Source organism: Diadema setosum, chromosome 9, assembly GCF_964275005.1.
Source record: "Diadema setosum chromosome 9, eeDiaSeto1, whole genome shotgun sequence".
In the NCBI taxonomy this organism is placed as follows: Eukaryota; Metazoa; Echinodermata; class Echinoidea; order Diadematoida; family Diadematidae; genus Diadema; species Diadema setosum.
Window position 1 is genome coordinate 33,861,363 of NC_092693.1, and position 144,179 is coordinate 34,005,541.

General features: G+C 38.6%; 1 protein-coding gene across 1 annotated transcript; it reads right to left on the bottom strand.

Annotated features, from left to right (window-relative positions):
- Positions 1–78,062: 78,062 nt before the first annotated feature.
- Positions 78,063–79,666, bottom strand: LOC140233428 (forkhead box protein C2-B-like). Its single transcript, XM_072313537.1, has one exon. It carries the CDS (start codon positions 79,664–79,666, stop codon positions 78,098–78,100), a length of 1,569 nt encoding a protein of 522 aa, XP_072169638.1. The 3' UTR covers positions 78,063–78,097.
- Positions 79,667–144,179: the final 64,513 nt, after the last annotated feature.

Here is a 144,179-nt window from a genome sequence, read left to right on the forward strand (position 1 = left end):
TAAAATGGGACAGTCTAAAAGATAATTTCTAAAGTTTTGTAATTTTTGGCCACAATTCCTTGACAAATGAGATGCGGTGGGACATTCCTTAGCCTCCCTAGACACCCACCCTGCTGGAAAGAACACAGTGTCCCCCACAGTGTGTTCACATGGTCGGTTTTGTGAAAATGCTCGAATTTGACAGTGTGAAGATGGTTTCACACTGTGGTGTGGATTTTCACAGAGTGTTCACATGTTCTGTTTCACACTGTGAATTGATGATTTACAATGTGAGCAGATGATTCACAATGTGTTCGCAATGTTGAAACGCTCGAATTTAACAGTGTGCAGAGATTTCACACTGTGTTCACAATGTATTCACACTGTGTTTCACATTGCAGTCCACACTGTGGGACAATGTGCTCTTTCCAGCAGGGTATTGGCCTTTCCTGAAGTCTTTGTTGAATCTTGTTGGGTTGCTACTTTTTTTTTCATAGAAATAATGAAAAAGAAAGCAAAGCACTGTATATAATACATTACAGCAAGACTTTTCCGTCTCTCCAATTAATTTTTATCCTTTATATTCATGCACCGTTAATCCTTACTTTCATTTCCGAACAGTGATGTCTTAATTTCACAGGGTGTACGTTGTGTAGGTCCATGCAATCGATGCCGACCGGGTACCGGTCGTGCAGCCGTTTGGAAATGACGCTTTCAAATTTCCGCTCATCGTTCTATTGTTTTGTATGTTCTCTTTAGATTTGCTTTGTTTATTTTCGTGTTATTTTTTCCTTTCATCATCTTGTTCCAACTATGCCGCGCGGAGCACACGACCAGTTCCCTGATCAACCTGCAACATCCTTGCAGAGATCGAGATCGAGAGTAGCAGAGAGTGGGAGAAAGTTTCATCGCTGGCCGCGCAAGTCGCATTGTGAGAGCGGCAGCCAAGGCTGATCGTAGCCCCGTCCTAATTTACTAATCTTCTGAGATAATTGCGTATTCCCAATAACCGACACGCTTACCAAAGGCAGTAAGGGCGGGCTGACACAGCCTTGAAATACGATTACACTAATTACTGCGCCGAGAAATTATGTCAATACAATGCTTATTGCATTGTCTGCGTTAAGTAGCATGATACATATTTGATTGTGTAGGATAGGGAGATGCGCAGGCTTCCTTTTCATTGTTGGTGTTGTTTTGTCTTCTCATTTTCCTTCTGTCTGTCTGTCTGTCTGTCTATCTCTTTCTCTCTGTCTGTCTATCTCTCCCTTTCTCTCTCGTGAGCATTGCTTTCGTGCAGGGGTTTGTTATGCTTGTGCGATCGGAGACGTTGTTTTAATGAATGAATGAATCCACGCAGATTTCCCAGCGGTTTCGGGCGAATGGCGATTCCAATTATCGATTGGAAACTAGAGTAGGCAGGTTAACCCCTTCCCTTTCAAAAAAGAAGACCCCCATCTCTTTTTCTACCTCTCCTTCTCTCTCTTTCTCTCTCTTTCTTTCTCTCTCTTCCTCTCATTTCAAACCGTCGCGTTCTGTCACTGCAGCTCTCTGTTGATGGGCATACTCTTACAAAAATGTGCTCAAAGTTACGAAGTTCCCTATCATCCTAATAATAATAATAATAATAATAATTATGATAATAATAATTATTATTATTATCATTATCAGTATTATTATCATTATCATTATTATTATTAATATTATTATTATTATTATCATTATTATTGTTATCATTATTATTATTATTGTTATTATTATTATTATCAGTTTGGTTGTTTGTTCATTTTCCATCTGAGAAGATGGCTGTATAACCCATATTCAGTTACGTTAAGCTGGTCTTCCATGGTGTCTAGTTTAATGTGAGGTGGGACCACTTCACCGGGTTTAAACACCCTGCTCTTTGCGATGAATGAATGAATGAAGCGGGATCTTATACGTGCATGAGTTGTTACTCTCTCATACACGGGACCTCCATTTTATGTCCTATCCGAGGGACGGAGTGTTTTGCCTCTTGCCAGAGGGGACGGTATGATTACATACAACATTGCTCAGTCCAGACTCGGGTTCGAACCCGGGCCGCGTGATCGTGAGGCAGACGTGCTGCCGACTGAGCCAACTCACCGCCCTAATTATTATTATTGTTATTATCATTATTATTATTATTATTATTATTATTATTATTATTATTATTATTATTATTATTATTATTATTATCATTATCATTATTATGATCATTATTATTATCATTATTATTATTATTATTATTATTATTATTATTATTATTATTATTATTATTATTATTATTATTATTATTTTTATTATCATTATCATTTTTATTATTATCATTATTATTATCATTATTATTATTATTATTATTATGGTGATGGTGATGATGGTAATGATAACTGTAATCATGGTATAACTTGTAATGACAGCAATAATAACAATTATAATGTTGATAATAGCAATACAAACATAAGTGTTAATAATGATGATAGTAATGACAATCATTCATCCTTGTAAACTATACATTTTGTTACCCGTAACTTGGGTGAACTTAGGCTGATATATGTAAACTTGAATTAACCTCAGTGCTCTGGGCAAGACTTAATGACTGAGTCAACGTTTAGCAGCAATTACAGTTGTTATAAGTTGCCAAGATTTGATAATGAACACAATAAGTTTCCTTTGGACACTTCGTTGCTGCGCTGATATCATTATCATCTTGTTGTCATCCTGCGCTTTTATCTCATTCTCTGTAACTTACTTTCGGGCGCACATCTCTATAAGCCAGTTCGGAGTTAGCTCATGGGCACATTGGTCCGAATGACCTTTCTTTTTTTCTCAGTCGGTTAGGGTCACTTCACTCGTTTTAGAGCAACGTAATTCGTAAGCTTTACATAACAATTTATGGAATTCATTGATCCTGTTCAAACAAAGAACGAACTTGCATAGACCAGATGACCAGAATGATCTGTCGATTAACACTTGGGTAAACAGCCATTTCATTATTTTGCATTGAATGTATTAACAATTTATCTCTTTTGTATTGATATTGCCAAATACCACTTTGCTGTCAGGTGGATGTGCTGGCAAGCAGCATTTATAAGGATTACATGAATAATCATTACATCACAAAGGCTTATCCCAGTGAATTTAAGAAACAACATGCCTGTTGGTACGAATGACCTTTCTTCTGCTCATGCGCAAAGTGTAACTGCGATCTGGCTTATTTAGTTGTGATGCATAGATGGTTAGACCATGGAGCTACAATAACTTGAGAGGTCGTGGAGGTAATTGATGGTGGTGGTAATGGTAGTGGTAGTGGTAGTGGTAGGTGGTAGTGGTAGTGGTAGTGGTAGTGGTAGTGGTAGTGGACAGGGGCGCTGGTGAGTGGGTGGAGATCCAACTATGCCTACCGCTGGAGGATATCTCGCTACCGGCAGTGACCGGGTCAGTCGTGCAAAACGACGTGATCTCCTCTCACCCCTGATGGTAAAAACCCCCCGATGGCGTGCCCTTCATATCCACCCCAGACCGGAATACATACCTTCACTCTGTTCTTCAAAGCGCCTCTCTACGATCGCAACTCAATGTTTACCATAAATTTTACGGATTTGGATCCCGGAGAGATGAGACCAATCGTAAAACACTTTTTTTTTTCCAAACCACTTCGACATCACGATGTCTCAATGAGAATGGGTTCTAAAAACCGTGAAGAGAAAAGCCAGATTGTTGAACATCGCAATTGTCAAGTTCAAGTTCAAGTTCAACTTTATTTTCATTTCCATTAAATAAACAGGAGAAATTATATTCAATGCATAAACAAAACAAATTTGTAGTAATTTCGATAAACGTACATCAACAAGATACATGTGATGATGAGTAACGACATACAATTGCATTTATAAGGTATATACATATGCATATTACACGAATGGTAATTGAAATGGAGGGTCCCACTAAAAAGCCAAGCTTGTACGATATGGGACCCTCAGAAATACATTAAAAGCAAATAATGGCTTCATGAAACTACAAACAAATATATGAAACAAAATCAAAGAAACCAATGTCAACTGACAAGAAATGTCAACTGACAAGAAATGAAATAACAGGAAAGAACGAAAAAAAAAATTGGTAACACATGGGGTATTAGTGTACTCCAGTGCAACACTAACAAACCAGTTATGCATGACGAAAAGCATTGTTGTTGATTTTTTGTCTATCTTTTCTTCTCTTTTGAAAGACAATTTTTTGTGCACAATGTAACATTTAATCACGTATCATGTAAAAAAAAAGGCTGTATGCGTGGTTTAATGCTTTCTGCATATCTATGTTCAAGATTAGAGTACTCATCTTTTATGTATCTTTTTTTTTTCTCGAAAGCGCTGGATGAAAACTAATGATATAGCAGAAGGAATCTAGACTTTGCATGAGTCTTGTCCCTATTTTTAAAGGCCTGTTCAATAGAAACCGAGAGAGCGCTCGCTATAAACGTACATTTTACTTTGTTGCAATATGGCACACTCGTCAGTGCCTTGAGGTAGGCGGTGCATGTGACCAATGGATTTTCAAACTCCTTTCATTAGACTTCATCCCGAAATATTCTGATACATTTATGCTCATCTAGATTTGCACGGACGTCTTGGAATGATTCTAGGAGTATGTAATCGACAAGGCATGGTTCACAGCTCGTGATCTGTTCCACTTTCCAGAGGTTGACAAGAAACACGTATTCGACCCTATGACACTGGACGACACAACACCTACCGCACACCCCGTACCGGACAGTTTGCATTTCGCGCTTTTAACTGCTGCTTTCAAAATTTGCATTTCCATGAATTAGGTGTAGTACAACATTAAATTTATTCTATCTTGAGGATGATTCATTTTTTTTTTTTTTTTACCAGACTAGATGGGCGGAATACATAACTCGATAGGTTGGATTTTGATGTATTTAAATTAAACAAACTTTGTTTCTATGATAAACATTTACAACAGTTTTATTCAACCTATATAGGTGTTCTGCGTGATATCCTGGTTCTTTACAATATGTGTGTGCTTGTGAGATTATTATATACGAGGATATGATTGATGAATATATAGCAGTGGAAACTTGTGCATTGGTGTCACAGTACGCCTTTCTGGAAAGCTCCCCATGAATGTGTATCGGCCGATATTTGTTTCGCAGATAACGCCGTGTATGGACGGGGCGGGTAATCCAAACTCGCAAAATCAATCTCGGCGAGTTGTGAAAATTCGCACAATAATTGCAGATCTCATGAAAAGGGTACAAGCCGTCCGGTTTATTAAACAAACTGTGAAGAATATAGGCGAAGCGACGGCGCGTCTAACCGGATTACCTATTCTCTTTCTGGTCCGTTTAATAATGTTGCATATTCCAATAATGCGATAGTGTGCGAAAGGGTAGACAATGAAAAGAAACTGCTCGGGATGGCACGAATTTCGCGCTGATTTTTCTCAGTGTGCGCGCGTTCCGTGTCGCGTTTGTTGAAGAGACCCATCGCCGCCGAGGAGGCGGATGTGAGTCATTTATTCGCCAAGACGGGCGGGCATTGAGAGCTGCCACGGACCGCTCGCTGCGCAAGCTATGTGGGCGAACCAACAGCACGTTCTACCGCAGAAGGTTCGGGGACTGGAGGCAAGGCTCGAACTCCCCCTGCTGATTTCGGCGGAATATTTGTACGTCTTGTCAGAGAGAGCGCATAAAGCGGAGAAGTGAATTTTAGTGTAAACGTTTATGTGATCTGTCCTCGACAGGAAAAGAAAGGGTGACTTGAGGCATAATAATTCGCTCTCCTTTTTTTTTCTTCCCCTCTCCAGCAGTCACAATGTGTGGTATTATATCGAGGTGTAGACCCTCTTGCGGTTTGCCAGAAGTTGGACCTACCTGTAAACATGCAACTTCTCACTAAACAACTCCAAACAGAGAGCAGCATGTTCGTCGTTTTGCTCACCATCACTTCAGTGTGTGCTTATAATCAAGGCCATTCCTCATATAGCCAATACGGGTGTCCCATCATTTGAGAAAAGATAATACTTGGGACATCATTTTGAAGGAGATTGTTGAAATAAAAGCAAAATACCTAAGGTGAATACTTTATGAAAGCAGTCATAAGACAACGGCAGCTATGACCACTAAGAATCATCAGCTGGGCCCAGTTGCATAAAAAGATGAAATCAAATGTAAGTCAGAAAATCAAACATAAATCAGGCATCAGCCAATCATGATTGAGTATTCACAAACTTAAATTTGATTTTCTGACTTATATTTGATCTGAACTTTTATGCAACAGGGTCCAGTACGCCAAATAAATCAACTGTGATTGCGTCAAAGAATCGAAGCGGCTGCGCATAGATGATAATAGTAACTGCAGCGTCATGTCTAATTTGTTGTTACGTAAACGGCATTAATGTTATAGAAATGCAATAGAAACTTCTTTGTTTGTTTGTTTGTTTGTTTGTTCTCCTTAAAGGAACACCACACTGAAGGTGTGACAATTAAGAGCATTCTGTTTAATACTGACACATTCTAGAAAACAACGGAAATCAATTTGCAAGACATCAATCTTCTCAGAACCATCGGCTCAAAATTCCATTAATACCGTAGACCTACACGAGCAATTTCCCTACGGCATGGAGGGTTAAAGAGATTTGAGCAGACGTCATTATTATTGCACACGCGGGAAAATTACTTTTATGTAATCCATTGATAAATTGTTTAAGGAGTTAGACATGAGCTACGCGCAGCGGTTTCCATGATTTAATGCGCAGCAATAACAACCAATTATTCACTCTATGTTACCTCTTCTTATTATACGTGTCAAATCCTATCGGTATCAAATTTGAATTTATCTACTTTTCCTCTGCTAATAGGTTTGTTTGTTTGCTTATCAGCTATTCAGTTGATATCTTTGAATGGAAATAGATAAATGATACACATAAAAGTGCTTCCTATATGAAATGTCATCTTATTTACACAGGCCAGAGTCTTAACAGGATCTGCAGTCATTTTTAACTCGTCATCTGTGTTTAGCACCGTCCTTGGAGTTGTGATTTGTCGAGATCGAAATTCAATATCGTGTTTCAATGCCTTCTACTTGTTTGTTTTTAGTAACTTGTACAATTTTTTTAATACTAAATGCGCATATTTTGCCGGCACTGTATAAACTAGCTAATATGGTCGAAAGACGGAAAGAATTGTGATATTGTCGGAGAAATAATTGCGTAAGACAACACATACACTGGTTGAGTCTACTGAACGCAATAATATACCAACTGTGCCGCAAGTGCATTTGATCACCCACAACACTGCACAACACCGATCGAAAACGGATGAAGTCGAGCGTGTCGATTCTCGTAGCGAGGCGCCAGCTTAGTTTCTTTTTCCCCCCTCTTACATGGCATGAATGGTGGATTTTCCACCGATGGTTCGTTACAATTAAATTGGCAACCTTCCTCCGATTTGTGTTAAGTCGTTGCTTACGGTGGGTGGGCATGACATATAATAGTGTCTATGTGAGTCACCCTTATCTCGGGGAGCATGGCTTAAGGGAGACCTAAACTCCGTCAAAGATTTGCTATCCACGGATGGTGTAAAAAATGCAATCAAAACCGAGACAGTTGTTGTCCTCAAAGACTGCAGCTAGAGACACGTAAATCTTAATCTGAACAGAGGAGTTTGAAATTTCGTCAAGCTCTACAAAATACCCTATCCACACTAACAAAAAAAAAACCCCACACAAACAAACACACACACACACACACACATCTTAACTGCACAATATCAATTCATGTAGACACGCTCGTTAGCTTACAATACTATACACTGTTATAATGTTTGTATTCCACATGTGACACGTGGTTTGATTCGAGTGAATAGATACAGCAATATACACATGTACTTCGTACTTCCACAGACAGATTCAAAACTTCTTCTTCTTTTTTCAGGCATTGGGTGCGATGTTCTGCTTGCAATATTATTGCAATCAAACGTTCACTTCCATTATTTATACTGCTTTCATGCACGTACTTATACTTCCTCGAGCTATATGTATCATCCTGCAAAGCAATCTTTGTGATGCAAGTTTCTCCTTGTCTAAGCGCAAACTGATTTGAGCGGGATATGTTATTGTATTTCTATTTAAAAAAAGGGGGAATGGTATCTTAAACATTCCAAGTAGCATCCCATCAATTCTTAATTTCCGTGTAAGAGCAAGAAAAGACAATGCGATCAGCTTTAAAATGATGACAAGAAAGGTGGAGACAACACGAAAATGCGAGGGGACAAAAAAGGAACGAATAAACAGAGACCAAGAGATCTAGAGATGGGAAAGGGATGAAAGGACAGACAGAAAAGGGAAGAAGAATAACAAAGAGAAAGAGAGAGCGAGAGAGGGAGGGGGAGAGAGGGATGGAGATTGCGAGACTGATATCATTGGTTATTAGAGAACATCCGTGGAGTTTGAAATTGGTGTTCCCATTCTGGCTCCTGGTGATCAGGCGTAAAATCACCTTCAGTTCGCCAAACGGGCCGTGATAGCATGCAATATGATGATTTGAAAAGAGGCATCGATGCATTAAGCCTGTCCTCTTTCATTTCTCTTCCCGTCTCTCTCCCTCTCCCTCCCCTTCTCTCTCTGTCTGTCTATCGATCTATCTATCCATCTCTTCATCTCTCTATCTATCTCTTTTTATCTATATCTCTTTAGCTATCAATCTATCTCTCCATCTTTTTTATCTAACTGTCTATCTTTCCATCTCTCTATCTATCTATCTCTCTATCTATCTATCTATCTATTTATCTGTATCTCTCTTTGTATATATATATATATATATATATATATATCTTTATATCTATCTCTCTCTCTATCTATCTATTTCTCTATCTATCTATCTATATCTATCCATCTATCTATCTACCTACTTATCTATCTATTTCACTATCTATCTCTGAGTCTCTCATATTCTCACTGTCCCCCTTACCTCTCTTTTTCTTCTCAATGTGGCAATTTCATGCCACGACGTAGGCCAAAATCCGTTTGTCTATAATAAAGTGCGTCATTTTTGTCCGACTATCAGTTTCTCTCCCTCTCTTTCTCTTTCTCTCTCTCTCTGTGCCACTTTATCACACATGCGCAATGATTTTTTTTCCACTGCTCTTAGTTTAGTTGTTGTCTTTGATTTATATCCCTTCGGTGACCCATTCTGATCAAATTTTCATTGGTCCACCTACAATTTCAATCTTCTCCATATGTATCTATTATCTCCACGTGACTAGAATCCCACTTATATGAAAAGAGGAAATATGATGGTAAAAGACGAGTTTTTTGTTGACAGAATACGATATCTCTTTTTTCTGTTTGTTTGTTTGTTTTTTCTGTTCTTTCCGACGAAACGCACACTTCTGTTCGGTGGAACATCAAGCATTTAAAATATAAGGAGTCCTTCGCTGCGTCGTGTTTTCGTTCATAACACATTTTGTGTTCTTATATCACGTGATAACGCGGCTTTCAGGAAAAGCTTAGAAGTCAAAACGAAACGACGGGTCGAAGGAAATTATTTTATCCATTGAATAATCAAACCCTACAATTCGCTAAACGAATAATAAGAAAGTCGGCTACAACAAACATCATGAATGGTCGATTTCCTGCGCTCAGTTTACGCGCGGTTTCGAATAAGCCTTTCAATATTATTTTCATTGCGTTTATGCCACTTCAAAAATATCGAGGCCCGCATTGCAGGTTGGAGTTTAGTATGATAGATTAAAATTAAGATCCCCGGGATTTGTATTTATACTAAAACGAAGCAGTGGGGGATATGTGTGTACACTGATTTCTGATATACCAACAGCTATCTTCTAGTGTAAGATTAAAATTATGGTTACATAATGATGTATTTCAAAGTATTCGGTCGTTTTCTCCGTCAGTAACCCCCTGTCACCCCCTCAGCATCCCCTTTCTCCCTCTTTCTGCACCGTAGACAGAGGTACATACTAGTGTGTTTGCCAAAGTTTAAACACACTCGTAGAAAGTGATTGCTGATTGCCAAATTATCCTTTTACTCTGTCTGCTACACTTTTCTGCTAAATAATCCCCAAACGCCAACGCACAGACAACTAATACTATTAACCAACTATATACACCTCCCCTAACCTCCACACGGGACCATATACACACACAGCCAAGAATTTACAGGGATATAAAGATATAGAATGCAATGTACACACAATTTGAATATCGTCAGGTGACTATGTAGAGGAATGAAAATGAAGACAGTTTTTCTTTGTCCATTGTAGTATATGGATAAATGCATATACGATTTAGTTCGACACCGCAGCGAAAGGATAGAAATTGTCATACGATGCAAACCCAATTCATTAGCACCGTGTCAGAGACGGTGTTCCTTTCCGTTTTGTCGCCGTGTCTGCACCCCGGTTTCCCCGTCTCAACGCGAGCTCATTGACACGGACTACGAGGGAAAGCGAGACAGGGGCAAAGCGGGCTCCATTGTTGAGAGTTCGATGGGAATCTCTTTGGCGTCCATATGATCTTTCCTCATCTCACTTGTGCGTCATTATCTTCAGACACCGCGCGACGTATCGTCCAAAGAGGCAAAGTTTTCGTTTCTCTCTTTTTTTACCAACTCGTATACATGCAGTGTCTACACTTACCGGCAATTTTACACCATGCGGAATATTTCTGTTCAGCAATGATCAAGCCCTCTATGGCTCATCCTTTGTACCTGAGCCAGATTATCATCAAAAGATAATGTTGGGCATTTGAGAAACATGCCAAGAAAACTGTCATTGCGGTTACATCTCGTTTGGAGTAACAGAGATGAATGGAATCTGTATCCTCTTGGATCAATAACAGCGGGAAATTTAGAAAGCTTGAACTGAACTCAGCTGTCTATTCGACTTTTTGTCAGAACGCCCCTCCTTTTTCTAATATCTTCCCCCCCCCCCCTCTTTTGCCCTTCTGCTGTTAACAGGATTTTCTCTATGTAACGATTCTTCCCCATTTCTTACTATTTCTTTTAGAACAGAAAGTATTATCTTTTTCTTTGTATTCCAGACTAAGCCGGTTTGTCTTGGGTGCGAAATATGAGAGTTTTAATCTTGTATAGAAAGAGTCAAACGAGAAAAAGAGAAGGAGCGAAAATGAATTAAGTCTGAATCCTTTTCTGTGATCACACAATACATAAAAGAGGAAATATATCATTTCTAACAGTATGATAATAAGTGTAGCCAACGTACTTGTTATTTATGTTTTGTTTGAGTAATATTTCATCGATTGTGAGGGTGTATTGTTATTAGTGTACAATTTGTAAATGCCTGCAAACTTGGATCATGTATGACATGAATACCCACCACCCACTGGACATATTTCTTCAAATAAGAGTACGTTCACGGTAACTAAATAGCTCAGTTGACCACAAATAAAGCAAGAATATTAGTACATTCGAAATGAGGCTCGGTGGTTAGTGTAACGGAACAACAGGGCGAGTGTATAGAGTGAGGTGTGGAACTGCGTAAAATCAGAAGCAGCGTGTATGCATAGAATATATGACTATGAGTTGACCAATTAATAAAAGTAGGTATGTGAAGAAGATATGCGATGTGCATCAATATGATGTGTTTGCTGTTGTGACTAATATCGACACATCTATTAAATGAACTGCAAAAAACAACAACATCAACAAATGAACGAGGTACTGAAACCAAGCGTACAAAGGAGTATAATCCGATATTCCACCATATGAGAAACGCACATTTAGGTCGTGTATTCAGCCTTTAAATACCTTAACTATCACACAAATTCTATAAATATCTGTGCACTTTGTACGTGTGTGTACGATTAATACGATGATGTAACGCGAGAGAAATTAGATTTTTTGTTCATGATCTTAATCCTAATCTATCCATGGTTTCAACTCCCACGTGGATTTCCATCAAAATACATAAGTCTTGGTGCTTAACCAACAAAACAGCAAAACTGCGGACCCCGGAAGTGCATTTTAAACATGCGTCTCATAACCCCAGGAGTACAATCCAGGACATTTGAGTCACCATCAAGGCAACAAACTTGTCCGCCCCCATGTTAGTTCGATGCGATGCCAATTTCGATTCAAGCAATTAGTTGTCTATTCTAAATCATAATTATATAATATTCAAAACCCTAAAACTGAAACCTGGACTGAAAACGTGAACCCCCGCAAAGTGTGTGTAAACTATAGAAACACTCCATTTCAGGAAGTTGTTGGAATAGCCAGTATACCCTGGCCAGGCAATGAGGAGAAGTGGGTGGGAAAATGTTTTACCGTCACTACCCTAGAAACAAAACACGACAGACATGCGAAGCAGGAATTGGCCTTCTTCTTCGAGAGCCTATCACGCTTTGTTCGCAGGTGCTTGAACATAATTATAGCCAACATATTGGCACGGTGAACTTATACCGTTTGACAATTAACTCGACGTGTCACGTACTGAGCTACTAACTACATTTCACCTTTCGTTGAGTATTTCAAACATAGTCTCTACCGTTCATCTGTGTTCCCTCCCTCCATGCACTTTCATGCTTCCATTTCCTCCATGGGATGTCAAAAGCTAGAATTTCAAAAGTATAATCCGTTTCCAACTATTTTAAATTGTACGTTTTCCATGTTATTTGATTGCATGTTGTACTTCATCATGTGATAAAAAACGCTGATAAGAAGAAAAGAATTGTGATGCATGCGTGTGTTTGCATTGTGCGATATTTGTTCCTTTTTAATATCAGAAGTAGACTATATGGAAGAACATGACTTTGATTTATGTGTCTTTGCCAACATCTTTTCATATGGCGATTTGGTTCACTCGGTAGCCCGTCTGCATCCCAAGCCAAATGACCCGGGTGCGATTCCCAAGTCTATAGCTGAGCAATGTTGTTTGTAATCATACCGTTCCCTCTGAAAACTAAAAGGCAAAAACTCTGTCCCTCAGATAGGACATAAAAGGGAGGTCCCATGCATGAGAGAGTCACAACTTATGCACGTAAAAGATCACGCTTCATTCATTTATCGTAAACAGCAGGGTGCATATGAACCAGGTGAATGGTCCCTCATCACATCCAACTGGACCCCATGGAACTAAGACCAGCTAGTGCAGCTGAATACAGGCTACCCAGCCATCTTCTCCAAAGGAAAAATGAGACAAACAAACAAACAAACACACATATTACATCTCACGTCTTTCGATTGTCCTGTTTAAAGGACAATTCCGCCTCTCGACTCAGCATAACTTGAATGTTTCTGTCATATTAATGTGACTAACAAAAGACATGGCAAGGGAACATGCGAGTTATGCTGAGTCGAGGGGAAGGTGCATTCCAATGTCTTTTGTTAAACATTTCAGTACTTTAGCAATGATTGACAGATGATGTCATCTCAAGAATATTAATATTGATTGGTTTGGAAGGATTTTTTTTTTTCGTGGGCGTTCCCAAGTAATCTGAAGAAAAATAGAAGAAAAAATCGCTAAAAATATATGGAATGTTTCTAGAAATGTGTTTCACCGCAAAAGTGATGTTAAGGGTATTATAAATCAACACAAATCAACTTGCATTTGGATTTCAGGGCCCCTTTAACACAAAGGCTCTCAAAAGGCAATTGATGAGGGGAAACATTTTTTTTTTTTTGAGACAGAGATGACCCCAACATGACAAGTACGTTTCCAAGTTCAGTTCCAAACTAACCACAGTTTGAAAGAAAGAAAAGTCAGCATGCATTTCTTTGAGCATCAAATACTGAAGTAACATCTTGATATTTAGAGTTGTAACATAATCTGAGGGTCAACACCTTGAAAGATTTTTCATATTCAGTTAGGAAAAAAAAAAGCAATTGAAATCTACTCAAAATATCTATACATGTATCCAGCGCTCATCAGGATTAGAATCGAAAGCCTCAAATTTCTGCAAACCACGATTCGTTCTTCATTTGATTAAAAAGAAAAAAAAAATGAATACTATATAAAAACAAACAAGGTCTGTATCAACATAATAACTGTAAAGCCAAAATTGTGCGCCAAAAAACCGGGAGGGAATTGAACTTCGCTGCTCGTAAGAGGAGACTGTTATCTTAGCAGGGCTGTGACGCGGCCTAGATAAACATTACTCTTTTTCCAGCTTCATCTTCCTTGTTTCGTAACATCTAATGATCTATTTTAACACAATTCCCCCTATAAGATTAGGTGATTGTAAGTATTAGGGACTCTTATTTAGGCTCTGTCTGATTTTCATTTTTTTCTTCTTCTTCTTTTTTGGGGGGTCCTTTTTCTTTCTTTTTTTTTAATGACCAAGACAAACATTCTTGGTGGTATTCAGCAGTGTGGATATCCACATGCCAGCCCACTAGATTGTCTGTTTTCGTGAGGGAGAACTGTTCTGACAAAGACAGTTGAAGGAACATGTTTTAAACCAACCTTTCTTCCGCCTTTATCTCAAAATATTGCACCATCCCTCAATGTTAGAGTTTTTTTATTCTGTTCATTTTTGTCATCCTTTTTGATTCTTTATTCTGTGTCGTTGATAACAATTGGGAATATATGTCTGCGGAGAATTTAATCAAACCAATATTGCCGAATAAGAGTATTTTTAAAGTTTATTATTTTGTCGGTTTGATATATACCACACACTGCTTCAAATTTGGGTGTTGGGTCGGAGTTGGTGCTGTCGAAAATGATGCCCCCCCCCCCCCCACTTTCCCATCCCCAAAAAAAAGGGGGGGGGGGAGAGTTGATATGTACTGAACATTAGTCATATGTCACTCTGTGATTTCTTTATATTCCAAGTGCTGCCCACGCGGAAACACAGGCACGCAAGCTTGTACACGGACGTGGATGTACGTTCACACGCAAACATTAAGACAGGCGAATCCTTGCATGAAAAAAAAAAAGGGGAAAAAATTATGTTACAATTGTACATCTATGGGATTCAGAATTTGTTTGTAAGAAAAACGTTTGTCTGCTTCAGTTTTTGGGTGGACCTCTTTCCAGCAAAATTCTTTCGTATTGAGCTTATTCATTATCCCTTTCAAGTAATGACCACGCATAATTCATCACTAATTGAGTTTGTAATCATTGTATAAATATCTTTAAAGCTTCTTATGGATTGCGTATATCTCTTGTCTTATATCAACAGATACGGAATCCGTCTAACTATCTCTCTCCCGGAAAGATTGAAGTCTACCTATTGACGAGGGGGAAAATGAATCCACGTACTTACGGTTTTAAATTGTACTCTCGCAAAACTATTGTGATTTCCTGTCAAGTTTCACTTTCTTCTCTTACTCTTCTCAACACACGATGGGGTGACTTAGTTTAGTCAGTTTCATCTTCTTCAAGTAGATACAATAACAAATGAAATAGCAAGTATGTAAAAATGTAAGATGATAGCTTATTGCATAATCACCCTAAGTTGTCTTTCATATGTTACACATATCTTGTTGAGAATAAGACAGGTGAAAGGTTTCGATTATGATTTTCTTTTTGAAAAACACATGTGGCAACATAAAATAGGTCCTAAAAGAAGGAAATAGCCGCTTGCCCCCCCCCCCCCACCTCCTCTCTCAACCCGGACATAACAGGGTTCATCTACCTTAGATGTGAAATGACGTAATCTTGAAATTACGCAACATTCAATTTTCCCGGACAGGAAATATTCGTTTGAAATATAATGTGCAATAGTTCAATCGTATCTTTACAGATCTCTTTTGCGAATTCGAGCAGTCGTGAAAAAACGAGGGGTGCGTAGCTGAGGGATCAACTGAAGCTCGTTACGGCTCTTGGTAAATACGCAGTTAAGTGAGAGGGGGAGCGGGTTTCCCACCTCCCTGTATGGTACAAAAAGACGCGTCCAGCTAAAAGAGATCGAAATTGGTCCTTTCAAACTTCGCGTTTGTGAATATCGAAGTGCAAAATACTGGATTAAAAAGAGAATAAAAATATGAAAGAGCAATATCATAATAATTGTACCTACATTGTGTGTATATGTGAGTGAATGAGTATGTGTGTGCGTTTGCGTGCGTGCGTGACAATGAAACTTACACTCGGATGAATGCTCTTCGTGAAATGCGAGCTACATTTTCTTTTTTTTAACGTCTAAACTCGTAAAGATTGTTTCGCTTTAAATGGGTCAGTTATGCACGGCGACACTTGATACCATTCACGCACCGCAAACATAAGCAACAACAACAACAACATTGCACACTCGCGCGAGTGCGAGCACACACACACACACACACACACACACACACAATCACTAAAACAAACGCATAAAGACAAAGAACCTTCACCCCACTTCTTCGCCACGAAAGAGAATTTGCAGTGGAACATAATTTGACAAAGCGCAAGTTTTCTAGATCTCCCCACCTAGCCAATGCCTGTCGCCCTTGTTCCAGTTGCATTCTACTTTGTCGAACCCCTCTCGCCGCCCCCTCCCTATATTCGTCTCATCGTCGACCGATCGACTGTCACTTGAATTACGACTAATCTGCCCTACTTACTCCTCCCCGTGTCGTACAGGTGCCGGCTCTAATTAATTTTACGGTGCCTTTCTGGGCAGAAATTTCTGTAAACATTAGCCTCTATTAACGGCATGCAGCGCCCCTTGTCACCCGTTAAATCAAGTTTAAACGCGCCAAAATGTGCGCGCGCGGGGTTGAAAAAAAAAAGAACCAAAAACGGGAAAAAAAGTAAAAACGTATTAAAATGACAGAAAGCTGACTATTCTTGATGGTCGGCAATCATCGCATTGCCTCGAGTGAAATGATTAGAACACTCGATGACTTCGGCGAGGCAAGATTGCGACTGCGATGCGATCATCCCTCTTCAAGTTATACAAAAAGGGGGTTATTAACGAGCACGGAAGAAAGAGATGAAAATTTATGGACCCATTGTACTTTCAAGTGCCGAAGCATTACTAGTCAATTATGTACACAAATTCAAAACAGAGTGAAAAGGAGGAGTTCTCTGTCTTTTATTCGTGTTTTGAAATATAAAGATCGAGTGTCTCTTCAAAAACCCGTCTCCTCAAAATGACAAATGATATATCAGATGCTGCGTTACATATAAATGATTTAGAATATTAAAGTCTTTGAAAACTGTATAGTATATTCATCGAGTGAATGCATTTTCATTTCATTCGCTTTTTCGTCAGTTTATCTATTATTGTCTATAATGACAAGGAAACAGTCTATAAGAATGTTTGAAATTTCATTAAAAAAATCATACGAGATTACAAGAATTATGATACATTTATCTGTCATACATCCCACCCTGTACAGACAGACAGGACGAAAGCGACCGGTAATGCTTAGTCAGCTATTGTTGGAGATGGTGTAACACTTGCTGACGAGCTTAAGATAAAATAGTAAAATAACTCAGGACGGTGTAACGCGCCATATTATGCCTTATTGATATCACGTTTTATGTACTTTTATTGATATATTTCATATATGTATAATCATGTATATGACCGTATACATAGGCCTCTCTCTCTCTCTCTCTCTCTCTCTCTCTCTATATATATATATATATATATATATACATTTTGTAATGTAGATAACTATATGGACAGATATATAGATAGATCGAGTGATTGATTTATTGACAGATAAGTAAGTAGATAGACACATAGGCCTATATAGATATCATGCGTTGTATTGTGTCGTTTGTGATATTGACGCGAAAATTTCATTTTCTGAAAATTAAGTAGAATAAAATGTTGTGTTCAAATTCGCAAGAAATATGTGCAGGAATTTATAAAATAGTATTCTATAGAGATACATATCTCCTTTCCTCACTCTCTCTCTCTCTCTCTCCTTCTCTCTATGTATGTATCCATCCATCTATCTATCTATCTATCTATCTTTCTTTCTTATATCTATCTTTCTTTCTTATATCTATCTTTCTTTCTCTCTCGTTGCCTCTCTATGCCACGGGATATCTTCAAGCATGCTGGTCCGCTGCGGTTGCATTTCTCGGCTCGATCCCGCACTCACTCTGAGTATCATGCAAGTCAAAACAGCCGCTTGAATAATGATGTCCGCGCTGTGAAGAACTCCTCAGACAACCTCGGCTAGAAATTTTATCCTGACAACGCCGTCGCTCGCAAGCTTTCGCCGGTCAGATATCGGCGATAAATCATAACGTACTCGAAGAAATTGAAAAAAAAAAGAAGAAGACTAAATAAAAATGAAATGAAATTGTCAGGCGGAGTCATTGGGGGCCTGGGGCGAATAATATGTTTTAGCTACATAAAAAACAAGAATATCTCGTATAATTAATGTCCTCGATTAAATGACATTGCGGAGCACTGCACGCCAAATTTTGCACCATATACACACATAACACTCGTACAAGCAAACAAACATACGAACGATACACGTAAAGCACATGTGCTTGGAAGATATCATTCAAATACCCACTTAAGAGGTTTATAGGTACTTTGATATGCTACACTGTGTTTGTATCAAGTATTCCCACGGTGTTCAGAATCGCAACCAGATTGACACTTTGTTTTTGATAAAAAACCGCGTTTATATTTAAATGGATCATTAGTATCTCGTCTTTGCTTATCTTTCGTTTCTCAACCCCCCTACTTGATTAAGGCATCAGAGTAAAATATCTTGTTTCACATTTCCTTTGCGTACTAGTAGTAACTTGAATAGACCATAGATGATAATAGTCTTCAAGGTGCCCTAGCTTTGCATACACGAAAAGAATCGGTGATTATTTCAAAAATATCACTATCGAATTTCGAATAATTTAGATATACATATCTATACGTAAGCATACGTAAAAGATGAATTATCTCCATCAAACCACTTTAAAAGGTAGCAGTCTATTACCCCCCCCCCTTCCCAAGTCGTATCAAGTAATTAGGAAAAAACAGGGAGTTTAATGACAGCTTTGCAATTATTCTTGCCCGCATTATTCCTTCTTTCATTTTTGGACTAACACATCACACTGATTCCTCCTCCACCCTCTCCCTCAGCTCCCAATCTTCCCCAGCTCTGGCTATGCCCCTACTTCCGAGAGGGAAACGATCATTGGCGATGTCAAGGAGTTTCTTCAAATTGGGAACAGGGAGAGGAAAAAAAAATCAGGAATATATATCGTGTAATCTATCTCCGCTGTACAAATGTTATGAGGGATGGACGGCGGTGTAAGAGGGTGCTAGGTAAAATGTTTGTGTCTCGCTGGCTCGTTAGCGAGTCGAGAACGGCAGGGTAAAACGAGGCTGCGCGTTGAATCCATACATAGCCATTTCTCGTTGAGAGGGTTTATTGTTACACGGATTGGGTTTGGGCAATCCGAAATTCACACCTCTCTCCATTTCTCCCCCTCTCTCTCCCACTCTTTTCTTTCCACTCCCTTAGCCCGGCACTCATTTTTTTTTTTCTCTCCTTCCTTCACTTTAATCAAAAGCGAATACGAATACCGGGCAAGTTCACGTTAAGTGTTCGCATATTTCTGTCTTGTAGCTGAATAATTCGTTTTGTCGTGTGTGACGGGAAATGTATGCATTATTATCTTATTCTCCTTCTTTTTCCAGGCATGGTAAAGGGGGGGGGGGGTGGGATGCTGATTTAGTGACGAGGAAAGTAAAAAAAAAAAAAATCATCTTTCAAATATGACAGATAGTGGTCAAGTGAGCGAACGACATGGCAACAAAATCCCTCGTGTTTCTCAGAACTTTTATGCTTATCAGATCGTTTTTATAAAAGAGTTCAAGTTGGTCACCGATTGTCGAACCAAACAAGAAACATCTAACATGTTAGGAGGGGAGTATGAATACACAGTGTGCAAGCACTGTGTGTTTGTGTGCGTGTGTGTGTGCATGTGTGTGCGCGTTTGTGTTTGTATGTTTGTGGCGCTTTTGTACAGTGTGTACAGAATGCACGCGACGGTCAACAAGCTTACCTCTGCACTGTGCGGCGCCAGTCAACTTCTCGTGGAGCAATATTCCTTTTATATCCGGATCGGCCTTCTGGCAGATCGTGTCCACGTGACTATTTGATGAATAGTTTCCATTACCTCCAGGCAATCATAATCTGGTCACATGATATTCAGCAAAAACAGAGAAGGTTCAGAAACGTGATTCCAGGAAATATGCGTATTTTTTTTCTTCTTCTTCAAAGCGTTTGTTTGAAATTTGAGCTTCGGATCGGTGGAGACCATCAGAAATGTACGCACTATCATAATGCACACACACAGCGCGAGGCGCACACGCGTTCAAGGAAACACAGGTAGTCATGTTCGTAGCGTCTTGATTCTACTCCACCTCAAATCGTGAGCTATCCACGCTTTATCATCATCCCAAATACAAGAAGATACCGGTCCATCCTTGTCGAAACCTCCCGAGCAGCAGTGGCTGTCGCATCACAATCATCTGCTATCTCGGGGAAAATAGAGATCTCCTCCTTCGAAAGCAGAAGAAAAAAAAATTGCCCCTGAGCCAGCCAGCAGCAGTATCTTCTCTGGCAGGCCCAAACTCCAAAATGAAGCCTCAGCGAGGTTGGATCAGACCTTAATACAACAGAATCGAGAGTGTGTGTTTATTTGCCTGTTTGTTGTTTTAGTTATTATATGAGAGCGTCAGGGGGTAACTCCTTCGCTCCTCTTTTCATAAGCCGCGATATGTGTGTGCCCGTGCGTACTGTATGAAGATATAAAATAGAAGACGAAAAAAATGTACAAATAGAGTTATGTTAGCTTTAGCCGGCGAGTCATCCGTTTTTCCAGCGCCGAAGCCGTATAAATCACAACGCTAAATATTTTCTCTGCAAATACACGGAGGTACACCTCGACCAGTACAGCAGCACACCACGTCCCCCCACTCCAGTGTTGAAACAAAACAACCAGCCGCTTGCACGGAGGGCCCTGCGCTAATAATACCCACTCTCCTCAACTCGAGCGTCAAATATTAGGTCAACTAATATTATTATTATCATTTCATTCGGCGGGAGGTGTACATAGGTGTCGGTCGGCCTGACAACGTGTATATTGGTTATCATCTGTATTTTCTTTGACACCACCGCACCGTTTTGATTCTCGCGGTCCGTACAACGCACTCCGATGACGAAGAGCCTCCCTAATGCCGTCTAGATGTAGACGAAGCTGTGTGGAGAGCCTGTCTTCCAGCTTGCCAGGGGTGAGATGAAGGCAAGGGGTTACTAAGGAAAGGCACTGAGGAAACATTGGATGATGACTTAACCTCTCGCGTCCTTTTCAAATCAACACCAGCATCATTTTACCCCCACCCCCGCCCTTCCCTCCTCCTCTTCCTCCTTTTTTACCTTATTTCATCTCCTTGATCGGGATCTCTTGCCATTAATCGAAAGTTGCTCGTGGAGATTTGCTTAGCAACGAATTCAAACAGCTACAGGTCAACAAGGGGACATCTGAGGATGACCGGAAGGATCAATGTTTGATGCACTAATGATTAGTCATCATAGGGCTGTTTACGCGTACAAAGGGCAGACGGACTCTTGGAAAATTAATGATCTCACATGAGTTAGAGCATAGTAACACATGCAATTTGTAAAGGTTGTTATGGCGTATATAAATATTGTATCAGCGTATGCAACAAGAAAACATAATACTAGTAGGTACACGTATATATATTTTAAGAGAGACAGGTATATACATTTTTATATGATATCAACATATATTTAAAATCAGAAAACTTGATATGTATTTGAGTTTATAAATATATGTGATATTTAACTCTTTCTGTCCCATTGGCAATATGTTTAATGTATGATATGTCAACAATGAATTAAGATGGCAGTCCTGAAAAGGTTAGGAGAGAGAGAGAGAGTCATACACAGTACATTAACATAACTATACATTATCATAATTATACATTATTGTGCATGCAATTATGTAGGTTTACACTATACATATTCATTATGGCATGAGATCAGGAGGGCAGCGAGGATCGCCCCTGATGTTCTTCTGGACGTCCGGGAAGGCTTCAAGATAGATACTATGAGACTACGAGATGACTTGTCCTATAGACGACTTCAGACACTTGGCAACAGGTAGGTCTAACACCCCAGCCTGTCTATCCATTCGTATGCCGCGTTGTGTCGTCTTGACACCGTTTGCCGACTGCTGGTATAGTCACCTGGGGCTAGTATAACCACAAATGGTCGGTATGTTTCACTCCGATCTCGCTCTTCAGTAGTAATAGGCCTATAAGTTAGGAGGATGGACCATCTTAAACCTGAGAACGCAAAGAAGACAAAACAAAAGGTCGTAGTAAGCAACAAGACAACACGTTTAAAAGAAAATATCGTTGCTTCTCTGTCTGCACGTATTATTGATATACTCAATAATGTTACATGGAACAGATCGTGCTTCTGGATACCTCAACCACGTGAACTCACCGGGGACAATGTTGTGTGAAGATATATATAGCAAGACCAAATAAAGTTTCAGTAATTCCATCTGTTGTCACTGTAGTTAGTGACATTGTGTTGTGGTCGTTCATCTAATCAGGGGTGTAAAATGTAGCATCCAGTTAACTATCTCGTATAGTCCAGGTATGTTTATTCTTCCCAGACATCTATCAATTACCCTACCACTAAACTCTGCATGACAAGGATTAAACATTTTTGTCATGTGACATTATTCTAAGGGAAAAATATATCCGAACAACAATAAATTACTAATGGTGGATGAACAGTGATACGTGTCGTATTAATGGCAGTACGAATAGCAATAATACTAGTAACAGTGATAATAGGCCTAATGATGATGATGATGATAATAATAATAACAATAATGATAATAATAATAATAATAATAATAATAATAATAATAATAATAATAATAATAATAATAATAATAACAAGAAGAAGAAGAAGAAGAAGAAGACTAATAATAATAATAATAATTATGATAACAATAATGATAATTATAATAATGATGATAATAATAATAATGATAATAATAATAATAATAATAATAATAATAATAATAAAAATAATAATAATAATAATAATAATAAGAATAAAAATAGTAATAATTCATTACATCAATGTTAATAATATAATCAATAAAAAGAGAAGGAGAAGAATAAGAAGAATGATAACAATAAGATCATGACTGGATGATAAGATAATTATCACAAGCACGAGGCGGTATATATATTTTCTTTTTGATTATATCCTTTTTTGACAAGGAAGTTTAATCATTTGAGCTGGCCTCAAAAACAAAACAAAACAAAACAAGACAAAACTTCCATGGAACTCACGAATCGTTGCTATCAATTGTTGGAGGGGGGTCTCTTTCTTTTCATTCATTCACTCAAGTATGCCAACTGAATGCTATTGCTGACCCTTCTGCCTATCGAACTGTGGGTCGGCTTACTATTTCTAGCTGCCCAACTCAACAAACTCAAACAGTCATAATTGTATCATGTCTCCCCCTTCCATCACCATACCCCTCCCCAACCCTTGCCCTCCCCCACCCCTAACTGGATCAGATGGGAGTTTCACACGCACTAAATGCATGTTGGTAATCACGTTTCGGAAAGACGTTTCTGAACGTGGTTACAGTTACGAACGGTTCAGACACGAAAATAGTCCTTTCACCGACTCCTAATACAAAACAGCAATTTGATAAAACAGGCAGTGATGCGTATTATGTGCGAGTAAGTAACTATAAATTGTACAAGCAGTTCCGGAGGAAGTGATTACAATGTCAAGCCGCGTTTCACCTCCTCAGGCAGACAGTTCAGACTCCCATCGAGCAAGCCAGACTGTTAAACACATCCGGGCCACGATTAGATTGGTAAGACGTGATTACAGAAACGTGCTTGGGACTAACGTGATTCCAGTTTGCTTTTAGAATCTCCATGAAGAACTCGATTAGCATGGATATTATTTTCTAAGCAAACAAATTATTTTTCAATGTGAAAGGATATTTGCCTTTTCTTCACAGACTGTCCCCCTCCCCTTTGGACCGTCTTTCAGCTGAACCAGTTAGTTTCCACCAGTCTCGATTACTCCTAATGATTGAGAATCCGAAATCTCTTTCAGATATCTAGTGCTGGCGGACCGTAACGGACACACCGTATCCAGAATGGCATTGTTTAACGTTCGTTCCAATAATATTTATTAACGTTTACCTCCGCCGCGACCGGAGCGCCGCAAACCATTGGGTGATAAATGACGGAATGGTCAAAACGATTTCATCTCGCCCCCTGTACTCTCTGTCACGCGATGCAAGACGAAGGAGATAAACAATATTGGAATTGAGTGAGGGTTCATCATCACGTCCCTATGTATTCATTTGTGCTTTTATTTTGGGAAGATTGCGCGTTGACCTGAAGGTTTACTCCTATCTAATCAAAAAAAAAAAAATCATTTCAGCGACTTACACGAAGAAATGAAAGTCGTGGATGATGCCTGCGTGTCCACTGTGTGCGTTTTGGTTAAAAGAGGGCCATGTAGTTTGCCAAAATATATTTAGTTTGTTTCAAAGGAGGAGAGGTCATGTCGTGGACTCTTGGAGATTGCATGGTACCTAAAATCTGTTTTGTTTCATTCTTATTATTCAACCCAAAGCTTTGCAGACGAGTGCCAAGAAATACAGTCGACATCAACACGAACGCATCGTATCATAGCGATATTAATTTCATGTCGTGTAAAATTTCAGCCTTGGCAGCACCAGCTCTTATGTCGCAGACATGTCAGTTTTCCTGAGGGGTAGATTTTGATCGTCGAATTAACCGATCCTTGAAACACCGATCCCCACGCCTTATTGTTGTTTCTATCTGGATACCATATCCGATTAGCCGCATCATCATGCGGAAGAGTGTTCATTGTTTGATACACGACAAGTGCGTTGCGATTGGCGTACTGCGCACACACACGTTGTCATAATACAGTATCATTCGGATTCGCTATTCAAAGTATTTTTTTGTCTCTTATATCGCTCTCCTTTATAACATATAGTATTGAACTCTTCGCCCCCTTCTATACTAAATACACTAAACCTGTTCACAAAGATACCCCAAACTCAGTTGTAGTCACGTGTTTGTCAGTCAAATCAAACCAATTTACATGTAGTATTATGGCCTATACATGAAAAACGCGTCGAAGTGCTGTATTCTTGCTCAAGGCGACCACAGGGATACACGCTTTTATTTCACATTTTCACTTACAATACGAAGTTGTGCCAAGTATGTTATCTCACGCTGTTTTGGAATTCGAAAAAAAAAAAAAAAAAAAAAAAGGTCTGATATTTAGTGGCGAAACACAGATGTTTGCTACAATCGTCATAATTATGTTTAAACAAACATTTCAGCAATCACTGTGACCATGGTGACATCTTTTCTGCGATAAAACCATGCATTACACAGACTTTGCATTTTCCAATACTTTAAACAGGGCAAGGTGTTGTCCGTACATTTATAAATCAGGGAGGTCCCAACTCAGTGGTATGATTATGCTTTGAAAAAGGAACGTTCACCTGACCACTTTGGCGGGTTTTTCTTTATTAGTTCTTTACATTGTAATAATGCAGACAGCATGATGGTTAATCGTAGTTCCATTTCATACTCATAGAATTCCTGAACCTTATTGCCGAGATGTTTTCTTCTTACCTTATTTTTTCCTCCCTCCTTTTTCTACTTCTCTTCTCTCCTCTTCTCCTGCTCCTTCACCCGTGCCCCAACCATGAATAAGAGTATTGATCGTTTATTGATCAAACGATATACCCAAGTATAGCGGGATAATTGATGCACGAACATGAGTAAACTTGTAAATAATAATGATAATGAATATAATAATGATAATAATAACGACAATAATAATAATAATAATAATAATAATAATGAATATACTAATGATAATAATAATAATAATAATAATAATAATAATAATAATAATAATAATAATAATAATAATAATAATAATAATAATAATAATAATAATAATAATAATGAATATTAATAATGATGATAATAATACTAATACTAATAATAATGATAATAATAATGATAATAAGAATAATAAAAATTAGAGCACTCAAACGCACAGAGTTCCTGTAAATTTTCGTCAACATCTCAACTCAATCTCAGCACTATTGTTTTCTGCTACTATCATGTTTGGTTCATCGTTACCTCTTTCACTGCAAAATGGACCTTTACACCATCACCCGCCTGTAATTTGTTTACGTCACTTCCTGTCGAATGCAAGACCCATCGGTCTGCCCTCTTATGTTCCAATAACAATTATTTCTCCATCGATACTGCAGCAACCCGCCCCGCCGATTTCAGCGCACGTATTCCACACTGGTAATTAAATCTGTATTTGGTAAACAAAAATGATTTTACGCCCACACGGCTGGGCTAGCCAATAGCACAAAATTATTATAATTCAGTCTGAATAGTGGCATCTCACAATATGTGCAGGGCCCTTGGTTGGACCCCCCCCCCCCCCCCCCCCCACCCCCCGGCTACTCGGGAGACGATTCATAAGTAGGCTGACAGGGCTAATTGTAGTCAGTTTCCGAACTTTGTCGTGTAATTGGATGTTTGATGTTTGCCAAATGGAAGCTCATCAAGAACACGCCTCGTTACATTCTGCTCTTTTTTTTTCTACTTTTATTTTCTATTTGACGATACCATTGGATTAACTTTACCAGAGTCGCACTAGCAATTGTAACCCGCCGAAATCATTGTCCTCTCTGACAAGATTTCAACGAAAACAGAAGGGGATGTGCAAGAGGTCTTAATTTCAACAATGACAGGGAGACAAAGAGCGATGAATTGGGGAAACCCGTCAAGGCGGACAAACCGGCCCGCCAATATCTCGATTGTCCTGTCGTCTGCTTGTCACACAAGGACACTTCTTACGAGGCGCGCGGTACACGATTGAAGTCAGGTCGGCATTAAATAGCGCAGGCATTCTTCTCTGAACCAACCCATTCATATCCTTTACGACAAATTGAAGACGCTAGAATGTGACTGACCGCTGTTTATAAGTGGATGCTATTAAATTCTCGATTATATTCTGTTTGTAAACAGCCCGACAAAGCCGACGTTGAAATGGTCAGTTATTTTGTAAACTCCCTCATCAGCATTCTTGCGCCAGCACCGGTTATGTTGCTCGACAGATTTCATTCATGTCCTTCTAGAAGAATAGGCAAAGTTGGTCCGACACTAGAACGGAATCAATGACGTGATACAATGTACAAGCGCCGAACGGATATCACTTTTGTTAGCTCTTTCGTTTTATCATTTGATATCGTTCTGTCATTTGGTATCGTTTGGTATCGTTTGCTTTTTACTCTCACAATAACATTCGTTTTCTGTAGAGAATATTCTCAGAATGTATGGTTCCCTGGAATACATAAATCAAAGTACACATCACATGATCGTATTTATCTATTTACTGACAGGAATGTGACTAATAATCGCGAATGAAAAGATCGAGTTGTCAGAAAGCAACAAACAAATGTAAAACACATCACAAAAGTACATTATGTGTGTGAGACCCTGGTTTCAACTATCTGTTATACCATTCACTTTCATTTTTGATTTCAAACAAATTACCGAAAGATGTTTACTTCCATTTTACACAAATAAGACTATATTTCTAATATATGAATATGTATTGTGTTTGTACATGCTGAACAGAGGCCTATGTAAGACTTCTTTCTTTCCGGTAAATGGATTTACTCTGTACACATAACGGAAACGAATAAATACGTTTAAAAAAAATAATTTATTCATTTATTAATTCATTCATTCATTCATTCATTCATTCATTCATTCATTCATGATTGTGTTCACTTTGTTCAACCTCTCCAGTCATGCTGAGAAACGTTGAACGATTACAGTGGCCTGTGTATGGACGAAAAACAACAACAAACAAACAAACAAACAAAGAGAGTAGATGGGAACAATGGAGGACGATTGACCACACTCAGCTCTTGTCCTCCCTCACCGCCCAGTGGTTCCGATCCATGGACGGAGAGAAATCGGACGAAGTCGCACAAGATCTCCGGGTGCGAGCCTTCAGGGTGAAAGCAAAGCGGTATAAGATGCTCTATTTGACTCGTTAATTGATTTCTTATTTGGGCGGTACTCCAAACCCGTTATAGACCTAATGACTTTTTTTTTCTTCACGCCGGCAAGAATGAATGGAGAGGAAGGAGAAGAAACCGATAAGTTTCCCTGCACACGTTGCAGGCCCTTTTGTGACATGAAAGGGTATCGCTAACATCAGACCTGTTTACAAATATGCACAATCGAATAGTCAGTGCCTAGAGCCTTTGTATTACTATTCATTTTGTTGGACAAAAGGGGATGCCGGAAAAGAAAAAGGACGAGAAAATCGGGATGTTGCTGATTTAAACAGTTTGCACTCGAACATGTGGATGTGTCTGGCTGAAAATATTGTTTGCAAGCTGCAATTTTAAAGTCTGTCTTGTTTCATGTGTTTCATGCTCATTGAATTATAAGAAAACATTTTTAAAAATCCTAATGAGGCCCTTTAAGATCGTGAGAAAATTTACCACAAAATGAAAGAAGATAATGGGTCATTGTTTATAAATCCTCAACAAAGTAAGAAAGTTAAAAGGAAAAACCATCAAAGTCCAACAGCATGTTGCGAGGAAACGAAGTTCCATTGAATGAAATAATCCTTGGTATACAATGGACCTGAAAGTTCAGCACGCACGCCTACAGACGTGCACACGTATATAGCAGCTAATATCATGGACACGCGTACTCTTTAACATTGAATATAAATATCAAATAATACACAGCATTATGCACAAGACAAGATCACACTAGGTTGTTTTCTTACTCCTTTGGATGCTGAAATTCAATCTAATTAATACCATATATATATATATATATATATATATATATATATATATATATATATTTCTTTTTTTTTTCTTTTTTTACTCAGTCTAGGTATAAGACTAACATAGAATCTACTAAATACGAGAACAATAGAAAGGTTCGTGGCTGGAAAACATTATGCACAAGACAAGATCACAATAAGTTGTTTTCTTATTCCTTTGGATGCTGAAATTCAATCTAATTAATACCATATAATTATATATATATATATATATATATATATATATATATATATATATATATATATATATATATATATATATATATATATATATATATATTTACTCAGTCTAGGTATAAGAGTAACATAGAATCTACTAAATACGAGAACAATAGAAAGGTTCGTGGCTGGAAAACATTATGCACAAGACAAGATCACAATAAGTTGTTTTCTTATTCCTTTGGATGCTGAAATTCAATCTAATTAATACCATAATTTTTGTTTACTCAGTCTAGGTATAAGAGTAACATAGAATCTACTAAATACAAGAACGATAGAAAGATTCGTGGCTGGAAAGTCAAGTTAGCATGTTATCGCTGAACGTGTTAGCCAACTGATGCTTGTTCAATGAAGAGGTCAATATCCCACAAAGGACAAAACGGCAGTAGTATGAGAAAACGCCAACTGACATTTCGGTTTAAAGGGATAGTACAGTATTGGTGGAAATGAGAATTGGGCTTTTAACTTTTTGCGAGATATCAAGAAGACACTTATGATATAGTACAGAGCATACCATTTTAAGAGGAATTCAAAGTTTATTTGATGAAAATCGGGTTTGGAATGACTGAGACATCCAAAAACAAAGTAAAACAAAGCGATCGTAATGAAGTGTGGGTCCCACACTTTACTAGAATTGCTCTTTTTTTTTGGATATCTCAGCCATTTCAAAACCAATTTTCATCAAATAAACGTTGAATTCCCCATAGAATTACATGCTTTTTCCTATTTCATAAGAGGTTTCTCATTATCTCACAAAAAAAAAAATGTTAGAAACCTGAAATTAGGTCTCAACCTAAACTATACGATCCCTTTAACAGACCAAGGTAGAAAGTGTACTGTGACCTGATTGACTCACGTGTCTTTTTAAAGACTATCTCAGTTGCATTCCTTGCTTCTTTATGTCGATTATAACCCTTCAATGTTACGTCACAGCATACGTGTTGGAAACTGAAACAAAGCGCCAATTGGTGCACTGTACAAAGCTTCTGCCTTCGAATCCGTGAGAATTCTATAATTATCCAGAAAACATGATGAATATCAGATTTTAAGTGAAGACGATACGGTTTTGTTATCTTATCCCGTTCGAATAGACCGTATAGTTTCGAATAAGGCGCGGGCTGCGTGAAAAGAGTAGAACATAATGGGTACATTTACCAATACTGTGCAATTAAGAAATTGAGACACGTTTTAGGCTAAACACATTCCCGTGGTTAAAAGCGTTTTATAGGTTTAATTACCGTCACTTACAGTCAATGGCGTACAGCTAGACCGCAACACGACAGAGAGAAATACATTTATTAAAAATGATTGTGTACTCTGGGGTGGTTTGTTATTCTTTCCTTATTTCAACACGTGACGTCAACTCCTAATACGTAACACGTAGGCAATTCATTAAGATGTCTAAGCTATTCGGTTATTTTTTTAAGACGTTTCAATGATGGAACGGAACGGAATGGTAATGGTTTATTAAAAATTCCTTTGCAGCCATGGAGATGGCTGAATTGCAGAATTTTGTACAGTATCATATTTCATTTTAAGATAACATACATAATCATACAATCATTCTTTTAAAATGTAAAACTACACAATTATATACAAATATATATAATTATATAAAAGACACCTGATGACCAAAATATCAAAATTAATCAAATACACTTATACAGACACATTGAAAGAGCTGCAATAAAAATCAAACATAATCTTCATGTACAATCATACTATAATATACATACACAAACTTATAGACTAAAATATATCATGATGATTTGAATGGAGGCTTATTGAAACACTGAAATGTTTCGAGAATTTAACTTTTCGCAGCTTTAGTTTTATAGAAAGTAATAACACGAATGATTAATTTGTCACTTACATTCATCATCCTCGCTTCCGTGTGGAACAGTCATTTTCTATACGTCAATAATTATGTTTAAACGTGTAAATATTTGTCACAACTCATCAAGGCTGTGGAGGGTATCCACCAATTATTGCTTTCAAGGGCTCTTTCCCTGCAGCCCGGCATGTAAGACATGACCGAGGTGACTAATCACGCAACATCGCAAGCCTGGTGATCGCGAGCGATGATGATCACGCTACACCACACGGGCTGCAAACGATTCTGTTCTTTCACAAAATGGCAAAAATTATCTGTTGAGCATTAACATTTTTCTGGGCCTTGATTGAAGGATTACCGAAGGCCATTGCTGGGAGCGTTCAGCCACAGCAAACGATCTGACAGTGGCGGATACTAGTATTCGGAAAGCGCGCATGTTTCTTTCGCTTGCAACATCGACGTTGTTTGGTAGTTGCATTTTTGCATTTTTGCATTGCTGTTGTTTGTTCGTTTGTTATAATTGTTGTTGTTGTTTGTTTTTTTTTTTTCTATTGAGTAACGTGTTCGTAGTGGAGTTTTGGCAGACAATGAATGAACGAAGGTGTTGAGTTACATCGGTGAATGGTTCATCCATAACTTCCTGTACTGCTCAAAAAGAGTGACCTTCCTTTGACAAAGGTCATGATCCAGCGAACAATTCTATCACACCATGCCTGAGCGGATTGAACATACGATAACTCAACGTGGTAACAGAATAATCAAAATCGATCTTTGACCTATTCACTCATTTTGTGGTACGGTACCTTGACTTTTTTTCTTTTATTATGTCTCCGTTCTCTGTCACAATGATTTGCTAACCTTTCATGTGCAAAATCAGCCATGAATTATTGTGAACCATGTGTATATTTCTGAAAGTGATCATAGTTGATTATTTGTACCATACAGAAACAATGAAATGAAATGAAATGAAATTATAGGCATATTTTCGACTTCATTTTAAAGTGATGACAGAAACGACAACAGCACAACGTGCAGTGTATATATAATCATTTGATGTTTTCATCGTAATAAGGCTTAGATTTCCCCAAGTCTGAGCTAAAAAAGAAATATCTTAATGTTACCTATAATCTACTTCAGTCACGGAGAATTATTTTAACACTTCATTACTCTGGTTGATAATGTTTTATCGTGCCCTGAGTAAAATACTGCGTATTTTTGTGCTTGTGGATGTCGATTATGATTCCATGAAATATCGGTTCTCGACAAAAGTTCCTAGGATTGAATAACGTCAATCATAATCATACTGCCCCCAACGAGTGGTTCTTTGGTTCTTTGCTTTCAAGGGAAATGCTGCAAGGAAGTGCGGGAAAGGCCAAGATCTGTGTACGTCACGGCGGTATAGGAGGCGACCCACACGCAACCTCGATATGACGTCACGAAACTGCGCAGACTCAAATGTCGGTGGTGTCTCATGGAATTCCCACATCATTCTCACTAGACATGGAGCGGAAGCATTCTATTTCTCAGCGTAGTGTTACTTTTCTCTCTGACATTGCTTATAGCTTATACAGACACCTCGTAAAAAATTGTAGGACTTTTTTTCAGGTATTTTTCATTGGTGAATGTGATGAGTCACTGTATCTTTTTGTTATTTCATTCCTCTTTTTGGGATGCCATGAAAACTATAGATCCACAATATATGGACTCTGCTGGTTCGAGTCAGGACCTGCTTTCACTTCTTGGAATAGATTGTTGTCCCTACAACGTATGACAACGAGCTGAGTAATTGTATTTTTATCCATAAAATTTCAAAAGTTCGTCAACATTTTTTGTAGTTCGTCTGACCTCAAAGATGTGCTATAGCAAGGTGTGAAGACTGTGAGAATATCTGTCAAAGTTTGAGTCGGAAGTTGATAGTCCACCAATGAATGACATGCGTAAATACAAAGATTTATTTGGTCAAACTACCTACTAGATAATAGGTATTATCATACTTCAGCTCAGACAGATCGTGAAATTTTTTTAATGTTTCGGAAGAGAAGACAATTACTTTTTTTTCAGTAATCGACGGAAAGAAAATGATCTATGAGATACTTCTAATATAATATTTTATGAAATGACGTGAATTGCCAAGATATGATATAACGACATGATATGATATAATATACGATGTCATATCATATTATACCATACCATATCATATCATATCATATCATATCATATCATATCATATCATATCATATCATATCATATCATATCATATCATACGATACCATACGATATGGCAGGTCTAGTTATGAACTGATATGATATGATACTATCTTATCATACCATGTCATATCATGTCATATATGAAGGTATTACATTTTTATAATCAATTTTGATATGATTGATTTGATTTAATTTGATTTGACTTGCTTTGACTTGATGGGATTCGATTTGATTTGATATTGCCGTTTCACCGACAAGTTTAATGGAATAAGTGCACGTATACTTGCAGACATAACCAGACTTTGGCAGTCATTTGAGGCTACTTGAAAGGTATCAGAAGGCCAGGATAACACAAGACCTTGGTGGCGCCTCCCCGGGACGTACAGTCGCCGCGGCTGCACGATGCAACACGCCATCGGCGTGGCGACACCAAGTAAGAAGATCATTAAAGGAGCGTTACAGATCTATTAAGATTCATTCAGAAACTGCGGCTTAAACAAACGTGTGTGTGTGTGTGTGTGTGTCTGTGTCTGTCTGTCTGCCTGTGTATGTATGAGTGTGTGTGTGTGTGTTTTGATGAGAGGAGTGTCAGTGTGTCTTTGATAGTCACTGTTTGATTAACACATTGTCATGAATCTGGAGCAACGAATTCATCAGTACAAACGGTGCTGGTGTATTAAATATTCGATGCTTAAGTCAGAACACCATCCCGCAGTTCATCCTGATCCTTCCCCCCTAATTTGTATAGTTTGCTTTCTGAAAAGACGTCTTTTGAAAACTTTCAGAGATTTGAATCAGGTAAACTTAGGGAAATAGATTTCTCCCTCTCATATTTCCGATTTTCTTTTAGTTATTTCATCCTTGCCTGTCTATGCCGAGTTCAAACAAGAAAACTCCTTGTAACCCCCTAACAGTTGATTCTGATAATGACAACAAAGTTCGTTCGTTCGTATTTATTTTGCTTCTCAAATCAAATCAAATCAAAATGAATTACATGGGTGTGACAATTTTAAACGAAACATAACTAGGTGACAAAGGAACAATACAAAAGTGTTGTTTATACTACATGCAAAACAAAAAATACTTGTAAACATTTATAGTTGCATATAATACAGAAAAGGCAGTACATATGATTCGATAAGGAAGCAGGAGACCGTCAGCATAAGCATAGATTAATTGGGCTGATGGCCTCATTGAGAATAAGTTGAGTGTGATGTAAAAAAAGACAATGTTGGCAAGGGCTGGTGTGCAAACGCTTAAATCATTTGGGTATATCACCGCGGCTGATGAACAATAGTAAAATAACAATTTGCACCAAACATCAATAGCTTTCCCGGCCTCTATCGTTCTGAGCTACCGTTGGGTTTGTATTGTTTCAGTGAAGGTGTGAGAGCTATGTTAGGCAAACAGTGAATGTAACGTGGTTACCAGGAAAACGAAACTGGTTGAGCATTATCCATTATCGTCAATGTCATCACCTTTGATCCCATTGTGTTGTTTGTTTTGGGGCGGTCTTTCAATCATTTAACATCAGACTGTTGTTGGTGTTGTCATTCTTGTTTTGTTGTTGTTGTTTGGTATTCACAATTGTCATTGTTGATGTTGTTGTTTTCATAGGCGTTGTTTGTTTGTAAACTGTGACGAAAGGAGGAAGGCGTGAGCGCCAAATAGGAGAGCATTCAACTGATGGCTATCGCCTGCCCGAATTAGTGACAGAGGAAGTCGCACAGCGTGGGAAGGAAACGGAGGCTCGTTCCGATCACAAGAGTTTGTCATGCTATCACTTTTAGGGACTTTTTTTTTATACTTGTTATTGTTGTTTTATTATTATTCTCCATAATGCCATGATGATGTGCTTATTTCCAAAGTCTGGCTTTCTGCGTGGACATTGAAGCTCATATAGAGCCGCCTGACATGACATTGGCGCTGGCTAATTAAACAACAGAGTAAACCCGTTTTCCGCTTTCTGCGTTGGCGTTGATGTTTTGTGTCGAGTCGTTATCAACTCCAAAGACCTTGGTATACTAATTCATGCTTGTTGATTCTCTTGTGAGGTCATTGAACACCCGAAAGTTAATGGAACACAGGTGGCAAACTATTCATGCTTTAAGGAGAGGCATAAAAATAGCTAATACATGGTTAGAAAAACAAAAATGGTCTCGATCGATCGAATACTCCATTGCATACATGACGTAAATCGATGGACAGACATAATATTATCAGAAAGAAAAAAAAAAGGTAACTTTTTTTTTTAAAGCTATTCAGTCATACAAGACCCTGCACTTCAGAGAAACAATAATGGATATTCTATTCTAACTTCTTTGTTGTGCTCAACACCTACGGACTGTATCTCGGAATGGCGAGCATGACTGGCATAAAGTACTACACAACAGGATCTTTTGAGGAGATAAAATTGTCATTTCCGAGTTCTCCAATCCGTCGACACGCTACAGTATATGATAAGATATGATCTCGTTGAATTTGGTGATACTTTACAGTTTACCTTCACCTATCTGACGATAAATTTCGATTCCATCCTGTCTGAAAAGATTTTGCGCCAACATCTCCAGGCAACCTAGGGGGAAATCTCCTTCGTTTTCAAGTTAACTTTGATAAGAAGAGTAAAGTTAAGCATATAGAACCGAAATAAATTATTAACATCAACAGAAACAACACTTGCGGACTAGTAAACGTTTTAGGAAAAGAGTGATATTGGTTACAAGCACGCATGAAAGTACAAGCCGATGACATCATGGTCTCACAACATTTCCTATGTGGTTTGGCATGTTTGGAGTCAATTATTGAGGAATTGTAAACAGTGTTGAAAGCTGAAGTTCTAAAGTCTGAATTAAAGGTGCAAATAAGACACAATTAAACAAGCAATGAGACAAAAAGAACACAGATAAATCAACAAGAGAGTTAAAAGAGAGGATTAAATAAAGGAAAATGTGTGAATAAGTGTGTGTGCTTGAGTGTGTGTATCTAACGTATATGAACAAAAGGGTGAGTTTAAGACTACTTAATAGTATTATCATTATTTTGCAGATGGAAAAAAAAAAGGTTTAGTGCTTCAAAATAGTTATAAAATGTAAGTTGAGGATTGAAACAACGAATGTTAATCAGTATAATCAAGGCTAAGTATCGTGAAATATACAAAATGTGAATCAGTTTTATTAAAATCGTTTCTAGAATAAATCGTCTGCACAGTTTTGATTTATTGTGGAAATTCGTAATATCTTTTTTTTATATATATGTTTGGATGTTTTGTGATACAACTAAATTATACATATGCATCAAATGTGATAACTCGAACATTTTTTTAATCACTGTTCCCAATGGTAAACAGTGGCTTTAAAATCTTAAATGTCTGTGTTGGAGAGAGAGAGGAGACAGAGAGAGACAGAGAGGGGGGGGGGGAGCTGAGATGAATGAAAGAATGAGTGGAAGAGAGTATGAGGATGAGTAAGAGAAAGAAAGTTAGATAGACAGAAAGGCAGATAGACAGAGTGAATGAATGAGGGGGGAGTGTGGAAGAGGAGGAAGGGCAAAAGAAGAGTCCGTGTGTCATCCGCCAGATATTCAGCGCGACCCGGGACAGGTATTAACCCGTCCCACCTTTATTTACTTCGGGCATATACAAATCGGAGGATATCAATCTAAACACCGGTCATGACGTCATAATCCACGTAATCCCTCGCGAGGTGGTGAGCTAAGGAAAGTGAGACACCCATGTCTTTCTTGTTATTGTTTTTTTTTTCTCCCCCTCTCTTTCTACTTTTCTTTTCTTTTTCTTTTTTTAGTGCGCGTTGACGGTAGATATGTGCAGAATACCGGATAGTGTTTATGTCACAAGTCGCTAACACGCGCACGCACCTTGTAGTAGTTGAACATCTACTCCCTCACCCCACTTTTCTTTTTTCCCTCTCAGCTTTGCCTGTTTTGTATCCTTTCCAGACCGAAAATTATATATATATATATATATATATATATATATATATATATATATATATATATATATATATACATAGAGAGAGAGAGAGAGAGAGATCGCATGCTTGCGAAACAAAAGTTGTGGTTTGTTTCTTGTTTCCTCTTTGTTGCTGTTGTTTTCGCTTGACTCTCAATGATAACGATACTTTTCCGTTCTCAAATAGACAGAGCTGGTGTGTATGGAGTAAAATTTCATAATATATTATCATTATATTCTGAAAGTGTGTGCACATTGTACCTGACAAATAAAGATACACTATGATTACGTTGACAGTGATGGTGATTATGATGATGATAATAATAAGAACAATAAGAATAATAATGATGATGATGATAGTGACGATAATAGTAACAGTAGTAGTAATAATGATAGTACTGTCATTATTATTATTATTACTATAATAATAATAATAATAATAATAATAATAATAATAATAATAATAATAATAATAATAATAATAATGATTATTATTATTATTATTATTATTATTATTATTATTATTATTATATTTTTTAATGACTACTACTACTTCTATTACTTTCAGCATCATCATCATTATTGTTATTATCATTATATAACAGACACTTATTTATTCAGAAATCAAAGCATATAAACATAATCATATAATCCCAGCATATTTCCTGCCCATCATATAGGCAAGTTTGAATGTTTTGAGTTTGTATTATGTTGACATGGAGATAATAGAATAGTCCATGGAGGGCTAAAAAGTTTGGAAAAAAAAAGTTAGTACAACGAAATATAAAACACTATTACGGGGCAAGAATGCACAAACATTTACTGAAAAAAAAATACATTAATGAGTCTGTTTAGAAATTAAGCTAATGCAATTCTGACATAACTGATGCATTTTTGAATTAAGTACCGAATAATAGTATGATATAAAGCTAATATAATAATTGTAATTGTAGTAGTAGTAATGACGATAATAACAAAAATAATGATAATAATAACATTAATATCAATGATAACTTTACTACAATCAGTAATGATGCCGATGATGATAATGGTAATGATAATATGAAATAATGATAGCAATAACAACAATAACAGTGATAACATATATAATTGTGATAGATTCTCCGTAGCTGTATATGTGCCTCAGATGGTGTTCCTCAAAATGTTAATCAATTTTAACGTGAAGAATACTGATTTATTTCCTCGAAGGCCATGAGAGATAATCTCGATCCTTAGTTGAAGATCCATGTATATAACATGATTAGAGAGAAAGATACAGATAGATAGATAGATAGATAGATATAGATAAATGAATAGATGGATAGATAAATAGATAGATAGATAGATAGATAGATATAGATAGATGAATAGATGGATAGATAAATTGATAGATAGATAGATAGATAGATAGATAGATAGATAGATAGATAGATAGATAGATAGATAGATAGATACAAATGTAGATAGATAATAAAGATACAGTATGTATTCATCATTAGACGATATGTTCGTTAATTTGGTTCCTAAGGCACTTGACAGGCACAGGCAATTAACATTTTCCAACAGATCAGATTCCATCGATTCTTTGAAAGTTAACTTACAGATTTCCTTTTCCATCTAAATTCCATGAATCAATCAAGTTCAACAAACTACGTAGTTGATTTTATCATTCATGAGCTGTGACGTATAGAAAGAATTAGGACCAAAACCACTCTACAATGTCCTGTCGGGAAACTCATATAGCACATAATCTTGGTTTCAAAATCCCCTTTTACTCGGGAAAGTAATTCTACGAATAAACTAAAAAGAAGCAAGATAAAAAAAAAAACAACTCACATGAATGAGAGAGAGATAGAAAGAGAGAGAATGAGAAATGGAGAGAAAAGGAGAGAGACAACCTGAATATCACGAAAGAGTCGCACCGTATGACATTACCGTCTGTTTGAACCGGAAATAGTTCGATTTGTGCGGTTAGCACCGCCGGAGTCACGCTCGCATGAGAAGGAAAGACAGCCAAGCGGCACGCAGTTCCTGTCATTGTCTTAATGTCCATCAATCTCGCACTACCGCATACACACCGTCACATACATGTGTTAAAATTAAAACCGAGGTCACGGCAGACAACATGGCATCAATGAATCGTCTGTGGTTGTTTCTTTTTTACAAACGTATCTAAACGTTACTGAGCAGAGGGTGCTTTTTGTGTTATCTTCCGCTTTACGCGTTGCTACCTTCGATGATACCAATATGGCAGATGCGTGTATTGTTTGGATCACCACGGAGACGGTGTGACACAAACCCAGTTGAACCGGGATGACTACAGATTTAGAGTACATTTAGTGTCATCCCACTTCCTATGTCGATCAGGAATAGTTACATCGCACTACACCGATACGTCAAACAAGTAAAGGTATGTTTTACATCCTCATACAGAGCTCATTTGGCGCAATATGTATTACCAACTACTTAGTAATAAATGACAACAACAAAAAGTGCTCTCGAGTCCACGGCGGCGCTGTAGTATTAGACCTATTTGTAAGGATAAATGTGTTTTGTTTTTTTATTTCTTAATGTTTGATTCTGTGGCCCTGTATGTCCTACGCACTGCGTGGGTGTAGTTTACAAATCGCGAATGTAGTTTCATGAATTATATGAATGATTAGCAGAACGCAGTAAACAATTTTTATCTGTAGCTCACCCCTCGGAAGTAGATCACAGCGTCGCAGGTTATGGTGTCAAGCACTACAGTCCCATGATTACCAGCCCAGACAACTTCAGAAGTAGTGGCCATTTATTATGCAACAAGTGTAAATGGCTTTGGTTCCGGCATTGCAATCTTCTTCAACAAGCCTTCGGTCACAGAAAGGTGAAATTTAGTTTTGAATATGAAGTACGTTTGTGTTTACTTTTTTATCAAAAAATAAAAAAAAAATAAAAAAATTGCAATCCATGCTTTTATACACATAATATTTCTCCTTCTTTTTTGTTGGGGGTGTGTATGTTTTGTTTAGTTAGGTGGGGTGGTTTTTTTTTTTTCTTTTTTTTTTTACAGTACAGTACAGTTTACAGTTTCGTTTTTAGTTTAGTTTCAGTCTTTTTTTTTGTTTGTTGTTGTTGTTTTTTCAGTATCCACTGTCCAAGATCGTATGCAATGCATCGCATGAAGTTTGCATTGTGGCGGTATAAAGCATTGTTGTAATACACGGTGGTGTAGTAGGTGGATGTACTGGCATTGGCATTGGCTTTACGCTGGCACCTGTGTGGACAAGAAGTTTAACATAGGATGTCACTCTATACTGTGGTGTGGTAGAAATTAGTGTTTGACAATACTAGGGGTACCGATTTGACGTGAACCTCAGGGCACGCAACTGATGAGCCAACCTTGGGTAAATTGTGACAACGTCACTATCAATGTTACATTTAGAAATCAGAAATTAGAATCAAGGAAAATTATTATGCAAATGAGAGTTTCTAAGGTCAAAATATGAGTACCAGTCATTGTCCTCCCAAAGACTTCTTGATATTTCCAATCATAATCATCAAAAGAAAATGTTAGAATTCCGTTTTTTGTTCTTTTCTACGTCATTTTTCTTCCACGGTAAAGAAAATCGTTATGGCCGAGTGTTTTACGTCTATGAATATAGCTTCTTTTATTACAACGAAGTTGCATAGTGCTATCTGTTTTTCCTTTTAACTTGCGGCCGATTTACTTCTTTCACGAGGTACCTTTTTTTAGGGGAAAACACTGGTCATTTTACCGTTAAGGAAATATCGATATCTTTATATCTCTCCGTCGGGCTACTTATCCAGCCCCCCCCCCCCCCCCAAAAAAAAAAAAAAAAAAAAATGACACCAATAAGGTCTTAGCAGCAGACACTGTCTGGGAGAACTTCGGTTGCACTCGCGATAATCGAAGCCACCGCTGAGGATTTAAAATGGAAGTACCCCGTACAGCAGTACTTCCTTCCTTAATAATGCACAGACACAAGTCACAGAGAGAGAGAGAGAGAGAGAGAAAGATAGAGAGATAGTGAGAGACAGGCAGGAAAAAGAGAGACAGACAGACAGAGTAAAGAATGGACGAACACAATTTTAGATCGAAATGTAATTGCTGCATAGCTTTTGGGTTTTTTTTTTTTCTCGCCATTTCCATCAGCTATTACCTGTAAGTTCAACTTCGTAACTGACAAGTATTTCCTTCCAGTGTATTGTCCAGCACATGTATGAATAATTATGCACGTCGATAGTTCCAAAATATTAACACATCTCTTCTATTACATTTTTCATGCGTCTTTGGCGTATGATAACGGCGCTATATCCATCAAAGGTGAAATATGTCTCCGGTAAAACACAATCGCGGTCATTCCAATATGCCTAGTTTCCTTTTGTGGATAATAGTGTTATATATTTGTTTGTATATATGTTTGCTTGTTTGTTTTATACATGTTTGCGTGTATGTTTACTGATATCACTCTTCTCTTTCCTTACAAAAATAGATTACAGATTTTTCATCGAGTAGGAAGATTAAGCTGTGCATCAGAGGGAAATGGATAGAACCATGTCAAAAAAAAAAAAACCCTGCTTAAGTCTAGCTATTCCCATGGACTACTGTTGGTACACTTTATAGTAGGCATATCAAAGTATAGTTCTTCTCAATGTTCACTTTAGCTTTACAAGCAGGGTCAAATAAACAGAGTGAGATAGCTAACTAGATTTCATAAGAATCGGTTGGACACGAAGAAAGTAAAACAACGTAATCCTAATAAAAGGTGGGACCCACCTTCTTTTTCTAGAACCACTTCGTTTTGAGATATCTCGGCCATCTCAAAACCGATTTTCGTCAAATAATTTTGAATTCCTCTCAGAATTGTTTGCTCTTTAAAGACATCGTTTACCATTTTCATTTGAAATAAAAACCCAGCTTTAGTGCCTCAAAATAGTTCTAAAAAGTGAGTTAGGGATAGAAACAACCAATGTGAAAATGTTAATCAGTATAATCAATGTTAAGTGTTGGTAAAACTAGAAAGTGTGAATAATAGTTACAATAAAATTGTTTCTACAATAAACCGTCTATGCATGTAGTTATGGTTTATTGATACAAATATTGATATCTCCTTATATCTTAGGCTCTATTGTAATTCTTTTTTTATATGGTAGGATGTTTTGTGATACAACTGACTTTACATATGCGTCAAATGTGATAACTGGAACAGCTTTTTTTTTTAAATCATTGCTCCCAATGGTAAACAATAATATTAATATTTGATTATGTATGAGCAGTTTCTGAGTATCTAACAAACAGTGATAAAACTTGAATCCCCATCTCAACCAAAATTACACCATCTCTCTAAGTAACTATTATACCATCTCTTTAAGCAATGGCCTTAAACACCATGCCAAGGTGCACGGCCACTGCCGCGAAGGGACTTGAACCAGGGACCTAACGGCTAAGAGGTCAACACATGGTGTTGTATCCACTGAGCCGCAATGGCTCGTGGGTGATTAAAGCAGACAAAAAAAAAAAGCTACTGGGCATACAGATTGACACATTTTTCAGTGACGTCACAGTGTCATATGCAAATTAGATAAGGTGATAAGGTTATCGCACCCTTTAATAGTCTTCTAATGAAGTGTATGCAAACCCCCTCAATCCTACATGTACCTCTCTTCTTATGTTAGATGAAATCAAAATTTAAACAGAAATAAAATCGTGTATCAAATTACCCCACAATATTGTCAAGATTTTGTAATGATGAGGCGAAGTTGTTTTAGCTGTAAATATTAATTTGACAAGGGCGATTTATCAATTATGTCTCTATGTCCACAACCAGTGACATCATCCTCTCATTACATTTCCACATTGTCATCGTGATCGATACCATTTTGATATTCTATATTGAAAATTTGTGAAGTTTAGACATTCTGTGACTTCCTTATCTCAACATACCATATAAAACTTGAATTAAAAGAAAGTATGAATGCACTTGATTATGTTCAAGTTTAGGAAAGATTTTTGGTTTGTTTGTGTCCTTTGACTCAAACAGGGACCAGGGATTCCCTTTAAGTTGGCCAGGTTTGGGATGTCGCTTCGCTATCCTCCTAATCCAACGCGACCCCCGTACGCGGCCGCTTTCCTCCCGACAACTCGGCCGAAAAGTGGGACGCAGATAAAAGTGTTATTGGCTTGGTGAAGACCGAAAAGACGTAGATTGACCGACATTTCTTCTTCTTCTTTTTCACTCTCTTTCTCTCCATCCCTTTCCCCTCTTCCCTCCCCCTTCTTTCTCTCTTTCTTTCCACCATGTTTAACGGCATTCCTATCTCAAGTCTGGTGATGTCGATCTTAGAGTGGCGATTTGATTTTTTTTTCCCTAGTCCATATCTTGCTGGGTTACTGATTCCCTGACAGGGAGCTGAGTTATGGGTTATGGTATTATTTAAAGTGCGCCCTGCACGGTTTTCCTCACAGCAGTCTCATGAACCGGAATCTTGTCGAGTTCCAACACGACCCTATACATGAGTTCACTCAATATGACACGCACAGACGAACAGAAAGAATTTTTATCAAAGATATAGGGCATTTCAAGTGCAGATAACGCAATGCAGAGATATCAAAGATATTTCCTATAATGATTTCGGTTAATAGATTTTGCACCGGTAGTATGCCTGATACTTTGCGTAGAGGAACTCTCTCGTATCCATGAACACCAACCGCGTGCAATTTGTCACCGCAAACTTCTGTGGACGGGATGTTTCGAAGACGCATTTTTCTGCGAATCCAAATCGGTCGTTTCCTCTCCTTGATGTCCATCAAAAACGAAGAACTCCGAAGAGAAAGAGAGAAGAGCCCGGGTTGCAAAGTTTATGACTACCCTCGTCAACACCGGGTCCTGATAAACGAGGGGAACTCCAAATTGACCGTTTTCTCGTGACCACGGATCTCTCTAGATGGGAGGATTGGGCCACCCAGCACTGGCGACGCCTCCTATATGTCTTCTACCATCACCTACCAGAACGAAATATGCCAAGGAGGGATGTTCCCTCGAAGAAATATGGCACCAAAAGCTGGCTTTCCATTTTCCTTCCCCCTCCAAGTTCAACTTTTGTTGTTGCTTCCAGCTTGAAGTAAACTTTTTCTATCTGGCGTTCCCTCTCTCTTTGACCGTACTAAAGCGAGTCGCCACGCCTGTCTAAACGTGATGAAGGTGGGCGCATCCATCTGCATCTGGTTTCCATGGCAACGGAGTCACGCAAATGGTATAGGCCTCATCCCAAACGACTGGACCAAACAGTAAAACGAGAGACAGAGAAAGAAATAGAATCGTCGTGCTCTTCTTACGTGAGGAAAGCCAACCCAACGTAAAAATACGGGTGGTGTAAAAGTAAACTGTGCAGCAGGAGAATCTATTCAAGCCTATATATTTTGAGGTATTGCCATTGTTTAGGGCAAAAGATTTTTTTTTTTAACATACTTACTTTTCTTAGAGTCTCTTTTTGGTTTCCTATGCATCATTTTTTAGATATTAATGGTAAAGTAATAAGTTGTGTGTTGTTCTCCCATGCTCCTAGCTGGGGCCGTTCAAGAATAGAATTTTATTGCCATTTTCGTTGTCTTGTACAAAATAAAAGAGAGAAAAAGAGAAGAGCACAAAATAAGCCTGAGAAAAACACATGCACACACAACAATTATATCTTCTTTTTTTTTCTTTTTTTTTACTATTCATGTACTTTACTTCTAGTAATAGAAGGGACGTAGGCCCCACTATATAGTTATAAGTGATACTCCTATCAGAAATAACTCCTAACAGAAATACACGTAGAGAAGAAAAAGAGAAGGAGAACAAGGAAGAGGAAGAAAAGAGAAGAAGCAGAAGACAAAGAAAAAGATGATGATGATGATGATGATGATGATGATGATGATGATGATGATGATGAGGATGATGAAGATAATGATGATGATTGTGGTGATCATGATGAGGAAGAAGAAGATAGGATGATAAAAGCAGAGCGAGACGTTAAAAACCCCAGCCACAACGTGCACAAGAGACCCCATCACATGACTGACTCCTAACGGAGCACCAGTGCGGGAAAAGCCTTCTGGTAGACCACTGACCTTTTTCGCTCTTGATGGATGTGACATTTGCGACGTTGGTGTGATATTTCATTGCGCGATCGAACTTTAACAACTTTTTTTGGTGACAAAATTTGAAGAAAAGGGGGAAAAGAAAGTAAGTATATGGGTAGTATATGGATAACGAAGCACAGTTCAACAAGGAGACCACACGGATACTACATTTTCAAGTACCCCCAAAACGCCGCCATATTTCGTTTTGTTGAAATCAAGAGAGTGATGCACGGCAATGTTTACCACCCATCACCTATACTGTATAGTAAGATGGTTAAAGGTATCGTTCACCATTGGGAACAGTGATTTCAAAAAGGTTCGAGTTATCACATTAATTTGATGCATATGTGTGGGGCAGTTGTATCACAAAACATCCTACCATGTAAAAAACAAATCGCAATAAATCCTAAAATATACGAAGATATCACTATATTTCATAATAAACCATATAACTACAGAAGGTTTATTCTAGAGACAATTTTATCATAACCATTGTTCACATTTTGTATATGTAATAATTCTTATCATTTATTATACTGATTAACATTTTTACATTGGTTGTTTCTATCTCTAATTCACATTTTAGAACTATTAATGAAACAAAACTATGAAACAAAAACCCAGCTTTAGTACTTTAAAATTGTACTAAACCTGGGTTTTTGTTTCATATGCAAATGGTAAATAATGTTTTTAATAGATGCAACAGATGCAAAATAGATGCATGATGGGGAACAGAAAATTTGTCTATGCCCAACCGATGGTGGTCTTCTATAACTCTATTATTATGTACATCGTATGTGCGGTCGTCTATATCTGTACATAATGAAACATATGCAGGACTGCCAAACTAAAATATCTATAAAATAGGAGAGCTTCCATTCACAATCATGGTGGTACAATGTATCTGCGTTACATGCATCATAAATAAATTAGATATTTGCAGATGGTTTAAAGCAATTTTTTATGGCATTTGACTAAATTGCTAGGTCAAGGGAAATCTATACAAGATATATGTCTTTAATTTTCCACCAGATCACCAATATTGCTGACCAAAATAGACATGAATCTCTTCAGTTTTCTTTTGTTTTAATTTATCGTCGGTGTGCATAATTACTCTCCCACATACCATATAAAACTTGAATTAAAGAAAGTAAGAATATATTTGATATGTTATTGATAAAATATGACAGTGTTGGGTGAAAAAAAAAAACAACTTTCCAAAAAATGTCTGTAACTGTAAGAATCAACAACAATCTTCATGCTTCTTTCTCTTTCTATTATTTCACCATTAGAAATTATTTCATGCTTCATTTTAGCAAACACTATATATACGTCGTTCAGATAAGAATGCGAAATCCATCACCCATACGAAGGGGGAAAAGGCTGGAAAAGCAAAACAGAAAAATCGCAAAGCAATGAAATACAACGAAATGAAAAATACAGCAAAGATGAAGGAAAAATTGGCACAACTTTTTTTTTCTCCACTTCCACTCCATACTATGGAATGGCCTATGGGTCAAATAGAACAATAAAGTCAATTTATTTTATATCATCCGCGCATTTGATCCCCGCTGCGTGGATGGCAGAAAAAAAAAATTATATAAAAGGGAAAAAATGTTTGAACTCGGTAGCTTGACGTTAAGTTACATGGTCAGCGCAAGCATGCAGAATACACTTTTTTTTTTAGTTTCTTCTACCCCCGCCTCTTTTTCATACAGCGACACGAACTCCTCCACTCTAGTGGCTTACACACAGAGCGCATCTATTTCTGGCTATACCTACTACGTATGGTGTGTGAGTATGACTCTTGAATACGTCCAACGTGTTTCCTCAATGTTGCTTTTCACATATTGAGGCCAATAAAGACTTCTCAGGGTATGTGGTATAGTTTTGATTTGTGGTGTATTTCGGTATTTGTCTGTTAAACACTTACATATTATATATAGCACGTTACAGGACATGCATTAATATAAACGACAGGGTAGAATCAATGATGTGGACCGCCATCTCAAATGAAGTAGGAATCTATAGCCCAACACCAGTTAGTGGTGAGGAGTTTTCATTTTTAATGATGGAAGTGATTATCTCGGAGTCCTGCATATCATAAAAGACACTAAACTATTAACTGTCCTCCCTTTCACATTATTAATAAACATTATCACTGATATCTTATTTCTGTTTCTGATGTGAACAGGGCCCACTGGGAGAATAGTGCAGAGATCACTTGAGTGCCTACCCTGTGTAAATAAGACAGAATAGTAATAATTTTGAGCGTGCATCACAAAACCAACAAAAAGTCGCACGCGCTGATTTTGTCCGAGGACTGAAAATAGGTAAAATGGGTCAACCCAGCCAAACTTGAGCTTTTCGCATTTTCTAACAAAGCAAAACTTCTTCTACATTACGGTAAAGTTTTAGATCACAAAGCGAACAGGAAATAGTGTTTTTAGCAGTTTTTCTCAAACACCTTTTGGTAGAATAGTGTGAGTAGGTGTGTCCTATTAAAAAAACCCTGTCCATACTCTTCACTTTCAACTCTAATAACTTTTGAAAGGATGATGCTACTGCTTTGAAAGTTGGCATTAATCTTGGACAGAATATGCTAATAAAGCATGCTTAATTTCAGCTTATTCTAATAATTTCGTCATTGTTGTTGCTCCAGTAGCTTACATCCTGTTTTTGTTGCATTCATCGCACAGTTACAACGGCTTGACAAATATTAAGCGCTTGAATAGACCCTGTACCTCAGAGCCTCTTTTCTCAGTTCACAAATCACTTTCCAGAGTGTGTGCTTTCTTTCCAATATTTCCAATTTTAAAGCTTAAAGTCTGCTCCTTCAGAATCTGATCTTAACAAGAAATCCATGTCTGGCGACTTTTTGTTGGCTTTGTGCCGCAAGGTCACAATTATCTTAACCTGAAATGATGACATTCAGTAGGTCATACACGCTTCCTACGATGTCCTTTTAGAAAGAGGTAGTGCTCTGTTTTGCCTTTTCCAAACCAGGTTCTCGCTTCTAACTTATCGTGTTACCCTACTTCAAATGGTGCTAATTTTGTTGTTCATGTTGTTATTACGATATTTACATCGTCGCCATTAGAAGTGATATCATCACAATCATTGTTATTGTTGTTGCATTATGATTTAGTTATTATTATCAGTATAATTACCATCAACATTATCAGCATCATCATTATCATAGCCGTTATGATTATACGCTAGGAGAAATTCTTGATGGTAATCATCAGAAGTATGATTTTATCAATAGTAGCATCATTGTGAGTAGTAATGGTATCATAATGGTACTATAGCTATACAATATTATTATTCACATTATAAACGTTATCATTGTCTTGGCATGGCCTTTCAACAGACCTGGATTATGCATTCGCTATAGATAACCGTAACTGAGTACTAAATAGACATCAGTCCATTACTGTCTTGATAGACTAGAAAGTCTTCCGCAAGGTTATACGCACTTCTTTGAAAATGGGCATGCAGACGGGTGCAGATTTCTTCCGTCAACTGTTCCTCTTCAATCCATACTGCATGGACTTTTTTTCTTATTTTTCATTGCAGAATGGTGCTTCAGGGGCCGACTATATCAAAACGTATACTGACAGTGCATTGCCTCTTCATGAGTATACACCACAATTATCCCGTGTGCTCGAATCTCGAGAGGATTAGACGAGGAGGACAAATATGTCATCAACCCAAACAGAGTAAGAAAAAAAAAAGGAAAATCCAGTCCATAATTTTCGAGCCAACTGTGCGCGCTTTACGTGTCTTGTGCTCGTCCGTGAACTTCGCAGCGGAATTCATCGGGCACTGGAGCGGCACGCAGCCGGGGGTCTCCCGTCGTCCATGCCTCTCGCGATCTCGGCTAGCAGAGCCAGAGATGTCTCAGCAACATAATGTGTATACACACAGGCGCACAACTAGTACCTCCTCTACAAGCACTTGCAGACATAGAGCAAGAAGGGGTGTTCAGTCTAACAAGTTGTTCCTTTTCAGAGCCACTCTTGCACTCATAACACGATGTGAAAAGGTTTGTACGAGGGCGACAGACGAACGGAAAAGAATGGAAAGAATACGACTAGCAAACAATCTAGGACTATGTATTTATAACTACAGACATTAGAAATCCTTACCTCAATGTCCGCATTTATAACTACAGACATTAGAAATCCTTACCTCAATGTCCGCAATCCCATTGGCATTTTGCTTTCTTCTTCTTCTCCTCCTTTTTTTTTTTCAAATATTTATCTCATCTCAATCAGTCTCTTCCTCATCCATCATAAGTCATCTATGCTAATTGGAATTTGCTGAATCTGATTAGGTGAATACTCCGTGTCGTCGTTTTATAATGTTGTTGTAATAATTGCTTGTAGCTCTTTTGGGGTGTGTGTGGCCCAGTGATACATAACAGATCTGTACTCAAACCTCAAAAGTTTGTTTTTACGTGCCCGCCAAGAAACAGGCAGTTCCTTTTAATATTTTCACTGTAATGCTCAGTGAATACTAAGTATACCGTTCAATCTTGCGTATATGACCTAGCACGGAAAAATACCTTGATTCCGTTTTCTATGCATGGCAGGTGTGTTCTACACAAGGAACAGCCTTTGATACATGAACATTGATCTGTGCAAATTGCGCTCTCATATTATAGTATTATGCAAAAATACAAAAGAAACGTTTTCTAACATTACCCATAACATGTTCATGCATACGAATATAGCAAAGGCTGTTCCTTGCTGACAGCTACAAAGCTAGAGGGAGGCTTTGCTTTACATATACAGCAATAACTTATTACAAGGAGTAGACTATATTTGGCGCAAAAGACTGCATTTTGGTGGTTTGTCACTCCGTCTGATTTGGGCAATTTGCCGACCGATTTCCCTTCGATCTATACGGCACCTGTTCTGAAATCAAGCTGAATGCCTCGCAGACACTCATAAGTATAGTACTTCATTTACACTATATGACTTTGTTTAAATCTCTGAAGTTTTATACCACGAACGTATATACAGTCAACATTATCCCCTCATTAGGAAACTCCGTACCTGCTCACATCACCTCAATCATGGGAGCGAGTGTCATGAATTATTGTTATACGCACTTAAAAACTCCCGTCGTACATTATCACCAACAGTATGATGCCAGCAATTATTCCCTCCAGTTAATGTCATAGGATGTAGAAAATGTCCTACAAACTGGGCATGGTGGGACAACCTGCTAAAAATTGGTGTTGTCTTTTTGTCTCCAGGGAAAACGCCACTGCGTGTTATAGTTGACCTTAACTCGTTTCCTACGAGGTCATGAACTCCCCGCAAATATTGTACGGGATAAACTGGTAACATTTACGGAACTCAACGAGCAAATCAGAACGACTTGTATATTAACAAATTGGACACGAAATGATGAAGATACTGATTTCTTGAATTGATAGCCGCTATCATAAGGCATCCATGTCCAAATGCGAGAAAATTGATAAAATGGTGTTTATGCAACACAATGTTCTCACAGGTGTGTACATTAAGGGTATAATTGGTATAGTCACCTTGTCGCTATGACAACCCTTTCTTCGTTAATCCTTTGTGTACTTTGAGTGCCCATTGGAACACACACTAAAAGCACGAGAGAACTAAGAAAACAGTGTGTTATACACACTTTCCAAAGTCCCTCCTACAAAAGGATTTAAGTCGTCATTTTTGGCCTAGTACAGTTACAGTACTCTACAGTATCACTGGAAGGTAAAGAAATCGTTATTATTGTTTAATTCGAGAAAAGAAATTACAAGATTTGTGCGTAGATCAGAGTGAGATTTGTGACGTGCGTATAATAAGTATTCAATTCCTGTAATTATGTGGATTGCCATCACTTTAAAAAAGGAATGTATAGCTTTCCAACGTCAAATGTGCCATTTTATTAAGATTCTTTGTTTTTAATCATTCTTTATCAGAATCATCCATTGATACGAGCGTACACTTGGACATAAAGTGGCACGTCACTTGAAATTAACTCAATCAATAATGCGAACAGGAATACATAATCTATTTCCGGAGTCTTATTTTTTTTTTCTCCCTCCCTCTCGGGCTGAAATTCTCTCCCTCTCTCTCTTTCTCTGCGCAGAACTTCCATCAAAACCATATACAGGGTCATTTATACCACTCCTGCTGAGCGTCAAGTAGGAATCCATTAGAACCCTGGACGTGGCTGTTATATACTTGACGTGTCGAGAGTCTAAGCACCAATTATCACTTTACGAGTGCCCGAGTTTTGATAAAAACCTTCTATGACAGACAGGAAAGCAAGGCTGTTTTGTGTAGTTCATGTATTTATATAGATGACTCCCATGTACTCTTTATTGTAATCTTTTTAGGACTTAAAGAACCTTAGTAAGTGCTTCACATGTACTCGAATTATACACATTTTGAGAAAGAAATAGGAATTTGAGGAATCAAGCGATGGTATTTCTTTGACCGAGGTCAATTGATAGGGTACGACAATTTGGAATTGGCGCTTACATATAAATGCGTACTTTCGTTTCCGTACTGTGACGAAACATTTGATGATGTGCACGTTGCTGTGATTTAAAAAAAAAAATAGTATCGTACCTTTTCCCTTATTTAAGCATAGACGACTATGACCATTACCGTGACGTGGTGTATGCAAGAAGATAATATATAGTTGAAGACATATTTTGAAACACTTCAGAGACAACTTACGTCCTTATTGTAATAAACTGCTGCCCTCTTCCACATGCACATACACACACGCGCACACACATACACACGCACACACACACAAACACACATATGTAAGATCAGCACTAGAAACCTTAGTGACATTACTCAGTTTATAGTCTCAATTAAAGTATTTCTATACTTGAAAACGATTAACATGCATTTTAACTGCAATAAATGCTCGTATTAACCCCCGCCAAAAAAACAAACAAACAAACAAACAAACAAACAACAACAACAACAACAAAACACTTTCCCCTAATGCTCTACTTCGAATCTATCCTTTAAACCTCTTAATTTTAGTTTCTCCCATTAAGAAAAATTACACTACAATAGGGGGCCCTTCCGTGCGAACAATGAATCTATGGCGGAAGAAGCGATCACTTCGCGCTAATAATTTCCCCACTTGACCAACATAATGACCCGCTAACTATAGCAGCACGCACGTAGGGATCTATTGCGCGTGGACTGTGATGAATAGAATGCATATAGGTCTACTCGAGAAAAAGCATCGCTTTGGTTTTTATCAAGAGGAAGGCTTTTGATGATATTTTCTCATAAAGATTGAAGAAAGCAGCAGCCACCAGTTTGGTAAACATCAGTGGATGTTCATTATATGTTATTCTCCTAGGGTACGCAATAGCAATGTTTTGGGTGTTTCTTTGTTTTGTTTTGTTTTGTTTTTTTGTTTTTAGTAACACGAAACATGCAAGTTATCATCAGTTGAGGGAAAGGTGTATTCCAATGTTTTTGTTAATCGTATAAGCACTCTTAAAGTACTGTACTTGAGCAATGATTGACAAAAAAAAAATGGTGTCATCGACAGAATCTTGGTTTGATGGTTTTTTGGACGTATCCAAGTAATCTGAAGAAAATAGAAAATGATTACAAAATATATGACACATAATTAGATGTCACTTTGGCCATATAAGTGATGTTTAGTGTATCATGACTCAATACAAGTCAACATGCATTTGACTGCATTGAATAGATCCTTTAAATTCCCGATCATGTTGCTCATAGCTTAATTTCGGGCAAATATTAAATTGATTTGAACATGGCACTGATCGAATGTGTCACCAAGATGTGAAACGGGCTACACAAATGTCGCTCGCAGGTAAAAGATACGATGGTGAAGATATTTTATGGCTTTGAATGGAATGGTTCATTATTTTATTAGGGGACTGCACATTACAAGCCATGCTTTTCAGCAGTCCCCACCATTTCCAACAATTTTCTTCCATGCAGTAAAGTCACGTTATAATGTCTGTATTTCATTAAACTATATTTTCCATCAATACAAGAAACGAGCCTCTTCTATTTCGATGCATTTGCAGATGTTGTTGGAAAAAAAAAAACATGAAATGAAAAATGAGATGAATTAATTCCAGGACAGTGGTCCATAATTACTTTCATTGTGGCAATCAGAGGAATGAAGAGCGTAATTTATCCACACACAATATTTTGAACTCGGGTCTCTAAATACTAAATAGGTGAGCGTGCACCATTGTTACTAGATGGAAAACTAACACAAAGATTTATTGCTCTGAATTAAAGCAGAGGTACAACATTTTGAGCCAATCATAATGATAAACTAACAGACCTAATGGACGTCATGTAAGCCTCCAATAAATGGCGTCCGCAGAACCAGCGTTGATTATTATACGGCTCCTAACTCGATCGCTTGGTTTTAATATAGAAAAAAAAAATGGCATCAATTTCACATTTTCTTGGAAAGAATGTTTTCTCCGTGACTCTGGTCGTGATACGTCACGCACGTGAAGAACTTTCGCAGTATACCTCCTTAAAGACAGAGACTAGGCCATTTCCTTCATATAAAATCCATGAAAATCACGTGAGCTCTTTTTTTTTTTTTTTTTTTCCTTGCGAACATGCAAGCACATACGCATCGCAGGAGCTAGATGGGGGAGCTCAATAATGTGTGTTTGCCTATGTCTGGGTATACATGGATACCACCAAGCGCGCCGGAACACTTCTGGTTTTGGGGGGGCAAAATCTCGACGGGGGCACATTATGTGACGATGTGAGATCCTCGGCGCGGGAGCGAAGCGAGCGAGCGGGGGGGGGGGGGGTGGAAAGGGGATACCCCCTCCTACACACGCACACACACACACACAGACACACACACACACACACAAACACTGTAGGGAGCTTTTGTAAAACAGAGTCGCGTTTATAGACCATTTAAAAAAAAAATTAAGGAATTAAACATAGTAAAAAATAATCAGTGCGAAGGATTATGATTATTACATACGGGAGTACATAATAATGTGATGGTGTGAGATCCTCGGCGAGGGAGCGAAGCGACCGAGAGGGGGGAGGGTGTGGGAGGGGGAAAACCCCCTCCCACGGTAGGGACTTTTTGTAAAAACAGAGTATAAAAGTCGCGTTTATAGAGCATTTAAAAGCAAATTTCTAGGGAATTAACATATTGAAAAAATCAGTTGGAAGGACTATGATCATAACATATGGGAGTACATAATAATGTGATGGTGTGAGATCCTCGGTGAGGGAGCGAAGCGACCGAGCGGGGGGAGGGTGTGGGAGGGGGATAGGCCCCCTCCCGCGGTAGGGAATTTTTGTAAAAACAGAGTATAAAAGTCGCTTTTATAGAGCATTTTGAATTAAATTTCTGAGGAATTAAACATAGTAAAAGGAATCACTGCGAAGGACTATGATAATAACTTATGAAAACTTTTCATTTTACTATAAGTACGGGCAGAACGAGCGAGCCACTTTCACTTTGCCATTTATCTGAAATGTACTCATTAAAAGCTTGTTCGAACAATAAAAAATATTCTTATACTGCTGGAAAGCAAAGAAGAAAATGAAAAATGTAAGATTTACTTAAGGTATGTTTCAGCGGGCACACTCGAGGACACGAGGCTACCATCTATACACTTTACTCATAATTAAGTTACTATTAGTGTATAGATACAATAATGTATGTTGTTAGTGTATTATAATTTTCGCCCCGTTAGGGGCGAAAATTTTGCATTTTCAGTCATGAAATTACAACATTTAGACAAGAAATATGCCTTTATTGTTCATTTTGGTCTTTAAATAAGTGATTAATTATTTGTTACAGGGGGCACTTTGGGGGGGCAAAAACTCGTTTTGCCCCCCAACATTTTGTTTGGGGGGGCAAGTGCCACCCCTGCCCCCCCGCTTCCGGCGCCCTTGGATACCACCCTGGTGTAGTGCTTATAAGCAAGGGGGTAAACTGGGCTTGCCTAGTATCTCCTTAGTGTAGATATGTATGTATGTAGGCCCTATGTATGTATGTATGTATGTATGTATGTATGTATGTATGTATGTATTTGTTTGATTAACGACGACCTGAACACTGACAGAAGGAAAGAAGGGAATTTCTGTGAGGGGGCGCTTTCACTGTTGCGTGTAAATCACGCAAAGTGATTTTGCTATTTTGCACCTAGTCAAAACCTGCCAAAGTGTAATGTGTATATATCTATCTATCTATCTATCTATATATATATATATATATATATATATATATATATATATATATATATATATATATATATATATATATATATATATATTTCTGAGTAAACTTTTAACCCTTCCACTGGTTCTTGTTTAACCCTATGAGTAACATTGATTCCTGTCTATTACAGGTTTGCGTTTGAAGTTTGTGCACATTAAATGACTCAAAGGCACAGAAAGGACTAAGAATTTGTAGGGGAATGGAAAAGGCAATCGCTTCAAATATACTTATTAAAGTTGCAGACTTGCAGGGATGATAATAGTCTGCCACGTCAAGACATGGAGCTACCGTAACTCATTGGTCAAGATCAAGCGTGTAATCTTTGCATGGGACAACTCTACGAGTCAAATTCGCCTACATTGTCACGTTTCCAGCCGTACAGGTGTATCTGCCCTGCTCGCTCCATACCTTCGCGACTTCCCGGCGCACTAATGGCTCACACACGAGCTCGCCAATGTCTCATCCTGCCTGGCTTCATGGCTTCACAGATCGTCCAAGAATCCACGCACGTATCATCGTACCTAGCTGCTCTAGCCAGCCGCTCCATCACAACAGTTCGCACGTGCGATGTCCCGTTTTCTCCGCTCTCTGAAACAACCACACAACACAAGCATCGAAGACGCGTTTCAGTGTTTTACTCCGCTGTTTTCACAGAACACAGGGGCCAGGAGTAACCCGCGCCACATTATGTAAACAAGAAGCGCTGAGAGTCGACGGGTTTCTCTCAAGTTCAAGGGTCACGGTTGCCTAGACCGGTATCAATGATAGCAGCCGATATCCAGAGCGATACGCAGATAGCAATCTTGACGATGTGTCGTCTGCCAAGGAGGCGGGCGGGAAGCGAAGGCGGACAGCACGCAGGAAGGCTGCGGAGCAATTCCATCACTCTCTCTCCGAGTACGTGTGTCACAACTATCGCTCCAAACGACAACTACTGAGAATGTCAAACGCTTTCGTTTCATTCTCAGGCAACGTTTTCAGTATCATTATTTCCACACGAAGAAGAATAAACATTATCTTTATGGTTGGCTCTCAGATATTATTCTATTCTGCTTCTCAAATGATCCTAAAACTGGTAACATGTCGTTTACACCCCGATCGGTTCAAGGCATTTTATAGAGTGCACAATATTGTCGATGGAGAAAGACATTGTACACGGCAGTTTGCTGTTCTTACACATCTTCACAGGAGCGAGCAATATGTACTCATAACGTGTGTTATCTGTACTTACTTACGTTCTTACGTATCATTTTCTTCGTATCATTTTCCTTTAATGCATTTTTTTTCTCTTCTTGTCTATTCATTATTTTAAGCCAGATATCCACTTTTCATCTGTGTTTTATCTTCGGAACTTTCAACCTATCTACCTGTATTTCTAAACCTTACTAAAGCAATGAAGAGCTTTATTGATGGAATGAAAATCGTATCATTCATTCGTTCACTGCGAATTATCTCTCGGGGTCACAAGATGTCAGCATCGATTTTATGTAAGGTAACAGTGAGGAACGATAAAGATTATAATCTGTACAAGTAAAAGATTTACATTTTGACATTTCTGTCTACTCGTTACCATGTTGTTTTATATTCGTATTATAACATTATTATATACGGAGATTACTAAAACAATAATAAACCATGTAAATGAGGATTATCCAAACACATGCACTTGACCAGTACGCGTGATATGATGTATAGTGAAGGTGATACCAATTAACATCCATGGGAATAAAGCGATGAAAAAGCAAAGAGAAATAGAATGGGATCATACATGTATATTATACATCTTCATCCAATGACATTGTAGTGGACAGTTTCTCTTTAAATCGTGAGAGAAACACATAGTTTGTTTGTTTTTTAAAGGTCCTGTTTACCTTTGGGAGCTGTGATTTTAAAAATGTTTAAGATATCCCATATGATTCATATGTGTATGTCTGTTGTATCACAAAGCATATAACATTTTTGCAATAAAGCCTGAAATATAAGGAGATATCAGTATTTTTCTCATTAAACTGTAACTGTACCCGGTTTAGTCTGGAAACTTCTATAACTATTGTCCACATTTTATATATTCAACAAAACTTAACATCGATTATGCGGAATCAATTTTTTACAGTAGCTGTTTCTATCCCTAATTCACATTTTTAGAACTATTTTATAACACTAATACTACAGGTTTTTGTTTTATCTGCAAATGGTAAATTATTTAATATCTGGTGACTTTCTAGGACTATTCACACGCTCACATGAAAGTCTCTAATAGCATGCATTATCATGGGCCATTACACTTCCTTCTTGATGTTTGTGGATATTAAGAGAGAGTTGAAAAAAAGATGGTAAAGTGCGAATTATGAGATAATAATTACGATGGAGACTCACCGCTGAACGACCATCTGTTTTGCTGAACAACCCTTCTGCCATCCCGACCCGTGTTGCCAGAATTTTGTTGACAACGCTTGCGTTGCTGCCACACCCTTGCCAGACTTTTGTTGCCAACTTGCGTTGCTGCCACATCCTTGCCAGATTGTTGTTGCCAACCTGCGTTGCTGCCACATCCTATATACCATCTGCAAAGATTTCTCTCCATCACCAACCAGTGGTAACTGGTCCAAGGAACAGTAAGATAATGTTGTCGTTGCCTGCAATCATGGCGATGTGGCGATTAAATTTTTCTCATTATATTTTATCATTCTTCAGCACCATTCGTCCTGGTAAAAAAAAAAAAAAAGACAAAAACAAAAACAAAAACGGAGAATGACCCGGATGTGAAAGCGATTCTGCAATATTCTCTGGCATAGCTTGGCCATATCTTGCCAACATGACGACAAATTATTCCATCCTGGTTATATTACATAATTATATCCGATTACCACCACTAGTGACTAGAACGAGCGAAACTCACAAATAATGGTCATTTTATAAGGTAAAGTGTGGTATTATCCGCACTGCCGGATATCTGAACATGGTACATTTCATCGGTGCCATGACTACAAAACCACTTTAATCTTAAAAGTATATTCTATTCTTATTTCTGGACACCAGACGCCTTGAGTGGAAATCGAACAAAATCACAAGCAGACAAAAATATACACCTCACCAAGAAAGTTTTCTGCTTTGCAGGATGACACGGGATTTTTAAAAAACGTTTGTTTTCCTTGAAGTCATTGCTGTTGTTGATGCCAATTAAGTACATTGTATGAAGCCGAAAGAAACTTTTAAAGGCAAGAAGAAAGGGAGGAAGCTCAGCTCTCTCTGTACTGTTCTTTAAAATTCAAATTGTCACCGCGACTTTCATTTTTGAGTGAGATGAATGTGTAGTGTGATTCGTCACAGAATCGTAGACACAATCGGTTTGAGTGTCCACATAATTTCCCCAACTTTTCTTTGATGACGCTATGTGACGTCAAAATATGTTTCACTTCAGACCAAACTACGAAGACATTTAACTTAAGTTTGCGACGCTGCTCCAATTGATATGTGTTTCGTATCATCTATGGATGACTTCAAGACTAGGTCATTTCATAACATGATGAAAAAAAGCTCTGGTTGTAACAATTAAAAGTTGCTACGTGATGAGCGCATGGAATGTCATTTTAAGTAGCGCTGTATAGTCATATTCATGTTCGAGGCAAGCCCTGCTGTTTTACCATGAGTTCCCCCCCCCCCATTATCTCTAATTGGTCCCTTTAATGCCCTTTTCACCAAATCAACATTGTATCCGCCAAGCGTATGCAAATCTGCAGATAAAAGAAATGTCCATAATAATAATTAAAACCGCACATTCCTTCAAGAAAGATGTCGACACAGGGCAGTATAGGCAATGCGCGAGAACTTCTTTTTGCTCCCATGATAAGATAAAATATTGATATTTTGTAATGTGTAAATTGGTGATGAGAATAGCAATGGGTTGTTGGTGATACAAATACGATATGTCAATCAATGTCAATTCAGAGGGAATCTCGAACCTTTGTATATCTTGGAATACACGCTACAGGATTTACGGTGACAATTTAGTGGCGGAAAAACCTACTCACCTGAAAATAAAAGCTGTAGTTCCATCGAAGGGGTGAAATACCGGATGAAAAAATATTAGCATTTTTTTAAAGGTGTGACTGTAGCACGTTGCATAACTTTTGGGAAGCCGAGATTGCTGCACCGGTAGACTTCAGCCGGAATGAGCTTCAGGAATATTGAATATTCTCTGTGAACGGATTCACCTTAATAGAAAGTGAAGTGTGAGCTTAATGATTACCTATGGTTAAAAACGAAAGTGTATATATTTCAGACGAAGCGTCATAACAATAATAACATCATTCAAATTCAACCACACACGAAATTAGAATGTTATGACGTCAGATTTCCAAATCTAATCTGCTATATCCTCCACAGTTGGTTTCGCATGAGACACCGAAATATTACATGGTTGTAGATAATGATAGTGAGAAGTGTTATCATAGAACACTTTTGTCCACCACTGTTGTGGTGCTAAAAAGCGCTTTAAAAAATCTTGTTTGGATGATTTTATTCCTCACCTGGATCCCGGACGTCATTCTACCCCCTTATTTCGTCATGACTTTCAGGGACACTGCCTCAACACAGTTGAATAATATTGAACGGTCTCACGAAATGCTTGACAGGGTTCGAATTTCCTTGTTGATGGATGCATTCTGCTCGTGATTAACCCTCAGGATCCAACAACCGAGCAATACCATCAACATTATACGCAGCAGAGAGTCGCCGATCGTAACGGCAGAGTTAACTGGAAGATGGATTTTTCTTGTTTCTTCTCCAGCGACCACCTTCTCCTTACCTTCTGCGCGGCGGATGGTCCTAAAAGCGCGAAGGGGACGTCGGGTCACGGGAAGCTCTTGAGCATCATCGATCGCCACTCAACAACTGCATTCGTTGTCGCAAGAATCGAGGAGTGTCCATCCAGACGGCAACCTCCCATCCGCCCGCTGCTTTTGCTGTTTCGTTGCGTTGATGGTTTGGCTGGCGGGAAACCGATCCTCGAGATCGATGACAGCCGAACGATTTTCTGGAGTATTCCACGTCTGTTGCGCGCCATGAGCTTGTGAATTGATTTCTCCTTCGTTTCTTTTTTTTCTTTCATCATCATCATCATCATTATTCGAAAGTTGGATGAGCACCACTGCGCCAGGCAGTTGCATATCAATGATGGAGAGAGTGGGAGACGGACTTTTTCTGTGTGTATAATTCTGTCATGTCTAAATTACTTAGCGCGATACAGGCTCTACAGTGCCAACGGTGTCTTCTACTTCTTCTCCTTTTCCTCCTCCTCCTCCTCCCCTTCTACCCTCTTTCTCCATCACCTTTTCTTCCCTCATCCTCCTCCTCCTCTTCATTCTCCTCCTTCTTTTTATTTTTATTTTTCTCCCACTTTCTAAATCTTCTTTCCCTTCCCAACACGACAACGCGACGCGTCCTGTTTCATAGCGTCAATCTACTCCACGATGAGGTATGAAACTGAACAAGTTTTTTAGTGTGACAATTCTAAATTTTGAATGGGGTAATGTTGAATTTTGGCTGTTTCATTAATACGGACCGATGAATGAGTGCACATTGCAGTGACTAAAAAAGAAAAAAAAAAGGGAGTTGTGCAGGCTTTGTATACCTGGAGTAAAAATGAACTGGTTGTGAAGTGCTGTGAAGTAATGATGTGAACTATGACTCGGCACCATGTCTGTGTAACTTCGAGAGAGTATTACACCGAGTTCTCGCGTCACAATGACCCAAGAACTGGTCGAAGAAGAGTGATAATAAAGGTGATGATAAGGGTGATGAAGACGATGAGGAGGAGGTTGATGATGACGATGATGTTGATGAAGATGAAGACAGTAACGATAATGACACTAACATTAACGATAATGATTAATTATTACATTAATCATTGTTAATGTTATGATAAATGTATTGTAGTAATGTACCGTAATAAGAGGGGAATGCATTATATACAAGTTTGCCTTTTAGCAGCCCCAACTTTCATTTCCAGTGTTTAACGGTTGTTTAATAAAACAAGATGCTTTTTTGTATGATACTATATTACATTGGGTTTCTATATGTGACAGTGCACCTCAAAACGAACATAAAGTCGCACACACTGATTTTGCGTGAGGACTGAAAATAAGTGAAATGGGTCAACCTAGCCGAACTTGACTTTTTCATATTTTCTGAAAGAGCGGGTTTTCTTTTACATTATGCTAAAATTTGATAACATAAAACGGGCAGGAAGGTGTGGTTTTTTAGCAGTTTATCTTGAACATTTTTGGTAGAATAGTGTGATTAGGTGTGTCTTTAGAATCTCTTTTTCATTTCTGAAAAACCTTGTCCACACTCTTCACTTTCAACTCTAATAACTTTTGAAAGGATAGTGCTACTGCTTTGAAAGTTGGCATTAATTACGGACAGAATGTGTTAATGAGGCATGCTTAATTTCAGATTAATTTGATAATCCCTTCATTGTTGTTACTCTGGTGGTTTACTTCCTGTTTTTTGTCCCATTCATCGCACAGCCAGCACGGTTTGGTAAAGATTAAGCGCTTGAATAGACACTGTACTTCAGAGCCTCTTTTCTCAGTTCACACTTTTCCTGAGTTGGTGCTTTCTTTCCAATGTTTAGATAGGTTAGGAGAGTCCATTTGATTTGAGTTATACATCATTTTAAAGCTTAAAGCCTGCTCTTTCAGAATATGGTCTTAACTAAAAATTCATGTCTGGCGACTTTTTGTTTGTTTCGAGGTGCAGGGTCACATATGATGATAATGTTACATGGAATGTCCTATTTTTTCGCCGTTTGTAATATAAATAGGCCTAATTTGTACTATACATATAATTGTTTGGAAATGAAACTTAAAAAATGAATCAATGAGTCAATTAATTCAATCATTAATGATAACGATGGTGATGGAGATAATCATTAAATAAATATTACAATCAATTCAATTCGATTATTTTTCTTTTATTTCCATCTACAAAAAGTAATACATAATAGGACCTACAAAATATACATATTGTAAAGATGATCTTAAAGGTTAAGTCCACCTTCATAAACATGACGACTGAGAGAATGCAGCAATATCAGTAGAACACATAGGTGAAAGTTTGAGGAAAATTGGACAATCCGTTCAAAAAGTTATGAATTTTGGAAGTTTTAGTTCCGCGATCGCTGTATATCTGAAGACTACTACCATACAACTTGTGATGTCATATGTGTACAACCATATAAAGAAACTATAAAGAAAATTCAACATATTTTCACTTTTCTCGCATAATAGAAGAGCACATGACTTGCCTCTTTCAGAAGGCAGGGGGAGTAATATTACCCTTAACATAATTATATCAGTTACAAGTTGAGGGAATGTGTACTTTTTTTCAAAAAATGAAATTTTGTGGAATTATCTTTATATTTTCTTTATATCGTTGTAGGCATGTGACATCATCAACTGCAGTAGTCTTCTCATCCAGCAGTGACTGCACAGAAACTTTAAAAATTCATAACTTTTGAACAGATTGTCCAATTTTCCTCAAACTTTCACTGATGTGTTCCACTTATATTGCTGCATTATCTCAATCCACGTGTATATGAAGGTGAACTTGTCCTTTAATGTCAAAATGGATTCCATCAGATCCAGTAGAGCACTATATCAAGAAAACTTTCACTTGACAAATAGGCCAGGACGAAAAGTAAACGATGAAAGCATCTCAACACGTTATAAAAGCAGAGGGCAAGACACGCATGCGCACACAGACACACAATCTAACAATAGGTACATTGTGCACAGACATAGTGAGATACACACACATGTGTATATATATATATATATATATATATATATATATATATATAGATAGATAGATCGAGAGAGATAGAGAGAGAGGAGAGAGAGAGAGAGAGAGAGGGAGAGAGAGAGGAAATAAAGATCGAAAGAACAAATTCAACTAGAAACCGGAACTTCAGGACAAACGATGGTCAGCATAGCATACCGACGTTATGAAGTTGTGAATTTACCATCGGTCCTGACCACAGACACACACACGCACACTTTTTTTTTTAAGATATTCTTTATTTGAAGTTCATTCAATATCAGGCTCATTTTCACAATGAAACTAGTATGAACAAAAATAAGCAACTGAATTCTTCTCACTTGTGCTGCTGAATCACATTTTTAAACATTTTTAACACACACACACACACACACACACACACGCACATACACAATACACACACAGTATGTAAATGATGGTGATAAACTGTTAGTAAGAGCGTGGATTTAATCAGGGATTTAAAGAAGACCTCCAGATGATTTTCAGACTTTTACATTTGAACAACTATAAATCAATTATACTGTGTACAGAGTTTCAGAGTTTATAGTGGCTGGGATCAGGAATAAGAATATTTTCAAAATTTATAACGAATTGCAATGAACAAGGATGATGACATGGCAGCCTCACCATAAGAATGCATGAGTTGGGGCTCGAGGAAGCAGAACAAAAGAAAAATTAAGGCATGCATAGATTTCACACAGGTGAACTTGTTAATCAAGCGGTATTTTCATGGAATTGCACTGATACATTTCTGAAATATGTGAGGATCCTATGTCATCAACATTGTTCAGTGTAATTTGTTTAAGATTTTTCAGAGTATTGGTTTCTCTGCTCAAGGACCACAAGAAATTCCACAAATCTATACATGGAGCTGTCGATTTATGTACAACAGCTGTACATGATGTGAAATGATGAAAGTCGTCTGGACATTGCCCTTTCATGCCCTGAGAATATGATAAGTTCCATGTAATTTCAAAGAAGTCTTGAAATCATTAATGTTCATAAACATACACGTTAAAACCACTTACAATCATTTTATATTGTAATTCTCTTATGTATTATGTATAAATGGTCCGTTTATCTCGAAAACGTCTTTGCAAACGATGGTATATACGGACATAATACTTTCCCAAGTTTCTGGCATATTGCGAGCATTGCGGAAATGCTGTGTAAATATCTCAGAACGTAAATATCCAATAAAGTAAGCACATGCTTGCTTGGATTTTTTTCCCACCATGGTTTGGTCCAGAGCCAACTAAAAGAGCTCCAACTGATTTCATACGTTTTTGTGAAGAACGGTGATGATAATACATGTAATATTTAATCATCAAAATACAAGAGACGCTCGTTGCATTCCTGTGATTTTGATTGGTTGCTGAAATTTCGCCTCGGAAAAAAAAAAATCATCTCTGATATCTTCGATGGAGGACATGGAGTGGGGAAGAATGATGGTCAAAGTTTATATTGGCATCAAAAGGGAATTCAAGTGTTGACCGATGGTCTACCTTATTATGTTGTGAGTTTACATCAAATGAACACAACAATCTGTTAGTTCAATACAAAAATGACTGAAATATGAAAAGAATAGTTGTTGTTGTTTTTTTTTTTTTTCCATTGGGGGTACTCATGTTAGATAGCTACTTATAGCTCACCCCCATTACACAAACATCCATGCACACAAATCACATTAGGGCGTCAGTTTGCAGCAGAATATTTTTCATATTCCCTTTGGATTTTTTTTTTTCTTTTTGTAGGCCCTACGTTGTCATGAAGATACATGATAGCTACTTATAGCTAACCCCCATTACACAAACACCCATGCACACATATCACATCAGGGCGTCAGTTTGCAGCATAATATTTTTCATATTCCCTTTAGAGTTTTTCTTTTTGTAGGCCCTACGTTGTCATGAAGATACATGCATTATGAAGTAGCGGTTTCTGCACAAGGACTCATATGCATAATATAAACTTGCTACATCATTGTCATTATTGTAATATGGAAATCATTAATATATAATCAAATCATATAATGTTACCCAAGAGTCTACTTTCCAAATTGGGCATCCCCAAATATCCCTCAATTGAGAACAGGTCACCAAAAGTTCGCATTTCTTTTCTCTTTCCCTTTTTCTTTCTTTTATCCTGCTGTTGTTCTTGTTTTTCTTTCTTTCTTTCAGACTTTATTCCTTTGTAGTATGCTGCCCTGGGACACAACATAATACAATAATCTCCAGCCGTGCTATTACGGGTACGATTTCAATTACAGCGGCAACTAGCATGAGAAATGTGCTAATGATGTTTTAACTACCCGTCTTGGGTAGAATACAATGTGCCAGTACTTTTCTATACATTCATTTTTTTTCCTCCTTTTCAAAATGGGTGCAAATTAAAAGTTGAAGTAAATCAATGACTGAAGTATAACCAAGAGTCGCTGGATTTCTATGGCTGATTTCTTCTCGTTTTTACTTTTTTTTTCTTTTTTTTTTGCTCAGGTATCTGTGCGCTTTTTGAAGCGTTTCTGGGTGAGATCAATTGCCGCTAATAAATTCATACACGCTATCAAGTTCACGGCGGACACGTGTTTCGTTTTTAGAGCATGCCGCGGTAAGTGATATCATACGCCAGATCTTAAGCCAACATTGATTAAAATTCAAGTCAATTTCCATCGTATTCACATTGCACGAGCCTAATACTGTGCTGCTGTCGCTCTGAGGATTTCGAACCTCTCTCCCTGTTTTTTTTTTCCCTTTTTCTCTCCCTCCCTCTCTCTCTACTCACTTTCTAGCTCAGTATATATATTCTCAGTTTTGAAACACCCTCCAGAGGACAGAGCCTGCGCGCCATGGTGAGAAATTTGACTTGAGATGAGAAAAGACGGAGCAGGGAGAAAGAGTACTGGCGAAAGAGGATGAGAAGGGGGGAAAAAAATCATCAATAATGAATCCAGATTTGCCCCCTTTCTCCCTCTCTCTTTCTCTCTCGTCCTCTCTGTCACACACTGACCGTCTATCCGATGCTGAAATGCATGACAGATTACCGTGTTCAAAGCCAAAGCGTAATTGATTTGGTGTGATATGATATCGTCAGCGTATAATTCCGAACCAGCGGACACCCGAGGTGCGGGGCTGCCGTTGCCAGCGGCCTAGAGATCGCTGGGAGATCCGATGTAGAGGCGGATATATATCTCCATGCCATGCACACATACACACGCATACACACACGCACAAAGAAGGCATAATACGGCTCGTCTGTGTGGTATACGATACGCATCTCTGAGCTCGTAATTGGAAAACAACGCGTTATGGCGATCATCAAGGCATCTCACATTATCGAGCTGTATAACGTATCCAGAAACATTTGCTGAGGAACTCTGGTTTTGCTCTTTTTTTCCCCAGCTAAATATATCTATACAAACTTGTTGTTGTTTTTTTCGCCAAGGCTACTTCTATGCGAACGTGGTTGTGTTTCTGTTCCAAATGAGAAGAAAAAAGTTCAAAGAACTATTAAATTGAGTTCAGTGATACACATTTATTACCTAAATAGGTATAGATAAATAGCAAACTTTCCAACATAACGTTTCACTGGAAAAAAAACAAAAAACAAATTCGACTTTTGCAGACGGACAGAAGGATTTTATAACTGTTTTCTATGTTTGATATCAAAATTAGCAGCCTGTATTGACAAAACAAACCCTCGTTTAGGGTTTCCATCTATGCCTTAGGGGAAGACATTCTAAGGCCTGAAAAGTACTGACCTTTTTCCTTCTGCTTTTGATGCTTTTTCGAAAGTGAAAAGGCATTTTTTTTTCCTGAAAAAAATAACAACAACAACAATCCAATCGGGTCGTTGTTGTTACCATTTTATTCAAGTTGACAACATACATAATTATCTTGTACATTTTCCCCTAACCAAGACAATTAACAAACATAAGAGAAATATATTGATCATCATATCATTTGGCTGCATGTGTATGACATTAGTGTATTGGTCAGTATTTATTTTGTGCGTTTTGCGTGCGATTTAATGTGGGGTGCAAACCGTTTTTGTTACATAGATCAAACTGACAGAATTGAATTATTGGGTATCACTTTCAGCTCCTGGGTACAAGGCAGGTTGTCTATATAGTCTGTGATTTCATCTCCAGAAAAAAAAAAAGAGAAATGTTTCGCCGCAGATAACAATGCGTTATAGCTGGCAAGCTGTTCGCACCCTTTCCGTCAACGACAGAGAATGGGAAACAATGTAAGTTCACAGCTCTTCTAAAAAGTATCTAAAATTCTAACAAATCCCTAGCCATTCGTAGCTGAAGTTGAAAAAAGCTGCCTCATTATTTGGCGATAGTCGTGGATTTTGAATCTACACCTTCGTCGCACCCGAACGAAATCAACGCAAGCTGACCGGGTAGAGTGCGCCGGGTACATTGCTGAAGTATAGCAGACTGTAGAGACGTCTCCTTCAAGATGTGCATCCCTTCTCTACAGTAACATGGCAACAAGTCAGTCGTCTGCGGGTTTTCATTCTTCACCATATTATTTTCTGGGTACGCACAGTTCAATCAACAGTGCCTGCAGGTTAATTGTGACATTGTTGGCTTATTCTGAATTTGTATTTTCTTGTACTTTAGAATAGTTACTGTTTATAATGATGATGTCTTTGCTACACCTGTATCACATTCAACAGCTATATTTTAGTTGTACGAAGAATATATTCTAAAATGATTATTAGTTTACATACAGTCTATTAATATATTGAGTTATCAACGTTTTAAAAAGCCCTGCTTTTCAGTGGACCAGTCTTTCCATTGTTATACTCTTTTTTTTTCTATCATGTATCTGTTCTTGGTTATTCTACTTGATTGCAGATACATGTATATTTCATTATATAATTTATGATCTATACGGCGTTATGTATTTCCTACAAATAGATAAAACGATATCATGTGTGTAATATGTGCTTTGTATTTTGTTTCAGTCTTTTGTTGGGTGGATGGAAATAAATGATGATTGAATTGACCAAAGGCGCCAGTGGTGTGACTTACAAGGTGAGTTTGCAGACTCTACGAATGACTGCCCCACTCAAAGGGGGAATTCCGGACCAGTTAAAAGTTCCACTGATAGGATACAGAGTCAGATTTTATCAGCACAACAGTGAAAATTTGATCAAAATCGGATTAAAATTATAATTATGGAAGTTATGAACTTGTGAATTTTCGATGATTTTCATCAGACACTTTTTAAACAGTCAATATGAATATGCAAATGGGAGAGTTGATGATGTCATCGCCTCACAGCTTGCCATTATATGGTTGGTACACAAAATTTTGATATTTACTTCTTCTTCTTTTTTTCAAATGAAATTATGTCGCAGTGTCAAATCCTATATCTGACTGATCAGTATTTTGAAGCTATTCAGCCAGGAAAGACGTTATGTTCTACACTTTCATAGCAGAAAAAAAAATGAATTTAAGTTTTGTTTTGTCTTTTTTAACAAATCAATTGGAAAATTGTTAGGTGATGACATCATCTGCTCAATCATTTGCACATTCATATCAACTGTTAGAGAATTGTTATACAAAAATTATCGAAACTTCACAATTTCATATCTGCCCTAATCTTTATCAGATTTTGATTAAATTAATATTTACTGTTGTGCTTACAAAAATATACGCCTTCTTTTCAGACAACTTTCAGCTTGACAAAAACTCCAATTCAAGGTCTATTGCAAGGAACATGGCTGGGCTCACGCAGGAGAGGAAAAAATGGATATGAGGTTGATTGCTAGGAAAGAATTATATCGTGTTTTGACAAGCCGTAAACGAACATTGGGCATTTTGTAAAGGCCTAACTCTAATTTTTTTATTTCGTTTTGTTTTTAATAACATAGGACCTAAATTCTTCTCAGAGTTAGATAATCTTTGACAATAACATGATTTCTGCAGAGATGATATGAACCATTACCATGGAATTTGACTGAGTATGTGATTTACATGGGGTGAGTTTTCATCGTCATCTTTTAACGTTATAAAAGACGTTAGGACGTGCCGTTTTTCTCGCTGTTATTAAGAAAGTGCTAAGTGCGTTGAAAAGAACTAGAGGTAGGCGTCGTATCATATCTCTGTACACTGGAGTAGGTCAAACATCATTGGTAGAAACGCATTAGAACCGCGGATTACATCCTCTGTTCAAAGTAAGCATTGAATATTTTTCGGCTTGTTTCGCCGAAAAATATTCGTGCGTGCCTAACATGCCTGAGCAAAACTTACTTCGATTCTGCCTGTTCAAAAAATAACAATAAATAACAAAAAACAATACATTTGCATACATATGATCCTTCATACGAAATCGGCTGACAGTTATTACCGTGTTAAAAATTCTGGATTATATCTGATGATAGTTATATCGATATATCATATATTTCTTATGTAAATGGATAGTTTTTACATATAACATCAATATTAAGAGGTTGCGTTTTCATTCATCGTTAACCTTATTTGTCGAATGAAACGTACATGCCTGAATAAATTCCATAACACACAATGTCACAACCCCCCCCCCCCGCCACTCACTTTTCATTCAACAGTAATGATTATTATAATTTAAAACAAAAAGGTGCAATGCTTCATTGCAAGGAACGTTCTTGTCCAAACCTGCGGTGCTTTAATTCTGGTTTTCACTTGGATATGGAGGAAAAACCCCTTCTGATCCTTCGACCTGCGATGTCTCCATGATTCATCGGGCAAGAAATGATTCATGATTGCAAATTCGACACCCCTATTCACACAGACCATGCTACACACCACTTGATAATGTTAACCGCTTTCAAAGATGAAAACAGTTTTGATTTTGTTTCCTGTGCATGTAAAAAACATAAAAACATGAATACATATATATTCATACATAAAATATATGAATATATATATATACATACATTTATATACATAATATTCATATATACAGATAGAAAAGATAGATAGATAGATATAGATAGATAGATAGATAGATAGATAGATAGATAGATAGATAGATAGAAAGATAGATAGATAGATAGATAGATAGATAGATAGATAGATAGATAGATAGATAAGAGATAGATAGATTCTAAATATCCGTTATTATTTTCCAATCGAAAAATAATATGGCCAACTTATACTTTTATCGCATTTCGTCGCAAAACCTTATCTGCTGACTTCGTCCGTTTGTTTATCAGTGAGATTGTGTTGTGTGGCGCTGTTTATAATCCAACTGGACGAGTGAAAACTGCAAGGTATTCTGCACTGGTGTTTAACGTCAAGTAGGCCCTTCATCATGTCGAAACACTTTTTGACCTTTCACTTTGATTTCAATACTCTGTACCTTGTTTTACGTCGAGGTTTCTCCCAGACAACTCTTTGCTCCGTGGTTCTAGCCACGCAGCACAGAAACGTTTTAGCTTCTCGCTGAGTTACCTCTTTAAGATTAGCGGTTGTCTTCGCTCGTTCATTTTGCCAGCAGTTTGGAAGTGACGAACTTCCACCCTGGCTCGTGATTCATATAAATGTGCATTGAACAACAACTAAAAGACCTGGGAAGAGAAAAAAAAAATGAAAGAAAGAGAGTCATAGGTCATTGCTAGGGTACCAGTATGTGACCTTTGTCACAGGTCAGCTGACCTTTTGGCGAAAGGGAAGTGGAGCCGTTAATGTCAGGTATGGGCGGTAAAATATGGGACCAAACTGTAAGCTATAGTGTAAGCTATTTTCACGACATGTGGATATCGGTTCGAGTCTACTTGTACAATTTTTGTTTCATTTATTGGTTGCTCGTATTTTCAATCTCTTTTTCCAAATTGATATGCAATAAAAATGGCTTTACAATCACGTGTGCAGTTACATTTGTTGTTAAATTTGATTTGTATGAACAAGGGAAATAACGCATATAAGCTACTATATACGCGGTAAAGTATATATTCGACATGGACACACGCGGCCCCTCTCACTACTGCCGTGCATTATTCTTGCGAGTGATCGTAACTTTGTTTAGGACACGAACAGTCCTCGATTACACGTGCATTTTAATACCTTAAGATCAATCACAAGTGGCAATTAGTTGTTGGGGTGTTCACAGGTGAGCTAAACTGACCTGAAACTGCAATAAATCCGGCAAACTTCTCGCACTTACGAAGTTTGATAAGATAATGATAATACTGTAATTATAACCAGATTCAGTGTATCTGCATTGACAATTCATCATTAAAAAAAAAAAAGAATCGGGAGAAAAACCTCAGGGAGTATATGCAGCATATGAAGGGAGAACACAGTAACTGTGTTGAGGATTGTGAGATTGTGAAAGCTTGGGAGAAAACAAACAAACAAGATTTTCCTTTCCACTAGTTTGAAGCTATGAAGCAAAAGTTAAGTGTGTGAAAAATGGCCTTATATACGTTACAATCACACGATGTAATTCAAAATTATATGATTTTCTTATTTTCCATACCTTCTTTGTTCTTCGTCCTGTTTCATTAATTTTACTTCACCTTATATTATGAAAAGCCAGCTTGAACATCAGCCCAATTCATCCAATCATCATCATCATCATCATCATCATCATCATCATCATCATCATCATCATCATAACCATAATGCACATGTTTAACTCGTAGATAGAGAAATTGAAAGATGTTCCAATAACTTTTCCTATTTGTTTTACTGACAGAAGTTTGAAAGCAACACCATGCTACTCTCATCGTTTTCAAATGGCGCACACGCAACATACGATAACGAACTTGAAATTCGGGGCCAGCACAAGGATCATAAGATATCATGATCAAGCATGCCTTTTCCTAAAAAGGTTGAAATAAAATAAACAGGACAAAGTGAGTCAGAAAAGTAAAAACAAGAAAATTATATCATTTTGACGTTCTACATTATCAGTCATAACCGCATATTCGCAACGCACACAAGGTACAGATTTCATCGCTTTGCAAATATCCTACTACTTTGTGCATAGAAATAGCATCATACAGCAATATCAACCATGTCAAGAATTCGGCAACTCTACTTTTTTAGAGATCATTAGTAGCTGAATTGTTGAAGTTTGAAACATTTATATTTTCTGTGAAAGATGATTTTATTTTTTGCCCATTAAATTCACTCCACGAAAGGAAATTAATTGAAAATTTGCATGTAAGCGAATGGGTATCTTGAACGGCCATATCATCATCACTTATTCTCATTTGCATTATTTCAGACCGATATCAATACTTTGTAAAGACATGTGAATATGTAGTTTGTTACTTTCTAATATTGAGGGGTTTTTTTAAGGGAAACTTTCACTATAAAACTTTATCTATTCACACTCTGTCTATCAAAGTATGTTGTATACTTGAACAAAGAGTGAATCACTGAATAAGTAACCTTCCTTGTTTATATCGTGATTCTACTATAAGAATTAAGAAAAGCAAACTATCTTAACAGAAAGAGGAGGGTAAACTCTAGTGGGGACAGAAGTTAGTAATAAGCAGAGCGACAGAATGAATAATCATGTATTAGAGTGTGAGTGCTATCAACACAACTGAAAACAGCGAACCGAAAAACAAACAAGGGAAACGAAATCACTTTCTTTCTTCTCTCATGAGCAAGATTAAGTCTCTCTTTATTTTTTTTTCCATATTCATAAAAACGACGAAGAACATTAATTTGTCACTTACATTCATTCAATCATTCATCATAAACTTTGGACAACTCCATTCTTTGCCCCTGACATTAAGGAGGAGAAATGATGACAAATTGTGACGAACAAATAAAAAAAAAATCATCTCTTTCTTTCTTCTTTTTTCTTTCTAAATTCCTAATCATGTACGTCCTTCACAACCTGATGTGTGAACACGTCCATTCTCAGTTCACGATAATGTCGACACTGAGAACAGATAACAAAATAGTCAAGTATAGTTTCATATCTTGCCACGGCTTTACACAAACATGAGGGTCTGTTGAAGTGCCGTATACTGTATGACGAGAGGGAAAGATTATAGACAAGCGAGAAGCTCCTAGAATGACATGTATTGATATGACAGAAGTCAAAAAATAAATCTTTGTGACTTTCCCGACCAAGGATGCTCGATTCATTCCCGTTAAAAGCGCGAATCACATAGATATGAATATATTGAGTAACTTTATACAATTATGTGTAGAAATCATCATTCCAACAGTAAAGCAGCATTACAACTTATTATCAGAACACGTAAGACTACACATAAATTTAATGAGTCAAAAAACAGTGATTTATGTCTAGGATGTCGACGTAAAATACACCAGACTATACAAATTTGTATACATTAAACATGAAAGAAAATTTCTCACTGACCAGTATTCATTTTGATAAAAAATCACGTATCTATTCACTGTAATGAGCTTTTTTATTATTTCGTGATTGCGAACTGCCGTTGTTCTTAGATTTCAGCTCCGGTAGCAACGGTGATTTATAGTGAGAAAGCCTGCCAGTTGACTCACAAACGACGTTTCCCCTACCATTTTTTTTCCTGCCCGCCAAAACACCATTATCCCACCTTCTAGAACGTTACTGTCAGATTGGGTAGCGATTTCAATTAAATCGTAATCTCGAAATTCACTCATGGAAAATTAATCCGATTCAAACGATTTTTTTTTCCTCTTTCTCCTTCATCTCGCCATCTTCCAAACGTGCGTGGTCGAGAGGGAGAAGGTTGGTAAGAAATCGAAAGCCCGCACGAGAGAGATAGAAGGAGAGAGGGGAGGGAGAGGGGAAAAGAGGAGAAGAGAAAGGAAAACGTTCGCGTCTGAGACCCAAGAACGCGTGAACGGCCGAGGGATCGGCTCGGGTGAGGAACACCACTAACATAGCGACACTTCGCTATGTGCAGCGCGCGGCTCCAAAAAAACCCCCTTGTATTGATTTATTTCGTGGATGGCGTATTAGGCAGGCTACAACACAGAGATACACACGTACACACACATACCAAGAAAAAAAAAATAGATGAAGAGGAAAAAAACTTAAACGAAAGAGACTGCTTGGAAACTCGCTACTCCTACTCTATACTCCGTACTCTGTCTCATAGCACAGTGTTGTAATGGGGAAATAACTCCACGGAGAGTCTCGGTAAATTTTGGACTGCAAATTGAACTTAGCGCTCAAGAACAGTTAAGTGATAGCGTTTATCCAGAAAATGATTCGCTCCTTCGGGAAAATACTGAAGTCACCATCTATTATTCCCAAAATGAAAGGAGATGGACCGTATATTTCCACACGTCCCTTGCATGGAAAATGATTAGAAAGAAGGGGACACTAAATCGTGCCCAACCATGACTTTTTGCCCCCCAATATCTTATTTCGAACAGAGACAAATTAGCAAAGGCGCTAAATGGCACAGAACGATATATTGCCAAAGAACAACTGGAGGCGAATGAACCTGTAGACGGTTAATGCGATTTTGTTTTTGCTTTGCTTTTACTTTTCTTTTTTTTTTTTGCTACTAAACAAATGAGACGAGGTTTCGGATCGTGAGAGTTTCGGGTCACGAGGGTTCTTTCTTAATTCATCGCTAAGGAAAACTGTCATTTCTAATACAATTCAGCTAAAAATCAACCCCTATAAATCCTAAAACTGACTGCCGGTCAGAGTAGTCGACGATTAGAAATTCAATCAAAAACTTGGGGTAGACTGTCATCGCTATTGTTTCCTGAGTTATAATACTACAACTTTATAAAATTACGCCCAACTTCTACCAAAGATTTATTTCCAAAGTACACTATTGATACTTTCAGCAATAAGACATGAACTTTCAAGACATATTCACGATTAATATGCCTTGCTATTCTTTACTCTGTATGGTTTTGTCTTCCGATGTTTTCGTTTTCAGTCGTCCGTCCCTGTTTGATACAATTGATGGCATATCATTGTCAAACATCCCTACTACCATAATTATGTTATCATTATTATCATTATCATTTTATCATCAATATTATTAATAATAATATTAATGTTATTATTATTATTATTGTCATTGTTATTATTATTATTATTATTATTATCATTATTATTATCATTATCGTCACCATTATTATTAATAACTATCATTACCATTATCATTGTCATATTCGCAGCAGCAGAGTCAAAATTTGCTTTGGCAAATAACTCGTGAAACACACACAGGGAAGTTAATTCTAAAGCTGGAAAGTACATGTATATTCTCGATATAGAGTAGTGTAACACACATAATGGTAGGGACGCTTGCTTCAGTTATATCAAGTCGTTGTGAAATTATTCATTTATTATTTTGATTTAAAAAGAGTACCAGTATTCCCCCTCTCTGACACATGAAAGGTTTAAAGTTGCTCTCCGAGGAAACGATATGTACACACTTGAAAAGATATGTTAAGAAAACGCTGTCTATATTCTGTTCCTCCCGTATACAATAGCATAACATTCCCTTCATCACCAGTTAGAGTTGATGGCGGAAAGGAACTGAATTGTTTTATCATTCTTGGGTAGGAATTCTCATACTCCCCCCCCCCCCCCACCATACCATATGGAAATATAGCTTCACGATTTGAATGACATTTGGTAAAACTGAGCCAATGAAGTTACATAATCATAACTAGAAAAGAAACCCTGTTTTTCCGTCTCTCATTCGTCCCAATGCATGTCCTCGTGTGACAATCAGGTTTTCAGAAGAGTATTGGAAGACAAGAATTCTCACGAAATTCGTTATCCACCTCGTTAAGCGCCCGACTTTACACATAATACATGTACATAATTATACACATATAGAACTTTTCTTCTGAAAGCAAGGACCATTCAAACACAATGCATTTGTCAATCGGTAGCCTTACAACATTTCTCACTGATTCGGAAAACTCACACCAAAGATATGGCAAGTCAAAAGGAAAAAAAAAGTCGTATGCCGACAAGCGGTTCTTGCATAATGATATAGTTAAGACGACCCTGCATGGCTTTTTCTTTTTACACAACATAAGTACGATTCTCCAAAAAAAAAAAGAAAGAAAGAAAAAATAATCTATGTTTCTCGTTCTGGTTTCTCTGTTTCTTTTTATCTGATAGGAACACCGCTATAACTTTCCGAGACAACTATCCTCTGTGTTCTTTGCTAAGTTGCTTAACCATCGGCAAGAATGTTTAGAGTGTCTGGTCAAAGAGAAACACATTATTCATGTTCGTGACCGGTCACTATCATCAACTCAACGTTGTGGTTATAACACATATACAAAAAAAAATAAGATCACATGTAAATAACAGCTTTTAAATAATGTATTATGAAAACGGTATTTGACTTATGTACTATACCTTTTCATCCGTTTATACGTCACCCGAGAAAACGATAATCGTCAAAAAGGGGGCCGCCTAATGCACTATTCACGAATCATAAGTGGAGACGATTTCTATCTCTTTGTCAGTATTTAAATGCATTGTAACAATGCGGACGACTTCAAAAGGGCCGATACATTTACCGCGTGTCTGCACACCACAGCATGTTTGTTAGGCGTTTCATTCAATCGCAAAAGAGCTATTTACCAGTGGTAGTTGTTACACTAAACCTGCGAATCATTTTATATTCGGGGTAATCTTTCTTTGTTACGTTTCATGTGACGTACACAATAATATAAAAAAAAAAAACACTTTGTCAATTTTTAATTAAAGTAAATGGAACACCGATATGGTATTTAACCAAAGAGGTTGCTGACATTATATGACATAACACTGCTGCTATTTTTTTCCCATATCAAATTTATATCATCGTGCACATTCGAACGGGGAAGCATTGTCTTCCAGTGAAAGAAACATAATATATTGAACAAAATTTCAATAAATTGCAGTTCTCTTATCTCTTCCAAGGAGCAACTGCAGCTGTTCTGCTATTACTCGTGTACAAGCATGACACGTATTACGATAAAACTAACCATAGCATAGAAGGAAGAAGAGAGAATACGCACTATCCCTGTCCCAGATACACCTCACTTAGGATTCGACTTCCGGAAGGAAGTAAGAATTACAGGAAAAGGTATCTGACCCACTGACAGTTACGACGTACAAAAAAAAAATGATATACAAGTTGTAATCACTATGAAGACACTAAAATGCAAAAGAATTGAATTACGGAAAAGCAACATGTATTTAACGTATAACGAATGACGTAAGCGTCATAATGCACAGTAATACCCCATATTTACTTTGGTATCAGAGTTGGCAATCAATCCAAATATCATTCTTCTCTTTGTACTTTTAAGTCTGATTTTGTTCGCTTGAAAGACTGATAGACGGGGCCAAACATCTTTCATATTCAGTCGCGTTATTTCGTTTGACTTCGTGAGAAAATAAAAGGTGTAAACAAAGACTGACGTGATTAAATACGGACTCTATGATAACAAAGAATGAACAACATTAACGAAGGGTAGAACAAATCACTGATGGCTGTACACCCACCGGTAAGTCTGAGTGTGTCTTTCTGTCAGTCTGTCCGTCTGTCTCTGTCTGGTCTGTCTGTCTAGCTACTCCTCCATCCTTGTTTTCGCTCACATAGAAGTATGCTATCGTTGTTCAATATACTACCAGTAAAACGAGAGCCAATCCTTTGATGGCTTCGATATTCGAAGTTATTTGGTATAAGAGTTGGTGTTTTTTGGCGATCAACGTCTACTTATCAAAGGTGCACGGAGTGTTCAAAACTTTGGGCAATCGTAGCTGTAGTGAGCCGACGAAGGATACATCGAGGCCGGCGTTGTACCTGAGGGCGATGACCGGTAACCGCTCATCGTTGACATCGACAACTGACAACTTTCGTTCGCGTTTGCCGACGTCGGTAGCTGGCCGTTTTGAATGGTGGCGTGGGATAATGCCACCGTGCGCTGAGGGTCGTACATACCGTAATGGTTTTGGCTGGAAGTTGACGAATGGACGTCGGGACTGCCGTTGTTGTACCACGAGTTAGCGCGATGCACATTCACAGAGCTGGGCTGCGTAGTGAGAATCGAGCTCGATCCGGGGGGACTCAGCCGCTGGTTTAGTCCGTGCTCCTGTTGGATTTCTTCGGGCGTCGGCGCAATCGCCATATGTTTGCCCATTGCCATTGTTTCTGGCTCGTAAGTTGCACATGGATATTGGTTCAATGAGCCAAGGACGGAACGCTTGGAGCACGAAATACCGCCACGATTAAATTGCGGCAGGTGCTGCGAGTAACCAAGCGGCTGCGGAGATAGAAGCTGGCCCGCGCGGGAAGGCAATGCGTGAGTTGCGGAGTTGGGATCGCTGCCGCTCCCGCCACAGCCGCCGCCGTGCGCCGCTAATCCGTCCCGCTGCTGCCGGATGGCCATGAGGTTCTCGACGGTGTACGTTCCCGAGTGGTGCTGAGATTCGAGCAGCGGATTGTCCACCGACATTTGGTGGTGGGGTTGAGTTGGGGAGGGCTCATTCAACACGTCCGATGGGGAGTCCATGGGCTCTACTTTTGGCGTGATAAGAGCGGCGCTCGTTTGCACATCACTTCGACTAATCGAACTGTTCACTGAATCACCCATCTCACCGGCACACACAACGCCATTGGGCTTACCGACTTTCTCCTCGGCCGAGTGGGTCCCGTCACCGCCGATCTCCTGCCCCTTCCTCAACTCGCCGTCGCGTTCGTCCTTATCGCCCTTCAGGGAGTCCTTTTTCTTGAAACGCTTTCTCCTCCTCAGGTAGCTCCCGTTGTCGAACATATTGTAGCTGTCCGGGTCCAGGCTCCAGTAGCTCCCCTTGCCTGGTTTCTTGTCGTCCCGCGGGATTTTCACGAAGCAGTCGTTCAGGGACAGGTTGTGACGAATCGAGTTCTGCCAACCCTGTTTATTTTCCCGATAGAAGGGAAACCTGTCCATGATGAACTGGTATATTCCGTTCAGGGTTATTTTCTTGTCCGACGCGTTCATGATGGCCATAGCAATTAGGGCTATGTAAGAATACGGCGGCTTGACCATATCCTTGGGGTTGGCCTGTTGTGGGGCGTACGGTCCATACGGAGATCGAGCCATGCTAGAATACTGGTCATGGCCGTACATCGACATCGACATCCCAGAGTAAGTCGGATGCCGATAGTAGCTCTGGTCGGGAGGGAAAACCGAGTGCATGACGCCCAGGTTGTTTGGTATGGACGGAGCCGCCGTGTGGTAGGGCTGCATCGCCATTCCCTGGTTCGATACCGGGGCGCTGCCGGGGTGGACTTCGCCGGGCGAGGTGCGTGATGCGTACATTGGCATGGATGTATCTCACTAAAGCCGGACTTTCAGAGGCCTTGTGTGCAACACGATTGACACTCATAACCTAGAATATCTAGCTCACGTTGAATTCGGACCTATACTTCTCTCTCACCAATTCCTATATCACGATTGACACCACGCCCCCCTCGGTATATCGCAGCCAATCAGAGCGTCCGGTTCCTGACCACCCATGGTGTGTGTGCCACACACAGTGCGTTCGATGCGTAGCGGCTCGCACCGACAGCAAACTAACTGCTCAAGATTTGACATCCAAATGCGTTAATTGCCCATTTTTTAACCATATTCCTTGTCGAGATTAATTATGAAATTGTTCAGATGAACGGAGAGTACGCACTGGCCAAACACTGGCTCCAAAAGTCCTGCTGAATTATCACACTCCGTAGAACATGAATCGATGAGCTCGTTACATGACTAAAGTGTACACATAACGCATTCACGGTTCGCAAAGTCGAGAAGTGTCGCGTAGATTTATATTTAGAGAGTGTGCTTTCGCACATACTCCGGCACACTAATCGGGGATCAAGACCGTTTAATTTGGCTGCTTTATTTGATTAACCACTCTAAGTTGAGAGGCATGGGTGTGCTAATAAAAAGAAGAACAGAAGTCAAACCAAAACTCATTTCAGGCGTTCATATGCCTTCTTGATCTAGGGACTTGTGCTCACTCTTATTGTTCGCAATACGATTTTCGGAATCTGTATTTTTTTTTATATATTATTGACACAAAACTTAGTTTCATTCTCCCAACATCCGAAAGAGAGAATGAGGATTGAAAAGTGTCTTTTGAGTCTTCTTTCTTTTTTTTCCTAGATCTTTTTCAACACCAACAATTCGTGCGCAAGGAAGCAAATGATTTGCCCATTTTCTTGGGTCACGTCTATGCCCCCGATGCAGAAAAGACCTGATAATAATCGGCATAGAACGGAGAGAAAAAAAAATTATAGGGTTGCGTCTGTATGGCAGTGTTCTCGACAAAAGGTTACTCGATGCAAAGCGAGCAATCAGCAAGCAAAGGAGACAGAGAGTGGGGTGGCCTATAGTGAGCTCACTCAGGTTGAGGTGTGTTGTAGCTCTTTACCGTTTCCATATTCTTTTCTATCCCCTTTCATTCTTCTCTTCTCCTTCCCCCTCCATCTACCCCCCCCCCCATCCTACTCCGCCCCTCCTCTATTTAGGCGACGCTGTAGAAAACATCGTGTGAAAGGATGTGTTTAACAATACCTCTACCACCACACTACAAAATCACGACCAAAAAAAAAGGAATTGAAATCATAGGAGTGAAATAGATCGACAAGAGGACATCAACCTTGGTAGTACGCAGGGAGGCAACTCGACATGATTTGATTAAAGAGCAAATCTAGCTGGACCACGTTCATGTTGACTACGGAAGATAGAGGCAAAACCTGGCAGAAGGTTCATCGTAATCGATTATCAATTTAAAATAAAAAAAGACAGAAATGCAGTGCGATAATTAGCAACGACTATACAAAGTGGCAGAGAGGATAAGGCCATTTCTTCACGGTTCTTCAATTCATCTGCCGAAACAATAGAATATCATAAAAACATGTTTTGATCTACAATTGAGCGATAGCAACCCTTTTGCCCTATAAAGTCATTATTGCTGCACGGGTTATTGGAACATAAACTACAACAACAATAATAATAAATAACAATAGTAGTCACAGTAACATTAACAACGACAATAAGGAATGTGAAGAAAGGATTTGTTTTTGTCTTCGTGACAAAGAAGGAAATTAAGTAACTATTATTTTGTATGTATAGCCTACTATATAATACTTCGATGGGATGCATGTGAATGATGAATGTAATGGCATCCTTATTATCCATTGTTTGCAAAGTTGCCCCGATGTGACTGTTTCTTGAATCAGCCCATAACCACTTTCAATTTAGATTTAATTTTCATTAAGTTTACGTCATTCTGTGTATGTTTGTTGTTGTAGGGTGTTTATTTTTCACTCTTTCTATCCAAGCCAACTTTAGTGTGGTGTGGAATGGCACTTGTAAGTGGAGACACGGAAGACTCAGCCAAACTAATACATTGTATACGTGGAATTACAATACTCGTGGAAAGTTAAACTTAGTTTGAATAATTACAAGAGTTACATGAATGTATTACACTTCACATTTTCAGACAGATCTATTCACAAAAAAAAAAAAATTGTGAGTAGCCTTGTCGGGATTTTATCTTGTCATTTAAGGGGATTTCCCCCATAACTTTTTCCAAAAGTGCTTTGCCATGCTTTGGCATACAGGGACAATGCGTGAGCTACGGGTACTGAGCATTGTTAAATCGACTGAATATTAGATTTCACATGATTATTGGAAGTTGTATATTAACACATGCACGTTTCATCATGTGAACGTTTACGATTCCCTAGCTCTGGAGTAAACGCTCCTCTTTCGATTTTGCGCTGCTCCGTTTCCTTACGAGGCACTAGCTAAGCGTGATAAGTACAGAAGGAGCAATTAAACATCTCTTTGCTCTGCCCTGCCTACAACCATGGACCCTGTCCATGCTACAACCCATAGTTCAGGCAGAGTTACCTTTCCTTCAGATAAGATTCTTGGCAGGGGAAAATCTCCGGACCACACCGCTGCTGATAAGCGATCGGCGTGAATTTGCGCTAAGAGCATTCCTGCCTAATTGCCGTGTACGCGGGGAATGCACATAGGTTTATACACGGCACAGCTGCGACGTCAAGGCTGGGACCCCTCTCGGCTCGGGATTTCTGGGCGGGCGGTGACGGGGAATGGAAGTCACCAGGTTTCGGCCATATGGTTGAGATGCGATGCTCTCTGACAGGGAATGAAGATTGCTTACATGACGAGTTTGCTCGACGAAGTAAACTTTTTTTTTTTCACAATGTAACTACACAGCTACGCTGTAGGTCTGGTGCGACTAACTTATGTTTCTTCATTTCTTCTAAGGACACATTATTTATCACGAGAATATAATAATGGCATCGTGGCCGTTTGTGAATACTGTGCAAACAGGAGGAGCATTGATAGTAGATTCGTGAGGAAAAACGCAGCTCTTGTCCGTGCGTCGTTGGCATGAGGCGATTCCTCGCGACCGTAGAAAGTGTATAGTTATATAACAATAGCAAACAAGTGATAGCTTTGTATAAGTCATTTTCATAAGTCATCATACTAAATAATTATGCTTCCCCCTCCAGACATAACGTATAATATCTCACGATATTCTAATGGCAGACGATGAACGGCTCAACAGTTTCAAACATTTATCATCATCAACTTTTTGGGTCGAATAGATGATGATCACTCGTTCTGAAACGCATAAATCAATTACTGTAGTAAATGGAACAACTTCTGCAACTCCGGCTTCCTGAATCAAAGAATTCTCTACTGAAACAGCATGTTGCCCAGAATCCATCTTGTTAGAAATTGGCCTCTCAGGAAAAAAAAAACAACAAACAAACAAATAAATAAACAAATAATAGGAAAAGGATGACATATTTACTCACCAATATTCCTTGTAGGCTTACTGAAAGAAAAAGGATGCAGGACAAATTTGATCTTTACCATAACAATATTTATGATCAAAACAGAAGAAAGAGGTTTGTTAGATGCGGTAAACTTGAAGATGAGTAAGCAATACAATTAGTAGCGAAGATACAATTTAAAGATTCTGCCCCTGGTTCATATTTATAATTGATTTATTGACTGACATTCTATCCAGTAACAGTGCTTAGAACTAAGAAACAAGCCGACATACATACATGTAGGCCCTACATATTCACAGATGCTCCTTGACCAAAAGCCTGAGAATCGGGTGTGCTTTTCGCTTGTTTTCAGTCCTGCTTATACGTTTTGATTGCATATTGCGAAAGTAATGTGCTGCCATATCGGGCAAGCCAGCAGGCGTAATGTTAAAAGGGAGTGTCATTTTTTTGTCTCGTTAAACGTATAAGCAGAGATTAAAAAAAAAATGCAGTTTGGATAGAGAACAAGGTATAGGAGTGCATAACGTGTACCCAGCAGCTATGACGTATTCAATACCTAGACCGCTTGTAGTCAGCGTTTCGATTGTGAGACATATTGCAAACGAGTGGATCATTACGCATACGTTATTGCGAAATGTTGTGATGTGTAATAATGAAATCATAAATGCAGTTACTACTACAAAGTGTGTCTCATAGCGAAATGAGAGAGTTATATATGGGAACTTGCATAACAAGTGATAATGATGATGCGATAATCAAGAAATGTATGCACTCTATTTTCCAAAGTATAGAGATAGTCAAACCTATTAGATAATACGAGATACGTCGATGGTTACACGTTCTGAAAGCATTACCTCTCGGCGGGCTCCTCCGTCTTCTGCAAGACATGACTATCGTGCTACACTGACATGGCGAATTGTAGACAGATTTGAACATAAACCACTTTGCATGATTATAACAACATCACTATGTATCTACAAGCTTTGCATTTTTATTCCTGTGTTTTGCTGTCGTTGTTGTCGAAAGAAAAATAAAATTTGAATTGAAGCGATTCAAACGGTATTGCAGTTGATGCGGCATACCACTTTTTAATAGAGACAAGATAAGATTCGATATGCTCTTATCGAGTTTTCATCATTATTGTTTGTTTCCCCATTGTTTGTCATGACTGTATTTGATTTATGGACATTTGAACACAAGTTCTGAAACATAGTGGCATACGAATAATCGCAAGGCGTTTTTGATGGGCTACAGGTTACCGTTCCAAGGGCTACTGCGCTGGGTATCAAGCTGGCAGTCTTATGTGTCGAAGCGTGTGATTTTATGCGTAGAGTAAGATTCGTATTTCTTTCAAAATGTCTTAAAAACCAGGTGAAAAGCACACAAGTAAAAACTTTGGCATGACGGTATCCTGATTAGGAATTCACTGAAGGGTTTGCTTTAGAACAACGTCTTTCTAAATTCTAAAGTAAGGGTATAGCGGTGTATTAATTTCTATTCAATCCAACAAAGCACTCAAACAAACAAGGACAAATAAGTTCTGGAATGCACAAAGTCAGATGACAACATGGATTTATCAAACAAACAAGTAATTAACCCAGCTCCGAGGGTTGGGCCCGTTCAAGCAAGAACGTTGTTCTTGCATGTTGAAATAATGCAGAGCTGTTCACAAGAAGGGGGAGGGGAGTAGGAGACGAAGGGACAAAAAGAAAAGGAAAGTGACAATCAAATTCAAAAAAAGGAACAAAAAAGTGAGCTAATCCACGGCCAAGCATGCAGAAGAGAGTCTTTCCGTCTTTTCTTACACTTTCCAAACTTTCCCACGGCCGATACAATGCGTAAATGAAAGTGCGTGTAACACTATATGCCCCGCCACTTCAGTCGTGGCTATAGAGAAGAAAGGATATCTCCGCCATTCTTACCGTTTCTTTCAAACTTTTCCCCGCTCTAACTTCCTCCACTATTTTATTTTTTACCCTTTCTTCCTCTCTGAATTCTAACGGAGACCAAATGTTAACACTCTGTCAGATTTCGAAAAGGGTTCCGTTCGCTGACAGCCAAAAAAAAAGCGAGAGAGAGAGAGAAGTGCATTTATTGCCGCACTGTGCTAAATTGCGCTAATGGTGGTGTACAAAAGTAATTACAAGTTTAATAATATTAAGATTAAAATGATTGTGAGCTTGCAAAGCAACAACAATTTTCACTTATCCTTATCCATAGATTCCTTTCTCTCTCATTCATATCGTAAGCAGCAGAAATTGAATTGATCACTTATTTGTTGTGGGGTTTTTTCATATAAAAAACACAATGAAAATGAAAATCATATTCAGTAAAAATCGTATTCATAACGGTTGCACTTGTTAGAATCAATTAGAAGACCCAAGACTCATACGAAGCGAATACATAACAAAAAAAAAATTCTAATGACCGGACAGTCTTTCTGATAGCTCTGAACAATGCTATTGGTATCTTGCATTATCTTGCATGAAAAGGAAACGATTAGAAGGGTTAATAACAGCCAAAGCAAAACGACAACATGTAGGAACTCACAGTGTGACGACGCTCAGCATACAAAGAACGATGGTTGGCGTGGAGTGATGATAGAGGGCAGTATACCACTTTGGAATGCGGTGCAAACAGTGAACGGTGTGCATATTCACTTCTCCTGAGAATGTTTCGTCCAATGAGTTGAAGAACGTCAAAATAATTCTGACACTTTTCTTACACTTGCTTGATTTTTGTACACTAAAGTATTATCTTCTTACAAGATACTGCATATTTGCACTGTCATACATGCGTGTGTGTGAGAGCGAGTGTCTAAGTGGCTGTATCTATCTACATGTCATAATTCGTTTGATATTGAAAAGAATGGTTTATCTTTTTTATTCATTTGTTAATACATATATTCATGTGCACACTTATGTATATCCTTCTCTCTGTCTGTCTGTCTGTCTGTCTTGTTTTTCTTTCTTTCTGTCATTTCTTCGTTAAGTCCCTTCCCTCTATTTTTTTTTTTTTTATATTCTACAAATTTTGCGCTGTGCGTATGACACAGACATTACGAGAATCTGCCCTAAACATATCGAGTTGAAATTCGAATTTAACGCATTTTTCTGCTCGCTATATGACAAGAAGGCCTGGATATCAATATTTTTTCTTTTCTTTTAACGCTTCTATTTAGTTTATATCGAGCTTTGTGATTTGGGTATTTTTAGAGACCATTATTGTTATTTTTTGCTTTTTATTGGCCCCATTTGATGATTGCGATCACTTGGATTGATAGATCTATAATCTATATCAACAGCCCCCTCCCCAACCCTCTTTTTTCTCTCAATATCTCTTCATCTCTTCATCTCTCTCTCTATCTATCTATCTCTTTCTCTCTTTCCTGCTCCTTCTGTCTCCACCCCCCCCCCCTCCCCCTCCTGAATTTTTATTTCCCCGTCTTTCTCTGCCCAGTGTCTTATCACCCTGGGGCTCTCAGGTTCAGCCCGTCCCAGTAATCAAGATTCTGCCCCAATATCGCTTTGAAAAGGCAGGCCAGTTGAAAGAAATTAACTAGGGCAGATATTTTTTCAAATGTTCACAAACAAATTCAGCAATTGTCCGAGTCCTGAAATCGCTCGCAGCTCTCATTTGTGTGTGTGTGCGCGCGCGATTTCTCCCTTGCTAGCTGGAGGTAAGGGCATTCTCATTTTTTTTTTTCTTTTTAGTGGTATATCGAAAGCTTCCGAAAAAAAAAAAAAAGAAATGACGAAGTTCATCATAAGGGAAATGCAATTTCTGATTGATTCTCTGTAATGCCCTGGAAATCTGGTCTCATATTAGACTTAATCTTCCCTCCAGCATTCACCTCTTCTCTTTCCTTTACCTGTCATACTCTCTTTCCAGCTCTCCTCGTTTGATTCTTTCCATCTCTCTCTCTCTCTCTCTATCTCTCTATCTATCTATCTATAATATACTTAACCACCTATTCACCTGTATACCTAATTATTCGCGTCTTGCCCTATCTATCAGTTAATCTATCTATTTATCAATATATTTCTTTGTCTCTCTATCTATTTACTTATCTATCTCTTTGTCTATCTATCTATATGTTTATCTGTTTGTCTATCTATCTATCTATCTATCCATCTATCTATCTATCTATCTATCTATCTTTCTATCCTGTCATCTATACTTTACCTCCAAACGACCTCTGTGTATATTAGATTACTTCAGATCATATCAACCATCTTATTCTGTAATAGTCAACATGGTATACTAGTTCTTTGTCCTTAACCACATCACCACTCCATACACTATTATATAGTCAATTGATGGTACAGCGAGATATATATTATTTTTCTATTGTTTCTTTTTTAAGTAAACGATAAATGATGTGTAAATTGTCATAGACATCATCGAGAAATCTAAGATAAACACATACACTCAAGAGTGATGAATGACTTTAATCCTTTAGACATTATACTGAATTCTCTCAACATCAATCAGTTGGGACTACATTGAAATTAATGAAACATATATTTAGATATGAATATTGCTTTCTTTCATATAATATATACATATAAATATGCAATTTTACCGAAATATATCGTCAAAAAGATATAAATGAATGTATGTACGACTTGGACATGCCTTCACATTGTAGATACATGCTACGAACAGCATTATTGCCTCTTCTGGCTCCTTAAACACTGTAAAAGAAATGATAAAGCTTAAAGGTTACGACATTGCCCTGCAGAAACTGACTGGTGACCCTCGAGGAAAACTGTTGATAGCGGAGCTTGTTCTCCTAATACAGTTATGTGGAGAGAATCATGCTTAACTCTCTGCGTGCCACATTTATTGCCTGTTCATAGACATGTGTGTGAAATTCATGCACATTTATGACTCACTGGCACAGTAAGTGTTTAAAAAAAATCGTATCTTCGTTTTCAGTCTGTTGTCGTTTCGTCTTCTTGCTATGGGGCAGGAAATGTGTCCCATCTCCCGTCCACCTCCTAGTCCCATGTACACTCTTTTCTTTCCTTTCTTTCACGCCCATCAGCTTCCCCTCCCCTCCCCCACCCGCGACACCCCACCCCATCCCCTCGCCACTTCCTCCTCCTCCTTGTTACGCATCGACGAACATGAAAACTGGAAGACAAGGGAGAAACAAAGAATATTGCAGGTAACGCAATTTTCTCCATGTTTTATTCAACCCTGCGGTGATTTATCAAATTAATTTCGATCTGCGCAGAATAGATCTGGAAATCGGCAACAGTTCTCGCCTTTTTCCTCCCATGCGACGGGATGTGATTATCTGGCAGGCGGAAAGAACCGAGAGAGAATGGAAAGCAAGAAAGAGGAAAAAAAAAAATCATATTTTCCTGTATTGCGACGAACATGCAAACTGTCCACTGTCTTACCAGTTTCTGTTGTAATGAGGCGTGATTTCTGGGTCACATTGTTGAAATCACTGAGCGAGGCAAGGGGGTATATTTCTATTGAGTAGCATTCATACAAACGGGGGGGGGGGGGGGGATGGAGAGGGTCACCTCCCCGTACCAAGGAACCACACCTCTGCTTTGTTTTACAACAGGTGACTATAATAACATACTCGTTCACCTGTCATCTACGAGGGTATTAATCACAAAGGCTTGTACATTAACAAATGTTGGATGCAACAGTTTGTTCATTTTTACGGTCGCTCGTACTTTGATTGATTATCACTTTTCCCACCAGGTCCTGATTTTCACTTGACTGCCATGAAGTATGGAATGAATTATTCCCAATTTTTTTTGCCGCGTGCATAATCGAATAAAAATCAATTTCATACCCACTCACAATAGCCTAGTCGGGCGTGCATTTCTTCATGTAAATAATTCGTAATATAGATTATTTTCTTGAGAAAAAAATAGAGGAAAGAATTGCGACAAATTGGATAAAAAATGAAAGAAGTGGAAGATGCAGGAAACGTTTAGTTGATGCTCTAAGCGTTGCACAACCGCTCAATATATTCATGGGCGCATCCTCTTAATTTCATTAGTTCACCGAAGCATGGGACGTGGGTGTACCGCCGAGGTGAGGTAATAAAATTCATGATTTCTAATCCATTTCCAGATGGATGATGCTAAAAAATTCCGTTTTCCGCAAAGCGCACTTGAAGCCATCATATGATTTATAATATGACGAAACTTGGCGTATGCTATGTATGAATTAAATCTACATCTTCGTCCACGATATTGCATTTGTCATACTCCCGTAGGTTGAAAAGCCCATAAAGATCTATAATAGAGATTTACTAAAAGTGACGTAGGCTTGTGTACATTTTTTAACTGTAGATAGAAGAAAAAGTCACGAGAAAATGGGGAAAAAAGATCAGCATACCTGATCATGGCAAACACTTTGTTATTCTTATCATACAATAATTCGTATGATCCCCCCCCCCCCAAAAAAAAAAAGAAGAAAGTAAATAAATAAATAACATTATTCTGTAATATCATACTATAATTATATACATTCGTTATCTTCATGAGGTTAAGATGAAGACGAAAAATATATGAAACAATGTGTTGTTGTTGTGTTGTTGTTTTTCAAGCAACTCTAGAAATAAAGAACTGTGGTATTTATCAATGTTGAAATTACATTGTATGTTTATACAAGGCCAAAGGCATGATAGGTTTATGTTTGCTCGGGGTTCGTTTTTACACATTATATTTTTAAACCCTTATTACTTAGTTTCTTTTGTCACATATTTCACAGATTGTGTGAGATATTCGGTTATTTGACTCCGTTAATGAAGGTGCTATGGTCATGTCGTATGGCTTTATGCATTATAATGTAGATTATTGTAGTAGTACCTGGTGATGCCGGGCGGCAAATTGGTGTAGATTTTGTCGTTATTTTGCATCATTTTCGTTACTTCGGGACTCATTCTTTTCTTGCCATTGATTCCTCACCCATAAGCTAAGCTTCTGTGGTATACAGCGACGTGGCATATTATTTTCACTAGCCATGATTTGTGTCAGGCTTCTTTGTGTCATATCAAATAATTTTCCTACCTTGGTATCATGCTGACTTTTTTTTTTCTCACTTGTACTTGTTGACAGTTTTCTGTGAGGTTTTACAAACTACAAACTCTTTCTTTTTTTTTTTCTCTGTGTCTATCTATCGTCTTTCTTTCTCTCTTTCTCTTCCTCTTTCCCTCTCTCTCCATCCAGCGGGAGATGAGAGTTCAAACTCGAACAAATACATCACGAGGAAATGTTCAGTTGCATGGCTTTCGCTAATCTTAGCACGTGTGAATTGGTGTTATCAGGACAAACAAGATCGTGTTTGGACGGTGAAACGAGAGATCGTCCTACTCGTGGCGAGTATTGACTTACCTAAGTTACAGGGTAAATGACGCAAGGTAGATGACTGCGCCCGTCCATCGCTCGGTCCCACCCATTGGCTTTTGCGCTGGAACCTGGGTGAAGAGCCCAATGCGCCGCCACGGTTCTGTTCACTGATACACGGATTTTACATACCGAGATCGCTTCATTTTTTTTTTATTCTTCTCTCCCTCTCGATTCCTCTTTCTCTCCCTCTCTATTCTTGAAGAGGATTTCCCTCTAATCTGGGAGGATGATTTTATGTTTTCAGTATCTCGAGGGGGAGATATAGTCATGTTGACGAAGCGTTTGTTTTCAATCTGTTAGCCCGCCTTGGTACGTTCTTTCACAAGTTATTTTCGCGTTGTGGGACGAGGATTTTAGGGGAGTTGCACTTCTTGGGTTGGTCAGCGGACTGTTTAGGGGGGTTCCTGGGATGAATGAGGAGGTATCAGAGGAATGCATCAGTGTGTGTGTCGACAAAAGAAAGACAAATACCCGCCAGCCATTCCGTTACTTTTGGTTGCCCCCGAGATGTAATTGCTTCGGAAAGAGATGTTAAAGACAGAAGCAACAGCACGAGTGACTCCTTTCGGATATGTATTGAGTAACCAACCCCATTGCTTCTTTACACAGATCATACGCATACCATAGATCCAGGACACACTTCAAGAATAGATGCTTTTAGAAGAGAAATGGCATTTAACAAACTCTAAGAAAAAAAAAATGGGTTCAACTTTGCACCTTTACCACTATCAAACTGGGAGCACTTTCACTGGTGTAACTTTTGCACCTTTCAGACCAGACAGGTGAATAGTTGCCCCTTCAAAGATGCTCCCGTTATGATTTTAGAGTGCATACTTTTGTTCTATACACACTTAATTTGTCTTAAGTGACGATATATTTGATAATTATTTAGAACATTTTTTAAAGTTCCATGAATGTTGTTATCGTCAATTCAGAGCTTAATGAAAATAAGTATTTCATTATCAACAGTGAGATGGTTGGGATAGACGTCCCTGCCAAAATTATTTCTATCCACGCGTTTACCGCGCTGACGGTGAACAGCTTTCAGCTCAGGAGGTGTACTAGGTAGACAGGGTATAATACTATGATCTTTACAGTTTATTTGTTCGAGGTGCTCAGGTTGGATTAGTTGGCTGAACGCGTGCCCCAATTAGTTCGTCGAGCCAGGGAAACTCGAGACCATAATTGTTGCTCGGGCCATGAGTTGCACAAGATAATTCTCAGTTTCTCTCACATAAAGGAACTTAAGACAAATGGTCCCAAAAGGGTCAATGGCAATCAATGATGATGGACTCGAATAATTAAGCATTAGCATATATTTGGAACAATGCCATATGTGAATGGTGAATGATGAAAGGTCATGGAGAGGCGGTCCGAATTTGTGCATTACATAAAAAGTCGAAGTTCTTCAAGAGAAAGTGGAGAAAAAGGTACGTGACTAAAGCGTTACATGGCCATCATGTTGATTTTTCTATTTTCAAATATATCATTGCACAGATCCGCTCAAAGATTGTGTACAAGTTGTTATTTCTTTCAACAAATCCCACTCCTGACACCACAGAACTAGATTGATGAATGAACATGGAAACAAAAAAAAAAATGAGAATGGACTTAGATTTTCATCCACGGCCCAAGCATCCAACACATGCAGCATAGCCAGACTTCAAAGAAAATCACGACATCGGACTGACGACAACGAGAAGCACCGTTCACCGGAATGACGACCGCACGAGACACCATAACTACCGCGACAGACTGATCACGCTGTATTTTGATTAAAGGGAAGATAAACCCCAAGAACAATGTGGATTGAGTGAAAGCAGCAACATCAGTAGAACACATCAGTGAAAGTTTGAAGAAAATCGGACAATCGATGCAAAAGTTATGAATTTTTAAAGTTTTGGTGTTGGAACCGCTGGATGAGGAGACTACTAGAGGTTATGACGTATGAGTGGACTACAATATCAAGAAAATATAAAGAAAATACTACAAAAATCCAATTTTCATGAAAATTACAAATTCCATCAACTTGATATTGACATATGTTAAGGGTAGCAATTATTCCCCCTGCTTTCTGAAAGCGGTTGGTCCACTGCTCTTTCATAATTCTAGAAAAGTGAATTTTTGTTGAATATCCTTTATATTTTCTTTGTATTGTTGTCCACTCATATGTCATATCCTCTAGTAGTCTCCTCATCCAGCGGTTCCAACACCAAAACTTTAAAAATTCATAACTTTTGCATCGATTGTCCGATTTTTCTCAAACTTTCACTGATGTGTTCTACTAATGTTGCTGCTTTCACTCAATCCACATTGCTCTTTGGGTTTACCTTCCCTTTAATGTCGAACCTGTCATGCTGATTGTAGATGGGTTTTTAAGGCCCGCCTCAATTTTTTTTTTTTATTATTCTGGAGTATAAATGGAGTGGACTTAGGAAGGTGCGTAATTCAATCGATTTGCTTATTTTCTATTGGTACCCACACGTTTGTCATTGATTATCGCTTGTGCTCCATTTACCGGTAGTGGCATTGAACATCAGCGAATCATCACAAAGGAATGCAAATGACGGGAACGATTGCTCGATGAAAAAGAAAAAGTCTTGCTTCGGCGCCGGCACACAAACAGCAATATTAATCATAAAATCGCATGTGTTCAACATACATGCACATCCCTGCCACGCTATCACAATCTTTCCTCAGCCTATATACCTGTCTTCGCTGTGCCTGAAAAGCAGGCTAATATGAGAATTGTTAGCTACTGAGGGAGACCAAAACTTGAATAACATTTTGACAAGCGCCCCATCATGCATGTTCATCACAAAAAAATGTATCATTGATGTTGCTTCTATAACGCCTCATGCCGAGACATCAAAATGCGTTTCCCCCGTCACGGTTGCGTCTGCGTCGCCGGCACACAGATAATTGTCCTCCCGTGAAACACGTCCCCTTCACCACAGACGAAGGTTTAGAAAATGAAGAGTTTGTTTGCAAAAACCGATAAGTCCATATTTGCCAAATGGAGATATTTGCGATTAGAGGTCAAGAAAAATAAAGAGGATAATAAGAAATTTTTTGCTTCTTTTGACCATAACTTCAAAAATACGACTTTATATGTATAGTGACCAATATATCATTTAAAAGGTATTATTTAGTACTTTATGACAGAGATCGTACTTCAAAATCTTCAAAAATGGACGTATCGGTTTTTGCAAACAAACCCTTCAAATGGTTACCCAGGAATCTGGAGCACTGATAAATGCAGTATTTTCTTGGCGACTGATATTTTGCACTAAACAGATCACCCCGGGCAAACTAATTATTCCATGGTATACTCTTTTCTTTGTTTGTTTTAACATTGTTATTGCTTCCTCAGTCTTAACTCATCATGAATTAGCATTATTACACTCATAAATATTGTTGTAATTATCACTATTGTCACCCTCATCATCATCATTATCATTTTTATAAATAGTCGTGGAAACGGAGTAATAGATTAAGTATATTAGTACAAGAAGTATCATTGTTATAATTGATATCAATGCAATGATTATTTTATTTATCGTTATGTTTATATCATCATCATCATCATTGCAAGTGGAGGTAGTTTTTCTGACACACACTTCGTACGTCATCTATCATTTTGCAATGTGATATCTTCTTCTTTTTTTCGTTTGTTTTCTCGTTCTTGCGGGGTTTTTTTTTAAAGAAGAAGTGGAAGCTTAATGACGTAATCTCAACCTCCTATTTTAGTTGCTTGGATTGACTTCGAAACAACCAAACGACTGTGGCTTGAGACGAGGAGCAATATTTCCTACGACACCGGCACAAGTTTGACCGGCCAGCAAGGTATACCAATCAAACGCCACCCTCCTGTATGCACGCATGCATACACCACAGTCCATTGGTGACGAACGCGAGGAAAACTCGCCGGCTCGTTGGGGATGAAGAATGGGTTATGAGAGGGTGTTTGTAAACACCAATGTATCACTTCTTTCGCGTTCGTTACGGTCGGATGATGGCGAGAGAAATCGTCGAGGATGGCATCGAACACGGGGCGGGAGGAACATCTTTGTTGAGCGGGAAAACGTTGTCTGTCTCACCACAGACATCACAGGAGACTAAACTTAATCATTGAAAAAGAAAAACAAAAACGATAAGAATAAAGATAATTAAAAAAATGATGACCGAAATCCATCGAATGATAGATGGCCTATCTGCACACTCTGACACACTCTACAATTTCTGATGTTTTTCACGAATAAGTTTGCGAATAATATCAGTTGTATTTGCAATAAGCAGGGGACAAGGAAGTTTCAGTAAAATGTTGGGTGTTTAACATCGAAGATTTGTATTTGGGGGTGACGCGAATAATATAGTAACTATGATGATGACAATGATAATCATAATGACGTTAATGAAGATGACGATGACGATGACAATGACAATGAAGATGATGATGATAATGAAAATGTTGACAATGAATGAAGATAATGATGATGTTGGTGGTGATAATGACGGAGATGATGTTGACAATGATAATGATCATGACGATGATGACGATGATATTATGTCGATGATGATTTTGACAATGATGGTAGAAGGGACGATAACACCACTGTGGAATGTAGCGACAGTCTGTAATCATTATCTAGTGTTAGCTTTGATACTTTATCATACCGAATATGCAAGAAGAAATTTGATGATGCTTGAATTCAATTTTCGGTGTAATTCGGTTCGAATTCGGTGTAATGACGATCATTCGATATGTTCACAAAGACATTCGAAAGTAAGAGCAATAATGTCAGAAATTCAACAGTTCTGAAAATACTCCGTGCAGTAATAGCAATAATCTTCATAAAGTACTAACAAAATTAGTAAGGGTGATAAGCTAATGATTAGATAATAACTCTCAGTTTCTCGCTCGCCACAAACAACGTATTCATGAATCATTTTATTTCCAATCATGTTATTTCAGCAAACTGATACCACATATGAATTCAGGAAGAAGCACGCGTATCCTTCTGATCATTTGTTGTTGTTGTTGTTGTTGTTGTTGTTGTTGTTGTTGTTGTTGTTGTTGTGGTTGCTGTTGTTGTTGTTGTTGTTGTTGTTGTTGTTGTTGTTGTTGTTGTGGTTGCTGTTGTTGTTGTTGTTGTTGGTGGTGGTGGTGGTGGTGGTGGTGGTGGTGGCGGCGGTTTAACAGTTGCTGAACGGTATCATCGACCATAAGCATGGCTTTTTACATTTTCCTAGTACAAACTAAAGATATCAAAACCTGAGCTATATTCCATAACCTTGCATGTGGTTGAGACTAACATTATTAACCTGTAAGAAAAAACAAACAAACAAACGAAACTTGTAGAACTATAAAAGTCCACAACTCCCTAACTTTGTTATCATTGTAATAAAAAAAAGAATACGGTTCTACTCCCCTCTGGATTTATTCTATTCATCGAATGAATTTTTGAACATTGCGCTTTAATTGGAAAGTTAGTGAAATTTTATTTCTTTTAAAACTTGAACACATCTTTCTTTATTGTAATGTGTGTTTGTTTGTTTGTTTGTTTTTTCTAATTACCAGTGGTATGTAACCGTTAAGTTCCAACCTTACACGGGTTTACCTAGTGAACAGTAGTTCATATACAGGTAAATATTTTGAAAAAAAAATGTTAATGGTTTTAATGGAAATTAAGTACAATTGTAATTGTACAACCCCCAGTCCCAGATCCTTGAACCATCAAAAATTGAAATGAGGATGCTACTACCACTGTGGTCTGTGTATGAGTGTGAGTGTGTGTGTTAGAGAGAGGGGTGTACGTGTGTATGTGTGTGTATGTATGTGTGTATGTGTGTGTGTGTGATGAATGGCGAGATCACTCAAAGGGAGGACAAGATAGACAATGAGGCGACCACCAGTTAGTGATCCGTAGCATCCCACCCAGCTGAAATCCAGATAAATGATTCGGGTCAAACTTGAGGGCGCGCTTGTATCGAGAAAAAGATCATCTATAGGGTCAAAGTTGTTTTTTTTTTTTCTCAACGCTTTTATTTTTCCTTTTTAACGCTGACGAATTTGATTCCAGTTGGTTTCGAGCTGTGACTATTTCATTCTAGAATTTTGAACTATGAGAAGTATTCTGTGAGGCGTGCATGTAAGCTATTATAGACATGATATCAGTAATATCGTGTTAACGACTATCATTTTTGCGATCTTAGTATCTTCGAAGTGAAAACTGAAATGTTTTAAATCATTCCATGATATTATCACAGAATGAATGAAAAGGAATAACAGCCTGGAATTGAGAATAATCTTGTATCTGCAGACAGAATTGGCGTTTTCCGAAGGTGCAGAGATTGCATGTTCTACGATTGGCTACAATCGCAGATGAAGAGAAGGGAAAAACGTATAGCCAAGACACGGTGCATTCATGTGAAAGAACCCTAGCTGGTTTCTCAGCGAATGTATAGAGCCACTTTGAACTCTCTCAAAAAAACCCTCATCCAGAGCACACCACCAAAGGGGGCAGAATAATGGAAATCCGAGAATGTGCCAAATAATATCACCGACATCCCCCGCGCCATTCTATTTATCGTCTGTATTATTAACACTTATCACTTCCATTTGACAAAATACTTCATTCACGTTTATTGCTTCTTTGTGCCCCCGTCAAACGGGAGCATTTCCACATTTCACAGCTAGACATTCCAGCAAAAAAACCACGCACTGTTCGACAAGGCGCTATAACTGGCGGGACTTTTGTGTTTACCTCTCGAAGTGTTTCTCTCGGAGAACCTTTTTTTGTGTGTATTCACCCCCTTTTCTGTCCTAAAACGATTTCCTTCTCCTAAATGAAATGAAAAAAAAAAATTCTGTTTTCTTGTTCCGTTCAAGCTCGGAGTCACAGAAGGGCCTGCATGGTCCCTTTGTGTCGCCAATGCGGGGTGCCGTGAGCAAAACCTGCTCCGGAGTGCACCGAATAACACAGCCTCTTTTCAGATTATCACTTTGGATTACATTCAAATGCATTTCGAAATAATAATGCCACTTCGTACCCGCTTCCTCCAGAACACACCGACAAACATACGCACACGCACTGAATGTACGTAGGTGTGAGTGATATGGCGTGCTTATTTACTGATATCTCTACAGGTTATCATTGAAAGAAATTTTGCTTCCTTCTGTCTCGGCACACCATCATACTTCAATAAGTCTTTTTTTTTTACCTTTTTGATATATATCGTAGAACGACCTATCTTTGGGACTCTTTCTCGTAAATAAAGACATATACATTCATGTCTGCATTTAGTATACCACACTTACTTTCGCCATCTCATATTTCGATGTCTCATGTGTGTTTTGCTCTTTCCAGTTTTCCAGTTTTCCAGGCTTTTTTTTTTTTTTTTGTTGCATTACTGCAGCTATCTTTAGCTGTAAATATCGGGAAATCAATCTCAAAAAATCAAACGGTATATGGTTAATCCCCACATACTGAAATAATATTATTGTTATTGTTTTCATGTTGTGCTCTAGCTGTCTCTTGTCAAAATATTGTTTCTATTTCTGATGTAGTGTTTTCTGTTTTCTATTAGATGTAGTACGAGATGAACATGAAATTAACGTTAAAAACCTCACAATCTTCAACTGCAACTAGTGATTTTACCCAAAATGTCTACAAAGACAAATCATCTCCTTTGTTTTTCTGTTTCAGTGCCAAAATGCACCTCTTCATAATATTATGAACACAGTGTGTGCACTGATTGGACTTTTTTTTTACACAGTCTGAAAATTATTTTTCGTTCCGTCAAAGAAACCTCTCACCTTCCAGTCCAAATTTTCCTCCACGAAAACATAGGAGAGGAAATTCGACCACCACGGAGACCCATGTAGCACTCGGCATTACAATATGCCTGGCAGGAAGAATTTGCCACTCAATGTTGTTATTTTCTTCTGGTCAAGCGAGAGCGGAAGTTAAAAAAAAGAAAGAATGTGAAAGCACACCAACAAACGAAAGAAAAGAAACCAGGGCAGGTGTCCAGTTTACACATCCACCTGCTCCTCCTCCTCCTACTACTATACTCTTACGACCTTTCCCCAACATCCATAGTACTCCCTGAGACTCCTTCAATAGCTATTATTCTTCCAATAACCACAATAATTGTTATGTGTATATTTGACAGCGCGTTCGTGACTTATGTAGTTTACACTAAAAACATTCAGCTACCTATAATATATTCAGTACTCTCTCTTTCACACGCAAAATACTCAGATCAATAAAATTCACACATAGGCACACTTACACACACACAAACCACAAACCACATTATCATGATTATCATGTCCATATTTCTGCATTTCGAGAAATTTTCGATAAAGGAAATGGTAGTTAAGTAACTGAAATAAGCTTCGCTCTTGTTCTCATAAATTGCCGGGTTGCAGAGAGAGAGGAAAAAATATGTTTGTGATAGATCTGAGATCCAGTATTTATTTATTATCTTAGAGTCGTAGTGCATAAATCACAAACTTATTTACATGAACTGAGATGTAAAGATATTTATAGGGTTGTATGGATGATTCTCCAATTGTTCTTGTTTTAGCAAAACATACATAATATTATGCGATGCGACTACGAGGAAAAATCAAAATACTGGGATTCGATGATTGTGTGACTATTTGATCACTTGAAACTTGCTGTTAACACTATAGTTTTACTCTAAATTTGTGAACTTTTCACTCTCAACTGCTTCAGTAACCTGTTGTTGGCTCAACAGGATACTATTATGTTGATTTTTCTGTCCCTCGGATAGGACAATAACTGGAGGTCCCGTGTGTAAGTTGCTCACAATCACGCACGTAAAAGAATCCACTTAATTCATTCATCGCAAAGAGCAGGGTGCTAACCCTACTACCTACCTGTAATACCAAGGATACCAGTATATACCCACACAATAAAACGGGCGAATGATGCCGACCCCTCGTGGTTCGCCCCAGGTGACTAGCACTAATCAGCAATTGGTATCAACCAGTTATAGGAGAAGAAAGAGAAGATTACAGAAATATTGTGACCTGACATTATAAATAGCTAATATGTCATCATTAACGACGATGCTTCAATAATGTTACGCCATGTTAGCGATGTATGACCTTCAAGGTTACGATGTGAAAATCAGTTTTGACTGCTAGGCGCGAGTCGCCGTGGATAGACGCAGTCCATTCGTAACCCAGGTTCAATGAACTTGGTCTCTTATTTTTCCTCGCTCATGAAGAGCCTTGAAATTATTAGCATCTTGATACTTCCAAATGCACTACCTTTCTACCACCATAACCAGCTATAAAGAAGGGATCACTTCTTCGTGGTGTACCATCTGTTCATTCCTCACCCGTCCCCGATGTCATCGCGTCGTTCACACTTCGGTCGACCACGCTTAGTTTCTCTTTTCGCCTCGGATATCGGGGTGGGGGGAAAATATATGATGTGTCCTCAGGAGTCTTCGACGGACCAGTCTCGAAAATGCGACGTGTCTTTCAGTGGCGCGGATTAGCGACCGTCTGTTAGATGTGTAGGTTACGATCTGTAAAGGAGGGCAGGGCGGGAAACGAGAGAGGAAGAGATAGATAGAGGAAAGGAGGGAGGGAGGGTGGGAGGGAGGGAGAAATATAGGAGAGGGGAGAATTAAACCAGGACAGCTCCTAATATTTATCCGAGTTGACACAAGCTACAGTTCGGCGTTCAGGCTAGATTTAATTAGTGTGTGTTAATTCCATACTTCTTGTTTCCGATTCAACAGTTATTTCGATTCAAGTCTTTATCATCTTCCTCTAAGAAAAGGACCAATGACAGGTTGGTCAGAGAGGTCTCAGCTTAGCTCGTCCCGCTTGATAATTTCGGTAGAGTTGAGAGATAGATTTCATCTGTTTTACATTAATATCCCTCTTCTTGCCTCCATAGGGTCATCTTTAATCCAATAGGAACATTTTATATGGCAATCCTGTAGTTATCCCTCGAATGATAAACTTTCGAAGTAAACTATACGATTTAATTGAGCGTGCCTCATGCAAATAGAACTGAATGCGAATTTTCTACTTCTATGTAATTGGTGATATTATGCGTTAAACATAAGGTACGTACAGATGAACTAGAAATAAGAAATTGAAAGAAAAAAAAAATCTCTTCACTCTTCAAACTTATCAAAAGGCAAAACGCGTCTTTTTGTTAACATTTAACGCGGTCAAAGCAAGGAATAACTTGTCATTGCTTCCGTTCCTACTTATCGCATCGACAGACCAGAAGCTTCGACCAGGTGAGGACGGATAAAATGTAAGCAATTAGATCCAGATTAATGGATCACTAGCTACCGAGAGTCCGAGAAGAGAGAAAAAAAAAGATGAAGAGAAGTTGTCCTTTATATCACTTTCCTCCTTTCCTCTGAAAAAAAAAGGAGGGGAAAAAGATTATGCTCAATGTCATTGCACTCTGGAAATTGAAATGAAGAGACGCGAACGATGGGAAAACAAGTTAGGCCCGCCGTAGTCTCCTACAAGTTGTCATCAGACGAGCGGTATTACCAGCGCGATTTAAAACGAAGCGAAATAGTACAACCTTAACTCGTGTGACTTATTTAGTTGAGCTCTAAGGACAATGTTGTCTGTTTTTTTTTTGTCTAGCGAATATTAATATTTCGCGTCACTTGTCCCCTCTGTCCATTAAAAGGGTCTTTCGAAAAGAACATGGATAAGTGCATATCAATACATTGGGTCATTTGGTGTCAAGGAAACATCGGAACAACATGACTGTGCAGCAGTGTGAACAAACGCCGTCCGAGTGGTTAATCCAGGAGAAAGTTTTGAAAGTTGAGGATTTAAGTGTATAAACATTAAAACGCCTCTTTGTACGCTTAGACAGCGTCCAACCAACACTGAAAATGAAACGAGGAAAAAGAAAAAAATATCAAAGAGCTATCAAAGATTTAGAAAGTCTCAGTAAAGTGCAAGTGACAGCCACAAGACACTGAAAAATACCAAGAGACGAATTGCCGAAGACTATTGGCAGAAGCAGGGGTGAAAGATCGAGATGGATTGAAGAGGAAGAGGTGAAGACAGGATCCCTAAACTTTACTCTCTTTACACCCGTCACTTGTCAAGTCTGGGTCCCGAACCGGGGCAGGGAGAGGGGATGCCCCCGGGCGAGGATTCCTGCAACTGGCAGCCCAACTCCATTTCGGGCTTTTCGGAGGAGTGTGATGACGCGCGGGTCTTACTGTCCCGAGGGACGGGATAGAGGCAGGGATGGAGGGTGGGGAAGGGGAGGGGTTTAGGAAGGTTGGGAGGGTGGGGGACCCCTGGGAAGACAAACGCAGGGTGGGTAAGTGCAGCTGATGATGAACGGGCAGGCTAGCGCGCACGCGCTGTCCAAATCAGGGAAGAGCGGGAAAGGAAACCAACACCGGGAATAAATATCGGGAAAATGCTGCGGGATATGCAATCGTAACGCCCACTCGGGAACAGGTGTAAGCCTCGTACTCTGATCCGGGTGTAATGTTGACACTATTTTCAATGATTCAATTCTGAAGAGCAGTAGATAATTCGCGAAAATTGATTACGATGGCGATCTATTGTTTTCCACCCTCATTAAAATGTGAACATTACTGAGAACTGCATATCTAGGAAGGGGAAAAAGACGAATGCATGATGTGTGTTGAAGGTGAACGGATCCACTGAAAAGCAACACTTGTAAAAGTATAATGGAAAACGGTGAAAAGAGGGATGCAGAGGGATTAAGGACAAAAAAGAAAGGGATAAAACGCTATATGGGCGAGACAATAGTATGCTTCTCTCTCTCTTTGCCAAAAAAAAAACAACAACAACACACAAACAAACATACACACAAAAAAAAAACAAAATGGAAAACCAAGGGCGGTGTGACAACTTGGTTTTGATTTTCAAAGTCAGTAAACTGTGACAATGGCTAAATGACTGAAAGAGATATCGTTATGGACATGGTTGTACTCACAATTATCATGATTATTCTTTTCAATGGAAGAGATGAGTTGGAGATCATCAAGCGATTTGAAATGTAAGGCTATACAAACATGATTTCTCATAAAATCACAACAACCAATCTGGAACCACGGTGATTAGCTTTTAATAGCGAGAGCCTGACAGCTAGTAACGACTTTTAGAAGAAAAGGGTCGTAGGTACTATAAGGTATAATCTACCTAGAACGTGATATCTTGTGAAAGATATTTTTTCAACATCTTATGCAAAAGGATATGAGATGATGGCGTAATCGCCTAAAATGAAAAGCATAAAAGTTGCTATACCAACATTATCCTTCAGTGAAGGCATATGAAACCAAGGAAGTGCTAGTACATTTTGGTGAAATTTCCCACTCCCTACGACTGCACCTCCGATTTCAATGTAATCTTCGACCACTATATGTTTGCTGGAGTGTACTCAGACCATGGAAACCAACTATTTATATCTCTGTACATTTAATGAGGCCCCATATATTGGGGATCCCCCTGTATGGTACTTTGATTTTCCCCTTTTATCATGATTATCTTTGTTTTTTGTTTTGTTTTTTGTTTTTTCACGATAGTTTCTTTATCTCTTATAGGCAAAGTTAGCCATGATTAATAATGAATCAATGCGTATGTTTTCTTAAGTTATTTGTTTTAGTAATTAATTATGCAAAGACAATAAATGAAACGAAATTAAATTAAACGAAATAGCGCGATAAGAACACTTCCAGCCAACCAAATGCCATGCTTGCCTGTGACAAAATGTCAAAAACAAAATGACCAACAAAGAATATTCACAACATTTAGATTTTCATTTTGAAATTTTATTCACTTATTCCTTCGATATTTTCTCCTATTTTCCCCCATCAAAATGAAATGAAATGGCATTCCTTCAACGTTCTAACTTTATTCATGTCCGTGAACCATTGCAGGAACGCCAAACAAAAAGAGAAAAACTGAAATCTGAAAGTGGATTGATAACTTGAGCTTTTCTATCATTTCCTTGCTATGATCATTTTCCCCGAAGACAGTGATTCCGTAGAGTTAGATATCTCTTCTTTTTTTTTATTCTTTTTACTTCATTATGTCATTTTCTCTCATTTTTTTTTCTCGTCTCCATGCAGTATTATATATGCGTCAGAACCACAAATGACAAATTTCTCGAAGACGAAGTAGCACGGACGTGAAATATCTACGGGTACGGAAGAAGGAGAAATTGGCCTCCCCGACAGCCCCGACAACCGGTCCCTAAAGCCACTTAATTCTGAAATGCGTCGTGATTATTGTCTTCTTTTTGGCTTTTAAATCCACCTTTTCCTTCTCACTCTTTTTTTTTTTTTCCTGAGGAGGGGGTAGCGGGGGCTTGGGTGTATAGATACATTTCTTGCGCTAATTATGATGTCAGGAATGGAGACGGCTTGTTGCAACGTTGCCCCCTTGCCCACAATGTGTGCATCTGCTGTCCAAATTCATTAGGCGATGCGTTCCTGCAGACGGTCATGTTGAATCAATTTGGGCGGGAAGACGCTTCTTTCCCGCACCGGGACCTGGCTCGCGTCGGTTTGAACTTCGCGACGCCTCGTCCGTGTCTAGCAGGACCAGCGAGAGACTGAGGGGAGCCTTTTCTGAGAACTGTTTCCTTCACCTCTTCTACTTTTCCCCTTCTTTTTCCTTCTGAGCCGCAGACGAAACAGAAATTGGAGGCCGCGACATGACAATTACCGGGACAATGATTTTTCTTTGGTGGAATATCCTAGACATGGGTTTATTAACGGGATTATACCATCACTCAATGTGTCTTTACATCTCTCCTCATTACGTCTGGATTATACACGCTACTATTTCAAAAATAAGGAGATTAAAAGAGCCTGAAAAAAAAGAAGAGATGAGGCACTCCTATTATACTTTCTCTGACCACTTAAATAGATGGGACACTCGTTTATCATGTTCATAGTTGATTTAGTTGTTCTGAATGCATTGTCTCAAAGCCAGAACGCAACATACATAATTAGTTGGGGGAAAGGTGCGTTCTTTGTCAAGACTTCTATCTGTTCTATAAAGTTCGTTTCCTTCTCCTTTTCATTTATGTGACACAAAAATTTCATTGAAATCGACAGGTTTATCAGTAGGGATTAAACGTATTCCTTGAACTTCTTTCTGAATTCCCAATTTGTATGCTTAAAATGTCTTCCAGTTGTCTCGATACAAATAAACAGAATATTGCCATTCAATGAATAATGGTACACAGTGATCACATACAGAATTTTAAAATTTGAGATCCACATGATTTCCAATGCTAGAGACTATATCTTTAAAGGGAACCAAACTCAATTTTGTATAATGCGGACTGAGTGAATGCAGCGATATTAGTAGAACACATCAGCAAAGTTTGAGGCAAACAGAACAATGTCTTTAATTTTTTTTTTTTTTAAGCTTTTGAAGTTTTTCATTTTCCCTTTTTCATTTTCCTTTTTAACATTTCGGTGCCGCCATTGCTGGATGAGAAGACTACTACAGTTCATGACGTCATGTATGTAAAGTGATATAACGAAAATATAAATAGATCATTTCACAAATTTTCATTTTGATGAAAAGTGCACACTCCCTCGACTTGTTACTGCAATAGGTCATCCCCCCCCCCCCCGCTTTCTGAATGAGGTAAGTTACGTGCAGCTCTTTCATTATGTTAGAAAAGTGAAAATGTGTTGAAATTTCTTCATGTATTATCTTTTAATGTCATTGTACATACATGATGTCATGAACTGTATAAGCCTTCTCGTCCAGGGATAACGACACCGAAGATTTAAAAAACGCATAACTTTTCAACAGATACAGTAGTCCAGTTTTCCTCAAATTTTGCTGATGTGTTTTGATAATATTGCTGCATTTCCTCAGTCCAAATTTGATGCATTTTGGGTTTCATTCCCTTTAAAGGTGAAGAGGTCCCTCTTAGTTTCTTGGAATTTCAGTACAGTCAGTTATTCACTCTGGAATATTTTGTGAAAAACACCGGATTTGAACCACATCCTTTATCATGAAATGAATTTTTCAATTTGATTTTGGATCTATTTCAGACAACTTAGAGGGGAATTCCGGGCCAATTACAAGTAAGTCTGAAAAGAGTACAATCGTATAAGTACAACAGTTCTCGACAGTAGATATGAATATGCAAATGTATGAGTAAACTTATGACGTCATGACGTAATAATTTTTCCATTGATCGCGTACAAAAATGTTGAAAAGTCAATTCTTCTGCTGTATGTAAAACATAATGTTATTCCGTGCTGAATAACTTCAAAATAATGGTCAGTCAGATATAGTAGCATTTGAGATTGGGGCATAATTTCGTTTGAACAACAACCCCCCCCCCCCAAAAAAAAAGCAATTTTCAAGATTTTATGAATAAACTTTGCGCAAGTTCACTCTTTGCATATTGATATCTATACTGTTCTCGAACAGTTTTCGTGAAACTTAGCGAAATTTCACAATTTCATAACTTTTTAAATTCGTGTCCGATTTTCATCAATTTTTCACCATTGTGCTATAGTAAAGTTTGGCTCTTTCTTTTAAGATTGAATTCTAACTGATCCGGATTTAATTCCCCTTTAAGATAACAACATCCTATATGCATCTAATGAAAAATTCTTTTGTAAGCATTATGTTATTATTGTGATTGATTTTGTTGGAGTTGTTTTGCTCATCCACATTATAATTTTGAACGAGCTAGTTTCGTATAAGATCCGATGATGTTTGTCAAAGTACAGAACTACTTTTAGTTCCTCTTAAACGAAAAAAAAAATAGAGATATACTGACTAATATGGTTGAAGAGGGAAGCATTAAACACTTTCATTCACAACGGCACATCTTTGTATGCGACATCCACGACATTGTGGGGTGGTGGTCCTGACATGGTTAAAGTGATGAAGCTGCGATTATATGATAATTATGTAAGGACCTCTGCTTTGACCGAGCACAAACATCTTATTTGGATGGCTTACATCAGTTGATTCGCTCTGTGTCATAGGGGACATTTGGCACGGGTCGGTGTTCGTTGCGTTCCGGAGGTTCGTAATTTTTCCGAAGGTTCGTTAATCCGGAAAAAAAAAAAAGACGGTCCGTACTGACACATCTTGGGGATTACGAACCTTATTTTGTTATCGTATTAACGAACCTTTTTTTTTTTCATTTTCGGATTAACGAACCTTCGGAATGACGAACCTTGTTTCGTTTTCGGAATTATAATTTTTCGAAATAACGAACCCTCGGAATAACAAACATTCGGATTAACGAACTGTAATACCCTTTGGCACAACTGATCACACTATATATAAAATAAAAAGAAAACCCAAAGCGCTTGCTTTGCTTTATTCTGTTTTGTTTTGGGGTGTATAATTATTCTGGACATATCCGGGCAATTATCCCCCGAGGGCATATTACCTCCCGGCTAAATACTGCTTAATGTTAAGGTTAGAGTAAAGATTATGGTTAGGGTTATGATTAGGGTTAGGAGTATGGGTTAGGGTTACGATTAGGTTCAGGATTAGGATTAGGATTAGGATTAGGGCCACGGGGAGGGTCCGGGGTAATTCCCCAGGGGGTAATTGCCCTCGACCCATTCTGGAACTATTAGTTAGTCGGGTCCATGGCCAGTAGTAGTAGTAGTAGCAGTAGTAATAGTAGTAGTAGTAGTAGTAGTAGTAGTAGTAGTAGTAGTAGTAGTAGTAGTAGTAGTAGTAGTAGTAATAATAGTAGTAATAGTAATAATAATGATGATAATGATAATAATAATAATAATAATAATAATAATAATAATAATAATAATAATAATAATAATAATAATGATAGTAAGGTGTAAATATCCTTTTACCCTCTTTGATTTGCTCTTTTTGACAGTGCTTGATGGTTAACCACTCAATTTTATCAAAGTGTGATATAAGCCTTCTCTCGGTACGTCTTTTGCGCTGCGATTTTTAACTAATCACTAGACGCCGAGCTCGCTGAACTGGTTCACATGATATCAATGGACAGTTGAGTCAGATAATACAAATCTAACTTTCTTTGGACCAAAATAAAGTCATGCCCAAATCTAAAACAAAACTGCAAAACAGCAAAGTAGTAGGTTTCGTTTGTTTGTAAGCCTTATTTGGACGGGGATACTCGTATACTTCGACGTCGCGATGGTGATTGATTTCAAATTTCACGAAAGTAACTAGATAAGCATTAACACTTCACAAACGAGTTTTCCTTTAAGTTTAAAACCCTCTTATTTCCCAGGTAAACCAAGGTGCCTATATTATGTATACAGGGTGAACGAGACGACAACAGACAGATTAGATTTCAAACAGTTTCACAATTCGTTCTAATTGCTGCCAGAGACACCCCCGATGTCATCCAAGACACACTAGACCCTTGTTTTGAGTGATTAACTGGAGATGACCCGGAAACTGGACTCAACACAGAATAAAATAAGGACCGTTCTTCCTCTTCAACGGGCGGAGAGCCGCGATCCTCTCACATTTCGAATGACAGAGGAAATGATATCCTTCTTTAAGGCGCCATTCCCCATCACCTTGGTCAAGATGATTTGAATACATGACGTATAAATCAAACACATTGACTAGTATAAGTTTCATTTAGCATCGGACACGACACACGAAAGTTGGGGAACATTAATAGTTTCATATGATTCCATGGATTAGTGATATGTAAATGAGATGAGATGATGACGTCATCACTGTCAAATGCCCCCATTGGTTTATTCAAACACACACGCGCGCGCGCACACACTAACACACACTAACACACACAACCATTTGCAGAATTCATGTTTTATTAACATCATCAACCACAAACCCTTTACACGCAAAAGAAACTTGTGATTACTCGTTTATTACAATTCAGCAAATAATTTGATTTCATCTGAACGTATGATAACATCTCAATGGTAGAAAATCTATAAGTGCAGGTCAAAGGGAAGAATTCCACTAATTTGCATAATACTATTGCAACCAATATGACGATGTTGGCGAAGTGTGGGGAATTTTTAAATCCCACAATTTTGTAATTCTACATTCGACTTTGACGAAACTAAGACCATGAGCACTCAGTTTAATTTTACTTGATTCATTAAAGTCAACTAGAAAAATGAAGTGGGATGGCACTTTAAACATACAACTGTAGTTGAGTACTGAGAGTAATTCAATGATATGGAATCTGATACAAGCTGCATTGGATGAGGAATCAAATTTATAGTTCCCAGACATTCGTAAGTCGATGAATCACAACGCCTAAAACAACATCTGTAAAATAGGTGAGATATGATATTATTGTTTCAAATCTAGATAAATACTATAGCAGGCCGGGTACCGCATCTATACGTACCATATTGACACAAGTCAGTATTGGCTAGTTCTATTACTGGCGAAATTGAAATTTGTACTTCCGCGACTATTTTGTTCTGTTTGTTTTGTTTTGTTTATTTGTGTGTGTCACTGTGTGCGTGTGTGTGTGTGTGTGTGTGTGTGTGTGTGTGTGTGTGTGTGTGTGCTGGAGTGTGTGTGATTTGAGAATATGATATAAGCGATACGTTATTTCCACAATATCATATCCCTTCAGAGATGTACCCTCGATTATCTTGCCAATCAATGCAGTATCATGGTATTCACTTCCCAAGTATTAGACTATTGGAACCACAGCTGTCATCGGAAAGTATACTCAATCAAATTCAATGTTGTGGATGTGAACAATGTCAATCTTGAATTATGACCCCCCCCCCCCAAAAAAAAAAAAAAAAAAAAAAATTAGTCCCTTTCGAATCGGTGAGTGTGAGCGCCAGCCTTTAAAGTATCACTAATTTCTTTCCGATATCAAAGTGCGAGGAGGATTTTGTCCTCTTTCTGTCAGGGAAAGTTCACGAGATCACAAATGATAGACACTTTGTGGAGAGCAACGATTTTTTTCTTCTTCTTCTTCTTCTACTTCATTCTTGACTATGACAATTGTTCCGCATAGTTTTCACTCTGAAGCATGTCCGCGCTCCCAATTTGACGCTAGCTTCCCCGGAACTACTTTTTTCCTTTTTTTTTTTAACGCGAGTATGCACTTTCACCCATTAAAGTATACGGCAGGCGGGGGGAATTTTCTGCCAATTTTCGGCAAGAGTTCTGCCACGGATTGACTCGGCCACCCACTCGACTGCATGCAGACGTCTTGAAGTGATTTTGCTGAAAGACGCTGCTACACGAGGAAGTTGAAAGCGGAGATTCGAGAAGTTGTGTTCTATTACTCGACAGGGTAAACGAACTCTTATGCCCGAGCCAGTGTGTGAAGTTCAGACGCAATGTCGTCTGCTCGAGTGCAACCTGGAACGAGTTCATACGCAATGAGACACTGACACAGGATCGTATCCATTCTCTTGATGAGTCAACGACAGTGATGATGATGATGATGGCGTTGCCATGGAAATGCGCGAGAGAATAATCTATATGTAACCAGAGAATCATAATAGTTATATTTGTACCCACCTGCAATGAATTCTGTATATTATCTGAGAGGAAAAGCTGCGATCGCGTTGTCGGCAGTCTGGTCACTGAATGTTCCTACTTCTCCACCATAACCACCAACCTCTCAGTCTCTTTTTCCATCAACTCCTCCTTCCTCTCCTTGACTACTGCTTCCACTTTCTCCAGTATTCTCCTCCTCCATCTCCTCGAATGTTCATCTATCTTTCTCTCTTTCTCCTTTAATTATCTCTCACTCTCAGTTTCTTCATGTTGCTTGCTATAGCCATCTAGTTATCTGTCTATCCGCCTTTCTACCTATCTATCTACATTACCATAGGGCTATATGTATTGTGTGTATATGTCTGCATGTTTTTAATAATATTGAATAATATGGGAAATTTATATAGCGCTTAAGACAAACATGTTTCAAAGCGCTTTACAATTATCGAAAGAAAACAAACATATAAATTAACTACAAATACATTCTGTCTATCTATTTCTATCTACCTGTATATGAATCCATCTATCTATTTCTATCTCTCCTCCTTTATCTCTTCTTTCAGTCTTCGCACCCTTTTCTCCTTTCCATCTTTCTTTTTCACTCTTTATCTCTGGCCCGTCCTTCTTTTCTTCCTCTTCATCCGTTGCTGCTCATTCCATCTCATTCTTGTCACCCCCTCCCCCATTTTCCAAAGCTGCTTCTTATTCTCCATCCATTCTTCCGGTAAGTCTCCGGTCTGACCAACTCGAACTGTATCCCAAATTTCATGATACAAGAAAAAAGAGGAGCGAGAGAGAGTTCAATTTAACGATGAGGATTACCATGGCAATGAAGTGAGTGATAAATATACAGAATAGTCCCGAATCGCCCCTGTCATCAAGAAACCAATACTGCTACTTGTTGACAAACAGCAAATACGGTCATGATCCATCGTGAGAAACAGCTAGTCTACCTCACGTGACCCCATCTGGGTTTTCTCTTCTTCGGGTACTGATGCAGTCTACACTTTCTTTATCCAAAACCTCTTTTGAGGGATCTTCCCCGGCTGGTAGTTCGACAAGAGAAAACTTCACTAAAATTCATTTCTTTTTTCTGCAATGTTCACTAGCATTGGATGGCGAAACCCCAAGCTATATCCTAGCATGACTATCATTTGTAATCCAAACTTTAGTGACATTACTCGTTTTTCATCTCGGCTCAAGTGATACTGCGCTGGACAACATCCCATCCATCCCTAACATCTTCGTGTTGCTGAAGTCGTCAATTAATTTGTGCACGTGGTGCTTCTTCAAATATAAGTGTCAATTATTTTTAGTCCACGTAAAAACAATAGAAATAATAACTTTGATTAAATTAAATGTAAACTTCGTGTCTTAGCTGAATAACTATGAATACAATACATAATAAAATGAATGAATAACATTAAAACTTACCAGACATACAGAGTAGATAAACATGTTTGTTTTTACTTATTTCCAATCGGCATTCAATCGCCGCGAACGATACGTTGCGATTGACGTGTTTTCAGTCCCTGTTTTTCTCTTCTTTTGTCTAAAAGCTATTTGCAAAAATGGAAATTTTTTGTGCTTAGCAATGAAAGACTGGATAACTGGGAGTAACTTATCTTGCAGGAGTTCCCTGGTCGGCTGAAACCACGAGAAAGCTGACATCTGACCAAGAATTGATCAGCTGAGCAAGCCCATGATATCCCGGGATTCTCCCATTCGAGTCTGAATGCCGAGACTACTGAGGAAGGCAAAAGTTTAATTATGTTCGCAAAGCGTAATTAAACAAATGTTTCAATCGTCGCGTGATTACCTTGTTCTCTTGCTATCAACTGTGTTTGAGTGAAGAAGGTTAGCCCTCCTTTCCCCTTCTCCCTTTTATTTGCATGTCTCGTTCCCTCTGTCCCTCACTTTTTCCCCCTTTGTTTCCCTGTGTTGTCTCTCTGCGTGTAACATTTAGCGCAGACCTATATTTCATGGATATGTCTAAACATAATCTATCGTATGCATATCTTTTGAAAGTCCTTGTCTGAACTATGCTGTAAAGTATAATTCATCTCGTTGTTGAACTATTTATTGTATGACTCATATTTTATGCAGTTCCAAGACCACGTTTGTCGGGTGCTTGTTTTTCTCATCATCAATCGAATATTAATCTACCACCTTGGTATGCTTCGTCGTTGTTTATCTTTTTTCAACTAAATGTCACGAAAGGCACTGCCAGGTTACAACACGAAAACGCTTCATCGTTATCATGAATATAAATGTCATTATCATTATCATCGTTACCGTCACATTTGCGATTGCGAAAAAAAAAATCTAGCCGGTAAACCACCACCAAGGATTCCGAAAAATCACTGAATGTATGCGTCAAGTTTTATACTTACAAATAATGTTCCAGACTACCGTTACAACTCATGCAGCCTGTAGGGATGTACCAAATTGCATAGAATATAAAGTATACATTGAATTACATACATAGTACGCTACACACATTACGTACATTGTGTACGAGCAAGACTACCAATGGAAATGGCCGACTTTATGGGCCTGGTATGTTAGATCACCTGATTCATTTATCCTTTCTCATTGTTTGCAATTTGTAGGTTTGTCTGTTTATCTTCTTAAAGAATAACGATAACAAAAAATGAAATGATGATTTAATAAAATAAGTATTTGGAGTTACATTCTGCTTTTGGACGTTCTCCATGCAAATTATCATTTTGATTATCAATTTTACTGCGATCAATACTCGTTTTTAGGAAAAAAATTGTGACAACAAAGCTTGCCTTTCAGTCAAGTGGTTTACTGCTCTTGTGGTTATTATTGCTATTGCTCACCTTCTCCTTTTGGTTGCTATGGAAACCTCTCCATGCATTAATTCGCACTTTTTTTATTCTTCCGTAACCTGTTTATTTTTTTTAACTTAAAGAAATCTACTTCAAAATTATTATCATTTTCATAAGAAAGAAAAAAGTCCCTGCAGAACAGTGCCAAAAAAAAAAAATCAAAATCGGATAAGGAATGAGGAGTCTATGACATTCTGAAACTTCAAAAAACACGCTTTGACCAGTCGTTATGAGTATTCAAATCAACAAGTTGATAATGTCTCTCACAGTTTCTTATTCATTTCTTAGATAGAAATGACCAAAAAAAAAAAACCAAAACATATTCCAGCTGTATAAATATAAAACTTGCCTTAAAACCACCCAGAATAAAAGATAACAAAATGTTACCTCTGATTTATTTCGTATGGGAATGTACTTGTACCTGTATTGCTTAAAACTAACAATCTTATGAATTTCATATAACACATATCACCTGAAAAATTGTGAGGGCATGACATTATAAATTCGCTTATTTTAATATTCATAAGGAATGGCCAGGAAATGTTTTCGAAAAATGTGAAATTTCAAAATGTCAGAACTTCTTTATTTCTAATCAGATTTTTGTCATTATGAACGTTCCGTAGAATGTTTTTTTTTCTCTTTCTTCTTGAGTTTATTTATTTTTGGGGTGGATTTCTTCTTTAATCATTTTTCTTTGGTGTAGACGGTTCCCTTGTTTCTTCTACAAGTCATAAACGGTCTGTCGTATTCTTCTTCTTTTTTTTGGGGGGGGGGGGAAGAACCTGGAGTTGGGTAGTGATCACATGACGCGGTCATTGTTTCGGTCATGATTGAAATGCTATAGAACGTCACAATTGCCGATCGCTGATTGGATGGCGAGATGCTGATGCCGAAAGACGGCTTGCGTCACATTGCAAGAAGTGCTAGTACATTTCATTTTGGGACTGCCCTCTGGATGTGACGTCATTACAGTTTGTCATATTCTTCCCTCTCCCTTCTTCCTTGGTTTTACTCACCACTTTGTTTGTTTTGTTTTTCCTTGCTCAAACCATCCCATGTCTTAGTGGACTCGTCCTGTCTCTTCCTGACGAAAATTGTGTTCTCTGTTGTCGATCATTCTTTCAAAATTATTATCATCAACATTGACAGCATATCTTTATTCACCTTCCATGCATGCTAGGTATCTATTTGCCTGTCCATGTTGGCGTGCAAACTTGCCAAGCAAACGCTGACATTTGTCGATGTGTGTGCATTGTTGCTGACCAATCTCTGCCCTCTCTTCCCTCCCCGTCAGCTGGTGATCAAAATCAGCACATTGTGAAGGTAAACTGATGCCTGTAGAAATATGTATGTATAATGATAAGCAAAGTACAGCAACAATTGCATCATGATAACCGGCAACCCGAGGGGGCAGTGATTGCTGGAACTGGGCACGGAAGCTGGACACGACACTTACAGTCGATGAAAGCCAACGGTATTATTCATAATCGCGCAGAGCGTTTATTAAGAAATCAAGATCAATCGTTTAGCGGCACTAGTCGTTACCATATCTGTCGTTCGAATCTTATTTTGCCATTACGAAAAGAAGATTACAAAGGATTGTGTTTTAAGTATAATGTTGTTTGACATTTCGCGACATTCAACAAATAAAATCATTGTTTAGAACGGAATTTGTATCAATTAAAAGGACGTTTGCAATTAAGAAGAAATACATCTCACTTGATATCAAGTCGCTTTAATGCAGGATGATTGGAGGCGTATTTGGAATTTAGCTATTCAAAATGATTTGGTTACTACTCAACACTGCTATATTCCTCTCACCTTCTCTTGTACCCAATCTGCTGTAAAAAAAAATTCAGCACCGTATAACTGACTCGTTCATATCTTAGCCCATATTTGCAACTTACTAAATTGACAACAATGTTAAGATAATTAGCGCATTGCGCCACACGTTTTCATCGCGCCAGTTTATGATCTTGAATAGTATACTGTTACATGACATGAATACATAATACTCCTACTCTTGCTCCTACTAGGCCTGCGTCCCCCACATCTCAGTACCCCTCTCCACAGCCGTGTCTTCGGCTGCCACATCCAATCCGTCCAGGCATTCTCCGCGGGGTGCTAATGAAGAGGACCAGGTGCTCTCACAGTCGTTTCGTCCATCCGATTATGATCGGCACATGTTTCCGCAAAAGAAAAAAAATCGAATCATTGCACATGAAATCCACTCAAGTTCACCAGGCGGGGCTTGTTGATGCTTCGACCCTCGTGTCTGATCGCCCTCCAGTCGAGCTACAGCTGTACACAAAAAGAGTGTGTGCTTGTACAGAGAAGCGGACAAGCAATTTTCCAGAAAAGCGCTGTTCTTTATTGCTATTTACAGTATTGTGTGTTTTCATCACATTCTCCTGATTCTGATTCCTATTTATCTTGATATTTCGTCATTATTGTTATATTCATAGGTCTCATGAATAGATGATAATTCAAATTAATGAATTCTTGCGTCGAGTTAACATTCATATTGCAACTGATTGACAAATTGCCCCTCATTGTCATCGACGTATTAAGCACCGACTATTCAGTGTTCAAGTAGTCACCATGATATGAAAAGATCATGGGCACACATATGGTTGGTACGGACTCAAACTAACGATTTCCTGATTAAAAGACAGTCTAGTAATGTCTAGTAACCAGGAGATAGTTGATTAGAGTTCAACCATGATTGCTTTAAAAAAAATGTCAACATCTTCATCCTCGACACTATTCTCTGGGATGATGCAAACCCTGAGGTAGCCCTATGATGTTTTCTCATGAATTTTCCTTTACGGATTTGTTGCCGGTGTCATTGAATCTAAAGGGATATCTATGCATGCATATCGTTTTATGTTATTCGTTAGGGTCAACCTGAGCATGCAGTGGACCGACAGAGTCGAGATCTCTAAAGCAATGAACAGGAATTTATTGCACAACTGTATTCACTACCTGTACCTGAACCACATGAGCTATAGGCTATCGATGGCACCACGAAGTACGCTTACATGGAAACACTATAAAGAGTACAGAAGGTGCATGACGTAAAGTTGTACCGTCACCTGGAGCTATTAATGTGGGGGTACCAAGGCCCAACGTTGTAGCTGTTATCTGGAACCACTGGTAGAAGATACCAATGACACCATGGTGTACCGTTACCTGCAACCACTGATGAGGAAGTACTGAGGCCCAACATTTTAGCCGTTACCGTTAACCACTTGGATAAGATACCGATGACACCATGTTGCACCGTTATTTTGAACATAGTGTTGGGGTACCGAGGCCCCACGTTGCAGTAGCCGTTACCTGGAACCAGTGGTGTAAGATACCGATTACACAGTGTTGTACCGTTACCTGGAACCACTTGTGTAAGATACCGATGACACCATGTTGCACCGTTATTTGAAACAATTAGTGTTGCGGATACCGAGGCCCCACCTTCTAGCCGCTGCCTGGAACCAGTGGTGAAAGATACCGTTGACACCATGTCGTATCGTCACTTGTAACCACTGGCATGATCGGTGTAAGATATCGATGACGCCAAGTCGTATTGTTACCTGCAACCGCTGGCATGACTGGTGTAAGGTACCAATGACACCATGTCGTATCGTTACCTGTAACCACTGGCATGGCTGGTTTAAGATACCGACGACACCATGTCGTACCGTTATTTGGAACCATTAGCTGACTAGTGTTGGGGGAATTGGGCCCCACTTGTAGCCGTTACCTGGAACCACCAGTCTTGAGATACCGATGGCACCATGTCGTACCATTACCTAACTACTGGTGATGTGGGTTGGGGTATCGCGAGGCTCCGCCTTGCAGCCGTTACCTGGAACCACCAGTTTTAGACACCGATGAGACCATGTAACATTCCTGGAACCACTGGTGTGGGGGAGTACCGAACTCCCATGTGGTATCCTTTACGTGGAACCACTGGTGCACGGTACCTATGGCACCATGTCGTACCGTTATACCTGGAACCGTCGAGGCCTTAGGGACAAGGCTGAACTGATTTGTTCAACAAACTGAATTTCTGTGCCTTTTGAGGCACCACGGGCTCCTTTGCACAAATTTCTAACAAAGAAAATACTGATCAAACTTAGAGAGAAGATTATCCAGGCTTAACCATACGATACCATGTGAGATGACTTATTCTTAAACATCGTTACATTCTCAGACGTTTCTGAAATGGCGCTAATATTAGATCATCTTCTCCTTTGACTTTAATTTTTTTTTATTTGATATGAATTTCCATTAACTTTTTTCCGAGTAGAAAGAAAAAAAAAACTAATGAAGATAATGAATGATCACAATCATACGTTTCTCATAAAACATTTTTGCAGCAAAGAACAGATACTATGTATTCCCACCTCGACAACAACATAATTTATGATCTTATGATATACTATCGTCCGTCGTACCAACAATACCAGAACTATCTTATGCACCATAGCGTCAAATACATTCCAGTACCAGTACACACACAGTACACATACACACACACACACGCATACACACAAACACACAAATTCACACACTGGTACGCAAATAAATATGCGTGATTCATCCAAATTCAGTAAACTTTTGTTTTTAATGTGCGCTTGGATACTTGACGCAGAGGAAGAGAATGTAAACAACGCATGTATTTGCTCTGTATTCTAATTCAATAATTCAAAAATTCAACAAGGAACGAAGAAAGTAGGGACACTCAAACAGAAAAAAAAATGCGGCTTCAGGGATGAATTCAGCTTCAATGATTATTACCGGCTAAGTCCAATTCAATAAAATTTTTGAGCGCAAAGAGCCAAGGGTCACTCAACTTTTAGTTGAGAGGGGAAAATTCACACACTTCCACGGGCTCTCAAGAATTGATGGAAAACACCATTTTCTTGTATTTCACGAGTTTCCGGAACATTTCCTGAGCGGTGACTAGTGATGGTTGCCGTCAACAGGTATCAAGAGTGGGAGATGCTTTCACCGGCCTTCCTCTCCTCTTCCGAGAGAACGGGTCGGAGCGGGGAAGCCTTGGGGGCCTTTCTCGCCTCTGAGTAATCTACCCTCACCGTCAGATTAACACCAGGCCCGTGCTAATTTCACTCACGTCTTAATCCCAGATTTGGTTTCAAACAACCCAAGAGGGGGGTCTAATGAGTGCCCGTCCCGAGTTCTGGGGCAATGAGGGGAAAAACTGGAGTGATTTCTCCAAGCCTCATGGAGCGCGAGATCGGTGAGGGTTTCCATCGGAGGATCGGTACATCGACTCAGAAGTTCGGGCCACACAAACTGCAGGAGGACGAAATGACCAGTCGTTTTCTGTAAAAACAATCATGATAGTCAGAATTAACAATTATAAGTATATTTATGACACCTGGGTGTGCTAATTCAAATGAAGCAATATTTTGTCAACATCATCATGATAAATGTCTATCGTCTGTTAGACAATTTTTATCAGAGATCTCATCAAACGTCTGGAGTTGCACTCTACGTACGTGCTTCGCGCATTCAAGATTTGATTTCGCTCCACCCGGCTACCATGCGTAAAGAGCCGTGGTATATGGTTTCGCTGACTCCCGCTGTGATGGGAAGGCCCTACGTAGTGTTGCGTTACAGATATTGGTGTCAACGGCCTCATCGACTTCGTTCGCGGTCCCCGAGGCAAGGCTGCCGTGGTAGGTATCATGCGGCTATCAATGGCTGACCTCCGCCAAACTCTCCCGTCAGCCTTACGTCCTCGCGATACGCTCCGCGCGCACGGACTCTTCGAATTATGCCGACATACCGGGGAGGAGAAAAGATATGGGTTCTAAAACCGACGGCTTTTGTGGAAAACGTTTACCATCAATTATCTCCGAGACATTCCAAGTAAATGAGTTCTACTAGTCTCATGTGACAGTCCATTGAGTGGAGTGTACCGCTGGCAGACTTCAATTGTCTAAAGAATCGGTCACCGCATTTATCTCTCGCAATTTTTTTTTTTTCTGTTTTACAAGCAGGTTTCAGGCCAAAACGTCAAGCAAAAAGTTTAGCATGTTCTGATAAAAATCATGGCATTGTTCACATACTCCTTATGTTGATTGGGCTTGTTTCAAATGAAGAAGAAAGGAGAAAAATTCTCATACATGGGGGAGGGGGTATTAGTGTCGATCAGGATTGATTTTGTTTGTTGCTTGCTCTTTTGCCTCGTTCAAGAAAAAAAAAACACGAATAAATGATAATTATGGCATTTTTTACGTCGACATCGGAAAATACGTAGTCCAACGGGGGAAAAAACAGTAATAGCTGTCTCGTGGATTGCGTTATGACTGATCTGGGTTTGTTTGTGTGTGTGTGTGTGTGTGTGTGTGTGTGTCTGTGTGTGTGATCTGAACAAAAAACAATCCTATCGTTATGTCATCAACAATAGAGACTACGGTACTGAATTAAGTGTGATTAAGCAGAGCGAAGCCAGATGTTATGTGCCTCACCTTGATAAAGGAAACTGATGTTTGTTTGTTTGTTTGGTGTTTTGTTGGGTTTTTTGGGGGGAGGTTTTGTGTTGTCTTTATTATTTGTGTTGAAAATGTGTTGAATTATGTTACTGAAAACATGGTGCTGGTTCACTTGGATATGGCAAGGTTCAATTCAATTTGTATCATATTGCTTACTCGGGTGACTACTAGTATACTGTTAGTAATATGAGGACGAGAAGGGTTTTCTGTTGCTGTTTTTCTCTTTTTTTTAAAGGTTAGAGCCAAGTGGGTGAAAGAAACAAGAAATGTAGGATTGAATAATGAAAAAATTTTATGCATAAATTTATCATATAAGTCCTGCACCTGTGATGTAGATATAGGGACCTATTCACATCAACAGAATTCATCATAAAACAAATACACGGTATATTACGGGGCCAGAGCTGGGTGTCATTGGTTGTGTAAGTGGAGAAGGTTGCACACGTCATTTACTACGTAGATATTTAATCATCAAATGTCATCAATTATGACCTTTTACAAGAGCAAGCAGTGAATATGACAAAAAAGTGATAGTATCTGCCAAATGTCGCTCAATTTTTCACAAAACTATTGCTCTTTTTTCACGTTGTTCAAATCGCCCACCGTTTGATAAGCATACTATTCATGTATTAAGATCGTTGAATTACATTGTATTTCATTGTACCTTACATTCAGTTATGTCTCCAATGGATGTCTTGTTACACCTTTAAGTATCATGTTATACTTTTATTACATTTGAAAAATGAAGAAATAAAGAAATAAACCAACCAATAAAGAGACAATTCTCTTTTATTTCTTGTTTTACTCTCTCTCTCTCTCTCCATCTCTCTTAGCGTCATCTTAGCGTCCATCATCTTAGCGTCCATCTCTCTTTCTCATTATCTATCTCTCCTTTTTTTCTCTCGGCCTCCATATTTTATTTCTTTCTCTCCCTCTCTATTTCTGTATTGGATCTGCCACATGTTATTTTCTTCCTTTTCTCGGGCAAAAATAGACTTTATTGTAGACAAGGCACAGCGGAACAGATGACAGCATAGAAAGAAAAAGGGGTGAGGTGGCGATGGATACAAACTGAAATTGATTTTGCCCAGTTACGTTCCTATCCGTCGAGTCAAATCGATGCAGACGGGTGAACCCAATCAGGTGTGAAGTTTGCTAATGAAAAGTATCCACAGTGCAGGTTTTGCCCGGTTTGCAAAGCCGGATATGGGTAAAGAAATGAACAGGCGGGTCATCCTATCGCGCTACTATACACGCCATCACTGCTGCCTGGGAGGAGAAAACCACTAACAAAAATCATCTGTTCCGAATTCTTGTCGAGCCCTGGAGGACTTTCATCTTCTTTCTCTCAATCTTTTTTGTTCTTTTTTTTTTTGTCTTTAAAAGAAAGAAAAAAGAAAGCTTCATATGCCAGAAAGCGTCAAGAAAGCATCTGCCTCCGTTGGTTATGTCATTGTAACAGGCCTGCCGGGGCTGGTTTCACCGTCATCAGTCGCAAAAATCTGTTGCGGGCAAAAGTCGATTTTTCGTTCACGATTAACAGCGTTATACTCCCGGACGAGCCATCCCCCCTTCCAGTGTTCATCGCTAAGAAATGAAGGCCCCCGCATCATCTCCTCTCTTGTAAATTCAATTTCATTCCCGTTTTTAATCCTCACGTTGATTTTTTTTTCTCACTCTCTCCCCTGCATTTTCCACACCTTTTCTGGCTGCGTTCCTCCTCCCACAGCTTCCCGTGCCTGAGTCCATCTAAACCTGCCAGGTTTCTAACCTGTGGTATATAGAATGCTTTGAGTATAAAACACAGACGATTCGTCGCAACAACAGCATTCTGCCGAGAGGAGCTGGAGGCTCTTTTCTCTCTCAATTTCCCGCTCTTCCTCCCAGTTCTTCCCCGACAGTGAAAAGCATCTTGCTCTTTATAACCACCACCACCCCCCTCCACACACACACACTCATACACATGTCATGTCCATACAGGCACACTTTAACATCATCCAAGAATTCATAATGCAAATTGATTTGGGATTTATTTCTGTTTTAGTTGTGCTGAACTCTTTTACCTCTTTCATTTCCAGATGATACATTGTTACCACAAAAGCTTAGTATACGCGTGTGTCGCATTGTTGTTGTTAGGTCATGATCAACTTGGATGCTTTGCATGTTGCTGTGCCTATAATTCTGTTTCAGACAACGTGACTAAATTCCAGGGGGTATCTCACTATAAAGCGGCAAATGTTTGCGAACGTAGCGAATTTAGCGAATTTTAGGTTTCGTCAGGGTTCGTTTGAACATCCTCAGAATTAACTTTGCGACAAGAAAAAAAAAACTGTTTGCGAAAATGAAAACTGTTTGCGAATTTGATTGCAACTGTTGACGACGTTGATTTCATTGTGTACGGACCCTGATGAAACCTAAGATTCGCTCGTTTGCAAACATTCGCCGGTCAGTGAGATACCTCCTTAAAGAGATGCAGTAGAGATGTGTCGTTATTCATTCTAAACAAACGAGTTTTCACCTCAGCATTTTTGATTCCAAAATATATATTTCACTCCAGAAGAACATCATCCCTTTACTCACACCTGTTTGTCTGTCTGTCTGTCTGTCTGTCTGTCTGTCTCTCCCCCTCTCTCTCTCCCTCTCCCATTCTGTCATAGATAAACACAAAGAGAGAGACAGACAAACACACGCACACATCTTTAACTTTTCATACACCATACACTAACTAACTCCACCAATTTTTCACGAACTCCTACCACGGAGGTATGCAATGTGTGATACCTCGATCCTTTGCTCCTGTATACCAATGCCTGCCATCAGCTCAACAGCGAGCTCTCCCCCACTCCATCTCATGGGACCCGTGTGAGGTTCACGATCAGCGAAAAGATGCACTCTCTCCGAGTTCATAACCCTCGTTTCCCCTTCGAACATCTCTCCCTCTCTTCCGTTCCTCCCCCTCCCCCTCCCCCCCCCCATCTCTCTTTCTCAAAAGAAAATAAGAAGACAACCTGAGTGGCCGAAAGAAGGAGGGGAGGAGAAGGAAGAACTTGCGAATAAAACGGACGCTACTTTCCTGCGGTATGGGCGACGATCATCCAGGTGCTTCAATGAGGGGGCCAGACTAATCGAATTGTTGAACCTCTAATTGACCCCATCTCCCTGCCTCGAGCAATGACAAGAAATGACAATTCCTGTCAAAAAAAGGACGCTGTCAAAGATTGGGTGGTACTCTCTCACGTGCAAGTCTTCAAAGTGAGAAGAAATCGATGGCGATCAAATCGTCGATTGGCGAATGCTGTATCGATTGTTGATGATTGCTCTAGATGTCCGCCCTCACCAATGCCTACAGACAGACAGGTCGGAGGTCGGGCACGCAGAACACTGTGAGCGCAAGCGTCGAGACCCGGATATAATTCTCCGATAACTTCCGGTGGAATTTTCGTCGTTGTCATCGTCGTCGTCGTCGTCGTCGTTGTTGCTTTTGTTGCTTTAGTATCTTGGAATGGTAAAAAATTAGTGAAATTCGATTAATGAATCGTTTTTGGTGTGTTTGGTCTGTTGTTGTTGTTGTTGTTGGTTTTTTTAAACTTTAACCAGTATCAATTTGCACGAGCTTTGGGTGCAACCATATTGTACATTTTGTTGTTGTTGTTGTTGTTGTTGTTGTTGTTGTTGTTGTTGTTGTTGTTATTGTTGTTGTTTTTGATGTGAAATGGCTGTGATAAGGGATATGGGCCAGCTTAATTAGAACTTTGTCTCATAACATGATGTCTCTTTCTTTGTGTGTTTGTTTGTTGGTTGGTTGGTTGGTTGGTTAGTTGGTTGGTTGGTTGGTTGGTTGGTTGGTTGGTTGGTTGGCTGGTTGGTTGGTTGGTTGGTTGGTTGGTTGGATGGTTGGTTGGTTGGTTGGTTTGGTTGGTTGGTTGGTTGGTTGGTTAGTTGGTTGGTAAGTTCGTTGGCCAGTTGGTTGGTTGGTTGGTTGGTTGGATGGATGTTTGGTTGGTTGGTTGGTTGGTTGGTTGGTTGGTTGGTTGGTTAGTTGGTTGGTTAGTTGGTTTGCTGGTTGGTTGTTGGTTGGTTGGTTGGTTGGATGGATGTTTGGTTGGTTGGTTGGTTGGTTGGATGGATGGATGTTTGGTTGGTTGGTTGGTTGGTTGATTGGTTGGTTGGCTGGTTAGTTGGTTGGTTGATTGGTTGGTTGGTTGCTTGGTTGGTTGGTTGGTTCGTTCGTTTTACCTTGTCAATTTTTTTTTCGTCTCATGAATGATGAAACATAGTGAATGTTTGTACGTTGGGTGTGTTCTAAAGTTGATTCAGGTATTCAAACAGGTCGGTCCCTCCCCTGACTTTCATTATTTCTTTCTGTACGTTTGGCATATCTTGCCAGAAACACCACGGAATAGCTAATTACTTTTGTCAACTGTAAGTCTAACCGGTTATGATATATGATTTTATAGGCAGAAAAAAAAAATGTTTTGATGTAGGGTGCATGAGAAAATAAAATCGTGAGCATTATGAATACTGACGAAACGGGTTGTCGTTATACCGTAGACGTAATACTTGACGAAACGCCAATAATCACAATTTGGGACCCACCTACCTTTCTAAAAACAGTATTACCATTATCCGTTTTTATTCCGTTTTGTTTTGTTTTTGCCTTGTTGTTGCTACATAATTATCTGTCCCATGTCCTTCTTTGAAAGGGGAGAATATCATGGTAAAACTGTTGTACATAACATACTTTAAACAAAAATTATTTTATTAAAATTCAAAAGGCGTATATTGAAGATTGTTTGTTTATCATATGATTCCAGACCTAGGCCTAAGTGTATTTAAAGCAAGGAGAGTATTGATCTGTGCTATGACCGGGGCCATGGTTGCTTTCGAAAGCTTGAGCTTATTCGGCATTTACCGATGATAAATTTGATAGTGTGGACAGATGATATATCGAGAATATTTGTGTGCGCTCGTATTTGACATTAATAGTTTGTGTGTGTGCATTTGACATTAATAGAAAGCAAATTTCAACCACGTAGGTGGCCCGATATGGGAAGACTCGGGAGAAGGAATTCGAGCATAAGGCCGCCTTGTGCCGATGTTTGGTACAGAATGCGTTTCTTCGAGTACACAGATCGCCAACTTGTTCAGCTCGACATCAGGAATCGCGGATAGCGGCGGGTCGCTGCCGTGCATGCCAGGCCGGCGGACGCCCGAGGCGGTTAGAGGAGTTGATGACTCGTTTCTGTGACGTGCGTGCCCCGCGTGGTGTTTTTCACCTGGGCCGATTGCGAAGCGGAGACACTCACCTGGCTTTCGGGTCAGTGAGCCCGTTCCGCGGGAGCTCAAAGGGCAATTACCTGCCTGCCATGGATCGAGCCCGGGCGGGCGGGCGATGGCAGGAGACAGGGGGCAGAGCGAGATTAATACAAGCGTTGCCAATTTGCTGATACTCGTAACAGCAGGGAGGAGACTTCTGCTCGATGACACAACGATTTTAGTAAACAGATTGATGTGATCTCACTTTTGAGCGCAGATTGTTTTTGTGCCCTTTCACATGCACCCTTTGTCTTTAATAATTCAAAGGAGAGCGAGATCTCAATGTTTGTAAATGTAGTCTAAAAGATTGATATTTGAAACAATACGATGTCAACAAAAAATGGTGGCGGAAAAGGAAAAGAGTTTTTATGCCATAGAGCCGAGATTATAGCTTATAACTTTAATCTACTTTACTTAATTATGACCAGCTACCATGGCAACAGTCAGACACAAAATTATTTGGCTCTGGGGAATTTGCATCTGATTACTGTCAGCTTGATGTTTGACCGAGTCTGTAATTGATTTTATTTTCCCCCCTGAGCTTGAAGGTATAGATAAACAAAACAATAGCTAATGGACAACTTGGGCAGAATCAAACACCGTCGAGCAAAGTCGAGAGTGTTTTGTGCGCATCGCGTTGAGTAGGAGAGTGGTTGTCTCATCTCCCTGCCTTGAGTGATTCTTAAGGATTGGTTATAATTATGTAGGCCTACTTCGTGATATGTATTTCTATGTTAGAATGCACACCAGAATTATATACAAAATGTAAAGCAAATTTAGATAGATGAAATACACCACAATATGGATAAACTTTTCATTGAAAGAGTTATGTTAGGACGCTTACATCGGTTACGTAGTAACTCCTGTCAGTATGGATCCCAACATTTCACATTTTTTGTGAAAAAAAGAATATTCATAATGTAAGAGACGTAATTTTCTCATGCGTACTCAAAAACGTCAGGAATTATAATGTTTGTGCGTCTGTGTTTGTGCTTGTATGTGTGTGTGTGAGTGTGGTGTTGTGTATAATGTGTGAGTATGGTACTGCGTATGTGTGTGTGTGAACATCGTCATAAGTATTCTCATTGGTAGGCATTTACTGTAGGTCATGGTATAGCCAGTCTAAAGAACAACACTATGATAAATAATATTATATGTTTTTGTTTTCTAAGCATGCTTATTAGGCTTATATCTCGAATTGTAAAAAAAAAAGAAAAAGAAAAGAAAAATAGATCGATCATAAAGATTTATGGTCAGAGATATTATTTCGCTCAGACATGGAGTAAACTATTTTCGTCAATGTAGCATAAGTCAATTCAATTCAATTTCAATTCAATTCAATTCAAAATAAATTTATTTCCATATAAAGTAATACAACGTAATGTACATAACGCCTACATGAGTACATAATATTTAAAGGAACTTTGAATCACGTAATTTTCAACAAAACATGAATACAAGTATTATGATAATATCAACTCTGGTATGGATAAATAATCAACTAAGCAAGTAAGTCCTGGGGAGGCATATTCAAGAATGTTAAGCCTTACAAGTTTTTAGCATGTATTTGCAATGGATTGTGAATGTTTCAAGATGACACCACGATGTTGAACCTTACGAAAACTTATTCAAGTGTGATAAAGGGGGGGGGGCTTCAAGCTGAGAAATGGCTAAAACGGGGGAAAGAGGAGCGCCCTCTGTTCAATGTGAAATGACAATTGAAGAGAAAGAAAAATGGAGAGAGGGGCAAGAATGTTAGAGCAAGGACTAGAGATGGCGCTATTGCAGTTCAGGCAACATGGAGCTGAATTTCACCTGTTCAGTATCGAAGCTCACGTCCAGTTACTGTAAATCATCCTTTTCCACAGAAACGGGCATAAACATTCAAATACAAAATACACCTCAGCACATCCGTAAAATGTCTAAAATGCGCAAAAGATTGAAGGCCTTTTGTGTTAGGACCACTGACAGGCGAATCAAATTATTTCAGCTTGAATTGCACAATATTAATTTTGTGTACCTCCACTTCTAAGAAAATGCAATAATCCGTTTGCACTGTGGAAAAAACCTTAGACATCCTAATACCGTGCATCATTGCGAAGAATCATCCCTTATCGACTGCTGCCAAAATTACTATTTGCAACTATATTTGCGGTAATTTTTCTCTCTTTTTTTCACCGATTATAGCATGATAAAACGAGTCCACTTTGATTTACAAGTGTGGATCTCACATTACGCCGATACGAGTGACCATACAACTTCCTGACCATAGTTTTGCTGGTGAGATAAATGAAACAACTAAAACGATTTAAATCTTTGGAGTTGATATGAAAAATTGATATTCATTATCCTATATTCATCTTTTTGTGAACGAAATTTGTTATACACACAAAATACTACGGAGGGGGGGGGGGGGGCGTCACACTCAATACCTCCCCAACTGTAGATGGCGCTCTTCCACTTCTTGGACTTGATGACTTGATCAACGTTGCACGCATGGCGTCGTTTCACTCATCATCATTGGGGGATTGTGATACCCGTCCGGCCCTCTCATAAACCCTGTGTACCTTGAGTTCCGATCGGCGCAGGAAAGCCCACATCGTTGTACACACAGTGCTAGCTGTCCACAGTCCCTGGCACACACAGTGTTAATTGTGCATTTCATGAAAGCTTGCAAATTTTGTACCATACACCTTGTGGTTTGGTTTAATTTCATAAATGTTAAAACCAATTAGATCAATCAAATTATTCTGATCTACTGATTATGTGCTGCAATATAATGAAAAATTTGAGTGCATAATAGGTCAAGGAAATTTCTAAACATTGATGTAAATTAAGTAGGTCTGCATCATCAGATAGAGCAAAATAAAACTTTTCCGGTGATACCTCACTGATTGTGACATAACAAGGATTTTTTTTTTTTATATTATGATTAAAAATACCCCATAATTTCTTAGTATTTTTATTTTTTTATTTATCTATTTATTTATTTATCTATTTTTTTTCTTTTGGCAGCTTTAATTGCTGATATCTCAAATTAACAAGAATGGAGTTGATTTGTTTTGAGATCAAACTCTCATAAAGTTGCAATCGATCATGACGACGTACTTGATTTATTGGTTCTTGATGCTAGTAATCTTTTAGTTATTCATTCCACTTAATACAGTTTGTTTTTTTTTTTTTATTTGATGACAGATCGAATGTTTTGTCTTGTTTCAAATCTATGATGTGAGATTGGTGTACCCATTCATATCTAAAATCAAAGACAAGTCATTCTCAGAAGCTCGTAGATTTATGTCTACTGAGAGTGCATGTATCAAAAGCATTTTGACTGGGTGGCGTGAGAAAAAAAAATACTTTTGGTAAAAAAAAAAAATACATCGTTACAAATGAAAAAAAAAGAATATTAATACGCAGTTATTATTAACATGTAACGTAACACTTTACCCAAGAAAAGGTTAGCAGTAGTACTGAAACTTTGCACAAAAAAGAAGATAAATGTGCTCAATTGATATGCCCAGCTCCACGTTGATATGATAATCCTTTAATGTTACTTATGAGTTTCATGTTTCATTTTTGTAATCACCGCATTTCAAAAACAAGATTCGTTTTTTTTTTTTTTTTTCCAAAATTAGTAGGCCTACTGGTACCATACGTATCTTAGTTGGTTGATAACGTTTAGTTTCGATGACACTTATATTACGTTTGAAGTGTTGCTGGGCTCCTTTTTTTTTTCAAAGTTTTAGTTCAACACAAAAGTTCTATGTTGAGATTTTTGTTGGTTTTTGGAGGCAATAAGAACACTGACAACTTACTGCCGGTTGGACAAAGAGACTCGTGAGAGAGAAAGAGAGAGAAAGAAATGCATCATACGCAACAACAGATGGCGCTGTTCAGAATTTGCATTCGGGTTCCATCGGAGAAACGTTTGGTGCCAATTCATTACATTGTCAATCGTTTCGACTGTCAAGACTTTGAACAGACGCTAGTATTATTTTGACGAAGCTGCTTAAAGCTACCTAAACAGATCACCTATAAAGAATATCATACTTTTTTGCATTTCTTTAACGTGGTCAAAACAATTTTTGCAGTGTCAAAAGGCATTCAAATAACTCGATTGTCAACCAGGCCTAACTACTCAGTATCAAACCCACTTTTGCAAATGTTACGCCCCCCCCCCCCCGTCCAGTATTGAATCAACACGCTCTACAGAACATCTCTGCCCCCCCCCCCCCCCCCACGGAAGAAAGCAGTAACTGCATAGCTGCTGAGCTGAGATAAATGCGATTTTGTGTTTTTTGCAGATTCTTTAAAAACACAGAAACATTCAAAAATAATTTTGTGGTATGATTATGCACCATACCTAGTTGTCTAACAATACCTAGGAAAAAATTATGTTTCCGTTATTTTTTAAATGTTATTTAGGAAAATGCAGTTACTGCGGTGGCGCACCCTTGATTCTGGGTAGTTTCCCCACGGAAAAAAGCAGTAACTGCAGACGGCCAGGAGTCTGCTCTTTTCCCCATGGAAAAAAGCAGTAACTGCACATGTCACATGACCATAGGAGGAGAATTGTTACCACCACCAGGTTATAAAGTTCTTCTACTTTCTGGTTAGTCTAGATCTATAAGATCTAGGACCTAACGCTAGACCTAGACTAGGTCTTGTCGATTGAATGGCATTCTGTGTAAAAATAAGGTACATGTAGGCCTACCCTAATTGAACTTAGGAGTGCCCGGCCTGGCCCCTGACACATGACCCTGGACTAGACAATAAAGTCAAGTCTCTTCGTCTTAGATCCTAGTCGAACTCTGACGTTACACTTAAGCTAGACTACAGATCTATGCCCAATGTTAGTGCTAGACCTAGATCTATTAAATTTACGTTAGATTAGGCCTAGGGCCTACTGACATTTTGTCTAACACTAAACAGTTAACAATATATTAGACTCTAGATCTAACGTTACTCTATAACGTTAGATCTGGTAGACCTAACTTTAGGGCCTACATCTAACGTTAGACTAACGTTAGTGTATTAATACTAGTGCTCATCTCCCTTCAATATATTTTCAGCTCACCTAGATTTTCTGGTTCTGGCCAAAGCCATGGCTACCATGACTTTTCCTCTGCAATTCATGATAGATTTACAGGCATGCCTGGACCGCAGAAACTGTGTGACAGCATGGTTAGCACTGGCATGATCACTCAGACTGTATGGTTGGGTGTCCATAATATCGGACACCTAACGTTTTTCTATCAATAGAAACGTGAAAAATCTCACAATTTGCCTGAAATTTTACTCACGTGTGGAGAAAATACTCCGGATTCACAAGCGCGCACTGAAAATGCGATCTGAGGTACGCGCTCTAGATGGCGGCTTCGAACGCGTGGGGTGTCATTTTTTCCGCACTCAGTTGCCCGGCTCATATCGACCGACCACCCCGCCCTCTATTGACAATACGTATAAAGCGTACTTAAACGCGTTTTTTCGACAAGCTGCTGTTTTTTTCTAGTCGTAATTTTTTCCCCAATAATATTTGAATATATTTTGAATCCTTCGATATTACTTTTGAAGGACTGTTTGATGAATTTGACTTGATTTTCATTAGGAAACTTTTCATCGTAATTGAAATAAATTAGATGAGTCGGTTTGTTTTTTCACGGTATTCATTTCTCGTTTCTGCATCAACTCGTACGGCCGGTCGTAGCGCAAGCGGGCGACAAAATGTTTATGTCATGTGTATGTGTAACGTACTGTGCACGATCGTACAAGCGGCGGTGACAATTTTGCGGTCAAAATCGTCAAATTTATTACGGAAGGATACGCCTCTACATCTAACAACGAGTCAGCAAAGGTAGGCCTAGTTATATGTAGTTACACGATAAACCTTATTCGATTTTGCTAAATTTCGGTAATTTAGAAGGAATACTTAGTTGTTTTCGCCACATTTTACTCGGTAGCGTAGCCCAGTGAAGAATCGAACACCGTTGCGCGTAGTCCCATGCGTATATTTTCTTTCTGTACGCGCAATGCCATTATAATGCGCGGCCGGTCGTTATGGACCCGGTCGGTGGGTTGGACCCTTACCATACCATGTACCTGCAATACTGTGCAAGTGATGACTGTGATGTGCAATGTTTAGCTAGTGCATGCATGTACTGTATGCTGCAGAATTTATGCGCATGCAGCTAGCTGCACGCGTATTCTGCACTCTGAGCGCGCTGAGTCTGCCAGGTTTGCTAGTCTCCAGAAAGAAGCTTTTTCTACAACTTGTCATATGATTCCATGCGGGCAGAGTCAAGTTACTGGTGAAACAATCTTTTTATATCTACTCCCCTAAATTATGGAAGAAACTGCTGTTTACATTGTTTAAAAAAAATAGTAGAAAAAATAAATGGTATTAGGGGAAAAAATATACAGGAAGGACTATACAGAGTCTGGAATGATTAGACTAAATTGTTAGTTACTGCTTTCTTCCGTGGGGAAACTTGCAAAGTTGAATCAACTGGATGCAGTTACTGCTTTTTGCAAAAGTGAAAAATTGCATTTTTGGTCACTTTCATTTTTTTTTTTGCAAAACTGACCTATTAACATTGGAGAGCATTGGGTAAACTATTCATTTTTGCAAAAAAGTAAACATTGATAAAAATGTCAGTTACTGCTTTTTTCCGTGGGGGGGGGGGGGGGGCAGATCTGTTGAGTTTGACAACATGTAGTTCTAATGCTTCGAATAATATTGGATCTGCAAATGGATCTGCAATTTGATCTTTTGCAACTCACTGCTTCATGAATTATTCATGTAGCAGTTAGTTGTAGGTGTTACCATTACCAACGTCAGTGCAGTGCGCTTGGACCAGTGCTTGGACAGTTGAATAGCGCCATCTTGTGGTAATGTTTGTTGCACGATTTGCTTTGTTGTTGTTGTTATTTTTCAAAAAGAACTATGTTTCTCTGTTGTGTGTATGATGATAGTCTCAGGAGAGAGGAGAGTGGGGGTTGTCAAGATTGGGATCTTTGCCGTCGATGTTTAGGTTAGATCAGTGATTCTAGCGATACTACAAACAGTGAATATGAATCATTCAACTCATTTCCTATTTTTAGTATTCAGTAAATTAACATTCCATTCCCGTGTTTTTACGTTGTCAGTTATGTTTACTTCAATGAAAAAGTAGTGACGAGGGAACGAATATTAACAATAAAAATGCATATCTATCTAAAGATGAAGCTGGTTTTTGTTTTTCGTACTAATCGGAGACTATCTATGTGATTTGTGTCAAAATGCGAGCTTGTGCGTTATGATACGGTGAGTGTAAATGTTACATTAAACCTAGAGCGCAGCTGCATACTCCTTTTTTTGCCAATAATGCCAGTATTACATCACCAGACACTATTTTGCGCCCCAATTTTGAACACATAAGCTTATTATGTAAATGTTTATCTTCCAACATCTTATTTGCGTGATAGAACCATTCTTAGTATGAGTGAGCTTTCTGATGTAATTTCTGTTGAGGACGGACAGATTTTGTTATAACACGCATTTCCCATAGACACCTACCCGAGTATTACAATACTCGGGACTCGTCCTCAAAATGTATTTGAGCTTTCCGATGTCAACTCAAAAGTAATGTATTGGGCACACACCGTCTACAGCAAATAGAATGTTACATTCAGATGCCATTTCTTTATCCTACACACGAGATCTATCAAGACAAAATAAGGCAAGTGCCAAATTGTGTCTCGCCCATTCGCATACAAGGAATTAACATTTTCTATAACTTCCAGAAGTTAATTGACTTGCTTATGACCTTTGACCTTGTGGTGACCTTCAACACCCCAAGGGACATTTACCATCCAAGTTTGGTCACAAACGGACAAAGGGATCAAAAGTAATGAGCCATAATCGAAACGCGCCATAAAAACTTAACATTGGGCCCTAAAAATTTGTTGACCCCTTTCTGTGACCTTTGACCTTGTGATGACCTTTAACTCCCCAAGGGACATCTACCGTCCAAGTTTGGTCACAAACGGACATAGGGATCAAAAGTTATGAGCCACAATCAAAACGCGCTCTAAAAACATAACATTGGGCCCTAAAAGTTTGTTGACCCCCGTCTGTGACCTTTGACCTTGTGACGACCTTCACGTCCCCAAGGGACATCTTCCATCCAAGTTTGGTCACAAAAGGACAAAGGGATCAAAAGTTATGAGCCATGAACGAAATGCGCCCTAAAAACTTAACATTGGGCCCTAAAAGTTCGTTGACCCCTGTCTGTGACCTTTGACCTTGTGGTTACCTTCAACTTCCCAAGAGACATCTACCATCACCCAAGTTTGATTGCCATTGTAGCAACATGTGCTGAGTTACGTGTGATAAGAGTCTTGCAAGTAAACTTTAACGTATGACCTCAAATGACCTTTGACCTTATCATGTGACCTCTTACGGCACCATAACATGAAGGTACCCCCAGTGCATCCATTACCCAAGTTTGATTGCCATTGTAACAACATGTGTCGAGTTACGTGTGATAAGAGAGTCTTGCAAGTAAACTTTAACGTATGACCTCAAATGACCTTTGACCTTATCCTGTGACCTCCAATAGCTCCATAAGATGAAGGTACCCCAGTGCATTTATGACCCAAGTTAGGTTGTAATCCAAGCAACTTATGTGAAGTTATTTGTCAAAAGAGAGTCTTGCAGGTAAACTTTAACATAGAAAAGAGAGTCTTGCACATACTCTTTAATATATGACCTCAAATGACCTTTGACATTATCACATGACCTCCGACAACACCATAACATGAAGATACCCCCTAGTGCTTCTATCCACAGAAGAGTTCTGTGGCTTCTATCACCCAAGTGTGGCTGCCATTGAAGTAATAGTTGCCAAGTTATGCATCATAAGAGAGTCTTGCAGGTAAACTTTAACATTTGTGACGGACGACGGACGGACGACGGACGACGGACGGACGACGGACGGACGACGGACCGACGACGGACGAACGTCATTTGGATCCCTTAGTCTCGCCTTCACCTCCGGTGGGCGAGACAACAAGACCTCTGTTATTCTCATGTTCTGCAGGTTAAGCCGATGAGTGTAAGCGCGAAATTACGGAAACTTCAAAGTGGCACCAAGAGTACGAGATGATTCCTTGTCTTCTGGGGTCAATTTGAGAAAGCGAGTCGAAAGAGATATCGAGATCCTGGCTTTTGACCTGTTGGGGTCGAGAAGGCAAGAAGGCAAGATAATTATGAAGATCTCGTCTTTTTCAATTCAATTCAATTCAATTCAAAGTTTATTTCATTTTTCGACAAAACATATGTTTCACTTCCTTTGATAACAAAGAATAAGGCAAATAGAACATAGTGAAATGAAAAGACTGTACCTCTTGGGGTCAGAGAAGGCGAGACGGCGAGTTGTGAAAACTCGACTTCGTGCTTCTTCGAACCAAGAAGTCGAGAAACTATCTGACAATAGGGAGCTTTAGATTTGCGGCGTGGACGTCTAGACGACGCGTTGGCCGTTTTCCTCTCTCCCTGCGTTGTGTTGCAAAGAAGCTTTATCGGATCAGACACGCGAGCTAGGACGCAACCAGTCCTATAAAAAGTAAAATGGCGCCCCCATTATGATCATTGCATCAAGTAGCTCTCTGCTTCGCGAATTGAGCGGACGCAAAAGATTGCCCAGTACAGAACGCGTAGTGAAAACTCGGACGATGCTACATAGATTGTCATAAGCGATTTTGCGCATGCGCGGAACAGGTCCCCCCCCCCCCCCCCGGAACGTTCGCGTCGCGAAAAACTAAAGCTCTCTATTTACTCGGGTGCTCGCGCCTTCTGGGACCCGAAATGGCTAGAAGACGGGATCTCACATCTTACTTTTTCGCCTTCACGGATCCCAGAAATCGATAAGACGAAACTCACGTCTCGCTTCTTGCCTTCTCGGACCCGAAAAGGTCGAGAAGGAGAAGAATTATCTCATCATCTCCGTGGCACTTAATGAGCTTCAGTACGAAGGAGAGACAAGTTCCGGCAAATTTCCCTGGTGGTGGTTGCTCGTAGAGGGCTCACATCAATGGTAGGGGTGACTGAAGCAACTCGGCTTATTCTGAAACGAGAGATGGAGGCTTTGTTCAAAATACCCCCCCCCCCCTTCCTCTCACGTCATCCCTGCTCTTCTCATCCTTACAACCCCAACCCCCAACCCCCCCCCCCCCGCAAACACGCACATAACCGGGCAAAAGCATTCACTTTAAAATGCGCGCGAATCCCGAATGTGTTATTTTGCCATGCATACGGTTAGGAATCGTCACTCACGGGTACAATCGTCTTCAACATTTTCGCTCGGAGAGCATGAACAAGTGGCGCACGAATTGAGTTCGCGTCTACTTAAAGGGGGAATCTAGTCCAAAAATAAGTTAGTCTGATAAAAAAGAGTAAAATCTTTCGTATTCAGCGGTAAAAATTTGACAGAAATCGGATGAAAAATAAGAAAGTTATGAAATTTTGAAGTTTTGTTTATTTCTGCAAAACAGTTCTTGTCCAGTGGATATGAATATGCAAATGAGTGAGCTGACCATGTCATACCCTCACAATTTTCCATTGATCGTGTACAAAAAGTGACGAGAATTCGATGTTTTTGTCATTGAAGTCTAAAACATGATGTTATTCCTAGTTGAACAACTTCAGAATAGTGATCAGTTAGATATATCAGGATTTGAGCCTCGGGCATTATTGCGTTTGAATGAAAGACTTAAAATTCCAAAATTTTATGGAGCCCCTACAAACTGTATGGAAAATTGTTAGGGTATGACATGCTCACTTTGCCATTTGCATATTCAACATATTGACCGTTCAAGAACTGTTTCCTGAAAAATTAGTGAAACTTCAAAATGTCATAACTTCCTTATTTTTCACCCGATTTCGATCAAAATTTTACCGTTGAACTCGTAATGCTTTACTCTTTATTTTCATACTAACTTCTATTTGGACTGGATTTTCCCCTTTAATGTATATCTCAGTAATGATACAGAGCAATCTACGGCTTGCTGCACTGGGGACATGAGAAAAGGCACGAAAATCTATAAAATGAGACGACCTAGATACAAGATTTGTGACTTCCAATGAGTGTTTATAGTATTTTGATCATAACCCTTTGCAAACTTTGAAGTCGATAAAATGTTTAACAAATAATTACCAATATCACAGATTCCGGGTAGACGGGAGAATGTGGAAAGTTTGTAACACTCTCCTTTCCTGAAGCAAAACCACAATATGTTTCACGGGAAAAAAATGGACCTCCTTGAAGTTCTGTAATATACGTTTTCATATGAAAGAATGTATACCAAGCCCATGGAAAAGTAAGAACTCAAGGATCTTTTGCCATTTTACCTCTCTTGACAAGTTATACATTAATATAACTATGATAACCTTTGTTATCATCACGGGAGTATTACATTCAAATCATTTTCAGTTTTGATGTAAACTATATACAGCACTGCAAATACAATTACAACAACATGTACTACCACTATCATGTGTCATAATCATCATCCTACCGTGCTGTCATGGTAATTAATATCGTCGTTCGCATTGTGTCTGTTATTATTGTTATCATTATCATTATCATCATGTATAGCAACAATATTACTACTATCATCTTCATCATCATTAAAGCCATTGTTTACCAGTCAGAGCACTGATTTAAAATAAATGTTCGCATTATCACGTTTGATGCATATGTACAGTTCAGTTGTACCACAAAACATCCTCCCATAATATAAAGATTTCGCGATAAAGCCACAAATATAAGGAGAAATCACTAACTTTGTCAATAAACCAAAGCTGTAGACGGATTATTCTAGAAACGATCTTTTAGTTAAAAAAACTATTGTTCACATTTTGCATAATTAAAGATACCTAACATTAATTACACTTATTAATATTTTTACATTGGTTGTTTTTTTATCCCTAACTCACATTTTAGAACTATTCGGAAGCGCTAAAGATGTTTTTTATTTTCATCTGCAAATGATAAAATAATGGTTTTTACATCATTATTACAAATAATAAATAAAACACATATAAAATACGTTGTGAGATTTTTTACAGCATTATCACAAACAGGAAATATGTAATACACATAGGTTTCGTCTTGGTATTCGAGTACGATGACATTTTAGAATACTGAGTAGGGCCTACACACTACAACAGTGACCGCTGTTATAGATGAAAACAGGTTGTAGATTAAGAATGTTGGTTAATGGATGAAAAGAACGAAGGGAAAAAATGAAGCGAAAAAAAGAAAGAAAATGTGATGAAAGGAAAATCGGTAGTCATGTCATTTCAACGCCGTCTCGCTGTCATGTACCTCAATATATACAAATCACTTCCGAGTTCGTGTTATTCTGACTCGATATACCTCGGCAAAATGGCCAAATAAACAAAGACAGCTATTTTTTCCTTCTTCTTTTTTTGTGGCCGAGAAAAACTGGCTGTGCTTAATTCCTTGTTTTATTTCATCTTTCTAAGGCGGAGCACTGGAGGTTGGCTTAGAAATGGGATAGGAGCGGTGATAATAAGGAGAGGATATCGCCGTAGAATCCAAAGCCGTCCTGATGACGGTGTTGACGTGCGTTTCTCGATGCATTTCAGCACGCCTGCCCCCGTTCGTGTATGTGGATTTCGGTCTGTGTCAACGAACGCGGTAGACTCTTCCCACATCGTTTAGAGATAAATATCCCTCCAGCATGTTTCCACCTTTCAGAATAATTTTTGTAACACATGCCACTCTCTCATGATTCCCTGCGATGTGGCTTATGACTTTGATTAATGTTTCTGATGTAGGTGGAATTGACATTAATTAGAAAATGAACGCGAATATTATAAAACGACGGGTAAATAAAGTCTACTTTTGAATGTGAAGAGGCGCCCTTTTTTCTTGCACAGTATTTGAGGCGCCACCGGACCGGGAAGACAGCAAGGTGGTGATGGGATACATCTAAACAGGTTTTTTACCATTAAAAGGGGGGGGGGGGAAATAAGGAAGGCGGGGGGGGGGAGGGAGGGGGAGACCAAGAAACAATAGAAAGAAAAAGATCTGGGAGTAGAAGGTTGACGATGCTTCATTCATGCTGATAGAAAAAGACGGAAGAAAAAAGTCGACCGAATCGAAATTTCATTCGCCTGTGCATGTGGATGTGGTGATAATACATAGTTGTTAAATATTGGCCGCATCCGAACCATCTGGAGCTGTATCAAGAGATAATTGGTTGGTATAAGTCGCGAAGAAGAGGCAGAAAGACATTAAGAAATGCCTCTCAAAAATTACTCAAAACTTCCCTTGTTAGTGTCTTTTTAAATTTACCTTTTTTGTTGGGGTGGGGTCCCGACTATGTCAAAGGTCCATATCAATAATGACATCTTTAAAAGTGTTAATATCATTTGACCTCAAATGTTTATTCATGCGACCTTCTTCCGTTCTTTTATAAAAATCTGTGTACGTGTTTATGTATTAAATGTCTCTCTGTGTATGTGTGTGTATTGTGTCTGTGTGTGCGTTTAATAACACATCGTTCTGTAAAGGACTAAAAGTGTATAACACTGTATAAAGCGTTCGATATTGAAAAGGAAATTAAACAAAAAAGTATCACTGATTTATCATTGCTGTGCTTGGATAGTTACCTTGCGGTCGATTACTCTAAGCTTTTTCATACTGAACATAGGGCCTATAGATGCAGCTCAATCACCAAACAATCGAAACAAGAACTGCGCATCATCAGAACATAGTCATATGCCATTAATAGTTTTCATCAAGGTAATTCTGCACGTTAGACTAGTCTCAGAATCGGGATTGACAATGTTAGATATAGCTACTCTTGAAAGCAGAGAAATTGATTTTCCCTGCATGAATTCATGAAGATTCAAGAAGATAATAAATCTGATTCTTTTTTCTAGTCACACTGTTTGAGACGTTTGAAAGTGGTGAAATAAATGGTGGAAATAAAATTAATGGTTGCAATAAAGATAACTTCTGAAGGGAAAGAAAAGGACGTTATTTAATATCATCAATTCTTTACACCATTTATAAATGAAAGAATAAATTTAGAAAACAATATTATGAAATCACTCTAAAGTCGTGTGTTTTTCAACATATCTAAATCCATTTTCACAGTTGAAAAAGTAAGTGAAATGCTATATCAATGAATATTTGTATACGCTTTTATGGTTTCACAATATCTTTTAAAAGTTTGAGAAGAAGTGTTTTGTACATTGTCTGTATTATTTTCCTGTATGTACGTAAGTGCGCGTATGTGTCTGTCTGTCTGTTTGTCTGTGTCTATGTGTTTTCATGATCTTTGTTTTATTAAGACACCGCATAGTTTGGGTGACGAAATGGGAAACTTGCTTTGTTTTTGAACTGTTGATCGCAAAAATCGCCAAGCATTCTAGTTTGAGTGGGCGAGCAGAACAAAGGAGGGAACAATAACAATAAGCAACAATACACAATAGAAACTTGTTCCAGATTATATGAGAAAATGTAAAAAAAAAAACACTAATAAAATCAAGGAGTTTGCTTGAATATAGACTTTGCAAAAGTGTAGCGAAATTGTTTTGATATGCACACACAGTAATCCTGTCATGTTTTACCTATATTCATCATCAATAACATTCGATATACAAAGCTATCCAATTATAGTCATCTATCTATACTTTCATCATCTATAGCTTCACAAACAATATCTTTTGCCATGGGTCGCGAAGAAAGGGGTAATCAGAATGCATTCTACTAACACAAATTATGTCAGAGTTTTTTTTATTTTTCGTTAGAACTTTTTTCTTCTCTTTGGAAGTGTATTATTTTGCTTGCTTGTTATGTCAAGATGCTGATATATGTATTTTTGGTTTGCCGTTTCAAGCTTGTTTGCCCCATTGTAATGTTGTTGTTGTTGTTGTTGTTGTTGTTGTTGTCGTCGTCGTCGTAAAGCTTTCTAGTTTATGCACAATTCTTTTTTTTTTGGTGACTCGAGCCAATGAAATAGATCTTATCCTTTATTGGTTAGTATACAAAGGTGAACGAAACTATTTTCAACAAAATACAAGAAATTCTTAACGAATGATGTACCCGTTTTTGTTATTTAGACAATGAATGCACTGCAAAACATCGGTGTTAGATTTAACACCATGGGTGTTAAATCTAACACCAATTAAATGTCAATAGAGGACCACACCCGCAGGTGTAGAAAGTATGTTGTGATGGTGTTGAAAAGTGTTCACCTGGAACTTCGTGGTGTTAATTTGACACTGTAGCTGGTGATATTTTTGATACTACGCTGGTGTAAATTCAACAATGACACAGCATGGTGTTGATTTGATATTGCTGGTGTTAATGTCAATGGTATAACACCCGCCCAGCTTCAATAGGAGACCACACCAATTGGTATTAAGTTACTACATGGTGTAAATGTGTTCACACCTTCTTTTTTTTCACAAATCAAGTACTTTGTCGAAAAATTCTTGATCGTCTTGTTGAAGTTCAAAATCAAAAAGAGGAACAGCATCTATGAAGCTATTAAAAAAATGTATATTTTGAAGTGACATCAGGAGGTGTTAATCTAACACCACAAATGAGCACCGGAAATTTAACACCAGTTCAGTGTTTTACATTTAACACAGGACTTTTTGCAGTGTACTGAACATTATAGAACACACACAAAAAAGCGAAATATTGATACCAAGTAGGTGTCAACCCAACACCACAAATGAGCACCGGAAATTTAACGCCAGTTCAGTGTTTTAACACCGGACTTTTTGCAGTGTACTGGACATTATAGAGCACAAAAAAGAAAGATAAAAATATCGACACAAAGTAAGAAGTATTATCTATTCGAGATTAAGTCATTTCGTAAAGCAAGCAATGTATATTTCGTTTCAAGCTCATGGCCATCAGTTTTGACGTCAGACGATGTCGAAGAAGACTCTGAGATTTTCCGCTCCATGACTTCGCTCGTTCCTTTGAACGAAGTCTTCTAACTCCCACAGACACTACCTTTCTTCATCCCTGGGCCTTTCAGGCAAACAAACAAAGCTACACAAAGTGTCGTGTAATTTATTCCCATTCACATGACAAGTGAGACCTATCGATCATGCCAATTATGTCGGAATTCTTCTGAATAACTATATGCGCCTGTATTTGCCCCAACAAAATACATTTTCTTCACTCCTCCCAAACAGAAAATAAGACAAAACGAAATAAAAACGGAGTGAAGTAAAATACACAGGACTTCTGAATTAAAAAAAAAAAAGTACAGTAACAAAGATGAAAAATATCATTTTTAGTCACCTTCTCGAGCAAGGAAGCTAGAATGTTTTTGCCCATAACGAGATACGCGAGGTGCTTTATTTCACAAATGCAAAGGCAGAAAATGACGATGAAAATTTCACATTGCTTTTTTTTTTTTTTTTTTTTGGACAGAAATGTAGGGTTAGGTCGTTGTGGTGCTTTTAATTTGTTTTGTCTAGGGACTTAGGGAGTAAGTATGAATGTTGAGCATCAAAGGAGCTGGGGACGGTTTTTTGACCTGAGCTTGAGGGTGATGCGCGGAAAATGAGGCCTTCGTTCGGTACATTGTGTTCCACCTGTTATGTTAGACGGGAGCGTCGAGTCGAGAAACCAGAGTGTCAAAAGGAGGTCAAAGGCAAGTGGCGAGAAGTTACTGACCAACCCAAGGAGGCACATAAGCGGGCTTGTTGTTTGACGATGGCAAGAATCCATAACGACCCTGTTTACGACGGAGTAAGAAACTCGAACCGACCGAAAAACCTCTCGAGAAAAAATGACGCGCGACTTGAAAGTTACTGCGGGTGCTGCATATCAGGCCCGGGTTTCTGCCCCTCTCCATCCCTATCACTCATGCCGTCAGCTTCGGCGACGCCATCACTTAGCGTTTCGTTCGACCCTCCCGTGCAGCCCACCTATCTAGCTCTCACGATGTGTGGTCCCTGAGATAATAATGCAGCGAGCTGTTGCGAATCAAAGCGGGCAAAAACAACATTTGCACGAGGTCTCTGGTCTTTAGCAGTCCGCAGGGGTACGCCTCTCTTGTTTTCGCTCGCTTCTTTTTTATCGCACTTTAATTAATCCGACAAGGTCTGAGATCATATATTTCATCGCTTTTAAAACATCCCCTGGAATGTGAAGGCTATCTCGGGGTAGGCGCGCCCTGCACCGCGCTCTAATCACACGAGCGCCCGAGCGGCTTCGCTGCGAGATAGCAACGGGGAACTTACCCACTGCGGTGCGCTCGCTGTCTTGCGTGTGTGGATTTTGCAGGTCGAGAACATGACCATTGGCGCTAATGTTAAAGTGACTGTAAATCAGAGGCGCTATCTTTAAGACACCCCCACTGTTGCCTGTGACAACATTGTGGAATGAATATAGCCTTCAGACAAGCCAAGGGCTGGAGTGAGGAGCTGGTTCACTCACCTATGTCAATGACGACAAACAGTATTGTGAAAACAAAAACAAATCCAGAGAGGACAAAACAAGCACAGCGTACGCTATGGCAAATGTTAATGCGAATGTTCAGAGTGTTTTCATACTCATCGTTATTGAAAAAAAAAATCACGTTGGTTTGCATGTTCATTACATTATCTCAGGCTGGTTGCAATTACATGGGCTTTTCAGGGTAGCTTTGTTTAAGTTTTGCTTTGATAAGCACATAACATTGTATTGGGACAATTAATGAGCATATAATTTATTTAAACGGCTTGCATTGTCACTGTCTGATTTGAATGAAATGGTAATAGACTTCTTCTTGATGGTACCTGAAAGATGTGGATTTATTGAAACTTTAAAACATATAATTGAATCATGATACATGTCATGACGTTCAAGTCACTGGTATACTTAAAACCAGTGATGTTAAAATAGACATAAGTTAACGTGCAAGACTATGCTGTCATGACGACTTCTAAGAACCTAGCTGTTTGGATAAACATATTTCACATAATTCTAATTTACAAAGAGATGGAAGAGAAAAGTACAAGAATATTGGGATTGGGAAAATGCTTTGAAAAAATAAAAAAAAAAGGAGCCGAATAAAAATATTTCTAAGGGTGCATCAGATTGCCGAAAACTGACTTGTGATTGCGCACTGATAAACCGGGGGTAACTTGTGAATCGCAAGGAGAGAATCAAAATACAAAGTGCTCTCACATCATTTTGCAGTTGTAGCACCCTGAACCGTCAAGATAGGCCTAAAAGCTTAGTCAGATTTGAGTGCATTGGACTACACATTGCCATGAAGTTATGAAAAATTAACTCTAACATTTTGGTATTAAAGAGGCCAAGACGAACAGTTATAAACCATGCTTTCTTCCTATGTTGATGAACAAAATGATGTTTTCCAGGTTTTTCAAAGCAAACTACTAGTATTCTCGAGCTTTACACCTGGAAATTTGAGGAAATTCTTTGAGTTGTTTTTTTCCCCCAAGAAGGAGACACAACAGGAACTTATGTCACCAATTAGGAACATCTGCTACACTCGGAAAAGAATTTAAAGAACGTTTCGATCACATAGCTTTCACACTGGCATTGATTTCATCTAAAAATTTCTGTCAATCTCATCGTTCCAAGTTACAAAGTAAACCAAATAACAACATCAGTACATCAATTTGACCCAAAACTTGCTGTAAGGTTTTATCAAGTGATCGATAACTTCAGGGCGTATTTTTTGATTTGGAATGTTACTGCTAATGCTTTTTAGAATATTATCTTATGATCAGCAAATAAAACTCCAAGCAACAGCATTGAAATTGTTTATATCCAGACCAGAAAGTCCGGAAAACAAAAAATAAAATCAACATGCAAGCCTAGAAACGTTTGCATTTTTTTATGTCAAACTGACAAGCTCTGTCTTTTGTTATGATCTCAGTACTTTTGACTACCAACTGCAATTTTCACAACTTGTAAGAAAAAACAAAACAAAACGAAGCTATATGACGAGAATGATTGCCAGTATACTTACAACAATGTGGTTCTCAGGTATCTTAAGAGAATTAACATCATTACTGTCCGTGTGCAGAAACAGAGGTTTGGATGCTCTATTGATTATCCCAAATTGGACACAGTGCACTTCAGTATCTTAAAAGAAAAGCGGCTGCTCTCAACAAAACGTTTAAAAGCTATTCCATGCTTTTGTTTTAAATTTCCTCTTTGATAAGGCAATAGAACAATGCGTGTGACCTAGCAGTCCTAGCCATAAGAAAAGCATTGAACTGTTGTTTATTTCAGAGTCGACATCCAAAACAATGGCCCAGGAAACTTAAATGCATGTACACACTCCTACGCGACTCGATTCATGGTATTTTTCCCCTGCGGATGAGCCTGCCTTTTTGATTTAGTAT

What these genes read in the sequence shown, in the direction of transcription:
- LOC140233428 (XM_072313537.1), bottom strand. Translation starts at nt 79,666, where the DNA reads ATGCCAATGTACGCATCACGCACCTCGCCCGGCGAAGTCCACCCCGGC.